The following is a 144,179-nucleotide window of genomic DNA, read 5'->3' on the forward strand; positions in this document are numbered from 1 at the left end:
CTTCCTAGACTTGGCAATCCAGCCAAACTGAGCAATCGTGGGAGAAGAGCCTTGTGAGAGAGGTAGAGTGGAACCCCAAGATTACTGTGGCTGAGCTCCAGAGATGCAGTAGGGAGATGGGAGAAAGTTCAGCAAAGTCAACTCTCACTGCAGCCTTCCATAGGTCGGGCCTTTATGGCAGAGTGGCCCTACGGAAGCCTTTCCTCAGTGCAAGACATATGAAAGCCCGCATAGGGTTTACAAAAAAACACATGAAAGACTCCAAGACTATGAGAAATAAGATTCTCTGGTCTGATGAGACGAGGATAGAACTTTTTGGTGATAATTCTAAGCGGTATGTGTGGAGAAAACCAGGCACTGCTCATCACCTGCCCAATAAAATCCCAATAGTGAAACATGGTGGTGGCAGCATCATGCTATAGGGGTGTTTTTTCAGCTGCGGGGACAGAACGACTGGTTGAATTGAAGGAAAGATGAATACAGCCAAGTACAGAGATATCCTTGAAGAAAACCTCTTCCAGAGTGCTCTGAACCTCAGACTTGGCTGAAGGTTCACCTTCCAACAAGACAATGACTCTAAGTACACAGCCAACAAAAACAAAGGAGTGGCTTCAGAACAATTCTGTGACCATTCTTGACTGGCCCAGCCAGAGCCCTGACCTAAACCCAATAGAGCATCTCTGGAGAGACCTGAAAATGGTTGTCTGCCAACGTTCTTGGAGAGGATCTGCAAGGAAGAATGGCAGAGGATCCCAAAATCCAGGTGTCAAAAACTTGTTGGATCATTCCCAAGAAGACTCATGGCTGTACTAGCTCAAAAGGGTACCTCTACTCAATACTGAGCTAAAGGGTCTGAATACTTATGACCATGTGATATTTCAGGTTTTTTTGCTTAATAAATTTGCAAAATGTCTACATTTCTGTTTTTTTTCTGTTAAGATGGGGTGCAGAGTGTACATTAATGAGAAAAAAATGAACTTTTTTTGCATTCACCAAATGGCTGCAGTGAAACAAAGAGTGAAATATTTAAAGGGGTCTGAATACTTTTTGTACCCACTGTATATCCTCCCACACACACTGCCCCTCTGTATATTTCCCCTACACACACACAAACACTGCCCCTCTGTATAATATCCTCCTGGAATATATATGTCCCTCCCCTGGGACCATCGGGGTATAAATGTCCCCATCCTAGTTTATTTATTTGTGCCTTTCCTAGCATATATGTCATCATCCTGGTATATATGTACCCATCCTGGGCCTCTGCTATATGTCCCCATCTGGATTTATTTGTCTCCATCCTGGTATATATATATATATATATATATATATATATCTATATAATTGCCTTATTCTGTCTGTCTGTCTGTCTGTCTGTCTATCTGTCTGTCTGTCTGTCTGTCTGTCTGTCATGCTCCGAAATTGTGTCCTTACGGTGACACAAAGCTGATTGGCCGCTGGGCTCGCCATGGCCCCGCCCCCCCACACGGATTGGCCTCTCGCCCCGGCTCTCTGCAGGCCCCGCCCCCTCACGCAATGCACGCTCGCTCTGGCCCAACTGACACGGAGCCGCGACTCCCAGGTGAGTACACACACACATCAGATCACACTCACTCTCACACTCACTCTCACACACACCTCACACATCACAACATGCTGGGATATCGCTTGCTTCTACACCGGCTGCGTCAGGATCCCAGCAGCGCCAGACATAACCTTGCGATGCTGGGATCTTGACGGAGGCCGTGAAAGCTGGTAACCATTATACACATCGGGTAACTAAGGTCCCTTAGTTACCCGATGTGTATCATAGTTACCAGTGTACACCGGCTCACACTCACTCTCACACACACCTCACACACACATCACATCGCATCCATACATCAAGGTCCTGCAGCGGCGGAAAATACAGACACATAACAGCACACACACATAACAGCACACACATACACACACACAAATCAGATCACACTCACTCTCACACACACATCACATCGCATCCACATACTCACAACATCCTGGGATATCGCTTGCTTCTCGGCGGCGGTACTGTGCTGTTAGCTTCCAGGACCTGCGGGAGGATCACATGGCCAGAAGCATGTGATACCTCCGGATGTTGTGAGTATAAGCGCGTATGTGCGATATCGTCAGTGTCTGTGTGTGTGAGTGGATGCGATCGGGTGTGTGTGAGTGGATGCGATCGGGTGTGTGTGAGTGGATGCGATCGGGTGTGTGTGAGTGGATGCGATCGGGTGTGTGTGAGTGGATGCGATCGGGTGTGTGTGAGTGGATGCGATCGGGTGTGTGAGTGTCGGCAGAGGAGCACGGCGTGCTGGAGGAGGCTGGGAGCAGAGAGGCTGATCATGGGGAAGGCTGGGAGGAGAGAGGCTGATGCTGGGGGAGGCTGGGAGGGGGAGGCTGGGACGAGGGAGGCTGATGCTGGTGGAGGCTGATGCTTGGGGAGGCTGATGCTGGGGGAGGCTGGAAGGAGAGAGGCTAATGCTGGTGGAGGCTAATGCTGGTGGAGGCTGATGCTTGGGGAGGCTGATGCTGGGGGAGACTGGGAGGGGAAGGCTAATGCTGAGGGAGGCTGGGAGGAAGGAGGCTGGGAGGAGAGAGGCTGATCCTGGGGAAGGCTGGGAACGGGAGGCTGATGCTGAGGGAGGCTGGAAGGAGAGAGGCTGATGCTGGGGGAGGCTGGAAGGAGAGAGGCTAATGCTGGTGGAGGCTGATGCTTGGGGAGGCTGATGCTGGGGGAGACTGGGAGCGGAAGGCTGATGCTGAGGGAGGCTGGGAGGGGGAGGCTGGGAGGAAGGAGGCTGGGAGGAGAGAGGCTGATCCTGGGGAAGGCTGGGAAGGGGAGGCTGATGCTGGGGGAGGCTGGAAGGAGAGAGGCTGATGCTGGTGGAGGCTGATGCATGGGGAGGCTGATGCTGGGGGAGACTGGGAGCGGAAGGCTGATGCTGAGGGAGGCTGGGAGGGGGAGGCTGGGAGGAAGGAGGCTGGGAGGAGAGAGGCTGATCCTGGGGAAGGCTGGGAAGGGGAGGCTGATGCTGAGGGAAGCTGGAAGGAGAGAGGCTGATGCTGGGGGAGGCTGGAAGGAGAGAGGCTGAGGCTGGGAGGAGAGAGGCTGATGCTGGGGAAGGCTGATGCTGAGGGAGGCTGGGAGGGGAAAGCTGATGCTGGGGAAGGCTGGGAGGACGGAGGCTGGGAGGAGAGAGGCTGATCCTGGGGAAGGCTGGGAGAGGGAGGCTGATGCTGGAGGAGGCTGGAAGGAGAGAGGCTGATGCTGGCGGAGGCTGATGCTGGGGGAGGCTGGAAGGAGAGAGGCTGATGCTGGTGGAGGCTGATGCTTGGGGAGGCTGGGAGAGGGAGGCTGATGCTGAGGGAGGCTGGGAGGAGGGAGGCTGGGAGAGGTAGGCTGAGAGAAGAGAGGCTGATGCACACACACACACACACACACACGCGCGCACTGCACAACACACCACACACACACACACACACTGGGAACCACAAACAACTGCCCTACACAGACACCCACACACACAGACAACGCTGCACACACACAACACCCAACACACAAACACCGCGGCACACACAAATATACGCACATACCGCACAACACACACATTGCACAAAACATACCTCCCCCCAAAACACACCACACACACACAAACCGCGCAACACACACACACAACTCTACAGACACACAGCGCTCCACAAACAACGCAACACACGCAACACACATACAACACCGCTCTCACCCCCCGCCACACCCAGACAACACCCAGAACATGTACAGCGCCTACACAAACACTTGGTAACTACACACAACAACATCTCTATATATATATATATATATATATAACAAAAATCATACATGAACTACACAATACGTAAATTCTAGAATACCCGATGCGTAGAATCGGGCCACCTTCTAGTATATATATATTTATTTAAATCCCCTCCTGGGCCCTGTCCCCTTCCTGGTATATATGTTGTTCTCCTGGTATTTGTGTACCAATCCTGGGCCTCTCCTGTATGGATGTCCCCATCCTGATTTATTTATCCCCATCCTGGTATATATATCCGCTCCTGGGTTATGTCCTCTTCCTGTTATATATGTTGTCCTCCTGGTATATATGGACGCTTTCTGGCATATTTTCAGCAAAAAAAAACAAAAGCAAAACATTTCCCTCACCTTCCTTGGCTACCATATTGCACGGCGTCCTCTCTGATTCGCGAAGCATTTCAGCTGGATTGTGCGCCCTCCACGCATCCAGCTGAAGCAAGGCAGGGGTTTGGTTTAGCTGGGGCCCCTCTGCTGTCGCTGTGACTGGGGCCCATTGAAAAGGGGGGCACCGGGATTGAACACAGCTAAAAAATTTCTCGAGGATCGCCGGGCCCCCCCTTTCACCGTGCCCAGTACACCAGTCATGGTTGTAATACCCTGATGGCGGCCCTGCCTGGGTCAAACTACTTAAAACAGCACGTAAGTTGTTAATTAGTGCTGATTGAAGTCAGGTTGTTAGAAGCAGGTGTCAGCTGTATAAAGCAGCTGGCACCTACTATATATGAATTGGGCAATGTTCCAGAACATTTACCATAGAACTGTATCAGACATGTGACATATACAGGGGGGTGAAATAAGTATCGAACATGTCACCAATTTTTTTAAGTAAATATATTTCCAAAGGTGCTATTGACAAGTATTTTAATCAGGTGTTGGTAACAACCCATCCAATCAACTCAGGCAAAGAAATCAAACCATAGATGTTCATATATTTAATGTGTAATAATGAGAAATTACACAGGGAAAGAGTATTGAACATGCTTACTGAAATGTATTTAATACTTCATGCAAAAGCTTTTGTTGGTGATGTCGGCTTCAAGATGCCTCCTGTATGGAGAAACTAGTTGCATGCATTGTTCAGGTATCATTTTGTCCCATTCCTCCACACAAACACTCTTCAAATCCTGTAGGTTGCGTGGGCTCCTATGAATTCTGAGCTTTAGTTCCTGCCATAAATTTTCTATTGGATTTAGCTCTGATGATTGGTTGGGTCATTCTAGCAGCTTTATATTATCTTTCTTTGAATTCAATTGAGATTTTCCTTGGCTGTGTGTTTGGGTTCACTGTCTTGCTGAAACGTCCACCCTTGTTTCATTTCATAATCCTGGTACATGGCAGCAGATTTTATGAAGAATGTCTCTGTACATTTGTACATTCATCTTTCCTCCTATTATATCAAGTTTTCCAGTATGGCATGCTGAAAAACAGCCCCACACCATGATGTCCCACCTCCAAACTTCCCAGTTGATATGGTGCTTTGAGGGTCATATGAAGTGCCTTCTAACCTCCAACCAGTGGGATACCATCAAGAGTGGCAGACCATGAGGCCGCTATGAATCCCGCGAGTCTGGGGAAGGGAGGGGCCAGGTGTCAGCGCTGGCATCGCACCCCCCCCCCCCCCCCCCGTCATCTCATGTTCAATTGTATCGGCAACCTTGATAAAGATACAGTTTAAAGTAGTGATGAAATAGGGAGTGGTCCTCTCATGCTCCGTCCTCCATCATTCTTCCACGGTGTCTGACTTCTCAAAGCAGCCAGACAATGATGTTACTACAGCGCTCCCACTGTGTCAGGTAGAGCAGAGCTGCAAGCCTCTCAGCAGCGGGGGCCAAGAAGAAGGTTTTTTGTTTCTTGTTTTTTTAATCAATGAGTACAGTGGTGGCCATAATACTATATGGAGGACTATAAAATGTGCATTATCCTATATGGAGGACTCTGGGGTGTGCATTATACTATTTGGAGAACTATGGGGTGTGCATTATTCTTTATGGAGGACTATAGGGTGTGCATTATACAATATGGAGGACTGTGGGGTGTCTAGAAAGAAGACTATGTGGTGTGCATTATTCTATATAGAGGACTATGGGAGTGCATTATCTATATGGAGGACTATGTAAGGCCCATTATACTATATGGAGGACTATGGGGGATGTATTTTATTTATATATATATATATATATATATATATATAAAGCTATGTGGGGGCCATAATAATATTTGGATTGCTATTAGGGAGCCTCTATACTTTATGGATAGCTATTTGAGGGCCTTTATACTGTATGCAAGCAACTATACAATGTGAAGGTTTCTGTGGGGTCCATCATACTGTGCCGAGTGCTGTGTGGCAGCCATTATACTGTTTGGAGGTCTAGTGGGGGCCAATCTACAGTTTGAAGGGGTGTGGGAGCCATTATACAGTATACCCAGTATACTGCCTAGAGGGCTGTGTGGGGGTCACCGTTGGGGATCATACTATGTTTGGGGTCACGGTACTTTGCTGGGTTAGTTGATGGGGGGTGCATTAGGGTTGTCGTGGGCGGAGGAGGGGACGCTGCTCTCTCCCACTGCTCGGGTCCGGCTGCTGCTGCTGCTGCTCGGTGGCTCGAGCGATGGGCTGGATCCCGGGGACTCGAGCGGCGCTCCTCGCCCGTGAGTGAAAGGGGGGTTGGTTTGGTTTTAGGGATATTGTCCGTGACGCCACCCACGGTTGTGCTGATTTTGTGGACACCACCACTGCTCTGGACGGGGATCCCGGGAGCGGTGACAGGGAGCAGCTTTGTTGTTAATTCTCCCCTCCGTGGGTAGGGGGTTGGTTGTCCCGGGGCCTGGTGATGGGGTAGGGATGGATGACAGGCGGGTTGCGGGGCCTGATGAGGTGCAGGGTCGTGGGGGCAGCGCTGTGCCGCACGGCACGGTGGTACTCACTCAGCCAAATGATGAGGACACAGTTCACGGTAAAACAAGCGGCTGGATGGACGGGTCCTTCGGACGGCTGCGGTGTTGTTGCTCCCGGCAGGTTCGCGGTGACTGTCTTTTCCCTGCACCTACGCTGTCTGTACGGTTCCAATGGGTTCCCACCGGTAACCCGCTCCCCGGCTTGGATATGGGCCGGAGGAGCCCCTTTTGCCCACAGGCGCTGGCCCTGAGAAACGGTTGCCTTGGCGGTGGCGGTGTCTCCCTCACTCGGTTGGACTGTTGCCTTCTGTCGGGACTTGACTGTTTGGAAACCCAGGAGGTCCCCTTCACTAACGGATTCGGCAAATTCACGGCGACTCCTAGCCTTGCCGGGGTCCGAAAAGCCCCTGCCACTGGTGCTGGCTTCTCTTTGCGTACCGGTCCGGTACCACCGGGCCACCACCCGTCCACGGTCTTTACGGTAGACTCCAATCGGCCACTCCTGCAGACGGTCACCACCGTCTGCCAACCTTGCTGTCTCGCCCGGGCCACACACCCGGACGCTGTCAGTCAGTTGCTCTGTTACTGCACTTTCCTCCTTCCACTGTCACTGTCAAAACTAGACTATCTGTTTTTCCCGCCTCCAGGACTGTGAACACCTCGGTGGGTGGGACCAACCGCCTGGCCCACCCCCTGGTGTGGACATCAGCCCCTGGAGGAAGGCAACAAGGGTTTTGTGTCTGACTTCGGTGTGCCTGCTGGGAGTGTGGGGTGTTGTGGCGTTGTTCTCTGTGGCCCCTGGCTTGTCCAGGGCGCCACAGGGTCATGATACTGTGCATGTGGAGGGTGCTATGGAGGAATTCACTATGGTGGTGTCATACAGTGTTTGAGGGGCACTTTTCTGGCATCATACTTTATGCGTGCAATGAGAAGGTAATCTAACGGCTTCAGTAGGAGGAAAATTACTTTGTAAGGTCTGCAAAGTTGTGAGATATGCTCTATGATCCATCCAAATATTAATTATTTTTTGGTGAAGGCGCCCAATTAGAACCCCATGATTTCCATGTACTCCCTCGCTTTCAAACATAGTGTGTATTATGGCATCCAAAGAGTGTTATGACTTTCCATGTTTTTTTGCACCTCTCTTTCTTCATGTTTTCAATTCTTTTTTCCTGTGTCATTTCTCATTATTACACATCACTCAATTTATGGACATCTATGGTTTGATTTATTTGCCTGTGTAGATTGGATGGGTTGTTTCCGACATCTGGTGAAAAATTCATATAAACAGCATCTTTAGAAATATATCTACTTAGAAATTAGTGATGTGTTCAATATTTACTTCACTTTAATTACAACACCACTTGTACTCTAGTTTACATTTGTGTGAGAAAACGGGATTATAAGCAGCCAAGTGTGATGGTAATGACTATACAAAACGTCTAGTGCTGTGTATATTGTGCTGTGTATATTGTGCTATACTGTAAAGATCCAAAAATGACTTAGATAAACATGATATATACTGACTTCATTATTAAATTTATTCAAGTTGGAATATGTGGAAGTTTCCAATGGAAGTCAGGGAAATGGTCTTAAATGTGGCCCAGATTACTTTGGGCCCTTGACTCATGAAGAGTCGTCCTTCAGCACTCAGGAGAGGAAAAACCCCCAATGGAGGAAACCTCTAGGGAACCATGGCTGAAGGATTGCCCTTCCCTTGGGCTGTGGATTTTTGAGAGCAGAGACCGAGTCTGGAATCTGCCTCGTTATGCAGCAGGTAAGTCACTTGTCTGTGAATACGTCTGACTGCGGAAAGTCTGATATTTGTCATATCCATAGGTAAGAGCAGAGACCGAGCCCGGAATTCTGCCTCGTTATGCAGCAGGTAAGTCACTTGTCTGTGAATACGTCTGACTGCGGAAAGTCTGATATTTGTCATATCCATCGGTGAGAGCAGAGACCGAGCCCGGAATTCTGCCTCGTTATGCAGCAGGTAAGTCACTTGTCTGTGAATACGTCTGACTGCAGAAGTCTGATATTTGTCATATCCAAAAGTGAGAGCAGAGACCGAGCCCGGAATTCTGCCTCGTTATGCAGCAGGTAAGTCACTTGTCTGTGAATACGTCTGACTGCAGAAAGTCTGATATTTGTCATATCCATAGGTATGAGCAGAGACCGAGCACGGAATTCTGCCTCGTTATGCAGCAGGAAAGTCACTTGTCTGTGAATACATCTGACTGCGGAAAGTCTGATATTTGTCATATCCATTGGTGAGAGCAGAGACCGAGTCTGGAATTCTGCCTCGTTATGCAGCAGGAAAGTCACTTGTCTGTGAATACATCTGACTGCAGAAAGTCTGATATTTGTCATATCCATCGGTGAGAGCAGAGACCGAGCCCGGAATTCTGCCTCGTTATGCAGCAGGAAAGTCACTTGTCTGTGAATACGTCTGACTGCGGAAAGTCCAGTATGTGTCATATCCAGTGGGTGAAAGCAGAGACTGAGCCCAGAATCTGCGTCTTTGTACAGCAGGTAAGTCATTAGTCTTTGAAGATGTCTTACTGAGGAATATCCAGTCCGGCAAGTGTGTTATCCATGGGTGAGAGCAGAGACCGAGCCCGGAAACTGCCTCTTGTTGTTTAATCCCAGGTTGCCTCATGCTTACATGGTAGCCACCATGTAATGTGGTTGGAGCGGTGTTGTTGCCCCCGCTGGATTCCTCATGCATCGTTGGAAGTCAGTGTGACTCCACTCTTGATTTTTCTGCAGAAACATTAATGAATTATGACCAAACATGAAGAAGCAGAATACTACATATAGGAAACACAATATGCACAGTTTTTTTTTACACAACATCCCATTAGGAGACTACAAATAATATTACAGCACTAATCTAAGGGCTTATTGCAGAATCTAATTTGATATAAATAACCATTTATATTCTACATATCAGATTTCCGGGCTACTCTGTAGAAAATAAAGACTTTTATACCAAACTAATTCTTAGCTATAAGAGGCTATTCCCCATCTCATCTATTTATGACATATATACTGAATAGTTTGTAATCATCACCATTAATAAAAAAAGGATTAAGTAGATAATTCACAGAAGGAATTAGGAACTCATTTTTTACTATATACACTATAACCATCAGAACTCATAATGGGACAGGGCAGTGCCAGCTAAATTCCATGGCGAAACATGGCCCATCAACCATTTAACATCTGACAATGTTTGGAGAACACATTTACTGCACCCTAAACACCCAGGAATCTCCCACACTTGTTAGTGGCTGTAATAATTTCTCAATTTCTCACCCAAGACCCCAGTCTACATGAACTTATTCTCACCACAACGAGACCCATGGGCGGTGGAGAAAAAGACTTGTGAATTTTGGAAAGTCATTGTTTCATCCACCAATAATTATTCCACAATTTTTCAAGACAATACTCCCAAAACAATTTCTTCACATTGGTCTTGATGAGAAGGCCTCCTCGTGAATCAGGAGCATCAGATGACTATTTGTGTCGCTGAGACCTTGCCTCAGGGACTGGAGTAAAGCGGGCTTTACACGCAAAGACATCGCTAACGAGATGTCGTTGGGGTCACAGAATTCGTGACGCACATCCGGCCTCGTTATCGATGTCGTTGCATGTGAAACGCAGGAACGACCGTTAACGATCAAAATTACTTACCTAATTGTTGATCGTTGACACGTCGTTCCTTTGGCGATTATCGTTGCTGTTGCAGGACGCAGGTTGTTCGTCGTTCCTGCGGCAGCACACATAGCGATGTGTGCTGCCGCAGGAATGAGGAACATCACCGTCCCTGCAGACGCCCTAAATGAGGGAGGAAGGAGGTGGGTGGGATGTTCGGCCTGATCATCTCCGCCCCTCCGCTTCTATTGGGCGGCCGCTTAGTGACGCCGCTGTGACACTGAACGAACTGCCCCCTTAGAAAGGACGCGGCTCCCCGGCCACAGCGACGTCGCTAGGCAGGTAAGTATGTGTGACGGGGACCAACGATGTTGTGCACCACGGGCAGCGATTTGCCCTGACGCACAACCGACGGGGGCAGGTGCTTTCACCAGCAACATCGCTAGCGATGTCACTGTGTGTAAAGCCCGCTTAACACTAGAAGTCCCAGGAATTTCGAGCTCCAGAGGGTTCAAATGCTAGAAATGTCAAATGACCTCTCCCTGGGACTTCTAGTTTTAAGAGTTGTGACTTAGCAAATGATGCTGTTCGTCATGAATTTGATGAGCGTCGGTTGCCCCATCTCCCATTTGCCCACTTTGTTGGAGTAAAGGCCACTTTACACACTGCGATATCGGTACCGATATCGCTAGCGTGCGTTCCCGCCCCCATCGGTTGTGCGACACGGGCAAATCGCAGCCCATGTCGCACAACATCGCCCGGACCCGTCACACGTACTTACCTGCCTAGCGACGTCGCTGTGACCGGCGAACCGCCTCCTTTCTAAGGGGGCGGTTCGTGCGGCTTCACAGCGACGTCACTAAGCGGCCGTCCACTAGAAGCGGAGGGGGACGGAGATGAACGGAACAAACATTCCGCCCACCTCCTTCCTTCCGCATTGGGGCCGGCGGCAGGTAAGGAGAGGTTCTTCGTTCCTGCGGCGTCACACATAGCGATGTGTGCTGCCGCAGGAGTGATGAACTACTTTGTACCTGCAGCGCCAACGATATTTGAGAATGGACCCCCATGTCGCTGATGAGCGATTTTGCACGTTTTTGCGACGATGCAAAATCGCTCATAGGTTTCACACGCAACGGCATCGCTAATGCGGCCGTATGTGCGTCACAAATTCCGTGACCCCCAACGACATCGCATTAGTGATGTCGCAGCGTGTAAAGCCTCCTTTAGGCAAATATAGTGTGAGAACACCAAGAATTGCTAAATTTTAGGGCAGCTTGGATTTGCAAAAAAATTTTTGCAGGTTTTCAAAAAAAAGTTTTTACCTCAGAATACTGGTGTAAAAGATTTCAGAAATCAGGCCCCTAAGTCATTTTGAAGAAAATTAAAGATGATCTGATAAAATTTGAGTTGAGATATTTAAAACACTTTTTTCTTTTCGGCAATGCAGTAGAGTTTTTCTCAGTGTTTCGGAAATATCTCATCAGACGTCCAGGTTGTGAGGACTCATAATCATATATATAAACATAGTGATAATCCGATTCTTGAAAAAAACCTCTTTTCCCTTTGTTTTGATTTTTAACTTGATTTCTTCCTTTTAGAATGGATGGAGGTGTCTGTTTGCAATTATTTAAGTCCGGCTTAGTCATGGACTTTTTCACCTCCACTCCACAAATATCAAGTTCTCCACAGAATATTGAAATTAGATTTAATAAAATGCAATACGATATTGAAGATTAATAAAATTTACAGGTTATTATAACTTCTAAATGGTACATTAAACTGAGAAAAGAGGGACCCAATCTCCGGAGAAATGCTCCTTGCTTCAGAAAAAGCATAGTTTGAAAAGGCACTCGGGGACTATAGTGAGATCTGACTGGTTCGGTACTGCCCCCAGCCAGCTTCTCCCTTCGCCGCTTCAGTTGATTGACAGGTCTGCCCAAATTCAAGATATGAGAAAGACCTGTCAGTTATATAGATCGGATACAAGGAGACGTCGCCTGGGGGCAGCACCACATTTGTCAAGACTCCCCAATGGTCGCTGGCCTGCTCTTCAACATATGTTTTCTACAATCTTGCAGACTTTCAGACATCATATTAGTGGATTTATTATCTTGGCATTTACAGTTTTTATTTATTTTTTATATATATAGTCTTTAAATTTATTTCTAATAATAGCTTTGAAACTTACCCTCAGAGGGGGTGACTACATCCCCATTAAGGCTGATGGTGAGCATTGCATCACTGGGTTCAGCCATGTTGATCTTGGTCTCCTGGAGGACGTCTCCCTCTTCAGCCACAGGTTCATGATGAATATTCTCATTTGGGAAAGTTATTACGACCTCATGATTTCCTGTAATGGAAATGATTGAAAGTAGAATTAATAAAATCTTCTAGATATTTATTGGTGATTAACATTATATATATATATATATATATATATATATATATATATATATGTTATTAGAACTTTCCAGAGGCGTCGCTAGCATCAAAGATCTGGGACTCCGGCACTGAACTTCTTGCCTGAAGCTTCAGATCTTCTGTGTCTGCTGAAACTATTCAGTCCCATGACAGAGAAAGGAGAAAAAGCTCTGTCCTCTATCACTGCCCATCTCCTAAGTCGCAGATCGCAATAGACCTAAAATTTAGGAGACGTTAGCATGCCCAAGCAGACAGCAAGACAACATCATTGCGTTGCGCCACCTCTAGATGAGGAGATGAAGGCTGCGGTATCGAAAATCAAGATTAGGAGAGTATAGTCTTTATGGCTTTATATAGAACAGAGAGAAAATAGAGACGGGCTTTTCATATCGCGCCAATGACCACTGATGAACGTTGTATTCCAGGTCTACGCGTTTCAGGAGTGTCTGCTTCCTTTCCTCAGGACAAAACAGGCATAAGGAACATCAAATCAGTGATTTTATGTTCCTTATGCCTGTTTTGTCTTGAGGAAGGGAGCAGAGACTCCTGAAACGCGTAGACCTGGAATAAAGTGACATTAATCTCACAACGTTCATCAGTGGTCATTGGCGCGGTATGAAAAGCCCGTCTCTATTTTCTCTCTGTTATCTGCCTGTGGGGTGCTGCTGCCGTTGACCTGGATTCCATGCACTTATAGGAGTTGTGACTTTCACAACTCCATTTGGTGAGTAGTTCTGCTCGCATTTGACCCTATATATATTGGGGGTAAGACCCTATTTTGCGCTTTTTTCCACAGTTCTCTTATTCTCTGGCTTTATATATAGGGAGCTGTGGGACCATCATAAAGTATATAGGGAGCCTGTCATTATTTGGTTTACATGGGTGCATTATAAGGTTTGATTGAAGCTTTCAGTGGGAATTATTAATTTTTTAGTAGTATTGATACTTAAAGGGGATACTGAAGGGGATTTATTACTTGAGGCAGGCCCTTGGGATATTATAACCTTCAAAGGAGCATATCAGGCATTATTACTTGCTCAGTACACATTGTCAGCTTTTCTACTTTCTATTATACACAATTATCTTTAGAGGACCCTTCTATCTGGCACACTGACTTTGAGGCATTAATTGGCGGTGGGGATAATGCTAAAAGAACAGGGAGGATGATTCTCTGGGGGAGTGTCTGCTTTTTTGGGGGGTAAATTTACTCCCATCCTGCCTTTCCCTATAAATAAGCCCTACCCCGAAAATAAGCCATAGTGCATTTTGGGGGGCAGACAATAATATAACAGATTCTTATTTCTGGGGATACACAGTATATATACATTTTCTTTTAAGTGGTGGCCAGGTTGTATAGGAAGATGTGTTTTGGTTCTCCGGCCCCTGATCTTTTAGAACCGTAGCAACATCCCTGTAACCTCCAGATGGTACATTAAACTATGACAATAGAAGGACCAAGTCTCTAACTACCAATATATTACCTATTCTTTCACTGACAAGTTCCTATAGGACCTATTTCATTTATATTAGGTTGTTTTTCTAAAATCCCTGAGAACTTACCGTGAGAGGAGGTGACCACTTCCTCACCGGGGCTGATATTATCAGGGGGGCCAGGCACAGAGATCTTGTTGCCTGCGAAGACGTCTCTCTGATCATCCATAATTCCTTGAGGAGAATCATCAATTGTAATTGATATGTCGTCCTCATGTTTTCCTATAACACAGAACAGTGAAATCAGCATTTGTAAAACAAAAGCTTCCATTGTGTTTCTACTCTATGTCTAAGGATCATTTCCTAACAAGATCCTTTAAGACTATTTTTTTAATATAATGTTGTTTTTCAATTAAATCCATTTTATATAATGATGAACACCAATCAATGTCCTCAGTTTGTGTGAACAAAGCTGGATAGCAGTCAGAAGGTGACCAGAATGGCGTGAAAACCAGAGAAGACAGCAGATGTATCCAGAAGGAATTGACGATATATATTTAGCTGGAGTGTTTTTTTATCAGTTTTGTCATCTATATTTACCGTTTGATTTGGGGTCGCTCTCGCTAATGTCGTCAGCATCCATTTCTGTATCCTTAATAGTCTTGTTTTTAAGTAGACATCTATAAAATTGTAAAATAAAAGTCAAATTGAAAGGAAGGAAAACGTCTCTATTCTGCAAAATGTAATCATGATACATTTTATCTCGTCCTATCTGTAGAACTATCACCAGTCAGTCATTTTGGTGTCCATGACATTCAGCAATATCTTTTAAAGGGGTTGTCCACTACTAGAACAACCCCTTCTGATTCCCCTTGTTTCCCCCCCAGTTAAAATAAAAGATCCTGCACTCACCTCCCGTTTTGGCACCGTTTCAGTGCTGACAGTAAGCGCGGTTTGGGGCTCACATGACATTATGACGTCATGGGCCACCGTGTCCAATCACCGCCGACTTCTCTCCACCCAACAAATTAATCAACAGGAAGTGACGCTGTGACTGCCACTCACTTCCTGCTGATTACTCATTTGGTCCAAACGCGGGGGATGGAGAAGCTGGAGGTGATTGGATGCGGGGCTCAATGTCACATGACCCCCGAACCGCTATTACCGATAGCGTTGGAACGGTGACAGAACGGGAGGTGAGTACAGGGTCTTTTATTTTAACTGGGGGAAACAAGTGGAATCAAAAGGGGTTGTCCTAGTAGTGGACAACCCTTTAACACTAGAACTACTGGACTCGTGACACCTATATAGAAATACATGGTGCAAAGTAGTCAAAATGACTACCTCAGTAGTTCTAGTGTTAATAATGTGTATGCAAATCTAATATATACAAATCAGTTAGTCTCAGGCGACGACTCCAAAGTGACCTGTGTGAGACAGAAGAAGTCATCACTAAAGTACTCCCATTACTGGAGTAACCTGAAGATGTGATATTTCCTCTACAGACTAATGTGTAGCCCATAAATCATTACTTACTATACTTACTTATAATGAAGGCTACAGATGACAACAATTGATATTGCAAAGACAAAAAGACAGCCAGCAGCTGTAACAATCCACATGACCTTATCATGAGACATATTTGGAGAGTTGATGTCATCCACTAAATGAGAAAAAGAAAGAACATAAGTGACCAGATAACCAGAGCTGGAATGTGTTCAGAACTGGAAAGTAAGTACATGGTACGGGTGGACGGAAGAACCAGATAAGACAATAAAAAAGAGGGGCATTTAATTTGTAAACATGATCGTTGATTTTTTTATACCATTTCATTATATAATGGAGAATACAGAAATCTGTTCTTTTATAAATATATAATAGGGGCTTCCTATATGTACAGAGAAAAAAAAAAGATTGATTGCTCTCAGTGAGAGAAACAAAATTATAATTTTGTAGTTGTGATACCTTTTAATGGCTAACTAAAATAAAATAGGATGTTACAAAGCAAGCTTACGAGACATCTCAGGTCTCTTCATCAGGCATGCTATGACAAAATATCTGAAGAAACACAAATATATACACAAATATATACACAAAACAGGGCAGAGGGATGGCATAATAAAAGGGCTTTTAAATAAACAAACACTAAGCTTAGAGAGGGAATCCTTAATTAGCTTAGATTAGTGGTGTGAAAGAGTTTTAGTGTCCCAATATCCATGTAGGATATTAGATATTATATAGGGGATATTATCCCCTATTAAATCGATGGCTGGACCATATATAAAAAGCTTATCCCCCCCCCATTCACCTTTTGTGCCTCCCCTATGTCCTCATAGACTGTAAGCTTACGAGCAGGGCCCTCACTCCTCCTAGTATCTTAATTTTGTTATTTTGTATTGTCTCATATTGTCTGTACATGTCCCCTCTGAATTGTAAAGCGCTGCGAAATATGTTGGCGCTATAGAAATAAAACTTATTATTATTATTAGGACCAGAGGTCTGGTGCCCTCACTGTCTCTGGAGCAGACTTCTCAGATTCTGTAGTGGGTCATAAATCCTCCTGACAGTTCGACTCCTGTGTTTACAGAGTCAAACATTGTAATGAATTTGTGTTCCTAGACCCTGCGATGGTTCTGTAATCTGAAGTTGCCTTTTAATATGACAACTTTCATATGGTTTATGTTGGGTCCTGAAGCACAGAAATGTTTGGCCACAGGTAAATGGGTTTTTTCGTCTGTAATTATCTGGCGGTAAGATGTCTTGAAAGCTTGATTTGTAACATTCCATTTTATTTTTTTAGTTAGCCATTAAAAATGTATCACAACTACAAAATTATAATTTTGTTTCTCTTACTGAGAGCAATCAATCATTTTTCAATTGGCTAACACGGTACCAAAACTTTTTTTTTTTTAAAAAGAGAAAAAAAGTTTTAGAAATACTAGATCTCTGTACTAGATTACTGGATATGAATCTTTCATCCAGAAATGTCTTCTGGGCACAATTTTACTCATTTTGAATCTGTGTTGCCTCCCTGCTCATAGGGATTGCCTGAGATAATAGGTTGCAGCAGGAGTGGACATTACATTGGGGCAACATCTATGGCTCAAGAGGTCAGGGGGCCCATTTCTACCACCAAACCAGGGGAAATTGTGCTTTTTGACGAGCTTTTTGGCTGCCTATATATTGCTGTTGCCAGGAGCGGACATATCATTGGTGCCACCTTTGTGGCCGCACAGGGGCTCTAGAGGTAAGGGGGCCGATTTCTACCTTCAAAGCAAAAATTGTAAATTTGGTAAAAAGGTAAATTGTGCATTTATTGAGATTTTTAGCTAAAAAGGGCCCATATATTGTTTGCGCCAGAGGTGGACATATCATTGGTGCAGCCTGTGCGGCTATACCGGGGCCCAAGAGTTACCAGGGCCCATTTCTAACCTATAAAGCATGACAAATTTTGCATTATGATGAGCTTTTGGGCTGCAAAGGGCCCATATATTGTTTTTCCACAGAGACCCACTTTTCTCTGTGTCCACCAATGGCTTGGACTAGATGTCTTTTGGTCATCCTCACTATATGGCTGCGCTCACACGAACGTATAACTCGGCTGATGTTTTATCGCATAGCCATGGACCAATGTTATACTATGGGACAGTTGTTTTTTTTCTCATACCGATTGAGCATGAAGAAAAAAAAAATATCGCAGCATGCTATGAGTGGCAGAATATATTTGACGGGGGCGCCCCTATAAAAGTCTACAGGTGTCTATAAAGCATCATACTGTACTTGGATGTCATCCAAGTGCAGTTCAAATTATGTGGACACAGACAAGGGAGAAAACCAAGGGAATCGGATAAAGCGAGAGAATCGGATCTCAGTAAACTGACACGGCTCACACTCTGATTAGAGTTTCAGCTGAATGTCGTTACCATATTCAATCCGATTATCGGTTGTGGGACCGCGGCCTAAAACTGTTACTTACATCCACATCTCACGGGTCCTATGCACTTTTCAAAGCGGAGAAAACAGTTCTTCATATTGTTTTCTTGGCATCCTCGGTTGAGATACACCTCCCTGGTGCCAACGCCTGGAAAATGAAAGATCAGTTAGTTGTGTGACAATACAGAGAGTGTTCACAATCTATCAGTGTAATTCTCTGTAGTCTGGAGGAGGATGTCAGATATTCAGAGCCACTAACATATACATTGTACTTGGTACATAACTTCCTAATCCAGACCTCGGACCATTTCCTATATATAATCCTAGGACTGCACAGATTTTATTCATAGAATCATAAAAAAATCAAAACTTGGAGAAATTCCCCAATAATCAAAAATCTACTATTATTTCCCCCAAATGTATAGATGAAAGCCCACGTGTGAGCATCCCAGCCACGTGTGACTATTATTCCCTACATCTGAATTATGAGCTACTTACCGCATGTTACTGAGCACGGACCATAGCGCAGGTGTTTTTTGATACCTAGAAAGTAAAAATAGACATTAAAAAAGAACAGTACAGACAAATAATAAGGCATAAGTATTCCTATCGCTTGTGGGCAGCCTTCTGCTACATGTAGTGCTTTGTGTATCCAGGATGGAGGCACCAGTAGTAATCCTCAATGTCTCATCTGTGTGTTATTACACTGAACACTGGGACTCGTCCTATCAGATTATTCATCTGTCCATACTACTCAGCATTAAAGAACTGTCAATTTAATTTTTCCCCCCATAAATTAATAATACTTATGAAAATAAGCAACTTTATAATATAACTTATCAGAGAAATCTGCTTCTTTCTCCTCTTGAACTGAAATGTCCTCATTACTGAGATAGATGACAGTTAGTGCTCATAAAGTTCTATGGAGATCTGTAATTGACATCTCTGGAGAACTTGCAGCAGAATGTCTGTCATCCTCTAGCTCCTCCCCTTTCCAAAGAATCTTAAAAGCACCAACTGTTATCTCCTATCTCAGTAACAGGAAAATCTGTCTTCACTAAAGACAGATTTTATACATTTTCACCATGAATTGAGAAAGAAAGATCAAATCAGGTGGAGGAAAAAAAAGCAGATTTTCTTGATAAGTTGTTTTTTTTCATGTGTCTTATTGATTCTGAAATTAAAACTAAAACAATGGATACACTTTGACCCCTAGATGCAATATTATATACATAAAGGTGATTGCAGGGGTGATCACATGTGGATAAGTTCTGGAGCTGAGCTCTCTCTACATGCAGCAGATACCGGCTATATTAAATTGCCGTCATCTGTCTCTAACAACCACGGCCTGAGATGGCTGTTAACCATTTAAATGTCATTCTCTGACAGCATAATTGAAATGGAAGGTGCACTGCTGCTCACGCTAACCGGCTCCTATAGGACACCAATGGGTTACTATGACAGCCAGAGGCCTTCTTTAGCAAGTCGGTCCTGTTTGAAGCTCATATATATGCTAAGCTTCAAAGGAGACAGAGATTTACACTATATACTACAATATTGTGTTACATATGATATATATTATATACAGTATATATTGTGTATATATATATATATATATATATATATAGTACTATATGTAAACTTACTTATCTGATGAATCATGATTCAGAGCAGCTTTTTATTACAGAATGTATGCCATAAAAAAGAGAAAATAAATGGCGGAATTGCATTTTTTGGCCCCAATTTCACATTGAATGGTAAAATAAATGGTGACATTCAAAACTTCAATTTGTCCCACAAAACTACAAGCCTCATACGGCTACGTGGATGGAAAAATAAAAAAAAATGTTTGGCTCTTGGAAGATGGGGAACAGAAAATAAAGGCTCAAAAATGAAAATTGGCTTTCGTAGGGATAGTTGGGGAATATCTGTCCTGTACTTACCAACATGGATCCTGTTCTGCGCTCCTGAATGGTTCCTGCGGTGACCGATGGGAGCAGGTTCCACGAGTGCTAATAGCACAATCAATAATAGAAATAGCCTAAACAGCATTTTAGCCTAGAGGAAAATCGCTTACAGTGTCGCACACAGTGAGCCTCTCCAGACAAAGAACCTCTCTGCAAGATTCCTCATTATATCCACAGATTCCGTGACATCACAATCGTGTACACGAGTGATGTAACAGTTGGGGCTCAACCACTAACAGAGCCCGCCTTACACTAAATGGCGCCCTGTGTAAAGTTTCTCCTCCCAAACTGAAATTTCCTCATTACTGAGATAGATGACAGTTGGAGCTCATAAAGTTCTATGGAGAACTGTAACTGGCATCTCAAGAGAATTTGCAGCAGAATGTCTGTCGTCTGACGCTGCTCCCCTTTCCACAGAATCTTAAAATCACCAACTGTTATCTCCTATCTCAGTAACAGGAAAATTTGTCTTCACTGAAGACAGATTTTATACGTTTTAACCATGAATTGAGAGTGAAAGATCAATTCAGGAAGAGAAAAAAAGCAGATTTTCCTGATAAGATTTATTACAAAGTTTCCTATTTTCATGTGTCATTGATTTCTGAAATTAAAATTAAAACAATGGATACCCTACAACCCCTTGGTGCAAGATCAAGTACATATAGGTGATTGCAGGGGTGATTACGTGTGGAGAGGGTTCTGGATCTGACCTCTCTCCACACGCGACAGATACGGGCTATATTAAATAGCCATCATCTGTCTCTAACAACCACGGCCTGAGATGGCTGGTAACCATTTACCGTAAATGTCAGTCTCTGATAGCCTAATTTAAATGGAAGGTGCACCGCTGCTCATGCTAACCGGCTCCCATAGGCCCTGTGACGCTATCGCAGGACACCGATGGGTTACTATGGCAGCCAGAGGCCTTTTTCAGCAAGTCGGTCCTGTTTGAAGCTCATATATTGTATATGCTAAGCTTCAAAGGAGACAGAGATTTACACTATATACAATATTGTGTTACATATGATATGTATTATATATACAGTATATATATATATATATATATGTAGTACTATACATAATCATACAGATCTGATGAATCATGAATCAGAGCAGCTTTTTATTACAGAATGTATGCCATAAAAAAAGAGAAAATAAATGGTGGAATTGCATTTTTTGGCCCCAATTTCACATTGAATGGTAAAATAAATGGTGTCATTCAAATATACAACTTGTCCCACAAAACTACAAGCCTCATACGGCTACATGGATGGAAAAATAAAAAAAAATGTTTGTCTCTTGGATGATGGGGAACAGAAAATAAAGGCTCAAAAATGCAAATTGGCTTTCATAGAGAAAGTTGGGGTATATCTGTCCTGTACTTACCGACATGGATCGTGTTCTGCGCTCCTGAATGGTTCCTGCGGTGACCGATGGGAGCAGGTTCCACGAGTGCTAATAGCACAATCAATAATAGAAATAGCTTAAACAGCATTTTAGCCTAGAGGAAAATCGCTTACAGTGTCGCACACAATGAGCCTCTCCAGACAAAGAACCTCTCTGCAACATTCCTCATTATATCCACAGATTCCGTGACATCACAATTGTCTACACGAGTGATGTCACAGTTGGGGCTCAACCAATAACAGAGCCGGCTTCAGACTCAATGGTGCCCTGTGGAAACTAGCAACTAGCTTTTACACCCTAAAAATATTGGTCTAGGCTTCCTTCCTTTTTATGAAGTTTTTTTCCCCCATAAAATAGCATTTCATGCTCATTGTGCGTCTACATTATTTTATTGTGCATTTTTTTCTCTATAGACTTCTATAAGGAGCATGAAAAAAAATACATGGTAAATTGGTAATTGCATTTCTTTTAAAATGAAGAATCAAAGCATTTCTGTACTTTAAAAAAGAAAAATAATAAAGAAGAAAAAAATGCGGCTATAAATATGTACCAAAAATGCATCAAGGGGGAAAATGCAGAAAAATGCAATAATCAGAAAAGGCTTTTATTGCATAGTTTGGTGCAGACACTTGCAGAAAATGTGCTAATAAAACGCAACAGGAAAGAAAGTAGAATTTACACTACACTAAAGCTGCCCATACAGTTTTGTCAGTCAACTGCTTAAAGGGAATCTGGCAGCAGATGTTTTTTGCTATGTAATCTGAAGACAGCATACTGCAAGGGTTACAACAAAGAACTCAGGAATGTCTGCGTTGTTGTTTTCCTGGAATGTTTTTTAAGCACTCAGGACTTATTGCTCAGTCTAAAAAGTTACACTGAAGGCAGTCAGGCACGCTCACTCCTGTGATTGAGCATTGACAGTGAGGTGCCAATCTTTATAGAGAGCCTGATGTGGGGGTGGCAGCTCTCAGCTCTGCTGCATTGCTAAATCTAAAAACTCAGATTGTGTCAGAACGGCTGCACCCAGTAATCTAAGTGATACACTGTTGGATTCAGGGTATCTTTGCCTACATCATGCTAATCTCACATGAGTTAGTACTACAATAGTCCCAAACACCATAAGTGCACGACACTTTATCAATTATTTGCTCAACAATACCATTATTACACCTCTTGGAAGAATCCTGGGAGCGAAACGATCATCGAGGTGGAGGGACAAGTATGCTGCAGCTCTTATTTACAACCATCATAATTAGTCGCTATTACTAAGGTATAAAACCCTGTACAATTAATTGTTCTACTGTGTCTTTGATCCACACATTTTGTGGGCATTTAATTCAATATTCCCCATATATGTGTAGAACAGTTTTGTTTTAATTATGCAGATTAGTATGAGTAAGGAAAATTGCATGACATATTGCTAGCTTTTTTACTGCACTAGTTGCTGTGAAACTATAGATGTCTGAGCCCCCGTTTTTACAACATATACTTTAATAACTATTTATCAGCAAATTTTCTGCTGTTAATATAACTGGGCTTTAGTATGTGGATTAACTGCATCATTTGTCAGTGCGATGTGCTTTTATAATCACTGTTATAATCACATGCGGTGTTATATGCACACTTGATATTTAAAATATGTAATAAATCTAATTTTTTTGCACATCGCTTTTTCAAATTATTTTGCTGTTTATCTCATACTAATACAGTATAACATTACTTATTGGTGTGTCATATTTTCCCCACGCAGAAACGGCACTATGTCTGCAAATAACTGGGGACTCAATGAATTTTGACTGGTATATTGCAGTTGTGTTTCACTAATTAATTGCTGCTTTTCTCTATAGTTAAACATCTACAAGTAATTTAAGAGCAACATTTACTGGTTTGATATACCTCTATACCTACAATTAAAATATAATGATTATGTTGGGTTCTTTATTGTATTAATATTCAGCATAATAATTTATTACGGTGAACTAACTTTATGTTCATTTGCATTTCATGTGTAAATTATGTGCTGTAAAAATCTGAACTCCATGCAAATGATGAATAACATGGACTAAATTATATTTATTATCTGCATGCATCCTTTTGTCCCTCATAGGAATGTCTCTGTTTGATGTACTTTTTGATTGTTTTTTGATTCTTATTTGAAATATTATAATTAAAATATTTATGCATGAATCTCTTGTATCCATTGTTTTATTATAATAATGGTATTGTTGAGCAAAAAAAATCTCAGATGAGGTAGGAAAAACATGTTAAGGTTTATTAAACACTTCAGATATTGGTGATTATAGAGAATCAATTAATTTCTCACAGGATGAGCAGATCAAACTTGAACAGTTAAGCCTGCTTTACACGTTGGAATTTCGCATATAATATCGTATGCGATTTGCAACGCCCCCATCGTATGTGTGTGGCACGTTCAATTCGTTGAACGTGCCACACAAACGATTCACCCCCGTCACACGTACTTACCTGTCCATACGACCTCGATGTGGGCGGCGAACGTCCACTTCCTGGAGTGGGAGGGACGTTCGGCGTCACATGGCAGCCGGCCAATAGAAGCGGAGGGGTGGAGATGAGCGGGACGTAAACATCCCGCCCACCTCCTTCCTTCCGCATTGTCGGCTGGAGCCGCGGGAGGCAGGTAAGATCTGTTCAATATTCCCGGGGTGTCACACACTGCGATGTGTGCTGCCTCGGGAACATTGAACATTGAACAACCCGACGTGCAATTCGTCAGGATTCAACGACGTATGCGATGAACGTTTTAACGTTCAATCGCACGCACCTGTCACACACTACAATGTACCTTACGATGCCGGATGTCCGTCACTTACGACGTGACCCCGCCGACACATCGTAAGATATATTGTAGCGTGTAAAGCGGGCTTTAATCACAAAATAAATGTGCTAAACTGTATCTATGTACCTTCTCACTCGACAACTGACTACCTTTGTCAGGTGTGTCTGCCTCATCATTCATCGCTATCTAATTGGGTAAATATCAGGCTCTAATGATAGTTGCTAAACTACTGTACAACTTCTACAGTATGCAAGAGCTTTACAATTACTTCAATCACTGGCAGACACAGACAGAAGACGACCCCTGTGCAAGAACAATAATTGGACCTTTTGCAGTCAAATAGCTCACCATAAGGCACAATTATACCTACTTTAGAGGAGGAAATGAGCAGCTGCACAGGTTGCACCAATGATATGTCCACCCCAACTTCAATGTCACTTAGTACAGTGTCATTGGCTATTCTACAACATTTGGTACCATACAATGGAGTCTCCCACAAGAGCTGGAGTTTCTGGTCTTGATTGGTGTAGTCTACGCCTTGAACACAAAGACGGACTTCTGGGTCTTGACAGGTGTTATTGGCTTGATCACAACTTTGGTGTTCTGGGTCTTGACAGGTGTAGTGCATGGCTTGACCAGAGAGACCGGGCTCCAGATCTTGATAGGCATAGCCTATAGCTTGACCTCGGAGATGGGGCTCTGGATCTGTGCTGGGGAAGGAACAGTCCTGGTTGCCTCCTCAGCAGGGTGATCAGCACTCCACACGCAGGACTCTGAGTCTGCTCTCTTCAATGGCTTGGAGCCAACTCCTGCCTCCGTTTGACATCTTGCCCTTTTATATTTTGCTGCTGCGTCACTGCAACCACCTGTTCTGGTGTCCTTCTTAAATTCTTCCCTCAAGGAAACAGCTACTTTCTTTAGAGGTTCCACATGGATACCAGAGGGCAGTGTCTTGTCACTAGCTCTTTTGAATTTCCTGGACTCAAAGACTGCCGTATTCACTTCCATACAAATGTATGTTTTTTCTAAACAGGTTTGGCATTTCAATTGTCGTTTTAGGTTGGACAACCCCTTTAAGAATATGTTGCAATGTAACTGGTCTGTTGCACAAAATTCATAGTAAAGTCGGCAGTAGTAAAATAGGCACTAGATGGGCGCTCTGACCCCAGAGAATCCTCACCGCTCACCGTGCATGCAAAGTGATGATTCACAAGTCTGCAGTCACTTCGAAAATGTGACGCCCCTGGACTATCGGGTTGTCACGGGGTATTGTGCAATCTGCCCTTCTGTGCAATATCCACCTCCTCCTTGGTTATGGGTCCCCAACTACATGGTGTTGCCTACATTATCCAATTAAAATCTTAGGTACACTCTGCACCACACCCACCAGACACACCAGTGGACGGCCTGAGTGGAATAGGGTCGCCTACCTGGTGGGTTGGTTAAGGGGAGGTCAGGAGTGTCAGGAGTCAGTCGGTTGGAGAGTGAAGTGTAGGAAGTGAAGGAGTGAGGAAGTCAGGAGCCGGGCTCCTTGGAAGGAACTAGGTAGCAGACGGTGGTCTGGGCCTAGTAGGAGCTGGATCCCCGGTCGCAGGGGATCGTGACAAGGGGCACGGAACTGTCGAGGAGGACAGCCGGCGGCCTTGTACTATCACTGGGCTGGGACCAGGGTACGACGGGGTGCGTGGACCCTAGGTCAGGGAGTAGCTTCAGACAACCTGACAATTTACCCGACAAGAACGGAGCCTTCAAGATCCGTTCTCCACCCGCTCCACAATTGGGGTACTAGCGCAACTAGGGGGATGACTTTACACAAAAACGGTCCAGAAAATCCCAAGCGTGAACCCCAAGCTCCCACAGTTAGTCACACTAGGTAGCGGGATCCGACTAGTTTTATGCTACTGGGACCAACAAAGAAGTGAACTATATGCCAGGAGGAAGGTCACAGATTACTAGGCAGCACCATCGGGGATGGGACCCAAACTAGCTCCCCTCAGTGGCAGTGGTGTCCAGAACTTTGGTTTATCCAGTTGTTGGTGTCAGCTTTATGGACTGAGTGAGTACAAAAGTGTCCCTCTTCGCTCCCCATGGCACCCCCCAGCTCCCATCACTGAGTCCCGGGGCATCCCCCCTACCCATGCAGGGTTCTAACATCCGGCTGCCCCACTCCATCGTCCCCGGGTACTCCCAATTGCAGAGGTGGCACTCCACATTACCACACACTACGGTTGGCATCACGAACTCTAAACATAACCCCCTGTAAATACCCCCTTCATGTGAGTGGCCACACGACCCCTGGGTCCGGACGCCCTTAGAGCCACCACGGATTCGGATCCGAGCAGCCCGGCTGCTGACACGGCGGCGGCACACAGGCACTGTGCACGTTGAGGATTCTCCGGGGTCAGAGCTAGGACCGATGATCACCTGGCCGCAAGTACATGATATGCAGACTCCTCCCCAGAATCCGACTAAATGAGAGCAGCCTTTCTCAAAACAAGGCTCCCATTGAGTTGTATTGAAAATTGACCTCTGACACGCTCCTTGAATAACTGGAGAGCTCTGGCTAGTCAGTTTTTGCCGTAGACCGACAGAGTGACGCCGAGAGTGGGTGAGGCTGCCGGAAAGTGAGTATATGACAGGGGGCAGGGGACTTGCATTTATTGCACCACTCCGGTGATGCAATTACAAAAAACACCAGAGTAGTGCATTAATGTTGGGGGCCCTGGGGACATCCTACTTTGGTTGAAAGAATACTGTTCAGGAATCATACTGTATGAAGGGGCAGTGGGAACATCATACTGTACTGTGTAAGGGGGCAGTGGGAACATCCTACTGTACTGTGTGAGGGGGCAGTGGGAACATCATACTGTGTGAGGGGGCAGTGGGAACATCATACTGTAAGAGGGGGCAGTGGGAACATCATACTGTGTGAGGGGGCAGTGGGAACATCATACTGTGTGAGGGGGCAGTGGGAACATCATACTGTATGAGGGGGCAGTGCAAACATCATACTGTATGAGGGGGTAGTAGAGATTCTTCCACACACCCTGGGCCAATCTGGATGTTGTGTAGTAGGCCGTGTGCAGGTAAATAGCTAGGCAAAGTTCTCATTCTGATTAAAATACTGTCTTGGGCGAAGATGCAGCTCACTCCCATTCCTCTGATCTTTCCCACTTTTCAATGAGGGGACCTCCACAAAATGTCCACTCCTTAGCCATACGCTCCTTGCTTTCAATAAGTGAGAAAAAATAAATTTTTCCATAATTTTCGCTTTCCAAGGGGTCAGGAAGGGTCCTAATGTTGATGCTGATCCAGAACTGGGAAACAGAGGCAGGATCATTAAAAAAAGTATTACAGATATGTTGACTAATGACTATACATCTGACATGTGTTTATATGATCACATCTTTTATTTAGGTTATTAAACATTGAACCACATGCGTGAGAAAAATACAATTGAAATTCCTGTGGTATCTGACCTATAAACACATGAACATCCGAAAACAGATGGGTATCTAGGATGTAGCTTACTGCTGATGCCAGTGATGACCACGTGACTAAAATTAGGCACTCTGACCACAATCACTTCTGCCTCACTGTATGAAATGATGAGCTCTGAACTGTTATTGCATGTGTTTGATCATGAAACTGATGTCCTCAGTCTTGAGAATTCAACTCATACCACTTTACTAAGTACAAATTTTTATTTATGACAATGGTCAGGTGTCAGAGTAGCCCGATTTATTCTACAAAGGGTCAACTCTTTGGATTGTGCACGACCAGACAGCACATTGACCACACACTTGAGGGTCAGGTCAATATGCCTCCGAGAAAAGTCACAGATTGTCCATTTATTCATTGTTAAATCAGGTAATTTTTATTAACCAAAGACATATTCCATAAACATAGAAGCAACATTTAAACTAGGCCTGTGGAGTTGGTAAGCCAAACCTTCGACTCCTCAATATCCTGACTCCGACTCCCTCAAATATGGCTCATGTTTAAGTCATACATTTACTGTAGTATTGGTAACATCAGGCTTTTCACCACCATTATAATAAAATAATCAAGCTATTTAGATGGAACATAATATGTATTTAGAACAGAAAAAACTTTAATAAAATGTAAATATGCAATGCACTATGCAGTGAATAGAAAAAAACTGTTTTTAACAAAAACATATTGAATAGCATTTGTACAGTCTATGAATTTGTTCAGATAAATAGTTATCGCCTCCATCAGATCCTCCTTCATAGATGACATCACATCTGACCTAATAATTTTAAGGCTAGAGAACAATCTCTCTACAGCAACTTGGGCTGGTGGTAAAGCAGTGACCACATGGGCAGCATCTCTAACAATCTCGAGATATAAAGGAATTGCCTCATGTTGTCAGTTTTCATGAAAGGTTGAACTCTTTTACTGTAAGAGCTAAGTTTGCTGAAATCTGGTCTGTTTGCTATGGGAGTGGAATCTTTTTCACTGTGGCAATGCTTTGCCTATTACATTTCATCCAAATACTTTTCAAAATTAAATTCCTCAACTGATGAGGCTGAAGATACGGCAGCAGTAGCACTGGCAGGACCTAAGTCCTCTTGCTCTTGGCCATCCTGTAGCCCACTCATTCTAACGGGTACCTCTGACAGAGCTTCTTTTCATTTAGTAAGCTGTTGATCATCCAGCAATATACGAAGACTTGAATCCACATACACAGCTGCCAGAAGAATTGTATTTTCTAATATCACTGTCTCTCTCTGTTTCATTGAAGCAGCAATGTCATCTGTGATTAAACCTCCTGTTTGGGACAGCAAAAACAGCAAGTTCTTCCACTTCTTTATAAAAATGCCAGGAGTTAAATCCTCAGCTCGTAATTTTTTAGTCATTGTTAACGGGTGATGAAGCAATTCCTTCAATTCAGCCACCTGTGTCCATTGACCTTCATTTAGTGTTACCTGAGGGATGGCCTTATCTACAAAAAAGGATTTCAGCTCAAGCAATCTCTCATTCATTAAAAGCCACGTCTCACTAAGCAACATCGCTAGCAACATCGCTGCTGAGGCACGACTTTTGTGACGTAGCAGCGATGTTGCTAGTGATGTCGCTGTGTGTGACATCCACCAACAACCTGGCCCCTGCTGTGAGGTCGCTGGTTGTTGCTGAATGTCCTGGACCATTTTTTAGTTGTTGCTCTCCCGCTGTGAAGCACACATCGCTGTGTGAGACAGCGACAGAGCAACAACTGAATGTGCAGTGAGCAGGGAGCCGGCTTCTGCGGACGCTGGTAACCACGGTAAACATCGGGTAACCGAGAAGCCCTTCCTTTGGTTACACGATATTTACCTTCGTTACCAGCGTCCGCCGCTCTCACGCTGCCAGTGGCGGCTCCCTGCTCCCTGCACACATAGCAGAGTACACATCGGGTAATTAACCCGATGTGTACTGTGGCTGGGAGTGCAGGGAACAGGGAGCCGGCACTGGCAGTGTGAGAGCGGCGGACGCTGGTAACGAAGGTAAATATCGGGTAACCAAGGGAAGGGCTTCTTGATTACCCGATGTTTACCGTGGTTACCAGCGTCCGCAGAAGCCGGCTCCCTGCTGCCTGCACACGTAGCAGAGTACACATCAGGTAATTAACCCAATGTGTACTGTGGCTAGGTGTGCAGGGAGCCAGCGCTAAGTGGTGTGCGCTGGTAACCAAGGTAAATATCGGGTTGGTTACCCGATATTTACCTTAGTTACCAAGCGCCGCATCGCTTCCACACGTCGATGCTGGCTGGGGGCTGGTCACTGGTTGCTGGTGAGATCTGCCTGTGTGACAGCTCACCAGCAACCCGTGTAGCGACGCTCCAGCGATCCCTGCCAGGTCAGGTTGCTGGTGGGAGCGCTGGATTGTCGCTTAGTGTGACGGTACCGTAAGTAGGTCTTCCCCAGAGAAGGGCTTGATCTACGATTGCCCCATTCTCAGCATGTCTCTTCAAAATGGAATCAATTTTAGGGGTTCTGGCAGCAATAACCAAATTCTTCTTGCAGACTATCTCTTATTCCTTCCCAGTTCCTTTTTACTCTCATCTGTAGAGGAGGACCTTCACTAATGAGCATGTACATGAAGTTCATCAGTACATATTCATCTCAACTAAAAGCCTAGATCCTTAGATCAGGAACAGAACAAACAATTTAGAGGACATTTCATAACTTTCTAAAATTCTTATGGAAAAAAAAATTAGCACATACTGTATAGAATTACTGTACCCAATTTATTATATAATTTACGAGTCGAAGTTGGTCCATTTTTTACAGACTCCACAGCGCTGATTTAAACAACTGGTATATGATTTTACAGAAGTTAAAAGAAAATGTAAAAACTAAGCTCCTGTCCCAGACTCTATACCATTTTTATAACATTCTTATGATGCAATATCTGGGACCCCAAGAGAGAACTATTCTCAAAATATTGGATCCATCATTCTATCCCTAAGCAGTTGCACAGAGAGTAGTGTACCGTTTATTTATACTGCGCAGCTCAATCCTTCAGTATGTTTACAAAGTGATACATGTGTAATACTAAATTCCAAAGCATTCTAGAAGCATTGTTTCTCAGAAGGTCAAAAAGTCATGGTGTTTTGGAGAACTGTCAACATATCTGCCAGCAGGTCTGCACACCAGTGGTGTGAATCTATACAAAACATATTTCATCAAACATTAGAGTTACTAGATTAATCTGCGAACCTGTAAAGGTTCATTACAGCGGCATTAAATGACCGGGCATTGATAATCATTTACTGATCGGGGGTCATTTAATAGCCTGTTTGTACAGGCAAGATCGCACTTACAGATCATTTAGTACAGATCGTTAATAGATTGTTTAGAGCTAATGGGTAGGCATTCGTTACCGGGCTCACATTCATTGGCCATTACATTAGCTAAGTGTCTCTTTTTTCAAATATTCCTATAGCAGTAATGCAATACCAGAGTTCCCTTATTCATTGTTAGCATTTTAGAGTGCAGCTGTATGTATGTTGTAGTTATATTGTATTTTCAGCTAGCACTTGTTCACACCTGTTTGATGTGCAGGTCAGTCTTTTTGATATACAGTACAGATCAAACGTTTGGTCACACCATCTCATTCAAAGAGTTTTCTTTATTTTCATGACTGAAAATTGTAGATTCACCTTGAAGGCATCAAAACTATGAATTAACACAAGTGGAATGAAATACTTAACAAAAAAGTGTGAAACAACTGAAAATATGTCTTATATTCTAGGTTCTTCAAAGTAGCCAACTTTTGCTTTGATTACTGCTTTGCACACTCTTGGTATTCTCTTGATGAGCTTCAAAAGGTAGTCACCGGAAATGGTCTTCCAACAGTCTTGAAGGGGTTCCCAGAGATGCTTAGCACTTGTTGGCCCTTTTGCCTTCACTCTGCGGTCCAGCTCACCCCAAACCATCTCGATTGGGTTCAGGTCTGGTGACTGTGAAGGCCAAGTCATCTGGCGTAGCACCCCATCACTCTCCTTCTTAGTCAAATAGCACTTACACAGCCTGGAGGTGTGTTTGGGGTCATTGACCTGTTGAAAAATAAATCATGATCCAACTAAATGCACAAAGACACGGTGGTTGAATCCAAACATCTCAAATTTAGACTCATCAGACCAAAGCACAAATTTCCACTGGTCTAATGTCCATCCCTTTGTGTTCTTTAGCCCAAACAAGTCTCTTCTGCTTGTTGCCTGTCCTTAGCAGTGGTTTCCTAGCAGCTATTTTACCATGAAGGCCTGCTGCACAAAGTCTCCTCTTAACAGTTCTTCTAGAGATGTGTCTGCTGCTAGAACTCTGTGTGGCATTGACCTGGTCTCTAATCTGAGCTGTTGTTAACCTGCGATTTCTGAGGCTGGTGACTCGAATAAACTAAGGGTGGCTTTACACGCTGTGACATCGCTAGCAGATGCTAGCGATGGCGAGCGTGATAGCACCTTCCCCCATCGTTATGGTGATATGTGAAGATTGCTGCCGTAGCGAACATTATCGCTATGGCAGCGTCACACGTACTTACCTGCTTGGCGACATCGCTGTGACTGGCGAACCGCCTCCTTTCTAAGGGGGCGGTTTGCTTGGCATCACAGCGACGTCACTAAGCGGCGCCCAATCAAAGCGGAGGGGCGGAGATGAGCGGGACGAACATCCTGCCCACCTTCTTCCTTCCTCATTGCTGGCGTGTGGCAGGTAAGGAGAGGTTCCTCGTTCCTGCGGCGTCACACGTAGCGATGTGTGCTGCCGCAAGGACGAGGATAAACTTCGCCCACGCGACAGCAGCGATAATTGAGAATGGCCCTCCATGTCAATGAGGAGCGATTTTGGACGTTTTTGCAATGATCCAAAATCGCTCCTAGGAGTCACACACAACAAGATCACTACAGCAGCCGAATGTGCGTCACAAAATCCGTGACCTCAACGAGATCGCTGTAGCAAAATCGTAGCGTGTAAAGCCCGCTTTATTCTCCACAGCAGAGGTGACTCTGTCTTCCTTTCCTGGGGCGGTCCTCATGTGAGCCAGTTTCTTTGTAGCGTTTGATGGTTTTTGCCACTGCACTTGGGGACACTTTCAAAGCTTTCCCAATCTTTCGGACTGACTAACCTTCATTTCTTAAAGTAATGATGGCCACTTGTTTTTCTTTACTTAGCTGCTTTTTTCTTGCCATAATACAAATTCTAACAGTCTATTCAGTAGGACTATCAGCTGTGTATCCACCAGACTTCTGCAAAACACAACTGAGGGTCCCAACCCCATTTATAAGGCAAGATATCCCACTTATTAAACCTGACAGGGCACACCTGTGAAGTGAAAACCATTTCCGGTGACTACTTTTTGAAGCTCATCAAGAGAATGCCAAGAGTGTGCAAAGCAGTAATCAAAGCAAAAGGTGGCCACTTTGAAGAGCCTAGAATATAAGACATATTTTCAGTTGTTTCACACTTTTTTGTTAAGTATTGCATTCCATATGTGTTAATTCATAGTTTTGATGCCTTCAATGTGAATCTACAATTTTCAGAGTCATGAAAATAAAGAAAACTCTTTGAATGAGAAGGTGTGTCCAAACTTTTGGTCAGTACTGTATTTGTAGAGTACTCCACCCTATAACCAGGCTGTGTCCATCCTCCTTTATAGCTAGATCCTTTCTGCTCAGACATGTAGGTTTGTAACCCAGATAGAGGCATTTAAGTTAAGGTCCCGATACATAGACATCACCTTGTTGTTGGTTACCGGGCTCACATACATTGGGCAATACATAACCTAAGTATCTCTTTTTTCAAATGTTCTTATAGCAATAATGCAATACCAGAGTTCCCTTATTTATTGTTAGAATTTTAGAGTGCAGATGTATGTGTTTTGTAGCAATCTTTTGACAGATCATAATTGGCACTGAAAATATGGTTGTCTGAACAAGTCCTTAGTCTGCAAATTTATCGTGAAAAGAATATTCCTATGAATGCTCATTCACAATAATTTTTCAGTGTATATGTACCTTAACATGGGGAAAATTAGAGTAAACTATTTTATTTAACAAAATTACTAGACATTTAATTTTGGTGGTTACTTCTATTGATACTGCCAATTGTTCTGTGTAGAAAGATCCCGCTTGCTGGGGTTACACATCTGTAAAGAGAGTTTTAAAGGTCAGCATTAGAAAGATGTGGAAAAAAAAGGTTAATTCCAAATATTCATTCCTATCCTATTTATCCACTTTCAGTATACTTCCTGTAGACTGAAATGGGACCGTGACACTATTTCATTTACAAGTTTCTTTATTTTCTATGTGCTTATGTTGATTGTCCTGTCTGTACAACTCCTTTTTTAAAATGAGATGCTGTGTAGTGATGAGCGAGCACTACCATGCTCGGGTGCTCAGTACTCGTAACTAGTAATGAGCGAACACTACCATGCTCTGGTGCTTGGCACTCATAACTAGTGATGAGCAAACACCTCCATGCTCGAGTGCTTGGTACTCGTAACAAGCAGTGGGATGCTCAGATGGGCGCAACTCAACAACCCGAATATAATGGAAGTTAGTGGGGAGGCTCAAGAATTTATCTGGGAAATCTTCCAGAAAAATGCTGGAGTCCCCCATTCACTTCCTTTATACCCGGGTACTCGAGTCGCGCCCATCCGAGCATCCAACTGCTCTTAATGAGTATCGAGCACCCGAGCATAGTAGCACTCGATCATAACTAAAGCCCGCTTTACACACTACAATATATCTTACGATGTGTCATCGGGGTCACGTCGTAAGTGACGCACATCCGGCATCGTAAGGTACATTGTATTGTGTAACAGCTACATGCGATTGCGAATGAACGGTAAAACGTTCATCGCACACACGTCGTTCATTCCTCATGAATTGAACGTCAGGTTGTTCATCGTACCCGGGGTAGCACACATCGCAGTATGTGACACCCCGGGAACGATGAACAGATCTTACCTGCGTCCTGCGGCTCCCGGCCAGCTATGTGGAAGGAAGGAGGTGGGCGGGATGTTTACGTCCAGCTCATCTCCGCCCCTCCGCTTCTATTGGCCGGCTGCCGCGTGACGTCGATGTGACGCCGAATGTCCCTCCCACTCCAGGAAGTGGACGTTCGCCGCCCACATCGAGGTCGTAAGGACAGGTAAGTACGTGTGACGGGGGTTAATCGTTTGTGCGGCACATTCAACAAAATTGAACGTGCCGCACATACGATGGGGGCGGTTACGATCGCATACGATATCGTATGCAGAATCGTAACATGTAAAGCAGGTTTAAGGCTGTGTGATCTCCTGATCATCTCAGCCATTGAATTGGGAATATTGTTTCCAAGAACAGGCCACAGAAGGTGTCGCAGGGTAAACAAATAAGTGTGGCTGTTATGCGGTTTCCACAACTCCCATAGAAGTGAACGTGAGTTACAAATCAAAGTAGCACAGCGAGCTACGCTTTTTCCATAATCCCAAAATACGGAAACAGCATAGCTCAATGTACTGCATTGTAATGTTTTCAAATTTTGCGACATTTATGACTTTTTGTACTAAAACTAAGCAAAACTGGTTAAAGTATAAAAATATAGAGCTTTTTTTTTATTTTGCTCAAAACTCAAGAACCACATATGCCTTTTTAATGAATTTGGAGTTCAAAACGTTTGCAAATACCACAAGATGAATAGCGAAAAGTGACTTCATATGGGAAAAAAACACTATTCAGAGCAGGAGTTGTTTTTTTGCAACTGCTCCTTGCTTTGGCTAAGGGGTACTTTGCACGTTGCGACATCGCTACTGCGATATCGTCTGGGTCAAATCAAAAGTGACGCACATCCGGCGCCAGTAACGATGTCGCAACGTGTAATGCCTAGATGCACCGATTTACGATCGCAAAAGCATCGTAAATCGGCGATCTGTGTAGCGTCGGTCATTTCCATAATTTTGGGACGACCGATGTTACAATGTTGTTCCTCGTTCCTGCGGCAGCACACATCGCTGTGTGTGAAGCCGCAGGAGCGAGGAACATCTCCTTACCTGCGTCCCACCGTCTATGTGGTAGGAAGGAGGTGGGCGGGATTTTTATGTCCCGCTCATCTCCGCCCCTCCGCTTCTATTGGCCGCCTGCCGTGTGACGTCACTATGATGCCGCACGACCTGTCCCCTTAGGAAGGAGGCGGGTCGCCGGCCAGAGCGACGTCGCAGGACAGGTAAGTGCATGTGAAGCTGCCGTAGCGATAATGTTCGCTACAGCAGCTATCACAAGATATCGCATGTGCGATGGGGGCGGGTGCTATCACGCTCGGCATCGCTAGCATCGGCTACGATGTTGCAGCTTGCAAAGTACCCCTAAAGGACAGAGGATATTCCTCTCCCCATCAGATTAATTTTACCGAACAAGGTATATGGTAGAGGTTGCAAAGAGGTCAACCCCTTCAACCCAATTTCCGTTTTGGCATTTTCATTTTTTCCTCCCGGTCTTCCCAGAGCTATAACTATTTATTTTTCTATCCACATAGATATACGAGAGCTTGTTTTTTGTGGGATTAGTTGTACTTTAAATGGCACTATTCATTTTACCACTTAGTGTACTATAAAACAGTAAAAAAAAATTCCAAATGCAGTGAAATTGTGCCCCCCAAAAAATTGTTGTGTTTCCATTTTCCGAGACCCATAACATTTTTGTTTTTCCTCCAATGGAGCTGTGTGAGGGCTTAATTTTTGTGAGATGAGACAAGGTCTTTATTCACACCATTTTGACAGTGGCTAACACTGACTGTGAAGGGACCTTGTACAGGACTTGTGTCTGCCCTCCATCAAGCTCCAGTGGATTAATGCTAACTGTTCGCCTACACCAGCCTAGCGTATGAGCTAGCGTATAACTTGGACTAGTGATAACCCATGTTTCCTAGGATAGCACTTATTCCAATGTTATACTTTGCCGACTAGCGTTTTTATTTCATGCCGAGTCAGCATGAGAAAAAAAAAAGATGAATGCTGCGATTGGCATACGCACCCATTCAAGTCAATGGATGCATGCTAAACATCAGACTGTACTGATGTCATCCGCATGCAGCCCGATATACTCCAACACAGACAGTGGAGAAGATGGAGAAATTAAACTCTCCACTTTCTCCGCACCTGTGATCTGATTCTCATCTGATTGCTTGTGCTATACCAAATAAAGCAATAGCATTTGCTGTGTATAGTAAAAATCATGGTCTCCTTTGAAGCCCGGCCTCAGGCTGTGCTTCAAGGGAGCTCCATAATGACAGCCACAGAGGTCTTCAGCAAGATCCCCTGCTGTCATAGCACTCCATCGGTGACCCACAATTCATGTCACGGGCCAGCCAATCGGTGCATAGAATGGCTCGTACCCATGCCGGGGCATGTTAAATGCCACTGTCAGAGTTTGACAGTGGCATTTAACAAGTTAACAATCATGGGCAATGCTTCGCGCCACCCACGATTGTTAGAAGCAGGTCCTGGCTGTAACACATAGCCATTACCTGTTGAGTATAGAGCGAGCTCACCCCATGAGCCCGCTCCATGCACCCGCTTCTGACTTGTGCCGTACATGTAAGGGGCATGTTGTGAATGGGTTAATTACAGTGATACAATGATGCATGTGTGTACACCATTCTCCTTTTATATGTATATATTTTCCATCTGACATGGGAACATACCTTATTTTTGGGCTATTGGTCCGCACTTTATAACTAAATGTTTTTCCACAGAGATACTGTCATGGGTTGTGACACCAGAACAAGACTAGAAAAAATGGTTATATAATATTGTATCATTTACCAATAGTATAAAGTGCAGTCAATGACAATAGCATTTACTATTCAATTATACAATTGTACTCAAATATTAATCTGTTCTTTATAATAGGCCTTATGTATGCAGTCATATTATAGATTTGTGTTGTATGGATCTGTTATATGGCCCCATATAAATAATAGAGCAATAGATTGAATATACTGTGTAGAAAAGAGTATACTCATGTTTTTAGATTGCATTAGTTAGATAGTGTTAAAATAAGCAAGTCTACAATTGACTTGCTTTATCTATTTGCTGTCATTCTCCTTTTGTGAGACCTTTTATCTTACATAATGTACAGCTTGTTTACAAATAGCTGGACCACCAGAGCCTGGACAAGAGTGCGCAGCAGTTAGATTGCTGGAGAGGAGTTAACGCCGAACATCATAATCAGCTCTCTCCAGCCCGCTGATTTCTACACCACAGTTACTCACCTCCCTCCCTATCCCTCTAAGATCCTGACAGGGCTATTATCATTCCTGTTGAATTACAGTTCTCTGGCCCCCAGCGTTTAAAAACAGCTCTCCCAATCATCGCTCTCATTTCCCTGAGCCTGTAGACTCAGCATAAACTCTGATAGCAGCTAATTAGAACTGTCACTCAGGAGAGAGCACTTGCCCTCCAATCAACCAGGGAGTAAAGAGACTGCAGAGGTACCAGCTGCTCAAGAGATAACTTCAGATTAACCCTTTAATTACTGACATCTAAAATTGTGCGGTAAAGTAACAGATATTTTTGTAGCTAGCATATACAAGATGCATTTATGACAATACTTACAGGTTTGCATGGTCCATTTCCTGGGTTACAAATGCCTACTTGACAGTGCAAATATATTTGATGTTCTTTTCCAATGAACTTGAACATACGAAGAGAAAACCGCCCTTCTCTGGAGACTCCATTTTGTATCACTCTGATACTTGGGTCTTTCTTGTTTGCACATCTAGAATAAAGCAGAGCAGACAAAAACTACACTGTTTAAAGAGGACAACCACCAGGATTTTCATCTATAAACTAAAGCCAGTGTTATACTGGCACTATCATGCTGATTCTATACATACCTTTAGTTATGAGATCGGATGTATAGTTTCTGAAATACAGGCAAGTAAAGTTTGTGAAATGCACTGTTGTTTGATGCTAGGTGCTGCAGAATATCTAATAGGTGGGTTGGGTTATGATAGTTATTCCCACCCCCGTCTGCCTGCCTGTCCTTCGGGCATGCGGTCTCCTTATATAATGGGTCTGCGGTCTCCTTATATATCGGGCCTGCGGTCTACTTATACATTGGGCCTGCGGTCTCCTTATACATTGGGACTGCGGTCTCCTTATACATTGGGACTGCGGTCTCCTTATACATTGGGACTGCGGTCTCTTTATACATTGGGACTGCGGTCTCTTTATACATTGGGACTGCGGTCTCCTTATACATTGGGACTGCGGTCTACTTATACATTGGGCCTGCGGTCTCCTTATACATTGGGTCTGCGGTCTCCTTAAACATTGGGCATGCGGCCTTCTTAAACATTGGGTCTCCGGTCTCCTTATACTGTACATAGGGTCTGTGGTCTCCTCATACATTGGGCGTGTGGTCTCCTTATACATTGGGTCTGCGGTCTCCTTATACATTGGGCGTGCAGTCTCCTTAAGCATTGGGCATGTGGACTCCTTAAACATTGGTTCTGCGGTCTCCTTATACTGTACATTGGGTCTTCGGTCTCCTCATACATTGGGCGTGTGGTCTCCTTATACATTGGGTCTGCGGTCTCCTTATACATTGGGCGTGCAGTCTCCTTAAGTATTGGGCATGTGGCCTCCTTAAACATTGGTTCTGCGGTCTCCTTATACTGTACATTGTGTCTGCGGTCTCCTTATACATTGGGCATGTGGTCTCCTTATACACTGGGCCTGCCGTCTCCTTATACATTGGGCCTGCCGTCTCCTTATACATTGGGCCTGCCGTCTCCTTATACATTGGGTCTGTGGTTTCCTTATACATTGGGTGAGCAGTCTCCTTATACATTGGGTGTGCGGTCTCCTTATACATTGGGTCTGTGGTTTCCTTATACATTGGGTCTGCGGTCTCCTTATACATTGGGTCTGCGGTCTCCTTATACATTGGGTGTGCAGTCTCCTTATACATTGGGTCTGCAGTCTCCTTATACATTGGGTGTGCAGTCTCCTTATAAATTGGGTCTGCGGTCTCCTTATACATTGGGTCTGCGGTCTCCTTATACAATGGGTCTGCGGTCTCCTTATACATTGGGTGTGCAGTCTCCTTTTACATTGGGTCTGCGGTCTCCTTATACATTGGGTCTGCGGTCTCCTTATACATTGGGTCTGCGGTCTCCTTATACATTGGGTCTGCGGTCTCTTTATACATTGGGTCAGCCAGGGAGCTTTCATCACCCTAATCAAAAAGCTTTTATTGCCCGATGTTCTTCTCTTCTCTCCTTCAATGGTGCACCTGGTCCAGCGCCCTCCGCAGGGAATTCCAAACACTGTACGCAGTTTTAAAGGGCCAGTGGCCAAATTTGCAGTTCAGAGATGTTGGCCCAGGGGGCTTTTGCCTGCTTTGCCAGATTACCAGTCCGGGCCAGTCTGTTGCCTTTTACCAGGATGGGAGAAATAACGGTTTTATATTATTAAATGCATCTAACTTACCTTTTCTTAATGATAGGATACTGTACGGAGTCATTGGCATGTCTGCTAGGCGTGGCATAACAGTTCTTCATCACTATGGCATAGTGGGAATTTGTCTGACCTTCCAGTATTACTCCCACATACAGTCTTCTGGCTGTAGATACTGTAAGAGTTGTCTTGTTGTATGGATTTAGGAAGGTGCCATCCTTATAGAGCAACATCTGGGCTTCAAATTCCCCAGAACCCTGAATTTCATAAGTCTGTGCACTGGAAATAAAGGAAAATCATCCGTATTTATTATTTATTGCAACATTACGTAATAATCATAGAATTCTGTTAAACCATTATCATGTGATCATACATTAGATCAGTAGTAATTCACTGATATTGTTTGTAGAAGAGAATTACCATCTTGAGGCTTATTGCCTGTGTGTATCGGTAGTGTGAATGGGAGCCTATTATTAAGCTACTGTAAAATCTCTAACTTTGACTAATTGCAAATTGTGGATGCGCTTCGGGTCAGGCTGATAAGTTTATAAGATATACGTCAGACAGTGACCATCATCTGGAAGCCATAAAATCCAGTCACCTTCTGTTCCTATACGACTAAGGGGTTGCTGCCAGTGTGCATGGATACTTGCCGTCACATGCCTACTAGACCTGCTCATCCTCTCTCAATAGAACCGAGAGAGGACGAGCACGTCTAGTTGGAATGTGAATGGTAGTATGCAAATTGCTTTCATGTGGTCACGTGGAGAATCCTGATGGCGTGCACCCTGCATGCTGTCAGGATTCCAGAAGCCGGCCATCATATAGAGTGACTGCAGACTTTCATCTGAAGCCTGGAGAACCTCTAATATTAATATTATACAAACACATTTCAGCCATACGGACATTATTTTGGCCTCAGTTTAATATACTGAACTAATAGTAAAATAAACTATACACAGGGAGATTTTTTGGCATATACATCAGCTAAGTGCTCAAGAGTCTTACGCAGATATGTTTCCCAAGACTTTATAGCATATACTTTTATCTTAGCACGATGGTGGCTGGATAATTACCCTTGGAGAGCAACAATCTGCATAATTCTGTATGCAAATGATACTCCAGCATCTACTACATAGCACAATGATAATATCAACAATTATTTGTCCATACCATCGTATTCATTGTGACTTGTGATGGGGTCAGGAATAAAGGGACTGTCTTAGTAAAGCCTGGAAACTTGTGATGGTTAGGTAGCTAGAAGCTGCTTGGAAGACATACATGTCAATTACATGGTTATTTCCATCATTAAAATTGGACAAAAGAATTTATTCAAAGTTCCCCATTGTCCTGATATTGTCTTCTAAACCACTAGATTGTTGTCAGAAGTCACAGCCACCGATGCGATTCAACAACAGTGGCCACGCATGTGCACCTAAGCTGGCTACTACTCCCACTATCCTGTCGTAGGACCACAAATGCCACATGCACAGTAACTCCTATCCTTGACCAGCTCTCACCTTGTCAATTCAGGTCTATAACAGAGGCCATAGGCATGTGCAGTAGCCCAGATCCTGCTCTGCAGACCTACTAACAATACATTGTGGCTTATCAGGTTTGTCACATTTGCGGCATTTGGAGTTTGCTGGTGGCATGGACTGCCATTCAAGAAGAAGCTTTACCCCACCCATGCACCAGCCTGAGAAGCCAACATTGTGTTCACTTTGGTGATAACATTACACAATAAATGTAAATCATCAAGCTATTGTGAAGCCCCACAGGTGTTGTGTCGGTGCTGGTGCATTACCTTTGTAATGGGATCAACAATTCAGACTGCATCATTAATGTAGAAATGGATTTGAATATTGCTTCAGCACTTGCCCACAAGGGGGCAGTGTCAGACAGTGCAACCACAAACACAGAGGTGGGAAATCCCCTACTGCAGCTTGTGTGTTTGAACCAGGAAGAAAAAGTGCGGGAAGATTATTCAGCTCCGGAGCTCAGCCAGAGGAGAGCTGCGTGTGGTCTTCCTGAACAGAGGGCTCTTTTGCCACTGGAGTCTTGGAGGAATCACCCTGTGGAAGTGGTTTCTGCCATTCCCGGTCTGCAGGACTTTGTTTGCACCAAGGATCTAACCGGACTGCAGAGCATCGCACCCTGAGTGCAAGTGCAGGGGCTGTGATCTCCCTTCTTCTGTTCGGTGTGCCCCGGGACTAAAAGACTGACTAGAATCCGTTACCAGCGGGATAAGATCAAAGGAAAAGACCGAGGAGCTGCATCCCTTCAGCGCTGCACCGGGACCCATCATCGTGAGACCCCAGGCCTGCGACGTGGGAGCGGCATCTTCTTCCGGGATAGACTGGTACGTGACTGTAGGGAAAGTTAGGGAAAGTTGCCGCCATTTCTTTGTTGTTTTTTTCCCTTTCCTCTTGCTGCGTACCCGGAAGGAGTGAAGATCCGGGGACTCCACCATACACATGTGCGCAGATAGTTCGGTTGACTGTGTTATAAATATGCTTCCTAGTAAAGAAATGTTACTACCGGTAAAATCTGAGTATGGGGATTTTGTTGGAATAGAGCATACGCACACACCCGCGGCCCTACCACCGGTCGCTTCATGTGGCGTAGTCGGCAGGATGTGTGACCAACAAAATCATCCCCCGGTAGTAACTTATAACCGGACAGCTCCCCCGCCGTCTATTGTCAATCAGGTGAGAAAGTTTGACGGACGGAACTATCCTGTAACTGAATGGACTGAACAACTTAAGATAGTGGGGGAAATGTATAACACTGATCCTAACACCTTAGCAGAAATGGCCATGCTAACATTAGAGGGGGAAGCGTGGACGACAGTCAGGCTGGAGACGGTTAGGGGCCAGCGTACGTTGGATGACTTGGTGCGGGTGCTGGAGAACACCTATGGGCCGACCACATATGCGGGAACGTTGCGCTATATGTTCTTCCGGCGTACTCAACTCGAGTCGGAGGACATTCCTCAATATGCCAATGCCCTTCAAGTGCTGCTAGAACAAGCCTGTAGAAAAGAAGAACAGATAGCTAGTACGGGTGCCCGTGACCTGGTGTTGAGAGATCAGTTCGTGACCGGATTGAGAGACCCGTACCTTAACCGCTCATTGCAAGATCTACTCCGGATAAATCCGGCCTTTACGTTCGCTGAGGTCAAACAAGAAGCTATAGAACGTTCAAGGGGACCTGTCGTGGAGACACAGACATATACCGCGGCTTGCAGGTCCATATCTGGTATCGGGACTCCGAACAGCGACACGGAAGAACTGAAGCAGATGGTGACAGAGTTGCAGAAACAGGTGTTACAGCTCACCCTAGACCAACAGGCGGGCCGGCAAGCGAGACAACAACCCAGCCGGCCGATGGGAAGATGCTGGACATGCGGCGATCCCCGCCATAGAGCCAACCGTTGCCCCCAGAACTTTCAAGTTCATCCACGGTCCGATCTACCAGAACCAGCAAGTCATGTCCCACAACAGCGGCCGCCTTTAAACTAGACGCCCCTGCCAAAGAGGCTCACTCAGCAGGGGACGCCAAAGAGAGGGGTTTAGGAAAACAGAGCCAGCCACGGAACAAACTTGCATCAAATAGCCCCTACCCCAACGGGCATGTATACCGAGCGCAGGGTGAAGACAGTCACAACATTCGCACTGTGCACCGAAATATGTTGCGTCCCTGCCGATCCCAGCCTGACTCCCCTACCACAGTACCCGGAGGGGGTGACGCTGCCAACACGACTGACGTCACGGACGTTTCCCAGCATAGTGATCACGTCGATTCTGAGACCGGTGACCCACCTACACAACCCAGTTCTTCCTCCGGAGTGCTGACTGAAGTGGGGCATAAAGACAGTGACAGGGAAGGGAACAACCGACCCTTGAGACGCACTGACCGCACCACTGCTGGGATCCCGCCCGGGCGGTCTTACAGGGACCAGTATGTATGGCCCACTTCTCAACCAACCCCTGTGACATCTGCAGTCATCGCTGCCTGGGAACCGACGGTAGTTGACAGGGACTGCCAACCTTTAAGTGGGGGGGTATGTAATGGGATCAACAATTCAGACTGCATCATTAATGTAGAAATGGATTTGAATATTGCTTCAGCACTTGCCCACAAGGGTCAGACTGTGCAACCACAAACACAGAGGTGGGAAATCCCCTACTGCAGCTTGTGTGTTTGAACCAGGAAGAAAAAGTGCGGGAAGATTATTCAGCTCCGGAGCTCAGCCAGAGGAGAGCTGCGTGTGGTCTTCCTGAACAGAGGGCTCTTTTGCCACCGGAGTCTTGGAGGAATCACCCTGTGGAAGTGGTTTCTGCCATTCCCGGTCTGCAGGACTTTGTTTGCACCAAGGATCTAACCGGACTGCAGAGCATCGCACCCTGAGTGCAAGTGCAGGGGCTGTGATCTCCCTTCTTCTGTTCGGTGTGCCCCGGGACTAAAAGACTGACTAGAATCCGTTACCAGCGGGATAAGATCAAAGGAAAAGACCGAGGAGCTGCATCCCTTCAGCGCTGCACCGGGACCCATCATCGTGAGACCCCAGGCCTGCGACGTGGGAGCGGCATCTTCTTCCGGGATAGACTGGTACGTGATTGTAGGGAAAGTTAGGGAAAGTTGCCGCCATTTCTTTGTTGTTTTTTTTCCCTTTCCTCTTGCTGCGTACCCGGAAGGAGTGAAGATCCGGGGACTCCACCATACACATGTGCGCAGATAGTTCGGTTGACTGTGTTATAAATATGCTTCCTAGTAAAGAAATGTTACTACCGGTAAAATCTGAGTATGGGGATTTTGTTGGAATACAGCATACACACACACCCGCGGCCCTACCACCGGTCGCTTCACCTTCACTGACTCCACGTGGATGAACAGTCTGGTCACAGGTAGGGAATCTTCTCTTAGGATTGTCGTGACACCACTCTCGGTATTGCGGTCAGGGTGACCGCCACTGCAGATTAAGGGGTGCCTGGGGCTGATGGTGGGTGCAGTCGGATGTAGTGGCCTCCCGAGAGTGAGGCAAGCCCCAGGGCCCTGTGTAAGTGTGTGGCACCACAAGTCGCAGAATGACTCACACACACAAGCAGAACGTCTTTCAGGGGTTTTACTCACATTAGGTGGCATGGTGAGTAACCCGGGAGTAGCTGGGATGAACCAGGCTGGAATCAGGTGTCCTTCCGGCTGACTGATGAGGGTGACTACCAACTCGCCTTCCTCAGCCCTTTGTGTTTTTGTGGTGACCCCGACTTGAAGTCCCTACGGGGGTCACCCAGGGAAATTGCTGCTGCCTGTTCTCCCCTCGTTTCGGCCCGTTTGCTTGTAGCCTGGACCACGTCACTCCAGATGCTTGCCTCCTGTGAACTATGGGCTCTCTCTTTGCTACGTGGCTGCGGACTCTGTTGTGTTGTCTTGGAGGTCTGAAGTGTCCCCTCAGGCAGGTTTGGCAGAAGAAAGCTGAATCTATCTCTGCACTGGGACCTGTTACCCTTGCGGGCCTGGTACCTCCCTGGCAGTCCCCTTACTCTGCCTCCCCTTTGCTCCCTTTAGCCTTGGGTGGATTTCGGGTGGCACTACCAGGTGACCGATCTCCCCCGTCGGTAGTCACTGCGCGTACGCTGTCAGCTTGTGACAGACTCCAGGGTCTGCTGCATGCGACTGCTCTCCCTGAGCTGCACTCACTAACTGGCTCACTACTTCCTCTCCCCACTGTGCCTGCTTACGCCACCTAGCAACCAGGCTCTCCACCACACTCCTTGAGTGGACATGGAGGCCACGCCCCCTCCTGGAATCTCTCAGGAGTCCTCCCAAAGGTAGATGTGTGAGACCTGATTACTACGCGCCTGTGTAGTCACACCTCGGTCAGCCTTCTGCATTACCTGTATTGCACTGCCCCCAGCATGGGTGCAGTACTCAGTGGTGCCTGACCAGGTCAGGGGCGCCACACTATTATGACTTTTTCTGTATTAAAGAGATTGTCTACTACTTTTACATTAATGGCCAATGTGCCGCCCCCGCGACAGCTGACGGGCTGCTCAGATCCGGATCCGCAGTGGCTCGAGGGGTCTCCGGACCCGAGGCGGGGTCACGCGGCTACTCAAATAAAAAGGGGGTATTTACAGGGGTAAAAAATAAAGTTTGTGATGCCACCCACTGGTCGTGGTAAGGTGGGATACCACCGCTGCTGTATTGGGGGAGCGCTCGGGAGTCATGGGATGGCAGCTTGTGATCTTAAACCCTCCGTGGGCAGGGGGATGGTACCCCGGGGCTCGGTGGCGACTGGATGGGGACCCGACAGGATAAAAGGGGCACAGCGTACTCACACAGTCCAAGAATTCTGACACCGACAGATGGTAAACCAAAGTTCTGAATGTCCTGCAGTTGTTGTTGGATCTCACTGGGGTCGTGCCCTTTTGGTGTTGCTGGTTGGTCTGAAGCCTTGTCCCTTGGCACTGTGTTTGCTCTTTGTGGATCCCTTTTGCCTGAAACTACTCGGGTCCCGCTCACCCGTGTGGCTAACGAAGTGAGCTTGCTCTCAGGGTTCGCACTTGGGATTTTCTGGATGGTTTTGGGAAGTCCTATCCCCCTTGTTGCGCTAGTACCCCGATTTTGGAGCGGGTGGCGAACGGCTCGTGAAGACTCCGTCCTCGTCGGGTAAATTACCGGGCTGCGTGAAGCTACTTCCCAGCCTAGGTTCCGCGTACCCCTTCGTGCCCTGGCCCATGCCCGGTTGTAGCACAAGGCCACCGAACTGCCTTGCGTGGCAGTACCGTGCCCCTTGCCACTACCCCCTGCGACCGGGGTTCCAGCTCCTTCCAGGCCAGGTAAACATCTGGCACCTGGGATGGGTACAGGAGCTTAACTCCGCAGTGTGACCTCTCACTGTCACTGCTGCACTTAAACTGACTACTGACTGACACTTCTGGCCCTCCTTCTACCATCCCTCCATCCGGGCGGCCCTATTCCCCTCAGGCTGCCCAATGGGTGTCTGATGGGTGTGGTGCAGAGTGTTCCTCAGGATTTGTGTATACCTGTTCTTAGCAACACCAAATGGACAGGACCCGTAACCAAGGAGGGGCAGGTACCATGCAGAAGGGCAGATTGCATAGCACCTTTGTGATGACCTGATTGGCTGTGACGCCCTGGCCTATCTTTAGGATAAGTCATCAATGTTTGATCAGCCAGGGTCTGACACCCAGCACCACCACTGATCAGCTGTTCTCAGTCCCGGCAGCAGGCAGTCGGAAATGCTCAATTTCTGAGCTACTCTGTCTTCTGATAGCGGCCGTGGGCGGGTACTGGACATCTGCCTCCCATTCAGATCAAAAGGGGACGGATGTGCAGTACCCGGCCACGGCCACTATCAGAAAACGTAGCAGCTCTGGAACTGAGCATTTCCACCTGCCTGCTGCCGCCGGGACCGGGAACAGCTGATAAGTGGGGGTGTGAAGTGTCGGACCCTGGCCGATCAGACATTGATGACCTATCCTAAGGATAAGCCATCAATGTAAAATTAGTGGACAATCTCTTTTAAGGTTTGTGACCAATTGGTATGTTAAAGCTTTATTTCCTGAGTTACATACCTTATCACTGGTGTCAATAATGAATCAAGATCAAGGTTCACATCCAAAGGATAGGAGCAGGCAAAACTTCGTTCTGTAGAATATTCTCTTATAATTAACTGTTCGGTTTCCATCTCCATTTGCACATAAAGAGTATTTTTGTATGTTGCATGTGTGTCATTGATCTAGGAAAAAATGTCAAAGAAATAATTAGTTACTAGTTAGCACCAATCTGGAACAGTTGGCATGGACATTTTCTTATGGGTATCTTGTGTTTTTTTTTTTTATTACCAGCACTTAAAGGGGTTGTCCGACATAACAAAAATGTTTGAGTTTAAGCTAATCTGTGCTGTATTGTCATATTAATCACCCCTACATTGTTATTTTTTGTTTTCTAACTTTTGTTCCTCTTGAATTATGTCTTTATTCTCTGCAGCTCCTTGTTTACATTCAGCACAAGCAAACTGACCACTTCCTGTGCTGAACCTCCCAGTCACAGCTGGCACCGCCCGGCCTCAGTGTCCAGCCCCTCCCCAGTATCCAGCCTCGCCCTCTGCCCGCCCCCTGCACACACATTCCCTGTCAGTATATTCTGCCCCAGCACCTGACCTATTATCACTACAGCATTGCAAATAACAGCCCCACATCGGGCTCTGCACCACGTACACACACACACACACACACGGCTGTGCACCGCATACACACACATCAGGCTGTGCACCGCATTCACACACATCAGGCTGTGCACCGCATACACACACACCAGGCTGTGCACCGCATTCACACACATCAGGCTGTGCACCGCATACACACACACCAGGCTGTGCACCGCATTCACACACATCAGGCTGTGCACCGCATACACACACACCAGGCTGTGCACCGCATACACACATCAGGCTGTGCACCGCATACACACACATCAGGCTGTGCACCGCCTACACACACATCAGGCTGTGCACCGCATACACACACACACACACCAGGCTGTACACCGCATACACACACATCAGGCTGTGCACCGCATACACACACATCAGGCTGTGCACCGCATACACACATCAGGCTGTGCACCGCATACACACACATCAGGCTGTGCACCGCATACACACATCAGGCTGTGCAGCGCATACACACACATCAGGCTGTTCACCGCATACACACACATCAGGCTGTGCACCGCATACACACACATCAGGCTGTGCACCGCATACACACACACCAGGCTGTGCACCGCATATACACACACCAGGCTGTGCACCGCATACACACACATCAGGCTGTGCACCGCATACACACACACCAGGCTGTGCACCGCATATACACACACCAGGCTGTGCACCGCATACACACACATCAGGCTGTGCATCGCATACACACACATCAGGCTGTGCACCGCATACACACATCAGGCTGTGCACCGCATACACACACATCGGGCTCTGCAGCGCATACACACACATCAGGCTGTGCACCGCATACACACACATCAGGCTGTGCACCGCATACACACACATCAGGCTGTGCACCGCATACACACACACCAGGCTGTGCACCGCATACACACACATCAGGCTGTGCACCGCATACACACACATCAGGCTCTGCAGCGCATACACACACACCAGGCTGTGCACCGCATACACACACACCAGGCTGTGCACCGCATACACACACATCAGGCTGTTCACCGCATACACACACATCAGGCTGTGCACCGCATACACACACATCAGGCTGTGCACCGCATACACACACACCAGGCTGTGCACCGCATACACACACACCAGGCTGTGCACCGCATATACACACACCAGGCTGTGCACCGCATACACACACATCAGGCTGTGCACCGCATACACACACATCAGGCTGTGCACCGCATACACACACATCAGGCTGTGCACCGCATACACACACATCAGGCTGTGCACCGCATACACACACACCAGGCTGTGCACCGCATACACACACACCAGGCTGTGCACCGCATACACACACATCAGGCTGTGCACCGCATACACACACACCAGGCTGTGCACCGCATACACACACACCAGGCTGTGCACCGCATACACACACACCGGGCTGTGCACCGCATACACACACACCAGGCTGTGCACCGCATATACACACACACACACCGGGCTGTGCACCGCATACACACACACACACATCAGGTTGTGCACCGCATATACACACACACACACACACACCGGGCTGTGCACCGCATACACACACACACACATCAGGCTGTGCACCGCATACACACACACACACACACCGGGCTGTGCACCGCATACACACACACATCGGGCTGTGCACCGACCCCCCCCATAGGGAGTACATATTCACCCGTCCTCGGTCCCCGCCGCTCCTGCACGTTCGCGCGCTGTCTGTGCTCTGGCCATATCAGCACAGTAGTCATGTCACCGCTGTGCTGAAGAGAGCACAGACAGCCGGGCAGTGATGAGAAGCAGCGCTCCTTCTCATCAGCGCTTTCAAATATATCGGCATCTGTGATGCCGGTATAATTGAATGTGCGATCCTGAGCAGGGGGTCTGGTGCTGGCGGTGACACCACGGCAGCTGCCGCCAGGCCCCTCCCCCAGGTGACGGACCCCACAGCAGTGCAGGGGGAGGTTGTGGGCAGAGTACGGGGTGCGAGGGAATGTGTGGGAGGGTGCAGGGAAGGGGGGCAGGGAGTCCACGCACTGTACCCGCCCAGCAGGGAGGCGACATGCTGTTTCCAGATTTGCATGTCAACATGGCCCTGCCCATGTTGACATGTAATGACCGGAAGCAGCAAAATCACGGCAGGAGCGGTCACATGACCACTCTGAGCCGGGGGGAGAGGGGCCGACAGCAGGGCAGGTAAGTGCTCACTATCTACTTACCTGCCCCAATGTAGCCCAATAGGGTAATAATGAAAAAAACTCAAAATAAGCCGGATAACCCCTTTAAGTATATTTTTACAAGTTTTGCTTCAAATTGAGTTACAGGCAATATGTTAGTTGGCAACTAATGAAACCTTTATTTTATTGAGGAAATTAAGAATAACAATTGTCTCTCAAACATCTCTAAAGGGTGCTTTACACACAGAGATAAATCTTTGGCAGATCTGTGGTTGCAGTGAAATCATGGACATATTGTTCCATTTGTACACAGCCACAAACCTGGCACTGATTGTCCACAATTTTACTGCAACCACAGATCTGCCAAAGATTTATCTTTGTGTGTAAAGTGGCCTTAAGGTTTGATTCACACAACCATATAACAAAAATACAATATATCCAGCTCACCAGTCTCTGTGTCTGGATTCCACCTGGGTTGGTGCACAGTATCCGTGGTTGATGTCCACAGCTGTTACAATCATTGGTAAGGAGGAGGGGAGGAAAACATATCCAGCACCATGTCTTTAAAAATAACTACAAATTTATTAATTCCAAGTAAAAAAAATGTTCTTATATGGACTAAAACAATCTCTCCATATGCCTTATAGCACCTTACATGTTTCAGAGAAGAACTCCTTAATCATAGGCAAATCTCTGAAACATGTAATCTCTGAAACTTGCCCATATCAGAATTTTTTTTTTTACTTGGAATTAATAAATTTGAAGGGTTTTTTTTTAAAGACATGGTGCTGGATATGTTTCCCTCCCCTCCTCCTTCCCAATGATTGACACAACCATATAGGGGCCATATTTTTTTGTCCAAATTAGGGCCATAATTTCCAAACTTAAGGTGGATCTCACATCAAGGGGTGGAATGATAGCGGTCTTAGGGGTCGCAACCGGGTCCGGGGGTGGACAGCCCACCAAACTCAAGCGCCTACATTAACTGGATGTGCATCCAAGGGTGCACATCCAGCTGATGCATTGCAGGACAGAGACCCGTTGGGTCCCAGTACAGCAAATTGAGGCAGTGTAGGGTTACGGGAGGCAGCAGCCAGCACGGGGACTAACACGTGTGCCCACTGCTTAAGAGAATGCATATTCATTGCTCCCTCCGTCCATATTCACATCTACTTCTTTGCACTGAAGCTTTTGGGCGTGAGGATCAGTGAATAATCGTCTATTTAACAGTGGCACATGTGATCACCCAGCTGCCGGTTTCCTGCAACGGCTGAGTAATCATGCGTGCTGCAATTGAAGAAAATTAATATTCACTGCTCACCATGCCCATAATCCCAAGCATGGGGAGCAATGAATATGCTTGTAGCTGATGCAAGTGTAAGTGGACCCGCATTGCAGTTACATCATACGCTGCGCTGCTTACATGCTGTGGTCAGTTGTCAGCATTAAAAGACATTGGGGGAGTGGAGGGAAGGTGAATATAATCTTTAATTTCTTTACTGTGTGTGGCAGCATGGGGCCACATAATACCAGGATGGGGCCACTTAACCACTTAATACCAGGATGGGGCCACTTAATACCAGGATGGGGCCACTTAATACCAGGAAGGGGGCACATAAGACCAGGATTGGGCCTCTTAATACCAGGATGGAGCCATATATACTCGAATGGTGGACAAAAATACAAGCATGGCTCTTTCCCTCATCACCCAGCTTTCATATGCTCTGCTATACATCTTTCCCTCAGCATCCAGCTTTCCCATACTTTGGTATCATGAATAAGCTGGTTGCTGAGGCGAAGTTGTATAGCAAAACATGGGAAAACTGGGTGCTGAGGGAAATATGTATAGCAGAGCATGGGAAAGCTGGGTGATGAGGGAAAGATGTATAGCAGAGGATGGGAAAGTTGGCTGCTGAGGGAAAGATGTATAGCAGAATATGAGAAAGCCGGGTGGTGAGAGAAAGATTTATATAGCACGGCATGGCAAAGCCGGTTGCTGAGGAAAAGATATATAGAACAGGATGCAAAGCTGGGTGCTGAGGGAAAGATGTATAGTACAGCAATGCAAACCTGGGTGTTGAGGGACAGATTGATATCAAGACATAGGAAAGCTGTGGGGAGGCCCAAGTCCACATTTTGCACCATGGACCATCGAACTCTAGTTATGCCACTGCTCACAACCCAAATTAACAGCATTATAGGCATATATGATCCTTTTAGTTCTGGTCACCAGACCAATGGGCACCATAAATCAGACAGGAAAATACAGCTGCTGTATGGTTGTGCCAAGAAAAAAAAGTTGCAATGATGTGTCCAAATGTCAAGCAATTTCCTTTATCTAAAAGGGCTTTGGAAATTGAAAAGGGATTACCCGATTATACAACTATTTTGTTTCAAATAGCTCAGCTTGCATCAAAAAAAGTCAAAAGAAAGAATACCCCCTGCAATGCCCATTGTGACCCTTTCTCGGTCACACTGGTCTGTGATTCCTAGGCCCATCTCGACACACTAGAAATAGCGGCTTTCCTGATTAGTTACAGCCAGTGATTGGCTGAGCGGGAATGATCAGCGAATCTGAGGCCAGAAAAAGAAGCGCTGACCAGCGTGGACTGTGTAAACGTCACAGTGGGAATTGCAGAGGATAACCGAGGATGAGCATATATTTCTTTTCTCTTTTTTTCTCAAATACAAGGATTTAATATTGCTTGCACACAAAACTGCAACAAGATTCATGGTCTTGATCTGGTACCTCTTACAGATCTACCATCGGTCGCATCTCAATGAATATACTGCACTTACATATAACTTATTCCCACATAGGCCACCTTGGAGGGGAGTTGTAGCGCTAAAGAGTCCATTGTTACCAGCTTCCTTTACAGCAATGCAGCTACTATTGGAGAGATGAACGCTTTTAATGTTAAAATGTTTCAGTTGACACGTCCGGAAGGAAGCTTTCATTTCGTTTCTGTTGCATTTTAGTGTAAGCTCCAAATCTTCTACATGTATATCTGAAATAGGATGTGGAGATTTTATCACACCAGGCTTTTAATATGATAAATTATAACAATCATTTTATAAAAATTTGTATACATTTCAGGCACTGTATAGGGTCCTGACTAGAGATGAGCGAACCGGTCGCGGTTCGGCTCGAGGTCGGTTCGCCGAACGGAGGTCCCGTTCGAGTTTGGTTTGTCGAACGTTCGACGAACCGAACTCGAACCGCATAGGAAACAATGGCAGGCAATCACAAACACATAAAAACACCTAGAAAACACCCTCAAAGGTGTCCAAAAGGTGATAAACAACTCACAACACAACACAAACACATGGGAAAGTGACAACGACATATACTCATGCGAAAACAAAAGAGCGTAACGAGGAAAAAGAGGACGAGACACAGATATAGGCATGGCACGCCTTCTAAAATCATGTAAAACACCGCAAGGTAACTCCAAGTGGAGTCTCCCTTTTTTCCAAAAATTGGGCCACACAGACACCCACCCCTTCAGTGGCAGCACTTGTGCCCCAGTTGTACACTTCACAGCTAGATTTGCATCAAGCACATTCAAAAATACGCCATTCTTAACCGTCCCCAGGATGACACCGGGGTAGGAAGCAAAGTCTTTGCTAAACCATGACTTGTTCATCTTGGCTCCTTTTAAAAAACACAGCAATCAAGGGTTACTCCAAGCGGAGTCTCCCTTTTTTTTCCAAAAATTGTGCCCCACACACACCCACCCATTCAGTGGCAGCACTTGTGCCCTAGTTGTACACTTCACAGCTAGATTTGCATCAAGCACATTCAAAAATACGCCATTCTTAACCGTCCCCAGGATGACACCGGGGTAGGTAGCAAAGTCTTTCCTGATCCCAGCTCTGTTCATCTTGGATCATTTTTAAAAAACACAGCAAGCAAGGGTTACTCCAAGCGGAGTCTCCCTTTTTTCAAAAAAATTGGGCCACACAGACACCCCATCAGTGGCAGCACTTGTGCCCTAGTTGCAAACAGGATGTTTTGATTTGCATCAAGCACATTCAAAAATATGCCATAATTAACTGTCCCCAGGATGACACCGGGGTAGGTAGCAAAGTCTTTCCTGATCCCAGCTCTGTTCATCTTGGATCATTTTTAAAAAACACAGCAAGCAAGGGTTACTCCAAGCGGAGTCTCCCTTTTTTCCAAAAATTGTGCCCCACACACACCCACCCATTCAATGGCAGCACTTGTGCCCTAGTTGTACACTTCACAGCTAGATTTTCATCAAGCACATTCAAAAATACGCCATAATTAACCGTCCCCAGGATGACCCCGGGGTAGGTAGCAAAGTCTTTCCTGATCCCAGCTCTGTTCATCTTGGATCATTTTTAAAAAACACAGCAAGCAAGGGTTACTCCAAGCGGAGTCTCCCTTTTTTCAAAAAATTGGGCCACACAGACACCCCATCAGTGGCAGCACTTGTGCCCTAGTTGCAAACAGGATGTTTTGATTTGCATCAAGCACATTCCAAATCCACAAGCATTTACTCTCCCCAGGATGACACAGGGGTAGTAAATTCCTTGTGGATCCATGACTTGTTCATTTTAATGAACGTTAGTCTGTCCACATTGTCACTGGACAGACGCGTGCGCTTACCTGTCAGCACTAGAGTTGAGCGCGGTTCGTGGTTCGTGGTTCTCCAGTTCGCGGCTCGAGTGATTTTTGGGCTGTTCGAGATCGAACTAGAACTCGAGCTTTTTGCTAAAAGCTCGATAGTTCTAGATACGTTCGAGAACGGTTCTAGCAGCAAAAAGCAGGGCTTTTTACAGCTACAGTGAGCAGGAGCCATCGCTGGCAGCCTGCCACAAGCTGGTAACCAAGATAAACATCGGGTATCCAAGCAAAGCGCTTTGGTTAGTAACCCGATGTTTATCTTAGTTACGTGCAGGAAGCCCACACTTTCCCGCTCAGCTCGCTCCACCCCCTCCTGCCCGCGGCATGTACACATACATACACATACACAAACACACACACACACACACACACACACACATCCACCCCCCCCCCCCGCCCGCCCGCCCGCCCGCTCGCTCGCTCGCTCGCTCGGCTTACCTGCGGTGATGAAGTCCCGCCATCCCGACCTCAGCGCTGTCACTGTCCTCCATGGCCGCCGCTTGTCACATCACCTCTCGCTTCCGACCCGAGACTGACACTGGCGGTGACGTCACGGACCTCTCGCGATACTTGATGTGAAGGCGCCGGTCATTGACCTCAGTGACAGGGGCTGTCAGTGTGCTGGAGATCAGCGCAGGTAATGTACCTCACTGACAGCAGCACTTGTCATGCCCTGCAGTGACCTGGGCTGACCCATTGATGTTAGCTCAGGTCACTGCACTGCTCTCCCAGCCAATGGGGAACATCCTGCTCTTCATTGACTGGGACAGTGTGGATCGTCATGGCAACCCCTTGGATTACACCAGACCTGGATTTGTTTTTCAATCTAATAAATTGGTTAAAGAGGGAATGTTTTGGGGAGTGTTTTTTCAAATAAAAATGTGTTTGTCGTGTATTTTTTTTTATTACTGACTGGGTTGGTGATGTCGGGTATCTGATAGACGCCTGACCTCACCAACCCCAGGGCTTGATGCCAGGTGACATTACACATCTGGTATTAACCCCAAATATTACCCCGTTTGCCACCGCACCAGGGCGCGGGATGAGCTGGGGCGAAGCACCAGGATTGGCGCATCTAATGGATGCGCCACTTCTGGGGCGGCTGCGGCCTGCTATTTTTAGGCTGGGGAGATTCCAATAACCATGGACCTCCCTAGTCTGAGAATATCAGGCCCCAGCTGTCTGCTTTACCTTGGCTGGTGATCCAATTTTGGGGGACCCCTACGTGGTTTTTTTTTTTAATTATTTATTTAATTTAAAATAACAGCGTGGGGTGCCCTCAGTTTTGGATTACCAGCCAAGGTGAGGTTGCCAGCTGTGGTCTGCAGGCTGCAGCCGTCTGCTTTACCCTAGCTGGCTACAAAACTAGGGGGAACCCTATGTCATTTTTTTTTTCATTTTTTTGGCTAAATACAAAGCTAAGCACCCCTTAGTGCCACATGAAAGGTACCAAAGGGTGTTCCACTTTTTCTCCATTTTTTTCTCCACTTTCTCTCCACTTTTTCTCCACTTTTTCTCCATTTTTTTCTCCACTTATTCTCCACTTTTTCTCCTCTTATTCTCCACTTTTTCTCCACTTTTTCTCCACTTTTTCTCCTCTTATTCTCCACTTTTTCTCCACTTTTTCTCCACTTTTTCTCCATTTTTTTCTCCACTTTCTCCACTTTTTCTCCACTTTTTCTCCACGTTTTCTCCACGTTTTCTCCACTTTTTTCTCCACTTTTTCTCCTCTTATGCTCCACTTTTTCTCCACTTTTTCTCCACTTTTTCTCCTCTTAATCTCCACTTTTTCTCCACTTTTTCTCCATTTTTTCTCCACTTTTACTCCACTTTTTCTCCACTTTTTTCTCCACTTTTTCTCCACTTTTTCTCCTCTTATGCTCCACTTTTTCTCCACTTTTTCTCCACTTTTTCTCCACGTTTTCTCCACTTTTTTCTCCACTTTTTCTCCTCTTATGCTCCACTTTTTCTCCACTTTTTCTCCACTTTTTCTCCTCTTAATCTCCACTTTTTCTCCACTTTTTCTCCACTTTTTCTCCACTTTTTCTCCACTTTTTTCTCCACTTTTTCTCCACTTTTTCTCCTCTTATGCTCCACTTTTTCTCCACTTTTTCTCCACTTTTTCTCCACTTTTTCTCCTCTTATGCTCCACTTTTTCTCCACTTTTTCTCCACTTTTTCTCCTCTTATGCTCCACTTTTTCTCCACTTTTTCTCCACTTTTTTCTCCACTTTTTCTCCTCTTATGCTCCACTTTTTCTCCACTTTTTCTCCACTTTTTCTCCTCTTATGCTCCACTTTTTCTCCACTTTTTCTCCACTTTTTCTCCATTTTTTTCTCCACTTATTCTCCACTTTTTCTCCTCTTATTCTCCACTTTTTCTCCACTTTTTCTCCACTTTTTCTCCTCTTATTCTCCACTTTTTCTCCACTTTTTCTCCACTTTATCTCCATTTTTTTCTCCACTTTCTCCACTTTTTCTCCACTTTTTTCTCCACTTTTTCTCCTCTTATGCTCCACTTTTTCTCCTCTTAATCTCCACTTTTTCTCCACTTTTTCTCCACTTTTTCTCCACTTTTTTCTCCACTTTTTCTCCTCTTATGCTCCACTTTTTCTCCACTTTTTCTCCACTTTTTCTCCACTTTTTCTCCTCTTAATCTCCACTTTTTCTCCTCTTATGCTCCACTTTTTCTCCACTTTTTCTCCACTTTTTCTCCTCTTATGCTCCACTTTTTCTCCACTTTTTCTCCTCTTAATCTCCACTTTTTCTCCTCTTATGCTCCACTTTTTCTCCACTTTTTCTCCACTTTTTCTCCTCTTATGCTCCACTTTTTCTCCACTTTTTCTCCACTTTTTCTCCTCTTATGCTCCACTTTTTCTCCACTTTTTCTCCACTTTTTTCTCCACTTTTTCTCCTCTTATGCTCCACTTTTTCTCCACTTTTTCTCCACTTATGCTCCACTTTTTCTCCACTTTTTCTCCACTTTTTTCTCCACTTTTTCTCCTCTTAATCTCCACTTTTTCTCCACTTTTTCTCCTCTTATGCTCCACTTTTTCTCCACTTTTTCTCCACTTTTTCTCCACTTTTTCTCCTCTTAATCTCCACTTTTTCTCCTCTTATGCTCCACTTTTTCTCCACTTTTTCTCCACTTTTTCTCCTCTTATGCTCCACTTTTTCTCCACTTTTTCTCCTCTTAATCTCCACTTTTTCTCCTCTTATGCTCCACTTTTTCTCCACTTTTTCTCCACTTTTTCTCCTCTTATGCTCCACTTTTTCTCCACTTTTTCTCCACTTTTTCTCCTCTTATGCTCCACTTTTTCTCCACTTTTTCTCCACTTTTTTCTCCACTTTTTCTCCTCTTATGCTCCACTTTTTCTCCACTTATGCTCCACTTTTTCTCCACTTTTTCTCCACTTTTTTCTCCACTTTTTCTCCTCTTAATCTCCACTTTTTCTCCACTTTTTCTCCACTTTTTCTCCACTTTTTCTCCACTTTTTCTCCACTTTTTTCTCCACTTTTTCTCCACTTTTTCTCCTCTTATGTTCCACTTATTCTCCACTTTTTCTCCACTTTTTCTCTACTTTTTCTATGGTCGGTCTACCCATTAGCTCTGCCATGCATAGTGTAGCTCTACACCTACTGCACATGTTACTTTATGATTGACATCTCTTTCGTACCAGAGCTGTCTAAGTCTACTCTGACCCCATATTTGTCATTACTATATTGTCCTTGTACTGTATTATGACATTTGTATCATGTGTTTCATTTCTTGCTGTGTTGCAATTTTTTTGCTGCATCCCAATTGTACCTCTACATTGTTCGAGTTTATGTTATTGTTCTCTCACTCTTATGTGATACTGATTATTGTCATTTTTCATGATTACATGCAGATAAGTCCAATCTGACGAAGGCTCAGGCCGAAACGTCATTTGTAACTTGTTTTGGACAAAAACATATATGCTTATGAAAAAAAAATTTTCTTAATACGGACCAATAAAGAGTGATTTTGCATTACTATCCGTTGTGACTTACTGACTTAGTCTGGGAGATATAGAGTGCCGAGGTTACTCACTAATTTTATCTATTATTACCTCTGAGCACCTATATACCAGTGAGCAGAGCTTCCTCTACAGTAGTTCTCCTGATTAGGCATGCCCTTACCTCATGAGCAGGGCATTGCAGCTTTGGTAGCAACCATTACGACATGGACTCTGCTGCTGTGGACCCGGGGAGAGTGAGTGCAGATTCATTGCACCCACACTCCTCACATGAAGGGTCCGCACTCCTAGAAAATGGGGGATACGTTCCCTGAGTGTCTCCCCCCCCATATTCTAGACGGTCCAGAGTCGTCGTGGGACCCCTTTATTTTTTTTCTTACAATAAATTGGTGAAAGAGGAAATGTTTTGGGGACTGTTTTTTCAAATAAATTTCTTTTGTCGATTTTTTGTTTTTGTTAGTACTGACAGTTTATGATGTTGGGTATCTAATAGACGCCATGACATCACAAACTGCTGGGCTTGATCTCAGGTGACTTTACAGCTAGTATCAACCCGATTTATTACCCCGTTTGCCACTGCACCAGGGCACGGGATGAGCTGGGGTGAAGCGCCAGGATTGGCGCATCTAGTGGATGCGCCACGTCTGGGGTGCCTGCGGCCTGCTATTTTTAGGCTGTGAAGGCCCAATAACTATGGACCTTCCCACCCTGAGAATACCAGACCACAGCTGTCCGCTTTACCTTGGCTGGTGATCCAATTTGGGGGGTCCCCTACTTTTATTGTGTAATTATTAATATTTATAAAATAATTATAAAAAAGAGCCTGAGGGGACCTCCACATTGGATCCCCAACCACGGTAAAGCTGCCAGCTGTGGTTTTCAGGCTACAGCCGTCTGCTTTACCCTAGCTGGCTATCAAAAATGGGGGGACCCAACGTAATTTTTTTTTTTTAACTATTTTTTAAATAGAAAAAATTAATGGGCTTCCCTGTATTTTGATTGCCAACCAAGGTAACGGCAGGCAGATGGGGGTGGCAACCCATAGCTGTCTGCTTTATCTGCGCTGAGAATCAAAAATACCGCGGAGCGCTACGTCATTTTTTTAAAGATTTATTTTTACAGCACTGTGATGTCCAGCAATCAAAATACAGGGAAGCCCATTTTATTTTTAGTTATTTAAATAAATAATTAAACAAAATATATGTTAGCTCCCACTGCATTTTTTTGTATTGCTAGCTAAGGGTAATCCAAGCAGCTACTGGCTGCTAACCCCCACTGCTTGGTGTTACCTTCACTGGCAATGGAAAATCCAGGGAAGCATTTTTTTTTTTTTTTGCCAAAAAGCTACAAAAAAAGGACGTGAGCTTCGCCATATTTTTGTATGCTAGCCAGGTATAGCAGGCAGGTGCTGGAAGAGTTGGATACAGCGCCAGAAGATGGCGCTTCTATGAAAATGCCATTTTCTGAGGCGGCTGCAGACTGCAAATCGCAGCAGTGGGGCCCAGAAAGCTCAGGCCAACCTGTGCTGCGGATTCCAATCCCCAGCTGCCTAGTTGTACCTGGCTGGACACAAAAATGGGGCAAAGCCTACGTCATTTGTTTTCTAATTATTTCATGAAATTCATGAAATAATAAAAAAAGGGCTTCCCTTTATTTTTGGTTCCCAGCCGGGTACAAATAGGCAACTGGGGGTTGGGGGCAGCCGTACCTGCCTGCTGTACCTGGCTAGCATACAAAAATATGGCGAAGCCACATAATTTTTTCAGGGGGCAAAAAACTTCTGCATACAGTCCTGGATGGAGTATGCTGAGCCTTGTAGTTCTGCAGCTGCTGTCTGTCTGTATGGAGAAGAGCAGACAGCAGCTGCAGAACTACAAGGCTCAGCATACTCCATCCAGGACTGCATGCAGAAGTTTTTTGCCCACCAAAAAAATGACGTGGGCTTCGCCATATTTTTGTATGCTAGCCAGGTACAGCTGGCAGCCACGGGCTGCCTCCAACCCCCAGTTGCCTATTTGTACCCGGCTGGGAACCAAAAATATAGGGAAGCCCGTTTTTTTTTAATTATTTCACTTATTTCATGAAATAATTAAAAAACAAATGACGTGGGCTTCGCCCTATTTTTGTGTCCAGCCGGGTACAACTAGGCAGCTGGGGATTGGAATCCGCAGCACAGGTTAGCCCGAGGTTTGTGGGCGCCTCTGCTGCGGATTTCAGTCCGCAGCCGTCCCAGAAAATGGCGCTCTCATAGAAGCGCCATCATCTGGCGCTGTATCCAACTCTTCCAACAGCCCTGGAGCCGGGTGGCTTGTTGGGTAATCATGAGTTAATACTGGCTTTGTTTTACCAGCCAGTATTAAGCCAGAGATTCTTAATGTCAGGCACGTTTGACCCGGCCATTAAGAATCTCCAATAAAGGGTTAAAAAAAGACACCACACAGAGAAAAAATACTTTAATAGAAATAAATACACAGACACATTAGAGACTCCATCTTTATTACCCCTGTCAGCCCTCCACGATCCTGCTCTTCTGTCTTCTTTCTTTCTAGTGTAGTAGTAGTGACGATTGTAGTGAGGGGCATCACTTGGGGCTGGGGAACCTCCATCCTCACTACAATGCTCACTACAATCGGGAAGCAGCGTGCAGCCTTCACTCCGTGAGTGATCAGTGCTGGCTGTCAGCGGTAACAGCGGTAACGCTGACAGACGCGTTACCATAGCAACGGTGCTCCCGGAGCCGCGGTTAGCGGTGACGTCACCGCTAACTGCGTTGCTATGGCAACGGTGATCTCCGTTAATGACCGGCTGTGTCAGCCGGTCCCTAACGGAACGGGGAGTCGACCGTGTGCTAGAGCATGTCGCCGGTACACGGCGATACACATATGTGCACCGTGTACCGGAGAGATGCACTCGCAGGTCCTACATGACGTGTCATAGTCATGTGACCAGTCTGTAGCCAATGAGATAATAGCCACGTGACTGGTCACATGGCTATTTTGACGTCACGATAGGTCCTGCTTCTCTGCTGGCAGTGCAGGTCACCGGGAGGATTCAGCGATCATCGGATGGAATAGCGGCAGGAGACAGAGTGCAGAAGGGATCGCGAGGACCGGTAAGTGTTATGGCAATGTTTATTAACTGTTTGTGTACATTTATAATGCATTTTTATGTGTTTGTGATTGCCTCCCATTATAGCCTATTGGTTCTAGTTCGGTTCGTCGAACGTTCGACGAGCCGAACTCGAGCCAGACCCCCCGTTCGGCGAACCGCCTCGAGCCGAACCGGGACCGGTTCGCTCATCTCTAGTCAGCACACCCCCATCAGCACTGAAGACATGTTCAGAGACAACGCTGGCAGCTGGACACGACAAAATCTCCAAGGCGTAAGTGGAGAGCTCTGGCCATTTTTCAAGATTTGAAGCCCAAAATGAGCAAGGCTCCATTTGCAAAGTCATGGCATCGATGTTCATTTGGAGATACTCCTGTATCATCCTCTCCAGCCGTTGACTATGTGTCAGACTTGTTGTCTCTGGTGGCCTTGCAAAGGACGGTCTAAAAAAATTATGAAAAGATTCCATAAAATTGCTGTTATCAGCACCAGATACGGTGCTACTGGTATGGGTAGACTGTTGAAGATGACGAGACCGTCCCATGTTTGTCAAGTTACAACTGGGAGATTCACTCCCTGCACCTGCACGGTTGTTTGGTGGAAAAGCCGAGCAAAGATCGAGTAACAGCTTCTGCTGATACTCCTGCATACGTGCATCCCTTTCTATGGCTGGAATTATGTCACAAAATTTGGACTTGTACCGGGGATCTAATAGTGTGGCAAGCCAGTAGTCATCATCACTTCTAATTTTGACAATACGAGGGTCATGTTGGAGGTAGTGCAGCAAGAAGGCGCTCATGTGTCTTGCGCAGCCATGCGGACCAAGTCCACGCTGTGTTTATGGCATAGAGGTGCTAACCGTTCTTTCTTCCTCTGACATCTCCCCCCAACCTCTTTTAACTGAAATTTGACCAAGGTCTCCCTCATCCGCTGAGTCTTCCATGTCCATGGACAGTTCGTCCTCCATTTCTTCATGTTCTCCTGCACCTTCCTCAATATTTGGCCTGCTACCATGTGCCCTTGTTGATCCCTGTCCCCCATGGTCCCATGCCTGCCGCGTTGGTGATGATGAACGTCTGGACCTTGGAGATGTTGTTATGTCTTGCGCATATGAATCCTCCTGTAGTTCCTCCCCTTCCTGTTGTCCCACCCCCTGACTCCGAATAGTGTTTAGCGTGTGCTCCAGCATGTAAATGACTGGAATTGTCATGCTGATAATGGCATTGTCAGCGCTAAACATATTCGTCGCCATGTCGAAACTGTGCAGAAGGGTGCATAGGTCCTTGATCTGAGACCACTCCATCAGGGTGATCTGCCCCACCTCTGCATCTCGTTGGCCCAGGCTATACGTCATGACGTATTGCACCAGGGCTCGACGGTGCTGTCACAGTCGCTGTAACATGTGAAGAGTCGAATTCCAGCGTGTCGGCACATCGCATTTCAGGCGATGAACCGGCAGGCCGAAAGACTTCTGGAGCGATGCAAGTCGCTCAGCTGCGCTGCTTGAACGGCGGAAGTGAGCAGACAGTTTTCGTGCCCTGGTCAGAAGGCCATGTAGGCCGGGATAGTGAGTTAAAAATTGCTGGACAACAAGGTTCAACACGTGAGCCATCCAAGGTATGTACCTTGCCCAGGCGAAGGGCCGCACCCAGGTTTGCAGCATTTGCGCACACGGCCTTACCAGGCTGCAGGTTGAGTGGAGACAACCATTTATTAAACTCGGACCGCAGAGCTGACCACAACTCCTCAGCTGTGTGACTCTTATTCCCAAGACATGTCAAGCTAAAGACCGCCTGATGACGTTGCGCTCTGCTGCCAGCATAGTAATGAGGGGTGCGTGATTCCTTCTGCGCAGTGAGAGCGCTGGTGGCCTGACCAGGCAGGCTTGGGGCGGAGGTGGAGGACACAGATGAGGTGGAGGAGGCAGAAGCAGTGGCGGAACTTGGACAGACAGAGGATTGACACACAAGTCGTGGGGACGGCAAGACTTGTGCAGCAGACCCTTCACCATCTATCACCATAGTTACCCAGTGCCCAGTCAGCGACATGTAACGTCCCTGTCCATGCTTACTGGTCCAAGTATCGGTGGTAAAATGCACCCGTTCACACACAGAGTTTCTTAAGGAAGCGGTGATGTTGTGTGCGACATGCTGGTGTAGCGCGGGCACAGCTTTCTTAGAGAAGTAGTGGCGACTGGGCATCTGGTACTGGGGCACAGCGACAGACATAAGGTCTCTAAAATCCTGTGTGTCCACCAGGCGGAAAGGCAGCATTTCGGTAGCCAAGAGCTTACAGAGGGATAAAGTCAACCTCTTAGCTTTGTCATGGGTCGCAGGAAATGGCCTTTTATTTGTCCACATCTGAGGGACAGAGATCTGGCTGCTGTGTGTAGACGGTGTTGAGTAGGGTGTCCCTGGAAAAATGCAGGTTTGTGAGGAAAGTGCAGTCGGAGACATGATGTTGCCTTCATCCAACGTTGGTGCTATCGATGTCTGAGAGAGCTGTACACACGCACTTGTTTCCCCTTCCAAACCAACTGACGACCTACCAAGCAAACTGCCTGTTGCGGTTACAGTGGTGGAAGTTGTGCGTGGAAAGCCAGATGTGACAGCTGTCCCCACAGTCCTAGAAGATGAAGAGCGCGCGGATGCACTGGAAGAGGCAGGCCCTGGATGGTTCGCTCCGCTAGGCCGCATTGCAGCACTGTGAGCTTCCCACTGGGACCTATGATATTTATTCATGTGACGATTCATGGAAGAAGTTGTCAAACTGCTGAGGTTTTGACCTCTACTAACAGAATCACGACAAATTTTACACATCACATAATTTGGGCGATCTTTTTCTATGTCAGAAAAGGACCAGGCTAGGCAAGGCTTAGAGGGCATGCGACCTGCTGAGCCCCCCCGACTAGTGCTCAGAGGCAGAGTAGTGGCTGATGATGCAGTTGTAGACGTGCTACCAGTGCTCCGACTCTGTCCAGGAAGGCGCAAGGTAACTTCGTCGTCGGTTGCATCCTCCTCCACCGCCTCTGTTGACCTCCTCGAGTGCCTGACTGTGGGTTGACAGTAGGTGGGATCTAGAACTTCCTCACCAATTGTTGTGTTTGCACTCCCCTCACCCTCAGACCGAGCCTCTTCTTGCCCTGACCGAATATTTAAGTTGTCATCCCAATCTGGTATCTGCGTCTCATCGTCATCAGTATGTTCCTCATGGTCTATAACCACAGGTGTTACAGTTTGTGACAAAGGGTCAACATTATGCTCAGAAACTTGGTCCTCACGGCCTGAATCAGAGTCACAAAGGTTCTGGGCATCACTGCAGACCATTTCCTGGTTTGTACTCACTGTAGCTTGGGAGCAGACCTCTGATTCCCAGGCTATAGTGTGACTGAACAGCTCTGCAGACTCAGCCATCTCACTTCCACCATACTGTGCAGGGCTGATGGAGACTTCAGAGCTGGGAGAAAGCAAGTTTGATTGGGATGACAACTCAGAGGGCTGGTGTTTTTTGGATGCGGTAGTTGAGGTGGCTGAGAGGGCACTTGTTGGACCACTTGAGATCCATTCAAGCATTTTCCTTTTTTGGCCATCATCTACCTTTGTTCCTGTTGTTCGTGTCCGTAAAAAAGGGAGCACATCGTATTGTCCACGGTAAGTAGTAGACATCTTACTTTTGCTGGTAGATGGTCTATCTTCAGCAGATGTTAATGGAGCTTTGCCACCTTCCCCACGGACAAACCCTTTTTTTCCTTTTCCAACATGCCTCTTCCCCTTTCCACCAGCATCTGTCATTTTGCCACTCATGTTGATTGCGACAAGATTGTGCACTTAAAATGTGGTAGTAAAAATTGAGAGGTGGTGTAGATTGCAGCGGTGGTCTAGCTTTATTAACAGCAGAATAATAAAGAATAATTATCCCTGACAATGCAACTACGGCCCTTAAACTGGCAGCATAAATTGCTAGTATAATGGCTTAGTAACAATGAGTTTGAGTGTGCAATGCAGGCAGACGTGCTGCAAATATCTTTGCACTAGTAGGACTATACAGAAGTCCAATAGCCACGTTTAGGATGCCACTAAGTTCACTCAGTGTTTGCTAGTATAATGGCTTAGTAACAATGAGTTTGAGTGTGCAATGCAGGCAGACGTGCTGCAAATATCTTTGCACTAGTGGGACTATACAGAAGTCCAATAGCCACGTTTAGGATGCCACTAAGTTCACTCAGTGTTTGCTAGTATAATGGCTTAGTAACAATGAGTTTGAGTGTGCAATGCGGGCAGACGTGCTGCAAATATCTTTGCACTAGTGGGACTATACAGAAGTCCAACAGCCACGTTTAGGATGCCACTAAGTTCACTCAGTGTTTGCTAGTATAATGGCTTAGTAACAATGAGTTGGAGTGTGCAATGCAGGCAGACGTGCTGCAAATATCTTTGCACTAGTGGGACTATACAGAAGTCCAATAGCCACGTTTAGGATGCCACTAAGTTCACTCAGTGTTTGCTAGTATAATGGCTTAGTAACAATGAGTTTGAGTGTGCAATGCAGGCAGACGTGCTGCAAATATCTTTGCACTAGTGGGACTATACAGAAGTCCAATAGCCACGTTTAGGATGCCACTAAGTTCACTCAGTCTTTGCTAGTATAATGGCTTAGTAACAATGAGTTTGAGTGTGCAATGCGGGCAGACGTGCTGCAAATATCTTTGCACTAGTGGGACTATACAGAAGTCCAATAGCCACGTTTAGGATGCCACTAAGTTCACTCAGTGTTTGCTAGTATAATGGCTTAGTAACAATGAGTTTGAGTGTGCAATGCGGGCAGACGTGCTGCAAATATCTTTGCACTAGTGGGACTATACAGAAGTCCAACAGCCACGTTTAGGATGCCACTAAGTTCACTCAGTGTTTGCTAGTATAATGGCTTAGTAACAATGAGTTGGAGTGTGCAATGCAGGCAGACGTGCTGCAAATATCTTTGCACTAGTGGGACTATACAGAAGTCCAATAGCCACGTTTAGGATGCCACTAAGTTCACTCAGTCTTTGCTAGTATAATGGCTTAGTAACAATGAGTTTGAGTGTGCAATGCGGGCAGACGTGCTGCAAATATCTTTGCACTAGTGGGACTATACAGAAGTCCAATAGCCACGTTTAGGATGCCACTAAGTTCACTCAGTGTTTGCTAGTATAATGGCTTAGTAACAATGAGTTTGAGTGTGCAATGGAGGCAGACGTGTTGCAAATATCTTTGCACTAGTGGGACTATACAGAAGTCCAACAGCCACGTTTAGGATGCCACTAGGTTCACTCAGTGTTTGCTAGTATAATGTCTTAGTAACAATGAGTTTGAGTGTGCAAAGGGCAGGAGGGTACAGTGGCAGGGTTGTGGGTCTCTGGGTAGAGGAAAGGAAGCCTGCCTTTCTATCCCTCCTAATGGGGAAATGCAGCGAGGAAATCCCTGACCTTAGCTACACAGACGCTGTCATCTTGTGTAGCTGTTAAACTCTATTTTAAACTCTGTCACCTATGGCTCTGACCCTGCCGGTATGAGCCCTTAAAAGGACTGATAGAAAGTGCTATCCCTATGCTGTCCAGCGCTGTGTATGGAGCGTATACAGCAGTATCGGCGATAGGAGCTGCGCCAGTGATGTCTGACACCAAGGATGCAGAAGGCAGATAATGGCGTGCTGGAGGAAAATGTCCGGTTTTATAATGCAGGGACATGTGACATGTACATCCTATCACACATGCCATTGCTTCTCTGGCTAAAAGTCCACTTAGCTGTGTGTGTGTCTGGGATTGGCTGACATGCTGGCCCGCCCCACTACACGCGCGCGCTTAGGGAAGGAAGACAAGGAAAAAAAAAAAAATGGCGATCGCCATTATACATACAGCAGTGATCTGAATGCGCTGTTCCCGCACACTATACACTGAAATGTCATAATAGTGTGAGTCACAGAGTGACTTACACTATTACAGCGGAAAGCCAGCTAGGAATTAGCTGTTTTTGTTGCTGCTAGAACCGTTCTCGAACGTATCTAGAACTATCGGGCTTTAGCAAAAAAGCTCGAGTTCTAGTTCGATCTAGAACAGCCCCAAAATCACTCGAGCCGCGAACTGGAGAACCTCGAACAATGAACCGCGCTCAACTCTAGTCCTGACTGAGACCCCCACCAGTCGGTCAAAACACAGCTCTGAAGTCATAGTTCCTTTACGAGCCGCATGCACAGATCTGCATACAGCCTCAATAGTAAATTTATTGGTCCATACATTGCTCTGTGACCACGAATTTACAGACCATAGATTTACTATTGAGCCACTAAACTGCTGTGTGAACGCAGCTTGTGTGAGAGCTATGCACTTCAGAGGGTTCTCAGGAAAGGGACAACTATCAATCAACAACACTGTGAAGCACGTATGACAACTGAAAACTTTTACAAAATAAGAGATGCACATTAAGGTAGGTATAGCGCAGAGGTCTCAAACACGCGGGCTGTGGGCCGCATGCGGCCCCTCAGGCTGCTTCGTGCGCCCCCCAGGCCGGTGTCCCTGTTAACTATCGTGGCCGGTGCAGGGGCTGCAGCCACTTTCTGCACTTTTAGATGAATGTTTTGCCGGCGCTGCGCTCTCAGAGTCAAGAGCTCTGCGGAAAAACAATCATCACATAAATCACAGACAGTGGCTGCGGCCCCTGCACCGGCCGCGATAGTCACCAGGGGCACGGGCCTGCAGACAGCAAGAAGCAGAGATGAGGCAGCCAAGGGAACGCAGGACTGGTGAGAAGAATGGAGTTTGTATGTGCGTGTGTGTGTGTGTGAGAGAGAAGGACGGCACATTAACCCCTTAGTGACCCATGACGTACTCAGTATGTCATGGCGAAATCGCGGCCCCGGAGCCCCGGTGGCTGCGATCGCTGAAGATACCTTAGATTCTGGGAGGAGGGGACCTCTGCCTGACCTCAGGAGGGGTGGTGTCTCCTCCCCGGACCTACAGAGGCTGTGATTGGCTCATGAACGCCGCTCAGCCAATCACAGCCACTGTAATGTTTCAACCATTGAAAATGGCTGAAACATTGAAATCCTGCCATGATCAGTGCAGCTGTAGCCCTGATCATTGGCTGGAGCTGGGTGAACTATGTTTCACCCGCCCCCAGCTCTGATTGGAGAGACCAGCCTTGTGACCAATCTCTCCAATCACTGTGGAACTGGGGCCGGAGACCACTCCCCTCAGCTTCACTCCGGAGTCTGTGGAAGCTGAGGGGAGTGATCGGTAAGTTATAGTCACTGCCCCCTTTCAGCCGCCGCCACTGCCCCCCCACCCATTACTATAGGATGGGGACATTACTATAGAATAGGGACAAGGTGGGCACATGTCTGTAGACTAGGGACAAGGTGGGCACATGACTATAGATTAGGGACAAGGTGGGCACATTACTAAAGGATGGAGACATTACTATAGGATGGGGACAAGGTGGGCACATTACTGTAAAACAGGGACAAGGTGGGCACATTACTAAAGGATGGGGATACTATTATAGGATGGGGACAAGGTGGGCACATTATTATAGGATGGGGACAAGGTGGGCACATGACTATAGGATGGGGACAGTACTATAGAATAGGGACAAGGTGGGCACATGACTATAGAATAGGGACAAGGTGGTCACATTAATAAAGGATGGGGACATTACTATAGGATGGGGACAAAGTGGGCACATTACTGTAGAATAGGGACAAGGTGGGCACATTACTAAAGTATGGGGATATTACTATAGGATGGGGAGAAGGTGGGCACATTACTATAGAATGGGGACAAGGTGGGCACATTACTGTAGAATAGGGACAAGGTGGGCACATTACTATAGGATAGGGACAAGGTGGGCACATGACTATAGGATGGTGACAAGGCTGGGGACATTGCTGAAGGATGGGAACATTACAAGGATGGGCACAATACTATTGGATGGGGACATTACTATAGAATGGGGACAAGGTGGGCACATTACTGTAGAATAGGGACATGGTGGGCACATTACTATAGGATAGGGACAAGGTGGGCACATTACTATAGGATAGGGACAAGGTGGGCATATGACTATAGGATGGGGACAAGGTGGGCACATTACTAAAGGATGGGGACATTACAAGGACTGTCACAATGCTATTGGATGGGGACATTACTATAGAATGGGGACAAGGCTGGGGTCATTACTATAGGATGGGGACAAGGTGAGCACATTACTATAGGATGGGGACTAGGATGGGCACAGTACTACAGGATAGGGACATTACTACATGGGGACAAGGATGGGAAACATTACTATAGAATAGGGATGATGCTGGGGACATTACTATAGAATGAGGACAAGGATGTGCACATAAGTACAGGATGGGGACATTACGAAAAGATAGGGACAAAGATGGGGAACATTACTATAGGATGGGGACAAGGATGAGCACATTACTGTAGGATTGGGAGTAGGATGGGGCACAATACTACAAGGAGACAAGGATGGGCACATTACAACAAGATGGGGAGCATAACTAAAAGATGTTGGCCAAAATTTCTATATAGTGCTAATTGTAACACTATTAGTTATAAGAAAGGGATAAAATGTAAAAAAACCCTTTTTCTTCTTTTTTTTTTTTTATATTTAAACAAAGAATTTGCACATTTGTTATAATAAACAAGTGAAAAATGTTCAAAATCAATGATCCAAAGGTGTGTAAAAAAGAAAAAAGAAAATATATGGTACCAATAAAAATGTCACTTTGTCCTGCAAAGAATGCGGCCCCCCAAATTATTTTTTTCCTCTGTGCAGCCCATACACCCAGCCGAGTTTGAGACCCCTGGTATAGAGGATATGTATACCAGTATCTGGAGAAGTCCTCAAATATATTGTAGTGCCACGAATATGTATTTGCATTTTTGCATATTTTCATTCCAATAATGGAAGCTTTGCATTGCCTACAAGTCCCCCTACGCCAACTTGGGACTATCCGCAAGGAGAAATTTTACTCCTCAGACATGCTACCAAAATGCAATTCATAAAATGATGTATTAAGTCTCATGATTTTCCATATTAAAGATATATCTACTATATAAAGCTGAGTGTATGTATGTGTGTATGTATATCCAGTAAAGGAATCAACACCGTCGCATTTACAATAAGGAAATTTTGCACAAATGCCTCATTTGACTCAGGGAACGTCATAGACAATGTTTTGAGGGAAAATTTTAACCCCGCACTTTACAATTATTCATCAAAAAACCTGCCTCCATTAAAGTCAAAGGAGCTGGGAGCCATAATGCAGCCAGAACTTCAGAAGAATGTTAGGGTGTCCCAATGCAGCCAGGGAAAAAGACAGACAAACAGAGACAAAGACAGGGACAGATTCGGACAGACAAAGAGACAGAGAGGGAAAGAGGCAGAGAGGAAAAGAGACAGAGAGGGAAAGAGACAGAGAGGGCAAGAGACAGACAGAAAGACAAACAGGGAAAGAGACAGACAACCAGGCAGATAGGAAAAGAGACAGACAGGGAAAGAGACAAAGAGACAGATGGACAGGGAAAGAGACAGATAGACAGGCAGATAGGAAAAGAGACAGACATGGAAAGAGGCAGACAGGGAAAGAGACCGACAGGGAAAGAGACCGACAGGGAAAGAGACCGACAGGGAAAGAGACCGACAGGGAAAGAGACCGACAGGGAAAGAGACATAATGACAGGGAAAGAGACAGGGAAAGATACAGACAGACAAAGATAGAGACAGACAGGGAAAGAGACAGACAGAGAGAGATAGAGAGACAGACAGACTGACACAGAGAGAGATACAGAGAGGGAGACAGACAGAGGCACGGAGACAGACAGAGAAACAGTTACTATCCCAGGCAACGCCGGGTACTACAGCTAGTTTTCTATATAGGAAAGTTTCCACCCCAACATAGCCCTGTTCACACTTCTGTATGTTTTTACTTCATATAGTTTTTGTTACTCATAAGCACACAAATCGAAGCCATTATGCCAATGTGATTATAAGTTGAACATGCCCATACAGCATACATAGATGTTGGCCAACTGACATCTCTCTCAACACCTCCATACCCATGTTATGATCGGCAATAGGAATAGGGGAGTAAGAAGCTGACAAACACCTCTGGCATCAGCTTATCTCCTGGGAGTATAGAAGGACCAGGCAAAGTTCAACAATCCAATTGCTTATTTCCTATGACAAAATCTGTCATCGGACAGTCAGGAGGACCCTATTACATGGGTGGCCAGTACCTCTTATATAACTGTGTTAGACCAACCTTAATTTATTGTGAATTGGTACCTTAAAAGGAGTTAAAGGGATATTCTCCTCTCCAAGATCCTATCCCAATATGTAGTAGGTGGAATATTAATAATATTAGTAAATACCTCCAGTTAGAAATGTAGTATAGTTCTCCTGATTAGCTATGTCACATATCTCATATGAAGGGCATTACAGTTGCTTGGGTATCCATGGTTACAACCACAAGCAACTAGTTAACTGTAACTATATGCGTGGTCGTAACCATGGATACCTAAGTTTCAATGCCCTGCACATGAGGTAAGTGACATAGCTAATCAGAAGAACTATACTACATTTGTAATTGGAGACATTTGCTAATAATAATAATAATAATAATAATAATAATAATACTACACATACTACACATACTACACATTGAAATAGGATTTTGGAGATGGGAACACCCCTTTAAGTGTGACATGAATATTACCTATTCTCTGCTGTCAACCTAGTGTAGTTGTGAGAGATGTAACGCCTGATAAACAAGTATGTACATGGCTCCTAGGCCGCATGTCCATAGCAACCAGTCTGTCTAGGTTAATTCAACTGTTTATCTCAGAACTGGAATAACATTAAGATAACAAAACAAATAACCTGACCGAAACCAATAACTTAAAGCAATGCCATTTCTCTTCATCTATATAGCAAAACTTAATTTGTGAGGTGAAACACTTTCGGAAGGACACAACAAATTAATTTGTTCTCCTGGAATATCTAGACCTTTTCAAAATACCCAACGTAAAGCGCACCAATCACCAGGATTTTCCTATATAACATAAATCCAGTGTTATACTAGCACTATCAGGCTGATTCTATGCATACCTTCAGTTATCAGCTCGGATGTATAGCTTTTGAACCACAAGCAAGTAAATTTTGTAAAATAAGCAGCTTTTTGAGTGGCAGCAGCTTCCAATCAGCTGATAGCTGGGGTGGGTATTCATAGTGATTCACACCCCCTGCTGTCCATCCTCCCCCTGTTATTTATGCTAATTCTATTCTAGAATTGTTTTACTAAGTGACTAGAAGGACCTGTGCTGATGTCATATACATGTGAGCCAGAAGGGGCAGGACCTCAGCCCACATAAAAATAATGTTGCTTCCTGGTATCAAGCCATGTTGGCTAAGGCCCCGCCCCTTCTGGTCACATGGGTATAACATCAGCACAAGTCCTTCTAGTCCCTTAGTAAAACAATTCTAGAATAGAATTAGCATAAATAACAGGGGAAGGCAGGGGGGCAGGAATCACTATGAATACCCACCCCAGCTATCAGCTGATCGGCAGCTGCTGCCACTCAAAAAGCTGCTCATTTTACAAATTTTACTTGCTTGTCTTTCAAAACCTATACATCCGATCTGATAACGAAAGGTATGTATAGAATTAGCATGATAGTGCCAGTATAGCACTGGCTTTAGTTTATATAGGAAAATCTTGGGGATTGGTGCGCTTTAAGAATATTTGAGGAGGATACTATATCTGCAAAAGGCTGCTTAATTAGGAGACTAATTTATTCTTTTATGGAGATCTATAGTTAGGCTGCATATAATTGAACTTCTTTACTTTCACATACCAAAATCTTCTTCTTCATCTTTGCAGTAACAGCCATAGGCTCCATTTACCAGTCGGAGTTCTTCATCCTTGGCACATGGGCATGACTCATTCAGTGACTTTGGATCTAAGTAAGTTATAAAGAAGTATAGAAATCAAATATTATATTTGCAATGATACCAATTTCGAATCGGTATACAGTACCTGTGCAGTAGGCAAATGGACACTTGCGTGTCTCACTTAATTTGTACACATGGTATCCAATTGGGCAAGTCTTGACCTGGACGACAGTTGACCAGTGACAGCAATCGTCATTGTATTCAGCGCAGGCTGTCAGTCTTATGATGCCGTCTCCTGGTGAGGGGTGTGATCCATTCATCCATATCGGGGCCTCGGTGCTGCAGCTTTGCCCTTTTACACACTTTTCTGCCATACGAATTCCACCAACACCTATAAATCTGTACCACCCTCTTTTATCCTTGTCACAATGCTTGTCTCCTGGACTGTCGGTGCTTCTCCAAGGCTCATTCAGTGTACTATGATCCATGCATGGATCAAAGCATTTGAATGATTCTCCATGATTCATGCAATCCATATCTTGACCGCACACATCAGAACATTTATAGCAATGTCTGCCATCACCGTAATGACTGCCTGGACATGAACAGGAGTAGTTGCCTTGAGTATTAGTGCAGGTGGCAAGAGAGTGGCAATCATTTAATTTTGGGTCTAAACATTCATTAATATCAACACAATTTTTTTCTGATGTTTCTTTGTAACCAAGTGGACATCCACAAAAGTAGGATCCCAGCGCGTTCCTACATCTCTCAGGGCAAAGATTAGTCCAGGAAGTTTCACATTCATCAACGTCGGAACAATGAAATCCATCCCCGAGAAAACCATCTTTACATGAGCATCGCTTCCGGCCTGAGAACTCTTCACATATAGCGTCAGGGTGACATTTAGAGCAATCAGAGGTACCTGCAACATAAATATCACTTATTACTACAGTTACTAAAATGTTCAATGTTTCCAAAATCATGGAACCTCAAAGTGACTATTAAAAATAAGTATTTTTTTTTTACTTTGTGTAAATGCCGCTCTTCTCCCGAATCTTCATTGTTTTTCTTCTGCTTCCGTGTCTTTCCATTGTTAACATACATCCCCATCTTCTTGTATATAAATGTAGTATTTTTTGCCAAGCGGCCATGGCCCTCAAGATCATTCCAACAGATAAAAGTTGAGGATAACGCCCATTTGGCTAAAAACACTAGATTTATATGCAGGTAAGAGGGAGCCATAGCTCAGCAATAGAAAAAACTGGAACAAAAGAAAAACAAGTCCGAATTCAGATTAATGGCATGTACACCAAGTAAAAATATTACAAATAGATGACATGTAACATATCCTCTTTAATTAAAGAGGACCAACCACAGGATTTTCATATATAAACTAAAGCCAGTGCTATACTGGCGCTATCATGCTGATTCTATACATACCTTTAGTTGTGAGATCGGATGTATACTTTCTGAAATACAGGCAAGTAAAGTTTGTGAAATGCACTGTTATTTGATTGATAGGTGCTACAGAATATCTAATAGGTAATCGGGTTTGCTAGTTATTTCCGCCCCTGTCTGCTGCCTGTCTTTCCTCCCGCTGTCTTTGTTATTACATGGGAAAGAAGGAGGGAGGAAGGACAGGCAGCAGACAGGGGAGGGAATAGCTAGTAAAACCTGACCCACTTATTAGATATTCCATTGCACCTCTCATCAAATAACAGTACATTTCACAAACTTTACTTGCCTGTATTTCAGAAAGTATACATCCAATCTCACAACTAAAGGTATGTATAGAATCAGCATGATAGCGCCAGTATAGCACTGGCTTTAGTTTATATAGGAAAATCCTAGTGTTGGTCCTCTTTAATGGGAATCTATCCCCACATTCGACCTATCTAAACTATTACTATGGGCATACAGGTTATAGACTGCTGAAAAAAAGTCAGATAAGCCAACAGGGGCAGGGAAAGATGTGGACACAACGCGCGAACCTGCATCAAAAGCAGGGACATGATGTTGGAGGTACCAAAAACTTCAAGGTCGTAAAGGGGTTAAAATAATCTCTGGAGGCAGAGTTATTTTCCATGTAGCATCCAGCCCATAGCCTGGAAGACCTCATTTACATAAAGTGATAAAAGATGATATTTCAACAACAAGGCATTTGATAAGAGGCAGACAGATATGACATTTTTCAGCATTATATAACTTAATGCCCATATTAATAGCTTAGATAAGTCAAATGTGGTGACAGATTCCCTTAAAAAAAACGCTCAGAGATTTGTTAAGACTGGAGCACTAAATGAATACCACTAGAGAGAGAATCTACATCATATACTATGGGACCACTTTCGGCCCTATTGGATAGCTTTCAACAATGATTATTTAAATATTGAAGCTTATGGTGAATAGAGATGAGCAAATATCAATTAAAAATCATGTGTTCACACATATATTTTTTGCCCGTATTTATAAACTATATTCCTGGATGGATTTTTTTTTTTGCCAAGCCAAGGACAATATTGGATCCCAAAATGTTGAAGAAGGAAAATCTTTTCCAAATGGAAATCTGTCAATCAAAAATTCAATCTCTACTTTTCATTTTCTTTACATGTGTAGCCCTCAATAGTTTTGAAAACATTCAGTATATTAAATGATGTAAAGAGGAACTGAACTTTGAGGCTAAACAAGACATTTTTATTTGTTGGAGTCTAAGTGCTTAGATTCCTACAGATCACTAAAACACAGATAAAGGCAAAAGAGCACAACCAAATGATGCTCTCCTCAGAGACAAAGGCCTCATTAAAAGGAATCTGTCATTAAGATTTTGCAATTGTGGGTGGTGACAGGTACCAGCTCTGCTACACTCAATTCTGAGATAAAGTCAGAATGAATGCACACAGTGATCTAAGATAAACATGGTTAGTTTCAGAATCTCTTTACCTACAATATGCTGCTCTCAGATAAAATAGCAAAAACCTGATGACAGATTCCCTTTAAACAGAAAAGCTTTGAGCCTGTTTTCAGTCTCTGTGAAAATCAGTGCTCTGTTTAAAGAAACAGGATGGGTTAAGCACCCAGAACCCCACCTATCAAAACAGACAAAAGTTTTCTGTCTATAAACTTATTCCTTAAATCTGCCATGAATAACCATTTTCTCTATACATACCACCTCACATTGAATATGCAATATAGACTCATTCCTGAAGAGTGAATATGCTTTTCAATCTATAACTTGCCAGTGACATTATTTTTGTTCATTAAAAGTAAAGGTAATCTGTCAACTGTTTTTTGATATGTAATCATGAGCAACACTATATAGAGACAGAGACCCTGATTACAGCAATGTGTCACTTACTGGACTAAGTTTTGCCATTTCAATACAATCGATTTTTTATCAACATGAGATTATCATTAAAGGACTAGGTGCCTACTGCTTCCTAGTCCAGCTATGTAACCAGCACTGATTAGCAGCTCACTGTCACTATACAATGTACACAGAAAGCTGTGGTATGGGTGGGTTATACACAGCTCAACAACTGAGCACTGCTAGATCTGCAGCAGAGAAAATTGTGTTTCTACCTTAACGCTGCACTCAGTAAACTAAATGATACATTGCTGAAATCAGGAAAAAAAACGAAACATTGGAATCCCTAATTAATAGGCTACATGTAATATAGACTAACGGGATCAAGCAAAAGGGAGGAACAATTTTCTATGTTTATATCACTGGAATCAGGGTCTCTGCCCCAATCTACATGCTGTTCTCAGATTACATATCAAAATCCTACTGACCGATTCCCTTTAAATTGCGACTCTGACCACCTCCTTCTGCCCCATGACATACTGTTTTGAATACTAATAGAGAAACAAATTAAAAGTATCACGCTTAACGATGTTATAGAAACAATCAAATAATATCAGATAATTTTATAGATAGATTAAATATGAAAGCTCAACTTCCATTTTTTGTCGATTGTATAGCAGATCACAGGCAAACATACAACTTCTAATCAAAATCTTTTGTTGGCCGCCCATATTACAGAGTTTTTTCCATTTTCATTCTTGCGTATAAACAAACACATACATCACCCTCCGCATTCCTGAAAATCCAGAGACTGGTAACTTACTTGAAACATTTGTTTCTAAAAGATAAAAAAAAATATAAAAATTAATTAGGGTACAATACATAGATTACATAGAAAAGGAATTTTTGGCATTGAAGAAGAAACATGACCAGAAATGTTTGTGAATCAGAAATGAATGTGCCGGATCTCAATTAACTTTATTGTTTCTATGTTTTTTCTTCTTTACTGCCTCAATGATTAAGCATGTAGACAAATAAATATAAATGCATAGATTGCAAATTTGTAAAGAAAAACAAAAAAAACAAACAAACATGTTTCCTTACCCTTCATTCCTTGGATGCGTATGGAATGCTCATCTGAACCGGTTACATTTAAACGCCATGTTCCTTCTTCCGGTTTAGTTCCTATATGGACGGTTCCCCCTATTGTACTTGTACTCACAGAAGGTTTGATTATGGTACCTTGTAAAAAATAAAAAAAAAGTAATTGGTGTTTGGACCTACAGTTATCCCGGGGCCACACGGGGACTACTGCGATCCTCGCATGACACTCGGCTCTTGCTGGCAGCAGGAGCCGAGTGTCATGCGAGTGTCATTGTGACTGAGGTCCAATCGTGCGATCGGACCACAGCTGCGGGGGGCGGGCCGGCGCTACGGAGGGGAGGGCCAGTGCTGTGGAGGAGAAGGAGGAATTTATCTCCCTCTCTCCTCCGTAGCCGGCTATTGCCATTCTCGCCCTGCACTCGCTGTACACCAGTGTAGTGCGAGTGCAGTGCGATTTTTCTCTCACCCCATAGACTTGAATGGGTGCGAGAGAAGCAAGGATCGCATTGCACCCGCAGCATGCTGCGACTATTTTCTCGGTCCGTTTAGGGCTGAGAAAATAATCGCTCATGGGTGCCGACACATAGGCTAATATTGGTCCGAGTGGAATGCGATGTTTTATCGCATTCCCCTCGTTCCGATTTTCATGCTGTGTGTCTTAGGCTAGTTTCACACTTGCGTTGAACGGCATCCGTTGCATTGTGTTGTGTGACGGATGCAACGGATGTGTTGCATATAGTGGCACAACGTATGCAACGGATCGTACAAAACAACGGAATCAGCTTTTTTTTTTCTTTTTTTTTTCACATTTTCACCGGCGGCAGACTATTATGAACGATCAGCTGATCACCCGGCTGCCGGGCACTCAGCTGATCGTTCACAGCAGCCGGCCACCGGGTGAGATCAGCTGATTGCTCACAGCAGCCGGTCGCCGGGGGATCAGCTGATCGCTCACAGCAGCCAGTCGCCGGGTGATCAGCTGATCGTTCGGCTGCCGAGAATGTGTGCGAGGGGGCGGAGTGTGGGGTGGGTGGAGCCGAGCGGGGCCATGGCGCTGAGGACAGGTGAGTGTGTGTGCACGTGTGTGCGCATGTGTGAGCATGCGTGCGTGTGTGTGTGCCTGCGTATGTACATGTGGAGTGGAGTGCGGGAGGGGGCGGAGCCAAGCGGGGAAGTGTTGGGCTCCCTGCACACGTAGCCAGGGTAAATATCGGATAACTAAGCAAAGCACTTTGCTTGGTTACCCGATATTTACCTTGGTTACTAGCGTACACCGCTTAGCACTGGCTCCTTGCAAACGTAGCCAGGGTAAATATCGGGTAACTAGGCAAAACACTTTGTGTACCCTGGTTACGGGTGCAGGGAGCCAGAGAGAGCATGCGCAGTAAAATCCTAAGGATTCCGCTGCTCAAAAAAGTTACATGCTGCGTACCTTCCGCCCGGGGGAAGCAACGCAGCGTCGGCCAGTGGAAGCAACGCAGGTACTTTTGGCACAATCTGTCATCCATACAAGTCTATGGGAAACAGCGGAATCCGTTAACGGATTCCGCTGTTTTCCAAAAGGGCGGATTGTGACGGAAGGAAAAAAACACAAGTGTGAAAGTACCCTTAGGCCTAAATGTACTTAATCAACCCAGTTGGCTGAACATGTTGGAACTGGCTGACCATCTGATATTTATAGGGAGCTTCTGACTATAGGTGGTGGATAGAAATGTGGAGATTTTTAGAAATTCAATAGACAATCCTTTCATTTTGAAGGGAAATAGGCTGATGCCAAAGCAGTCTTTCTCTTCTCTCCTCATTGAAAACACATGGGCGCTCAGTTAAGCCCCAAGTGTTTGTGGTTTTTGGTGGGGTGGTCAAAAGAGATAGCTTTCTGTTTCCTATTTGACAGACAGCTATCTTATCTGGATGGCCAGCTATCGGTATTAGTTGGTAAATCACCAACAGATGAATCGGCATCAAATGACCCCCAGTTATAATACTCACCATTTGGCTTAACAAGTGAAATTGATGTAATTGGTCCGTCAAAGCTCAGAACTAAATCGGCATCGTTTCCTTTCACGTCAAAAACGTCAGAATGAGATCCAGAAGGATAATCTTTAGAATAAATAGGTGTTGAGCTATTCACAGGTCTGGAAAGCATGAGGTCCAGGTAGCCAAATGCCTTGGAATTAATAAAAAGAAAATACTAGGGTTACTCAAATCAAGTATTCGAATCACAGCCATCAGACATCAATCAGTAGGGACTGGATCAAGAGTAGCCTGTCATGCTTGCCAGGTGTAGCATGGGTGGCGAGGTCCATTCAGACTTACGTGCGTCTGAAGCAGAACAAAAAAAACACAAGAAAAAGGGGGTCACCGGGGATACAAAAACAACGTGAGGCCCTGGAACTAGTGAGAGGGGTAGGTGGGCACCTCCTAACCTCACCTGCAACTGTCCCTTCTCTCCTCACCAGTCCCTATATAGTCTCCACAACTGTCGTCAAACAGGAACCTGGGACTCTTGGAAGACCCTATAGTAATCTTGACTAGTGAGGGACAGGTGGGGTTCACTAGACCTCACCACTGCACTAAAAACACACAAGGGAAGTAAAGACAAATAGGGAGAAAATTTACAAACAAAAGGATATAACCTGAGTACAGGAACTAGACTTGCGGAACCTTTCTCGCAGGTGGCCAAGACACAAATGACTTTGTATCTTCAGCAGGGAATGCTGGGATACACCACTATTTAAAGCTGAAGGGCATGACTACTGAGTGAGTGTAGCTGATCACTCAGCAAGGAACTGCTTTGGAAAAGCTGCAATAGCAAAACTGGAACTTAACCACTTCAGTGCCAAGAGAAATGAAACCCAACCAAATGAGAGGCTCCAGACCAAAGGCTGTCACTGGTCACAACATGCAAGAAGACAACTATGACATAGCCAAGGAAGCCAGAACAGTATAGAGGTACTTGAATAGTATTTATTAACCCATTGGTAGGCCATGTTCAGATTTATCTAGAAGAACCAATTGAGACAGACAAGAAAATCCACTAAGGATATCTGTATTTTTGTTTTTTATTTCCATCAAAAATCTCAGAAATTAGAAGTTTATAGCTCCACTAGAAGGTGGCCCAATTCTAACATATCGGGTAGTTTAGAATGTGTATGTAGGTTAGCAGATTGAATAATAATATAATCAGCAAGTCTTGAATAATGATGGTTCATTTTTTGCTCGCTGGTCTCCCGATGTGCAGCACGCATTAGCATATTTGACAGCGGGAGACCATCGATCTGAATGGGCAGGGAGCTGGCGTACACTGGTAACCATGTTACACAATCGGGTAACTATGCAAAGCGCTTTGCTTAGTTACCCGATGTGTACCATGGTTACCAGCGTACGCCGGCTCAAGCACACGTGTGCCGGGAGCCAGGGGTAAGGTGGTAACCATGGTACACATTGGGTAACTAACAAAAGCGCTTTCCATAGTTACAGGATTGTGTACCATTTGTTACCAGCGTACGTTGGTAAGCTGATAACCATGGTACACATTGGGTAACTATGCAAAGCGACAGTGCTGGTTTATTTTTTGCTTGTTGGTCTCCTGCTGTGCAGCACGCTTAGGCGTGTTTGACAGTGGGAGACCAATGATCTGAATGGGCAGGGAGTCGGGGTAAGCTAGTAACCATGGTACACATCGGGTAGCTATGCAAAGCGGTTTCCATAGTTACCCAATGTGTACACTGGTTAACAGCGTACGCCGGCTCCAGCACACGTGTGCCGAGAGCCGGGGTAAGCTAGTAACCATGTTACACATTGGGTAACTATGGAAACCGCTTTGCATAGCTACCCGATGTGTACCATGGTTACTAGCTTACCCCGACTCCCTGCCCATTCAGATCATTGGTCTCCCATTGTCAAACACGCCTAAGCGTGCTGCACAGCAGTTTTTATACTTACCCGATGTGTACCATGGTTACCAGCCTACGCCGGCTCCAGCACACGTGTGCCAGGAGCCTGGGTAAGCTAGTGGTTTCACACATCCGGCTTTTCTCCACTTTGTCGTATCCGGCGCGCTGCCGTAGGCTGGTTTCAGACGTTCGTGTTTTAGGTACGTGTGACATGCGTTTTGTAACACGGATGTCACACGTACCCATGTTATTCTATGATGTGCCTCACACGTCCATGTTTGCACACGGACCTTGTGACTTTTCATGACCCCGCACGCACACACGCAGGCATCTTCGGCAGCACGGATGTCACACGGATCGTACACTGATGTGATCCGTGCGACATCAGTGTAAAACATACCAGAGAAAATATGGGTCTTTTTAATAAAAATATTTTCTATATTTACTTCTCTCCAGAGAAGCTGTCTCCGGCTCTGCTGCCTCCCGCTCCTTATCTCCACTCATTATAGTCACTGAATATTCAGTGCTCTGAGGAGCTGGAAGCGGGAACAGCGCTGGGGACTTCAGTGCCGGGACCGCATCGCTGGGTGAGTATACAGCAGAGTGTGTGTGTGTGTATACATGCATGTGCACTATGTGTGTATGCTGTGTGTGTATATACATGCATGTGCGCTATGTGTGTATGTGCACGGTGTATCCATGTGTGTCTGCTATGTGTGTATATATGCTCAGTGTGTGTGTATACATGCATGTGCCCTATGTGTGTATGCACTTGGTGTATCCATGTGTGTCTGCTATGTGTGTATATGTGCTCAGTGTGTGTGTATACATACATATGCGCTATGTGTGTATGCGCTCAGTGTATCCATGTGTGTCTGCTATGTGTGTATATGTGCTCAGTGTGTGTGTATACATGCATGTGTGCTATGTGTGTATGCGCCCGGTGTATCCATGTGTGTCTGCTATGTGTGTGTGTGTATATACAGTTAGGTCCAGAAATATTTGGACAGTGACACAATTTTCGCAAGTTGGGCTCTGCATGCCACCACATTGGATTTGAAATGAAACCTCTACAACAGAATTCAAGTGCAGATTGTAATGTTTAATTTGAAGGTTTGAACAAAAATATCTGATAGAAATTGTAGGAATTGTACACATTTCTTTACAAACACTCCACATTTTAGGAGCTCAAAAGTAATTGGACAAATAAACCAAACCCAAAAAAAAAAATTTATTTTCAATATTTTGTTGCGAATCCTTTGGAGGCAATCACTGCCTTAAGTCTGGAACCCATGGACATCACCAAACGCTGGGTTTCCTCCTTCTTAATGCTTTGCCAGGCCTTTACAGCCGCAGCCTTCAGGTCTTGCTTGTTTGTGGGTCTTTCCGTCTTAAGTCTGGATTTGAGCAAGTGAAATGCATGCTCAATTGGGTTAAGATCTGGTGATTGACTTGGCCATTGCAGAATGTTCCACTTTTTTGCACTCATGAACTCCTGGGTAGCTTTGGCTGTATGCTTGGGGTCATTGTTCATCTGTACTATGAAGCGCCGTCCGATCAACTTTGCGGCATTTGGCTGAATCTGGGCTGAAAGTATATCCCGGTACACTTCAGAATTCATCCGGCTACTCTTGTCTGCTGTTATGTCATCAATAAACACAAGTGACCCAGTGCCATTGAAAGCCATGCATGCCCATGCCATTACGTTGCCTCCACCATGTTTTACAGAGGATGTGGTGTGCCTTGGATCATGTGCCGTTCCCTTTCTTCTCCAAACTTTTTTCTTCCCATCATTCTGGTACAGGTTGATCTTTGTCTTATCTGTCCATAGAATACTTTTCCAGAACTGAGCTGGCTTCATGAGGTGTTTTTCAGCAAATTTAACTCTGGCCTGTCTATTTTTGGAATTGATGAATGGTTTGCATCTAGATTTGAACCCTTTGTATTTACTTTCATGGAGTCTTCTCTTTACTGTTGACTTAGAGACAGATACACCTACTTCACTGAGAGTGTTCTGGACTTCAGTTGATGTTGTGAACGGAATCTTCTTCACCAAAGAAAGTATGCGGCGATCATCCACCACTGTTGTCATCCGTGGACGCCCAGGCCTTTTTGAGTTTCCAAGCTCACCAGTCAATTCCTTTTTTCTCAGAATGTACCCGACTGTTGATTTTGCTACTCCAAGCATGTCTGCTATCTCTCTGATGGATTTTTTCTTTTTCTTCAGCCTCAGGATGTTCTGCTTCACCTCAATTGAGAGTTCCTTAGACCGCATGTTGTCTGGTCACAGCAACAGCTTCCAAATGCAAAACCACACACCTGTAATCAACCCCAGACCTTTTAACTACTTCATTGATTACAGGTTAACGAGGGAGACGCCTTCAGAGTTAATTGCAGCCCTTAGAGTCCCTTGTCCAATTACTTTTGGTCCCTTGAAAAAGAGGAGGCTATGCATTACAGAGCTATGATTCCTAAACCCTTTCTCTGATTTGGATGTGAAAACTCTCATATTGCAGCTGGGAGTGTGCACTTTCAGCCCATATTATATATATAATTGTATTTCTGAACATGTTTTTGTAAACAGCTAAAATAACAAAACTTGTGTCACTGTCCAAATATTTCTGGACCTAACTGTACATGCATGTGTGGTATGTGTGACACGGACGTCTGAAGGCAGCCGTACACTATGTACAGGACAGTGGCTGCGCCGCAACTTCCTGGTCACATGACAACACGTGATCGGAGCTTGTCGCGCGGCAACTGTAGTGTACACAGTGCACGGGAGCGCGCCGGATCCGACAAAGTGGAGAAAAGGTAAGCGACAGTGCTGACGTGTGCCGGGAGCCGGGGTAAGCTAGTAACTATGTTACACATCGGGTAACTAAGGAAAACGGTTTCTATAGTTACCCAATGTGTACCATAGATACCAGCCTACGTCGGCTCCGGCACACGTGTGCCAGGAGGCGGGGTAAGCTGGTGGCTTTTCTCCACTTTGTCTTTCCGGTGTAGGCTTCCGGGGCTGCAGCAGTCACCTGGGAGTCGGGCGTCTCCGTGTGGGTTCGGGGGAATGCGTGCGGGGGGCGGGGCCAGGGCGAGCATCCAATGCGTGAGGGGGCGGGGCCTGGCCGAGCGGCCAATGCGTGCAGGGGGCCGGGGCAACCGGCCAATCCGTGCGGGGGACGGTGCCAGGCAGAGCCGAGCGGCCAATCCGTGCGGGGGGGGGCGGGGCCATGCCGAGCCCAGCGGCCAATCCGCTGGTTGTCACTGTAACGACACAATTGTCACTGTAACGAGACAATTTTGGAGCAAGACAGACAGACAGACAGACAGAGACAGACAGAATAAGACAATTATATATATAGATTATGGGGAATTGATGAAGTCCTCTCATTTTCTTTGGGGACATGTGATCAAAATAAACAATTTTCATCATACAGGCTGGGCTCATCCTATGGGGAACAGCAGGATCACACAAGTTAAAATCCAACCTATTCTATATCTGTAGTCCAGACTGACATTGTGTATGTGTGTGTTGTATGACACATGATTGGCTGCAGCGGTCGCATGAATGATGGACATGATGGCACTGCTCCCTCAGCTGTACAGAGGGTACTGAATAGGTGGATAATTATATATATAAAATAAGTATCATATACAGTGCCTTGCAAAAGTATTCACCCTCTTTGACTTTTTCCCAATTTTTATACATAACAACTTGTGTTTAAATATTTTTGTAATCCGATTTGTGTGTGAGAAATCAGCACTACATAGTCTAAGTTGGGGAAGTGCAGTGAGAAAAATATAGGCAAAAATTAAATTTATGGAATAAAATAAATAAAATTGCGATGTGCATATGTATTCACCCCTTTTGCTATGAAGCCCCTAAAAAATTCTGGTGCAAGCAATTACCTTCATAAGTCCCATGCTTAGTGACAGGAAGTCCACCTGTGTGCAATCTAAATGTCCCGGGGTCTGTCAGTATATACACACTTAGGGGTACTTTGCACACTACGACATCGCAGCTGCGATGTCGGTGGGGTCAAATTGAAAGTGACACACATCCGGCATCGCAGGCGACATCTTAGTGTGTAAAGCCTAAATGATACGATTAACGAGCGCAAAAGCGTCGTAATCGTATCATCGGTGGAGCGTCGGCGTAATCCATAATTACGCTGACGCGACGGTCCGATGTTGTTCCTCGCTCCTGCGGCAGCACACATCGCTGTGTGTGAAGTCGCAGGAGCGAGGAACATCTCCTACCGGCGTCACCGCGGCTTCCGTAGAATATGCGGAAGGAAGGAGGTGGGCGGGATGTTTACATCCCACTCATCTCCGCCCCTCCGCTCCGATTGGCCGCCTGCCGTGTGACGTCGCAGTGACGCCGCACGACCCGCCCCCTTAACAAGGAGGCGGGTCGCCGGCCAGAGTGACGGTCGCATGGCAGGTGAGTGCATGTGAAGCTGGCGTAGCGATAATTTTCGCTACGCCAGCTATCACAAGATATCGTACCTGCGACGGGGGCGAGGACTATCGTGTGCGTCATCGCAGCATCGGCTTGCGATGTCGCAACGTGCAACGCCCGCCTTATTCTGAAAGGCAACAGAGGCTGCAACACTATTAAGCAAGAGGCACCACTAACCAAACAACACCATCAAGACCAAGGAGATCTCCAAACAAGTCAGAGACAAAGTTGTTGAGATGTACAAGTCAGGGTTGGGTTCTAAAAATATATCCCAATTTCTGATTATCCCCAGAGATCCATCAAATCTATTATCATCAAATGGAAAGAATATGGTACCACAACGTACCTGCCAAGAGAGGGCCACCCACCAAAACTCTTAACACGGGCAAGTAGGGCACTAATCAAAGAGGCAACACAGAGACCAAAGTTAACCCTGGAGGAGCTGCAGAGTTCCCAAGCAGACATTGGACCATCTGTCCATACCACCACAATATGCCATAAACTCCATAGAGCTGGCCTTTATGGATGAGTGGCCAGAAAAAAGCCTAAAATTGGAAGGCTTGTTTTCATTTTCCCAAAAGACATGTGGAAGACTCCCCAAATGTATGGAGGAAGGTGCGGTGGTCACAAGAGACTTTTTGGCCTTGAAAGTAAATGCTATGTCTGGTGCCAAACCAACACAGCTCATCACTAGACATGAGCAAACCTGAGGTTCGGTTTTCGAACAAAACACCAACTTAAAAATTAGGGCTTGGGATCGGAGTTCGGATGCTTTACATGGGAACTTAATTCACGCAAGCAATGCTGTGCTTAGGTACGCTCGGTGTTCAGCCCAGTGTGAGCCGCTTGCAGTGCTTGAACGGCTCGCTCTGGGGGTAACAACAGCATGATCGGATGTAACAAAAAAAGTTTGAAAAATCCTGCCCACGCTCCTCTGGACGTGATCTGCTTATGGCTGGCTGTATGTGAGAGGAGACTCAGACAGACAATCAGTGATTCTGAACCTCCTTGTGCCAAGTTCGGACCAGTGGAGGTTCGGTATGTTTGCTTCCAGCAAACCGAACTTCCAAAGGTTCACTCATCTCTACTCATTACCCTAAGAACACCATCCCCACAGTGAAACATGGTGGTGGCAGCATCATGCTGTGGGGATGTTTTTTCAGCAGCAGGGACAGGGAAAATGGTCCGAGTTGAGGGGAAGATGGATGGTGCAAAATACAGTGACATTATTGAGCAAAACCTATTTCAGTCAATGTTTTAGACAATGAACCAAAGCTTACTGCTAATGCAACACTCTAGTGGTTTAAGGGGAAATGTATTGGAGTGACCTAGTCAAAGCATAGACCTTAATCCAATTGAGAGTCTGTGGTCAGATTCGATGATTGCTGCTCACCAGAGGAAACCATCTAACTTGAAAGAGTTGGAGAAGTTTTGCCTTCAGGAATGGGCATACATATCATTGGTGCAACCTGTTGGGCAGCACAGGGGCCCAAGAGGTAAGGGGGCTCACATTTACCTACAAACTAGGCAAAATTGTGCATTATGATGAGGATTTGGATTGCAGAGGGCCTATTTATTGTTCTTGCACGGGGTCCTTTTCTGTCTGTGTCCGCTAGTGCTTTGTTTCTTATCCAGCTCCGTGTTTCTTAGTGCCTTGAGGAATGGGCAAAAATCCCAGTGGCAAGATAGGGAAAGCTCATAGAGACTTATCCAAAACGACTAGCAGCTGTAATTGCAGAAAAAGGAGGCTCTACAAAGTACTCACTTTAGGGGGGTGAATAGTTATGCACACTGAAGTGCAGATATTTTGTCCTATTTGTTGTTTGCTTCACAATAAAAGGAATACAAAATATTCACAGCCGTAGGCATGTTCTTTACATAAAGTTATACAAACCATCCAAAAAAACGTTTGTTGTAAGGTAAACCCAGGTTGTAAGGTAGCAAAACACGAAAAATGCCAAGGGGGTGAATATTTTCGCAAGGCTCTGTGCTTTATCTACCCTATTTACGAAAAATCCTGGAAACCTCTTGAAATATATGTGAAATTACATAGGAACTAGAATCATCTCTGTACTTACCCTACCAAGATCTGAGACAGAGACTTGAAACACATGTCCAAAGCTTTTTGATGCGATCTTTCTGTAAATCTGGAATTGGGGATCATTTACTGAATTACATAGACCAGTGATCAGAAAAAATACCTGTGGGGACGAAGGTGAAAATGTGCAGTCAAGTAATGTGTAGGATTTGATGTATTTTGTTATTTCATTGGAAACAGCTCTTCTATAATTGAAACACCTGACAAGTGTATTCTTTAAACTGAAATATTTTATATAATAAAGTGCAAAAATACAGTCCAGCAAGGATAGATACAAAAAAAGTAGTTCTTTCGATGAATATTGATACCTAAATGGACATTGCTGAATCAGGCATATCAAATCCAAATACACATAGCGGCAAAATTAAAAACTAAAACTTGGACTCCTCCGTACAGAATAATGGGCCCCACAAAATCCTCCATACAGATCAATGGATCCCAAATAGTCATCCATAGAGAATAATGTGCCCCACATAGTTCTTTATACAGAATAATGGGCCCTACATAGTCCTCCATACAGAATAATGGGCCTCACAAAGTCCTCCGTATAGAATAATGGGCCCCACATAGCCTTCCATACAAAATAATGGGCCCACATAGCCCTCCATACAGAATAATAGGTCCCACATAACCCCCCATACAGAATAATTGACCCCTCATAGTCTTCCACACAGAATAATTGGTCCCACATAGTCCTCCATACAGAATAATGGTCTCTACATAGTCCTCCATACAGAATGATGAGGCACATATAGTCCTCCATGCAGAATAATGGCTGCCACATTACTGCTATATGAAAAATGGATGTTTTTAACCTAGATAGTGGCATTTAAGTTAGGTACCCGGATTATTGAGATTACCTTGCCGTTGGTGTCTGGGCTTACATGCATTGGCCAATACATAAACTAAAAATCTGATTTTTACATATAGCAGTAATGCAGTACCAGAGTTCCCTTATACATTGTTGTACTTTTAGTGTGCAGCTGTATGTGTGATGCCCCTGGACTATTCAGGTCATCACAGGGTACTGCACGCTCTTTCTCCTTAGTGCAGTATTCAAATCCCTCATGGTTCTGGGTCCCCATCTTACAGTGCTGCCTCCAACAGCAAATAAAATCCTAGATACACCCTGCACCACACCCACCAGACACACCAGTGGGCGGCTTAAGTGGAATAGGGGCGCCCACTTAGGGGTCAGGAAAGGGGAGGTGAGGGGTGACGAGAAGAGTGGAGTAGTTGAGTGGCGTAGTACGGTGGAGGAGGTTGGGAGTAGTGGCTCCGAGGAGAAGCTGTCTAGGTTGCAGACGGTGGTCTGGACTTAGAGGAGTCGGACCCCCAGTCACACGGGATTGAGGCTAGGTGCCTGGACCTTTCAAAAACGACGGTAAGCAGCCTGGTCCTATCACCGGTCCGGGACCAAATCCACGGCGGGGTACACGGACCCTAGATCGGGGAGAAGCTTCAGGCAACCCGGCAATTAACCTGCGGAGAGCGGAGCCTTTATGGACTGTTCCCACTAGCTCCAGAATCGGGGCACTAGCACAGCGAGGGGGATAAGGATTTCCAAACAAGTAGCTCACTGAAATCCCAAGCGTGAGCCCTGAGAGCAGGCTCCCACACTTAGCCACAGTGGGGAGCGGGGCCCGGCAAGTTTCAGACTACTGGGCCACTACGGTGAATTTAAACTTTGTGCCAGGAGGCAGGTCACGGATCACCAGGCAGCACTGCAGGGGACGGGACCTGGGCAAGCTCCCCTTTGAGAGGCAGCGGCACCCAGAGACTTGGCTTACCTGGTTGTCAGTGTCTGCTTATTGGCTGAGTGAGAACCTGAGTGATTTCCCTTCACGGCACCCCAGAGCATCATCCAGAGTCCCGGGGCTTACCGCTACCCATGGAAGGCAACGACACCTTGCTGCCCCACTCCATCACCCCGGGTACTCCCAACGGCAGCGGCGGTACTCCCAATTACCGCACACCACGGGTGGCGTCACGAACTACAACTCCCCTGTAAATATCCCCCTTTTACTTTAGAGTGTTGCCCCTAATCCCCCGGGACCGGAGACCCTAGAGCCACGAACTGACACCATCCCGGATCCGAGCGGTTCGATCCGCTGCTGGGGCGGCACATATGCATCTTATTTTGTCAGTGTGCAAACTTACAAAATCAGTAGGAATTCAAATAATTATTTCCTTCAGTGTATAAGCTAGCAGATACTACATAATATGCAATTATTTTAGATTTATATTTCTGTTAAACATATACTTTAGATATTTTGACCTTGCGCAGCTCACCTGGATTTGCTTTTTTTCTATCAGAGAGTATATTTTGGTCAACAATGCTTTATCAGAATAATCTTTTGCAGAAGCATCAGTCAAAACTAAAATAAATGCATTTGGTGGTGAAGACTCCAAGGCCAAACTCAGCCCCCCCATGGCCAGTTCAGGGCAGTCAGTTAACCCTCCATATGCAGTGATCCCATCAAAGAATTCCGCAAACTCCGTCTTTGAATTGGTGTCTCGAACAGGTCCAATATCTGAAAACAAAAAAATAAGAAAAATATTAAGAAAAATGTTTGTTTGACAATCATTCACCTATTACTGTTTAATACCACTTATTAACCCCTTCACCACCCGGCGTTTTCCGTTTTCTCCTCCCTTACTTCCAAGTGCCATAACGTTTTTCCTTCAATATAGCCACGTGACGGCTTGTTTTTTTCAGGACATATTGTACTTTTGAACGACACCATTCATTCTGCCATGTATTGTACTGGAAAATGGGAAAAAAAATTCCAAGTGTTGTGAAAAATGTTTTTTTTTTAATTTACCATGTTAACTACAGTGGGGGAGAAAGTATTTAGTCAGCCACCAATTGTGCAAGTTCTCCCACTTAAAAAGATGAGAGGCCTGTAATTGACATCATAGGTAGACCATAACTATGAGAGACAAAATGAAAAAAAACAAATCCAGAAAATCACCTTGTCTGATTTTGCAAGATTTTATTACTTGTATCTTCTCCTTTAAGAGGCTCCTCTGTCCTCCACTCATTACCTGTAGGTTTGGTACCTGTTTGAACTTGTTATCAGTATAAAAGGAACCTGCCCACAACCTCAAACACACTCCAAACTCCACTATGGTGAAGACCAAAGACCTGGCAAAGGACACCAGATACAAAATTGTAGCTCTGCACCTGGCTGCGAACACTGAATCTGCAATAGGCAAGCAGCTTGGTGTGAGGACATCAACCTTGGGAGCAGTAATAAGAAGATGGAACACATACAAGACCACTTTAATCTCCCTCTCGATCTGGGGCTCTACGAAAGATCTCATCCCGTGGGGTCAAAATGATCACAAGAACGGTGAGCAAAAATCACAAAACCACACGCGGGGGACCTAGTGAATGACCTGCATAGAGCTGGGACCACTGTAACAAAGGCTACCATTATTAACACACTACGTCGCCAGGGACTCAGATCCTGCAGTGCCAGACGTGTTCCCCTGCTTAAGCCAGTACATGTCTGGGCCCATCTGAAGTTTGCTAAAGAGCATTTGGATTATCCAGAAGAGTATTGAGAGAATGTCATATGGTTTGATGAAACCAAAGTAGAACTGTTTGGTAGAAACACAACTCATCGTGTCTGGAGGAGACAGAATGCTGAGTTGCATGCAAAAAACACCATACCTACTGTGAAGCATGGGGGTGGCAACATCATGCTTTGGGGCTGTTTCTCTGCAAAGACACCAGGACGACTGATCCATGTCCATTAAAGAATGAATGGGGCCATGCATCGTGAGATTTTGAGTGCAAACCTCCTTCCATCAGCAAGGACATTGAAAATAAAACGTGGCTGTGTCTTTCAGCGTGATAATGATTCCAAGCACACCGCCAGAGCAATGAAGGAGTGGGTTTGTAAGAAGCATATGAAGGTCCTGAAGTGGCCTAGCCAGTCTCCAGATCTCAACCCCATAGAAAACCTTTGGAGGGAGTTGAAAGTCCATGTTGCCCAGTGACAGGCCAAAAACATCACTGCTCTAGAGGACATCTGCATGAAGGAATGGGCTAACTGTGTGAAGACTTACAGAAAACGTTTGACCTCTGTCATTGCCAACAAAGGATATGTAACAAAATATTGAGATGAACTTTTGTTATTGACCAAATACTTATTTTCCACCATAATTTGCAAAAAATCTTGCCAAATCAGACAAGGTGATTTTCTGGATTTGTTTTCTCATTTTATCTCTCATAGTTCTGGTCTACCTATGATGTCAACTACAGGCAAATCTCATCTTTATAAGTGGGAGAACTTGCACAATTGGTGGCTGACTAAATACTTTCCCCCCCACTGTGTATGGTAAAATTGACCTGGCAGTATCATTCTCCAGGTCAGTACGAATTTGTAGATACCCAACATATACAGTATAAGTTTTTTTAACTGCTACAAAAAAAATGTAGAAATTGTGAAAAATAAAAGAATTGCGCCTTTGACGCCATTTTCCAAGACCCGTAGCGTTCTCATTTTTCGTGATCTGGGGTTAAATGATGGCTTAATTTTTGTGTCTTGAACTGATGTTTTCAATTATACAATTTTGGGGTAGGTGTGATGTTTTGATTGCTTATTATTGCATTTTATTGTGATGTTGCAGCAACCAAAAAAACTAATTCTGGTGTTTTGATTTTTTCTCGTTATGCTCTTCCTCGATTAATTTATTTTATACTTTGATAAATCGGGCATTTCAAAAAGCAGCAATACCAAATATTTGTGTTTTTATATATTTTTTAATTGCTTTATTTTCAATGTGGCAAAAAGGGGGAGGAGGTTGTAACCCCCATGCCGGCGACCTAGCATTCTCCTGCTCCTCTTCCCCAAAGTGGTCGTCGGTTCCCTCACCTGTCCAGGCGTCCTGCTGCTCTGGTTCATTCTCTGTCCCATGCTGCAGTTCTACCCAGCATCTGTACTCCTGACAGGCTCCTGGCCCCTGCCCTTAGGGTAGGGCAGGCCTGCGGCCACGCCCCTTTCTTAAAGGGCAAGTGTCTTCTTAACCCGGAAGTACCTCCCAGGTCAGCTGGGAGGCCGTAGGTATTTAAGGCAACTCTGGCATTTGAGAAGTTGCCTGGGCAATGAGTTACACCTAGACTCATTGCTGTAGTCAGGTTCACTAGCAATGTGCTGCTGCTGTTTAAGTTGTGCTAGTTCTGTTGCTTATACCTGTCTGTATTACAGAGTGCTGCTGTCATTAGATCTACCTGCTGATGCTGTGAGCCGCCACCTTGGCAATCTTCCACAATACCTGCTGCCACTAGTATCGTCACCAGCTGCTGCCGTCCATCCATCCGTCCATCCATCCATCCCGGACGGAGCCTCTATACCTGCTGCCATTGTCATCTACCACCAGTGACTGTTGCTCTCTTACCCCTGGGGCAAACCAATGCAACACCAGTCTCCCAAGTAACACCCGGACCGATCCCTGCAGCGCAACACCTCCACCATTAGGGGCTCTGGAGAAAACCAGGCTAAAGTCCGTAGTCAAGCCCCTTTGGGTTTCTGTGTGTGGCATTTCAGTGGGTTACTAAAATCCCTGCTCGTCCAGTGAGCATAACAGTGGTAATTTGAACTTTTGTGGGATTTGTTTTTTCATAGTTTTGTTTGGTTTTTTTTTTTAGTTTTTATTGTTTGTACTAGTCCTCTTAGGGGACTTGAAGCTGCGATTGTGTAACCGCTTCTGCTCTAGGACATCAGCATCAGCACTTCTCTATATAGCACTTGATGACTTCCTATTAATGTCGCTCACAGCCAGTATTCACAGATAGTTCATCATGACAGACACAGTGGTCATCTGTTGACCCCTGACTGTCCTGACAACCCATCAGTGCCTAGTGATCACTTCACGAGGCCACCAATGGGGCAGGAAATTATGCACTCCCCAGTGTCGGGGCGATAAATCCTACTGTCAGAGATTGACAGTGAGATTTAAAACAGGCATGACTGGATCCACCCGCAGCTGTTATAGGCACATGTTGGTTGACCAGATCAGGCAACGTGCAGGGGAAGTTGTGGGCTCGCCCTCTGAGCCCACATCAAAGGGAGGGTCTCAACCTTAAACATAACAGTGCACCCAAAGTCGTGAAGGGGTTAAAAGACAGTATAACGTGGCACTAAGGCATATATAATAATATTTGAGGCCTCATCTAGGGTTTAAAAAAGGAAACTCAAAGACTAAGATGCCCAGAAGAAGCATTTGCATATCTTGGACTACTTCTGAAGATTAGTCATATCAAGTATCTGACTCAATCTTTGTGTATGATCAGAATAAAAGATAAAAGAAATGAGTATAGTATATGTAATACTTTTACATACCGGGATCATTGAACTCCACCATCGTATATTTCCGCACACCACAAGGGAATCGGGAAGAAGCTCGCTCGAGAAGCCAATTATTCACTTTCTTTAATTGCGCCAGATCATCTTCCATGGAGCCAGTTGTGTCCACCAGATATGTAAGAGATGAAGATTCTACAGAATAGGGAAAAACACAAACAAAGGTATAATAGTAAAAAAGTATAGTGTTATATAAACATCTTGCAGGGGGTTATTTTATAATTAAGATTTAGGGTCAAAACATGACATGTTAATATTAAAGGAAACTCCAAGATGTCCACTAGAGATGAGCCACCACCCTAGTGTTCAAGTTCGGTTCGTCGAACTTTGGGTGTGTTCGTCGAACATTAATCGACCGCCTTCGAACACCATTGAAAACAATAGCAGGCAAACACAAACACATACAAACATGCACAAACAAGAACGCACACACACATATTATGCTCACCTTACCTTCCGTTCCATCGCCGGTCGCCTGGGACTTGCAGTTCGCCGGTACAAGATGTGTATCGGGTAACCATCGCGACCAATGCTGGAACTTCCGCTGACAGAACGCTGACGTCAAAGGCAGGAGCCACTTGCCTCTGATTGGCCAGCGCGCTGCCTTTGAGTAGCATCTGACAGAGGAAGTTCCTCCCTCGTAGTGATGGTTACCCGATACACATAGTTCGCCTTTACAGGATGTGTATCGGTAACCATCGCGACAAGGGAGGAACTTCCTCTGTCAGACGCTACTCAAAGGCAGCGCGCTGGCCAATCAGAGGCAAGCGGCTCTTGCCTTTGACGTCAGCGCTCTGTCAGCGGAAGTTCCGGCATTGGTCGCGATGGTTACCCGATACACATCTTGTACCAGCGAACTGCAAGTCCCAGGAGTCCGGCGATGGAACGGTAGGTAAGGTGAGCATAATATGTGTGTGTGCGTGTATGTTTTTGTGTGTTTGTACGTGTTTGTACGTGTGTGGAATGGCACAATAGGGGACCAGGATGGGACATTTAACAAATTGTGGAAGTAATTCTCTGCATTGCAATGATTTCCTATGGGAAATCTTGCTTTGCTGAACGAGTAACTTGGTTAACAAGCACAGTCCCAGAAAGGATTGTTCTCGTTAACCAAGGTTCCACTGTATTAACATTGAATGACAGTATTACTGTGAAAAGCCAGTTACGCTTTTGGTGATCGAACATAATCTCGAACTGTCGAATTTGAAGCTAATTGTTCGCGTTCGTCGAATGACTCGAACATCACCTAAAACAGGTCGAATTTGTGATTGGCGAACAGTTCGATTCGAACACCGCTCATCTCTAATGTCCAGACATGGCTTGCTCAGAAGATATGTGATAATTACCCAGATCAGGAGGCATACAATGGGGACTAGAGAGGGTGACAACCATTGGAGTAGACAACCAATGCCAACTGGTCAATGCATGGGACAGGGTTTACCAATCAGACCTAGATGCTCACTAGACATATGACCTCATTAGCATATGGGATAAAAGTACAATGTTAGGCTAAATGACCTCACTCATAGTCTTACCCCACACTACTGTTGGTATTATGAGGAGGAAGGAGCTGACGGACTCCTTTTAAGCTAAGGTGCTATTAAAATATAAACAATACATTCACGATACCTGTTTTTTCAGTGCATTTCTTTGCTGTAGAGGGTAGGGAGGTAGATATTGCTGTAAATAAAAAAATCACATTGGTCACATTTATTGTATTGTATTTTAATTTTTGAAATACATTTCCATTTTAAGGGTTCTGCTCACACTAGCATCATAGCCCTAATTCATTCCAGCTATGTTGAACCTGTTTTAAAGGGAATCTGTCAGGAGGTTTTTGCTACCTCAACTGAGAGCAGCATGATTTAATCAAAGAGATTCTGAATCCAATGCTGTATCACTTAGATTACTGTCCGGAGCCGTTCGAATACAATCAGAATTTTCAGATTTAGCCATGTAGAAGAGCTGAGAGGGCTGTCCTTGCCCATACCAGACTCTCTATAGAGATTGTACATTGACAATGAGGAGTCAATCAGAGCAGGTGGAGTGCCGGTCTCCTGTGCACATGACTTTATAGTACGAGCAATGATAAGGGTCCTGCTGCTTAAACAAACATAGCAAATAAACAACAGATTGGACCTTGACAAGACAGGCAACCCTGAATTTTCTGTTTTAACCATTGCAGCATGCTGTATTCAGCTTACATAGCAAAAACCTGCTGACATATTCCATTTAAGTGTATGGCAGTGAATCCTGCAAGGATCCAATGACTTTTTATGGGTCCATCAGGTTTCTCTTGGTTGAATATTACTTTACACTGCTTGGTGCAAAAACTCTATGTCACAGAATGCAAATCACCAAAGCATATTTTGTAGAGATGTTTCAGTTGTGTGAAGTGAAGGTATTGTACATAATGTATAGGATTTTTTGGCAAAGCTTGATATAACTTAAAGGGGTTGTATGCATTCACTAACTGATAATCTCCCATGTAGAAGGAATGCCTCACGGCTGAGCTCACTGATTGGCTGCTGCGCCAGCGTAACGCCAGCGCCGCAGCCAAAGTCAGACATACCGGTGGACCTGGGGAAGGAGAGTGCACCAAGGTTTGCTGCTTTTGAATAACCCACAGCCGGGCTTTTTGTTTTGACATATACTTTACCTAGGGATTTTCTAGAATTCCAATTATCATAGAATGCCGAGCAGTTTTTATCAAACTATGAAAGCATAGACAACAAGTAAAGACTTCACTTAAAAAATGAAACCTGTAACATCAAAGCTAATGAAAAATAGAATAGACAATAAAGATGGGAAACTCTTAGCTGAAAGCTACTTGCATCATTTCAGTCCATTATAAATAGGGTTAGTCAATGTGCACAGATAAATGTAGGAAATGTGTACAGATTAGAGTAAGGAAATGTGTACAGATTAGAGTAAGGAAATGTGTACAGATTAGAGTAAGGAAATGTGTACAGATTAGAGTAAGGAAATGTGTACAGATTAGAGTAAGGAAATGTGTACAGATTAGAGTAAGGAAATGTATACAGATTAGAGTAAGGAAATGTATACAGATTAGAGTAAGGAAATGTGTACAGATTAGAGTAAGGAAATGTATACAGATTAGAGTAAGGAAATGTGTACAGATTAGAGCAAGGAAATGTGTACAGATTAGAGTAAGGAAATGTATACAGATTAGAGTAAGGAAATGTATACAGATTAGGGTAAGGAAATGTGTACAGGTTAGGGTAAGGAAATGTGTACAGGTTAGGGTAAGGAAATGTATACAGGTTAGGTTAAAGGAATGTGTACAGATTAGGGTAAGGAAATGTATACAGGTTAGGTTAAGGGAATGTGTACAGATTAAGATAAGGAAACATTAACAGATTAAAGTAAGGAAATGTATTCAGATTAAGGTAATATAATATGTACAGATTAGAGTAAGGAAATGTGTACAGATTAAAGTAAGGAAATGTGTACAGATTAGAGTAAGGAAATCTGTACAGATTAAAGTAAGGAAATGTGTACAGTTTAAAGTAAAGAAATGTGTACAGCTTAAAGTAAAGAAATGTGTACAGATTGAAGTAATGTGTACAGATTAGAGCAAGGAAATGTGCACAGTTTAAAGTAAAGAAATGTGTACAGATTACAGCATGGACATGTGTATAGATTAGAGCAAGGAAATGTGTACAGATTAAAGTAAGGAAATGTGTACAGATTAAAGGGAAGGTGTCGTCCAAAAAAAAAAAATATTCAATAACTGAAAAATGTAAAGTATTAATGTTTTAATGTTTTGTTTAAATATTATTATTTGTTTTGAATTGAGCAAAATATAAAAAAATTTAAGGGAGCAGCTGCTGAAATCCTACAGAAATTCCACTGTAGAAATAGCCTGGATTACAGCTGCAGTAAAGTGGGTGTTTCCAAAGGATAGAAGAGAATGAAATGTAGGGACACAGTGCTGAGCCATTTTGTTGGTGACCACAAATGTCTAAAGTGTCACCAAGGACAGCATTAGATACACAGCTCAACAGAGGGTATCACACAGAAGAGGATTAGATACATGGCTCAGCAGACAGTATCACACAGGATAGGATTAGATACACAGCTCTGCAGACAGTATCACACAGGATAGGATTAGATACACGGCTCAGCAGACAGTATCACACAGGATAGGATTAGATACACGGCTCAGCAGACAGTATCACACAGGATAGGATTAGATACACGGCTCAGCAGACAGTATCACAGGATAGGATTATATACACAGCTCTACAGACAGTATCACACAGGATAGGATTAGATACATGGCTCAGCAGATAGTATCACACAGGATAGGATTAGATACACAGCTCTGCAGACAGTATCACACAGGATAGGATTAGATACACGGCTCAGCAGACAGTATCACACAGGATAGGATTAGATACACGGCTCAGCAGACAGTATCACACATCATAGGATTAGATACACGGCTCAGCAGACAGTATCACACAGGATTGGATTAGATACACAGCTCAGCAGACAGTATCACAGGATAGGATTAGATGCAGAGCTCATCAGACAGTATCACAGGATAGGATTATATACACAGCTCTACAGACAGTATCACACAGGATAGGATTAGATACACTTCTCAGCAGACAGTATCACACAGGATAGGATTAGATACACAGGTCAGCAGACAGTATCACACAGGATAGGATTAGATACACAGCTCAGCAGCCAGTATCACAGGATAGGATTAGATACACAGCTCTGCAGACAGTATCACACAGGATAGGGTTAGATACACAGCTCAGCAGACAGTATCACACAGGATAGGATTAGGTTTGTGTACAGATTAGAGCAAGGAAATGTGTACAGATTAGAGCAAGGAAATGTATACAGATGAAAGTAAGGTAATGTGTATAGATTACAGCATGGAAATGTGTACAGATTAGGACAAGGAAATGTGTACAGATTAGAGCAAAGAAATGTGTACAGATTAAAGTTAGGAAATGTGTACAGATTAGTGTAAGGACATGTGTACAGATTAGAGCAAGGACATGTGTACAGATTAGAGCAAGGACATGTGTAGAGATTGAATGTAAGATTGAGATTGAAGGAAATGTATATAGTTTAGGCTGAGTATATGGGTAAATATTAGGGATGAGGAATGTGTACAGATTAGGGTAAGGAAATATATACAGGTTAGGGTAAGGGAATGTATACAGATTAGGGTAAGGAAATGTATACAGGTTAGAGAAAGGGAATATGTATAGATTAGAGTAAGGAAATATATGCAGATTAAGTAAGGGAATGTGTACAGATTAGAGTAAGGGAATGTGTACAGATTAGAGTATGGGGTGCTTCACACACAGCGAGCTCGCTGCCGAGATCGCTGCTGAGTCACGCTTTTTGTGACGCAGCAGTGACCTCATTAGCGATCTCGCTGTGTGTGACACTGAGCAGCGATCTGGCCCCTGCTGCGAGATCGCTGCTCGTTACACACAGCCCTGGTTCGTTTTCTTCAAAGCCGCTCTCCTGCTGTGACACACAGATCGCTGTGTGTGACAGCAAGAGAGCGACAAATGAAGCGAGCAGGGAGCAGGAGCCGGCGTCTGACAGCTGAGGTAAGCTGTATCCAAGATAAACATCGGGTAACCAAGGTGGTTACCCGATATTTACCTTAGTTACCAGCATCTGCAGCTCTCACGCTGCCTGTGCTGCCGGCTCCGGCTCTCTGCACATGTAGCTGCTGTACACATCGGGTTAATTAACCCGATGTGTACAGCAGCTAGGAGAGCAAGGAGCCAGCGCTAAGCAGTGTGCGCGGCTCCCTGCTCTCTGCACATGTAGCTGCATTACACATCGGGTTAATTAACCCGATGTGTACTGTAGCTATGGTAGGAGAGCAAGGAGCCAGCGCTCAGTGTGCGCGGCTCCCTGCTCCCTGCACACACAGCTGTGCGCTGGTAACTAATGTAAACATCGGGTAACCATACCCGATGTTTACCTTAGTTACCAGTCTCCGCAGCTTCCAGACGGCAGCTCCGTGCAAGCGCAGCGTCGCTTGCACGTCGCTGCTGGCTGGGGGCTGTTCACTGGTCGCTGGTGAGATCTGCCTGTTTGACAGCTCACCAGCGACCATGTAGCGATGCAGCAGCGATCCTGACCAGGTCAGATCGCTGGTCGGATCGCTGCTGCATCGCTAAGTGTGAAGGTACCCTAAGGAAATGTGTACAGATTAGCGCAAGGAAATGTGTACAGATTAGCGCAAGGAAATGTGTATAGTTTAGGACGAGAAAATGTATAGAGATTAGAACAAGGAAATGTGTACAGATTAGAGCAAGGAAATGTGTACAGATTGAAGTAAAGAAATGTGTACAGATTAAACTAAGGAAATGTGTATAGATTACAGCAAGGGAATGTGTATAGATTAGGACAAGGAAATTTGTACAGATTAGAGCAAGGAAATGTGTGCATATTAGAGTAAGGGAATGTGTACAGATTAAAGTAAAGAAATGTATACAGATTAGAGCAAGAAAATGTATACAATTTAGGCTGCGTATATGTGTAAATATTAGGGATGGGGAATGTGTACAGAATAGGGTTAAGATATATACAGATTAGATATATGAAATACACAAACTAAGGCTATGAAAAATATACATATTAGTGCACAGTTTTTATTTTATAAATTACATTTATATCTTAGGCTGCAGTTTGGTTGTTTAACACATTTCCTTAAACAAAGTCTACGATCTATATATCAGTAATATCTGGAAAATATATACAGAATTATTTTTTACAGGTTATCAGAAATCATATATTCTATACAATACCTACATTTCGCACAATACCTGTAATGAAGATGTAAAACTAAAATAGAATTTAATAACTGTGCATAGATGTGAGTGCAGATGTACAATATCACACCTCATATATATCAGAATAGGACATGAAAAGTAATGACCTGAAACCCATTTTCACAGCCAGAATGTCTATCCTTGCTGTACTTCTCTGCTTTTGGAAATCTAAACATTGACTCCGGTTGTGACCAGAAGTATATAGTTTAGGGGACAATTGCAGACAAATACAAAAATCCTTTCACACTGTTTTTTAAAAAATAATTGACAAATACGAAATGGAAACTATATGTTGTAGCACTATAGTGGCAAAGTGGCAGAGTAGAATATAACAATAAGTTTGAGAAAACTTCAAGAAAATTGCTAATGTTTTTTTTTTCCCCACAGCAACTTAATGATCAATGCCTTAGCAAGAAGGGGGCCAATTCACTGATGTCTCTTATATATTGATTCTTCTAGTCAATCATTGTCCAAGAACCTGCAACAGAGCCCTTATGGCATAACCTAACCATCATTTTTTTTTTCTTCCATAAATCATTAGTAAATGGGAAAATGAGAAACGTTCTAATAAATGTTATTAGAGAAATCTGCTTCTTTCTCCTCCTGGACTGATTTATTCATTCTCAAAATGCTAAATTCACAGGTTTCTGTCTTCAATGAATACAGAATTTCATATTACTGACATAGGAGATGACGGTTGGTGCTTATAAGTTCTATGGAGCACTGTAAGGCTGAGTGCACACAGTGCGTTTTTTTTATGCAGATTTGGTGCAGATTGTAGCCAAAATCTCCATGTCTACATTCATGCCAGCAAAATCTATGAGATTTCTGAAGTGATGTGCGCACGTTGCTTATTTTTTCCTTGCAGAATTGGTACAGAAAATAAACTGCAGCATGTCCATTGTTGGTGCATTTTTTCCTGTGTTTTTTTTTAAGTCCTTCCACCCATTGATTTCATTAAGAAAAACGCATGTGCCTTTCTGCCAGAAGGTGCAGATATGATGCAGAAAATTGCTGCACCAAATCTGCAGCGAGCGCACAAAGCCGAATGCCCTGTGCACACACTGCGGGTTTTTTTCTGTGTTTTTTTTTTTAAATGTGCATCAAAATCCGCATGCTTTCCTGATGCCAGAAAAGTTTATGAAATTTGCTGTGCACACACACGTTTCTTTTCCATGCTTTTTTTGGTGCAGATTTTGATGTAGAAAAAAATCTGCAGCATGTCAATTATTGGTCAGATTTAGCAGCGTTTTTTCACCCATTGACATCAATTCATTGACTTTCTTGGCGGCAAAAAAAAAAACGCATCAAAAACTGCATCAAAACAACATTGGGTTTTGACGCTTTTTTTGCCACAGCATACAGAAAATTTCTGCACCAAATCTGCAGCGTGCACACACAGCCTAACTGTTGTTTCATTAAACCTTGCAGTAGAATGTTTCTGTCTCTCTCTAGCTCCTCCCTCTCCATAGAATTTTAAAAGCACCAACTGCCATGTCCTATCGCATATATTATAGATATTATAGCATATATATATATATATATCTATATATATATCTATATATATATCTGATAAGAATATTACAACGTTCCTTATTTTCATGTGTACTATTGATTTATGAAATAAAAATTTAAATGACAGAGACTTTAAAAGTTGGGAAAGGCTGTTAGTACATATCCTAGAGATATGCAACACTAAGATATTGGAATACCCCATTCAAGAAAAATAACCCTAACCCTATTGTTTACAAAAATAGGAAAAAAGAAGAAATGAATAACCAAAAACAGAAATAAGAACCGTAATACTCACGGCTGCTTCCCAATGAGACAGAATATGTCTGGAGACTGTAGGTGAACAGCAAAAGCACAAAGAAGAGGTTGATCATCTTTTATCTTCAAATCTGGGAAATGTGCTAAGTTCTTGGATTGGAAGTGTCTATGATACTATGTGCAATTTCCACACAGAGAGATATATACTGTATATATTGTCACGAGGATAAGGAACTTCCTTGGAAAAGCCCCCCACAAATAAACATTTCTGGAGAAAGGACAACCAATTCTCACAAGGGATTAGGCAAACACAGAAAACTATTTTGTGTGGTATCACAGTGATGCAATGTGTATTACATAATGAGGCTTCAATCATAAATCATGTCAGCTCATTAGAGATTAGTACAATCATCTTGCATTTTAGAGCTTTGACACTAACATAAAATATAACTTAGGCTGCTTTCACACTACGTTTTTTTAATATCCGCCATGAACGTTTTTTTAACGCAAAAACGGATCCAGTGCAAATGCGTTTTCATTTCAATGCATTTGCAATGGACTCGCGTCAACATGCGTTCACCTGCGTTTGCGTGCGTTATAGTGAGGATCCGGCGAGTTGTAGTTTAACATTTTTCAAAAACACAACTTGTAGCATTTTTGAGCTGCGTCCAAATACTGCAAATTGCTGGATCCTGACTATACTGCATGTGAACGCTGGCATGCTGATAGACAGGATCCTGCTTGCTCTACTGAGCATGCCCAGAAACCAGCCTCGGGTGATCAGTCCCTCTCTGTCTGTCTGTCTCTCTCTCTCTCCCTCCCTCTCTCTCTCTTTCTCTCTCCCTCCCTCTCTCTCTCTCTCTCTCCCTCCCTCTCTTTCTCTCTCTCTTTCTCTCTCCCTCCCTCTCTTTCTCTCTTTCTCTCTCCCTCCCTCTCTTTCTCTCTCTCTTTCTCTCTCCCTCCCTCTCTTTCTCTCTCTCCCTCCCTCTCTCTCTCTCTCCCTCCCTCTCTCTCTCTCTCCCTCCCTCCCTCTCTCTCCCTCCCTCTCTCTCCCTCCCTCCCTCTCTCTCCCTCCCTCCCTCTCTCTCTCTCCCTCCCTCTCTTTCTCTCTCTCTCTCCCTCCCTCTCTCTCTCTCCCTCTCTTTCTCTCTCTCTCTTGCTTTCTCTCCCTCCCTCTCTCTTTCTCTCTCCCTCCCTCTCTCTTTCTCTCTCCCTCTCTCTCCCTCCCTCTCTCTTTCTCTCTCCCTCTCTCTCTCTGTCTCTTTCTCTCTCCCTACCTCTCCTCTCTCTCCCCGGCATGAGAGCTGTGGACACTCATAACCAAGATAAATATCGGGTAACCAAGCAAAGCGCTTCTCTTAGTTACCCGATGTTTACGTTGGTTACGTGTGCTGGGAGCCCGGCTCCTAGCAGCTGCAGACGCTCGTAACCAATGTAAATATCGGGTATCCAAGCAAGTTACCCGATGTTTACCTTGGTTACGAGCCTCTGCAGCTGTCAGAAGCCGGCTCCCAGTCTTTCACGTTCAGTTCCACTGACTCCCGATCACATGACTCCAATGCCCGCCCATAAACTTAAAGTGACAGGATCCTGCAAAATAACACTTGCGTTTTCATGCGTTTTTTTGCTGTAAAAGCAGGATCCGCTATTACAGCAAAAAAACGTTCATGACGCATGTTAAAAAAACGTAGTGTGAAAGCAGCCTTAAACCAAAACTGAATCACAAACAAGAGTAGTTGCAAAAATAAATAAAAATACAGTAGTGCTTGAAACCCTGTGAACCCTTCACAATTTCCCATAATTCTACATAAATTTGACCTGAAACTACATCAGGTTTACAAGCAAAGACAACCAAATGAGCCAAAATATTGGACTTTGAATTTTTTTTAAATGAGGAAAATGTTGCAATATCCAAGTACATGAGTGGCAAAAGTATATGAAACTTTAGGATTAGTATATGTAATTGTTTATTAAGAAATTACAAAATTACAGGATGAAAATTACAGTATGCGACAAAAAGAGGAGGGTGTTCCGCACTCGGTCCAGTTGCATGAATGTATTGGTACGAAATTACCAGATCCACTAGTAGTGATCTTGTCTTCATTAAAAACTAGCTGTAGTACCCGGGATAGAAACTAAGTCTCCCTCTCCCCATCTGTCTCTTTCCCACTCTCCCTCTCACACCAAAATCATATTACCTCACACATAAGCTGTCCTATACTAACAATGTCCTTCGTTGCCTATAGCAATCAGTTAGAGCTTCTTGACCTCTAACAAAATAGTAGCAGAGCAGTGATTGGTTGCTGTAAACCACCTGATAAATATCCACGGTAACTTTCAAAACAGCCAATATTTTACCTCAAACATCCAGTTTCTGTGTGTGTGTCTCTTTCTGTGTGTTTGTCTTTCAGTATGTGTCTCTTTCTGTGTATGAGTCTTTTTCTCTGTATGTGTCCCTTTCTGTCTGTGTCTCTGTGCGTGTCTCTATGTGTGTCTTTGTGTCTCTGTGTGTCTCTCTCTTTTTGTCTCTTTTTGTGTGTCTCTTTCTGTGTGTGTCTTTCTGCGTATCTGTCTTTTACTGTGTGTGTCTCCTTGTGTGTGTCTCTTTATCTATGTGTGTTTCTATGTTTGTATCTCTATGTGAGTCTCTTTCTGTGTGTGAATCTTTTTCTCTGTATATGTCCCTTTCTGTCTGTGTTTCACTTTCTGTGTGTGCCTCTGTGTGTGTCTGTTTATGTGTGTGTCTTTGTGTCTCTGTGTGTGTCTCTTTTTGTCTCTTTCTGGGTGTGTCTTTCTGTGTATGTGTCTTTCTGTGTGTGTCTTTCTGTGTGTGTCTTTCTGTGTGTGTCTTTCTGTGTATCTGTGTATTTTTCTGTGTCTCTGTCCCTTTATCTGTGTGTTTCTATGTGTGTATCTCTATGTGTGTCTCTTTCTGTGTGTCTTTTTCTGTGTGTGTGTGTGTGTGTGTGTGTGTCTCTTTCTGTGGGTGTGGGTCTCTCTGTCCATAATAGGAGTCTATAAACACAGATCCATCCCCAGCTCCATTGACTTTAATGTAAGCAGATTTTTCGGCGAATAACTAAAGCGCAGGGTTAAATTTTCCGCTCAAAACATAGTCTGTGATGTTGCCTGAGTCAACTGAAGTGGCTGTGCAAAAGTTTGTGATTGTACAGACATACAGTGGGGTAAAATGTATTCAGTCAGCCACCAATTGTGCAAGTTCTCCCACTTAAAACGATGAGAGCGGCCTGTAATTGACATCATAGGTAGACCACAACTTTGAGAGACAAAATGAGAAAACAAATCCAGAAAATCACCTTGTCTGATTTGGAAAGATTTTTTTGCAAATTATGGTGGAAAATAATTATTTGATCAATAAGAAAAGTTCATCCCAATATTTTGTTATATATCCTTTGTTGGCAATGATAGAGGTCAAGCGTTTTCTGTAAGTCTTCATAGGGTTGGCACACACTGTTCGTGGTATGTTGGCCCATTCCTCCATGCAGATCTCCTCTAGAGCAGTGATGTTTTGGGCCTGTAGCTGGGCAACATGGACTTTCAACTCCCTCCAAAGATTTTCAATGGTGTTGTGATTTGGAGACTGGCTAGGCCACTCCAGGACCTTCATATGCTTCTTACGAACCCACTCCTTAGTTGCCCTGGTGGTGTGCTTGGGATTATTATCATGCTGAAAGACCCAGCCACGTTTCATTTTTAATGCCCTTGCTGATGGAAGGAGGGTTGCACTCAAAATCTCATGATACATGGCCCCATTCATTCTTTCATGTACATAGATCAGTCGTCCTGGTCCCTTTGCAGAGAAACAGCCCTGAAGCATGATATTGCTACCCCCATGCTTCACAGTAGGTATGGTGTTCTTTGAATACAACTCACCATTCTGTCTCCTCCAAACACGATGAATTGTGTTTCTACCAAACAGTTCTACATTTATTTCATTAGACCATATGACATTCTCCAAATACTCTTCTGGATAATCCAAATGCTCTCTAGAAAACTTCCGACGGGCCTAGACATGTACTGGCTTAAGAAGGGGAACACGTCTGGCACTGCAGGATCTGAGTCCCTAGAGGCATAGTGTGTTACTGATGGTAGCCTTTGTTACGGTAGTCCCAGCTCTATGCAGGTCATTCACTAGGTCCCCCTTGTGATTCTGAGATTTTTGCTCATCATTCTTGTGATCATTTTGACCCCACGGGGTGAGATCTTGCGTGGAGCCCCAGATCTAGGGAGATTATCAGTGGTCTTTTCGGTCTTCCGTTTTCTTATTATTGCTCCCAAGGTTGATTTCATCACACCAAGAGCTTGCCTATTGCAGATTCAGTTTTCCCAGCCTGGTGCAGGGCTACAAGTTTGTTTCTGGTGTCCTTCAACAGCTCTTTGGTCTTCACCATAGTGGAGTTTGGAGTGTGACTGTGTGAGGTTGTGGACAGTTTCCTTTTATACTGATAAATTCAAACATGTGCCATTACTACAGGTAATGAGTGGAGGACAGAGAAACCTCTTAAAGAAGAAGTTACAGGTCTGTGAGAGCCAGAAATCCTGCATGTTTTTAGGAAACTAAATACTTATTTTCCACCATAATTTGCAGAAAAATAAATCTTGCTAAATCAAACATGGTGATTTTCTGGATTTGTTTTCTCATTTTGCCTCTCATAGTTGTGGTCTACCTATGATGTCAATTACAGGCCTCTCTCATCTTTTTATGTGGGAGAACTTGCACAATTGTTGGCTGACTAAATACTATTTTTCCCCAATATATATATGTTTTATTCTCAATGGGGGCAAGAGAAGGGTGACTTCATTTTTTTTATTTTTTTCATATTTTTCTCAAAAAAAAAAATCTAAACTTTTTACTGTTTTTATTAGTCACATTAGGAGACTTAAAACCGCGATCATCCTATTGCTTGTACTATACATCAGCACTGCTCTGTAAAGCAGGAATTACAATCTCCCATGAATGCTGGCTCAGGAGGATTGTCATGACAGACACAGGGGTCACGAATGGGCCAATGGGAGCAAAGACTGACTACCTGTCATCACTTGTTAAATCCCACTGTCAAAGCTTGACAGTGGGATTTAACTGATTAGCCAATGGCAGATCTGATTACATCATGTCATGTGCAAGAAATGATGTGGGCATAGCGTGTGAGCCCGCATCAAAGGCAGGAAAACCGCATGACATAAATGTCATATGTCATCTAGGGTTTAAAGTCTGGTATTTTTAATCAATGGGAAGGCAAGTGAGTTAGCAACCTTTTTTCTTTAAAAATTAAGGAACTCTCAATGTCTGATCTTCAAGAAACCTGTTTGCGAACCTGTGCAATAATCATGGCTGTCTAGTCACCATATTGATATACCACACATGTGAGGTGGATGGATTATTTCAGCAAAGGAGAAGGGCTTACTAACACACATTTAGACAAATTATTATTATTATTTATTATTATAGCGCCATTTATTTCATGGCGCTTTACATGTGAAAAGTGTATACATAATAGGGACAAGTACAATAATCATAAACAATAAAAGGCACAGACTGGTACAGGAGGAGAGGGCCCTGCCCGCGAGGGCTCACAGTCTACAAGGGATGGGTGAGGGTACAGTAAGTGAGGGTAGAGCTGGTCGTGTGGCGCTATATCAGGCTGGTCGGAAGAGGTTGGTCTTCTGGTTCCTTTTGAAGTTTGTCAAGGTAGGCGAGAGTCTGACATGTTGCGGCAGAGCGTTCCAGAGTATGGGGGAGGCACGTGAGAAATCTTGGATGCGATGGTGGGAAGAAGAGATGAGAGGGGAGTAGAGAAGGAGATCTTATGAGAATCTAATGTTACGTGCAGGTAAGTACCGGGAGACTAGGTCACAGATGTATGGAGCAGATAGGTTGTGGATGGCTTTGTAGGTCATGGTTAGGGTTTTGAATTGGAGTTGTTGGGCAATGGGAAGCCAGTGAAGGGATTGGCAGAGAGGAGAGGTCGGGGAGTAGCGGGGGGACAGGTGGATTAGTCGGGCAGCATAGTTTATAATAGATTGTAGGGGTGCGAGACTGTTAGAAGGGAGAAAGGCCTTTTGTGTACATAGAAAAAGTCTTAGATCTTAAAGGGAACCTGTCATCAGAAATTTAGCTTGAAACCTAAAAGTTTCCCCCTCTGCAGCTCCTGGGCTGCATTCTAGCAAGGTTCCTGTACTTTTTGTGGCCCCTTTTAAACCAAATTAAATACTTTATAAACTTGTACCATTTGCTATGGAAATTTTGTAAATCGTCCATGGGGGCGGGCTCTCTGCTGACTGTTGCTGTTCCTCCAGCAGATTTACGCCGCCCCCCACACTCTATTTCATCCATCAGGACGCCGCCCACTGCGCCCGAGGTGCCGCCCACGCCAGGATCGCTGGTGACGTGTGTCACAAGCACGAGATTATGGGCAGCGCTGTGATTGCATCGCAAGTGCACGCCCATAATCTCGTGGACGCGCTTTCCCCCACTGCCTCCAGCGTTCTGCGCAAGCGCTCGCCGGCCAAATGACCTGCTGTCACCTCCTTCCCATCTTACCCTGCAGCAGGGCAAGATGGGAAAGAGGTGACGTCGGGTCATCTGGCCAGCAATCGCTTGCACAGAACGCTGGAGGCAGAGGGGAAAGTGCGGTCACGAGGTTACGGGCGGCACTTGCTGATGACACTCACAGCGCTGCCCATAACCTCGTGCCTGCGCAAAACGTCACCAGCGGTCACACGTGCACACATTGCACAGTCCCGCTACAGTCGCACAGCGCATGCGCGGGACCACGGGCGCCCAGGGGCGGCGTCCTGGCGTTTTTTCATGCGTTTCCACAGCATTTTCAACTGCAGCTTTTTAATGCCAAAATGCATGCGTTTTGATTTTCAAGCAAAGTCTATGGGAAATAGGGATTTCTTGTGCGAACTTTGCAGTTCAAAACGCAACATTTTAGATGCAGAACATTTGGCAAAAACTCAGCGTTTAAAGAAGCAGCATGTCAATTGTTTTTGCCATTTTGGCAGCATTTTGCTAACATTGAAGTCAATGAGAAGTTGCAAAACGCAATCTACTTAAAAAATCTAGCGTTTAACATTCTTACTTGATGCAGAAAACATGCTTTTTGGACCAATTAAATGCATGTGTGATGCCCTGGCAAAACCAGGTAGTCACAGATGACTGTACCCCCCACCAAGGGTACATGAATCGCTTCCTCCTTGGGATTACACACACACACACCCCCACATGGTGCATATGAGCAGCCGCCCCTCCCCCCAGTTAGGAGCTGAAAAGAGCAGTAGGGGAGGAGTTCAGTCAGTCGGAGGAGAGCAGCAGAGCAGTCAGGAGTGTGTCTCCTGGGCTGCAAAGAAAGTGGCAGAGCTGTCAGGGGTTGGAGCCCCTGGCCTGCGGGAACAAGTCAGGCACTAGGAGGGGACCCAAAGTGGACCGGGGCAGGGTAGTGGCCCGCCGGCGGCATCGTGAACGGGAACCCGGAATAGTGCAGGGAAGTGAACTTCTCCCGTTCCAACCAGAGGAGCTAAGCAGACTACAAGGTGCAGTGCAACAAAAGAGGGCTCCTGCTCATTGCACCGTGTGTGGGACCAGCACACCCCTCCAAAAGGCTCCCGGCCACCGGCAAGTTGGTTTACAGAGGACTCTGTGTTTTATGACCACACACATCAGCCTAGCTTCATCCAAGACCACCGAACTGTGAGTTTCTTGCTCCCTGCAATCCCTGCCACCACCACAACTCCCACTGGGCCTCGGGACTATACCTCCCCTACCCGTGGAGGGGATCCCACCTTGCTGCCCCACACCATCTGTCCCGGGTATGGTCCCCAGAGGCAGCAGTGGTGCCACCATCTCATCACCACAACCCACGGGTGGCGTCATGGACAATCTCCCTTACCTAATCCCCTTTTTGCTGTGGAGCCTGGGATCACAGACCGGGTCACGCCACCGTGATACTTACAGAAGTTACCCCTTGGCCACTTTTCTTGGGCGACACACATGCGTTTTTGACAAAATATTAATGGCATGATATGTCCCTTTACACACACACACACACACATAGTCCGACAAATAAATTTATGAAAATCAATAAATAAATGTAATTTTATGCATAAATATTAGCACACAGTTATCATTTTAATAAAATAAGCCATTTTATATATGATTTTAAGCTTGATATTTGTTATCATTTTTTTTCCTTTTTTTATAGTGTTTGTATGTTTAAACTTTATTTAGCATCGTATTTATAGTCAAAACGCATCTTATTTTAAGCAGTGAAAAAGCATGCAAAACGCTCTAAAAACGCAAGCGTATTTATAGCGTTTTTATGGTCAAAACAAAACTTGCCAAAGACAATTTCTGCTAGAGGATGCAGTTAGAACTGCAACTTCCTCGACGCAAAGTGCGCACATTACCTAAAACTCCTGTCCACAGACTCAGTCAGACTCTAAAGGGCACTTTACACGCAGCGATATCGCTATCGATAGCTAGCGAGCGTACCCACCCCTGTCAGTTGTGCGTCATGGGCAAATCGCTGCCCGTGGCGCACAACATCGCTTACACCCGTCACACATACTTACCTCCTAGTGACGTCGCTGTTGCCGGCGAACCGCCTGCTTTCTAAGGGGGCAGTTAGTGCGGCGTCATAGTGTCGTCACTAAGTGGCCGCCCAATAGAACCGGAGGTGCGGAGATGAGCAGGACGAATATCCCGCCTACCTCTTTCCTTCCTTATTTCCGGCGTCCGCGGTGTCACACGTAGCGATGTGTGCTGCCTCAGGAACGAAGAACAACCTGCGTCCTGCAACGGTAATCGGGAAAGGAATGACGTGTCAACGATCAACGATTAGGTAAGTAATTTTGATAGTTAACGGTCGTTCGTGCGTTCACACGCAACGACGTCGCTAACGAGGCCAGATGTGCGTCACGAATTCCATGACCCCAACGACATCTCATTAGCGATGTCGTTGCGTGTAAAGCGGCCTTTAGGCTAGTTTCACACTTGCGTTGTGCGGCATCCATTGCAATCTGCCGCCTTGAGGAATTACGGTAACCGTTGCACAAATCCGTTTATTCCTCATAGACTTCTATTAAGGGTGGATTGCAACGAATGGTCTTGCGTTGTATCCGCCCGGCGGCACATCAGTTGTTTTGTCAGTGACCGTCGGGCAGAGGGAACGCAGCATGTAGCGTTTTCTGAGCGGCGGAATCCTTTTATTTTTTCACTGCGCATGCTCATCTTTTTTTTTTTTTTTTTAATCACAGAAACTTTGATTTGTCTCTCGGTGGCCGAACAATCAGCTGATCACCCGGCGGCCGGCATTTGAGAGCGCTCAGCTGATTGCCCGGCAGCCGGCTTTTGAGAGCGATCAGCTGATCGCCCAGCAGCCGAATGATCAGCTGATCGTTCACAATAGTCTGCCACCAGTAAAACTGAAAAAAAAAAAAAAGAAGCAGATTCTGTTGTTTTGTACAATCCGTTGCATCCGTTGTGCCACTATATGTAACGCATCTGTTGCATCAGTCACACAACGCAATGCAACAGATGCCGCACAACGCAAGTGTGAAACTAGCCTTAGTTCTACAACATGGGCAAGACCAAAGAGCTTTCTAAGGATGTTGGGGACAGGATCATAGACCTGAACAAGGCTGGAATGGGCTACAAAACCATAAGTAAGACGCTAGGCAAGAAGGAGACAAATGTTGATGCAATAGTAAGAAAATGGAAGAAATACAAAATGAGTGTCAATCGACATCAATCTGGGGCTCCAGGCAAAATCTCACCTCGTGGGGTATCTGGGATCATGAGGAAAGTGAGAGATCAGCCTAAAACTACATGGGGGGAACTTGTTAATGATCTCAAGGCAGCTGGGACCACTGTCACCAAGAAAACCATTGGTAACACATTATGCCGTAAAATGGCTTAAAATCCTGCAGTGCCCGTGTGGAGCCCTTCAGGTGCGGTGCAGCAGGGTACTACCCTTAGGGACTCCACGGGATGGGACGGTCTGGTCACAGGTAGGGAACCTTCTTTTAGGATTGTCGTGACGCCACTCTCAGTATTGCGGTCAGCGGGGACCGCCACTGCAGATTAAGGGATGCCTGGGGCTGATGGTGGGTGCAGTCAGTATATTAGCCCCCTGAGAGTGAGGCAAGCCCCAGGCCCCGGTGTATGTGTGTGGGACCACAGGTCGCAGAATGACTCAAACACAGTCCAAGAAGTCTTTTAACGTGTTTACTCACTGTTTGGAGGTCACGGTGAGATGCCCGGGCGACACTGTGATAACCAGGTGGAACCAGGAATTCCAGGAGGCCGTTCTGAGGGTAGCTGTCCGCTCGCCCTCCTTGCACTCTTTTTGTTTGGGAGGATCCCTTGCTTGAAGCGTGGTAGGATTCCTCCAGGGAAGCTGTTACTAGCCTGCTCCCCTCTCTCTGGCCCGTCTGCCGGCAGCGTGGCCTTGGTGGGATGGCTTCTGGCCCTGTCCCCTTATGGGCCTGGTGATTGCTGCTTGGCTCGAGCTCTGTGTAGTAGTGGTGAGGGCATAAAGTACCCCCCACCTGTAGGTTAAGCAGCTCTGGATGATTTGCTGCCTGTACTGGGGATCTGTTTCCCCTTGCGTGCTCGGATACCAGGATCTCCGTACTCAGCCACCCCTCTCTCTCTGGGTGTCTTTCAGGCCGACCCACGGTACCCTTTCTCCCCCGCTTTCAGCTACTGCACTCCTCAGGACCTGTCTGACACCAGAGCCCCTCTGCTCCCTTCCACCTCCAGCTCCAGACTCCTTCTCACTTCCTCTCTGCCCTGCTTCCTAGCAACCAGCCCCTGAACACACCCCCAGCTGGGAATTGAAAGTTAACCCCTTCTGGCTACCCAAGGGTCCCCTCTGGTAATGTGGGAGGCCTGGTCACTATATGTTTGTGTGTGCGCGCCTCATCCTGGCCTTTGGAAATTACCTGGAAGCATTGTCCCCGCATGGGTGCAATACTCTGTGGTGCCTGACCAGGTCAGGGGCGCCACATTCCCCCTTAGTTATCATCAGCACGTCCTCGGGCTGCAAAGACAAGAGAAAAAGGTAAATACAAACTTTTCCCACACAGGGGCAATTATTTACATTTAAACATACCAGGTACCATTTCACCACCAACCACCCACATGTCCGAAACCCACCCAAAAACCTCCAGGAGGTAGGTCGCCGGTCCTTTTGGTGACCAGGTCTGGGCCATCACATTCCCCAGACCTTTCCTCCAATCTTCCTCTCCTGAGGAGAGTGGTGTAAGGTAGGCCCCATAAACAGGCGTACCCGCTTCCGAGTGTTGGAGGGCAGGCCCCATAAACAGGCGTGCCCCCTTGTTGGTGCAGAGCCATGCCCCTCAACAGGCAGACTCTGTGGCTGATACCAAGGGGGCAACTTTTTACAATGCAAAAGTTTGTGGTTAAAGCCAGTTCATAACCAGTGGTCTAACATTTTAAGGAGGTCTCACAATAGTCCTTGTGGGCACATTTCGCTTAAACGTTACTTAACTATAAACAGATTAAACATTACATTTCATACCGTCACTTTGAACTAAACTGTACTTTCTCTATAGCGTAATGGGAGCTGACCAAAGTTGCTGCGGGTTGATCTACGCAGTACTATACTCTCATCTGTCTGAGGTTGTGTCCTCCCACCCGATGTATGTGTCTCAATGTGAATAATAGGTGTACTAGGTATTGATACCAGTGCATGGTCTTCTGCTTCAGCTACATTTGGCTCTTCCAGGTTTTGAACAGGTTCTTCTGGGTCTCTTACTTCTCCAGATTGAGGGAATGTAATAACCGGAATAACTACTGCTCCATTGTATTGAGGCCAACTTGCTGGAAAATCTCCAAGTACAGTATGGATCATCTTTTCTTTTGGTTCTTGAACTGGCAAAGGGTTGGGAATTTCTTCAGGGATTCTTAGTTGTTTAGGACATTTCTTTAGGCGATCTCTAGAAACGACAGCTGTTGTTTTTCCTCCATCTTTGCTGATAAGGCATGTCTTTTCATTGCTAAGCGTCGATGGTAACACAGTATAGGGTTCTTCTTCCCAGTGATTGTCAAGTTTATGACGTCTTCTCTTCCTTTTGAGAACTATATCTCCTGGCATCAAGGGAACAGCAGGTGCTTTTCGATTGTAGGCCTTTTCTTGTTTCTCACGCTGCTGAGTCAGGCTTCGCTCCACACACTCTTGTACTTTCTTGTATTGGGCTTGGCGGTTGGAATCCCAATCAGCACCTTGTAGATGGTCTTCAGGGGTCTCAACTCCCATTTCCAGATCTACTGGCAATCTCCCTGGTCTGGCCCTCATCAGGTATGCCGGTGTGCAGTTCGTGGAACTCACAGGGATGTTGTTATACATGTCCACTAGATCGGGCAGCTTTTCCGGCCACTGACTTCGTTCTTCTAGTGGGAGCGTCTTCAGAAGGTCGAGAATGATGTGGTTCATCTTCTCACACATGCCATTGGTCTGGGGATGGTAAGGCGTAGTACGGATCTTCTGGCAGCCGTATAGGTTACAAAACTCCTTAAACACTTCAGCTTCAAAGGCTGGTCCTTGGTCAGTGAGCACTTGATCTGGATAGCCATGTGGTCGACAGAAGTGCGTTTGGAACGCTTTGGCTGCAGTCTGACCGGTCAAGTCCTTGACTGGTACTACCACCAGGAATCTGGAGTAGTGGTCAACCATAGTGAGAGCGTAGTTGTAGCCTTGTCTGCTGGGTGCCAACTTTACATGATCCAGGGCCACGATCTCCAGAGGCCGTTTAGTTTGGATTGGCTGGAGTGGTGCTCTCTGGCTGTGCTGGTCTTTTCTTCTAAGATTGCAGGGCCCGCAGTTTCGACACCACTTCTCTAGGGCAGATCTCATACCCACCCAGTAGAATCTTACTTTAAGTAGGGCCTCCAGTTTCTTCCAACCAAAGTGGCCTGCACCATTGTGATAGGCTTCTAGCACCATCCTCATATCCTTCTGTGGTACAATCACTTGCCACACCTTCTCATGCGTCCTCGGGTCAATGATGCTCCTGTAAAGTTTGTCTTGATAGATGAATAATCGACCCCTCGCCTTCCATAGGTACTGTGCCTCAGGTGGGGCTCCTTTGTCAAGGCTGGCGCCAGGCTGGCTGATCAGTTTCTTTACCAAGCCTACCGCTGGATCATTTTCCTGGGTCTCCTTCCAGTTGTAGTGAGGTAGTGGGTTCAGGGTCACCTCTTGGCGGTTGGCACGCAACGGCCGGCACTGTTTTGCTCCATGGCGATGGAACGCTGGCAGCTCAATCTCTTCAAGATCATCTTCATCTTCACCCTCGTCTGCTAGGTGAGGCATCCTGGACAGAGCATCTGCGTTGCCGTTCTTGCGGCCAGCTCGATACTTGACGGTAAAGTCATAATTCGCCAGTCGGGCTACCCAACGCTGCTCCATGGCACCCAATTTAGCAGTATCCAAGTGGGTCAGGGGGTTGTTGTCCGTGAAGACAGTGAATTTGGTGGCTGCCAGGTAGTGCTTGAACCGCTCTGTGATAGCCCATACCATGGCCAGGAACTCTAGCTTAAATGAACTATAATTCTCTGGGTTTCTTTCAGTAGGCCTGAGCTTCCTGCTGGCGTAAGCAATCACACGCTCTTTGCCTCCCTGCACCTGTGAAAGCACTGCTCCCAGTCCCACATTACTGGCATCTGTGTACAGTACGAATGGCAGACCGTAGTCAGGGTAGGCTAGGATCTCTTCACCCATCAAGGCCCCTTTCATTTGTCTGAACGAGTGTTCTTCTGCTTCTCCCCAGTGAAATGGCGGGCCGGAGATCTTTCCTTTCTTCTTTGGGTGGCCTACCAGGAGCTCTTGCAAAGGCGCTGCCATTTTCGTGTAGCCCTTGATGAACCTCCTGTAGTAGCCTACCAAGCCAAGGAACTGACGTACCTCCCGGACGGTAGTAGGTGTGGGCCATTCCTGGATGACTGTGACCTTCTCTGGGTCCGGTGCTACTCCTTCTGCACTGACCACGTGACCTAGGTACTGGACCTTTGGCTTCAGTAAATGGCACTTGGATGGTTTCAGCTTCATTCCATATCGGGATAGTGCTTCAAAGACTTCAGCCAGGTGTTTCAGGTGGTCCTCGTAGGTCTTGGAGTACACGATGACATCATCCAGGTAGAGCAGGATGGTTTCAAAGTTGAGGTGCCCTAGGCAGCATTCCATAAGCCTCTGGAAGGTCCCGGGGGCATTGCAGAGTCCAAATGGCATGCTGTTGAACTCACAGAGGCCCATTGGGGTGGTGAAGGCCGTCTTCTCCCGATCTTCTTCTGCTACAGATACTTGCCAGTAGCCACTAGTAAGATCTAGGGTAGAAAAGTAGTTAGAGGTTTTTAAGGCAGCGAGGGATTCCTCTATCCTTGGCAAAGGGTAGGCATCCTTGTGTGTTATCTGATTTATCCGTCTGTAATCCACACACATCCTCATCGTGCCATCCTTCTTCCTCACCAGGACCAGGGGAGCTGCCCAGGGGCTGCAACTGTCCCTTATGACTCCTGCCTCCTTCATGTCCTTCAGCATGTCCTTTGTGCGCTGGTAATGGGCTGGTGGAATAGGCCTATGTCTTTCCTTAATGGGAGGATGACTGCCTGTGGGTATGTGATGTTGCACCCCTTTGATCCTACCAAAGTCTAGTGGGTTCTTACTAAAGACCTGCTCGTATTCCTGCACGACCCTGTAAACCCCATGTTTCTGGTAGACGGGTGTAGAGTCAGTCCCCACGTGTAGTTTCTGGCACCAGTCCTCTAACTGCTTTTGGGAGGTCTCGTCCTCTGTTGAGTCAGCTTGTGTCAGGGGACCTACAGGTGTTATGGCGTCATCTGAGCATGTAAACAGTTTGGCTATGGTAGCGTACCTTGGTAGTCTGGCTTCCTCCTCCCCACAGTTCAACACTCGTACAGGCACTCGTCCCTTGTGTACATCAACTACCCCCCTGGCTGTCAGAATCGTGGGCCAGTGGTCTGAATGAGTGGGCTCTAGTACAGCCTGGTAATCTTGTCCTCTGAGACCTACCGCTGCTCTACACCACATCATCATTTCACTCCGTGGGGGTATCACAATGGGGTTAGCATCCATCACCCGTACACTACCAATCTCACCGCCAGTCTGTTTTACCTGTTGCTTCCTCAGAATGATTCGGATCTCTTTTTGCAAGGCTCTTTGCGACCTGCCCTCAGCACCTTCAACAATCTGGTGAAGCAACAACAACACTTCCCCTAGGCAATTTTCTATGACATTAGTGCCTAAAATCATTTGCGGGTTCCTTTCTCTAATATCAGTGTCCACAACAATCAGTCCTTGTCCCTTCATTTCCTGCCTTCCCACCTTTATGGTTACCTCTTTGACCCCGATCTGGTCTATAGGTTGTCCGTTGGCAGCATAGATGGTGAGGGAGGGGTCCGGTGGTCGGAGATCGTCGTCCGACCAAAACCTACGATAAAGGACATACGGGATCGTGGTGACCTGAGAGCCGGTGTCCAATAATGCCGGGGTAGGGATCCCGTCCAGGACGATGGACAGGACAGGACGTCCACCCACGTACTGGTCACAGCAGCGACCTGGGCCTGATCTTCTTAATCCTGAGGACTGGCCCCCGGCCCCAGGTTTGGCTCGTTTAAAGGACAGGCCCTTGCATAGTGACCTGCCTCTTGGCAACGACGACAGATGGGTTGTCCAGATGAGTCATAGCGATCACTGCTCCTGCCTCGGGTTGTAGGACCTCTTCTCCTCCGCATCCAAGGGCTGTCAGCTAGCAGGATCCGATGAGGGACTTTGGTGTCTGAGGGCAACTGCATTGCTTTCAGGATTTGTGCGACATCCTTAGTGAGCTGTTGCACCTGGGAGGATAGTGTATTTATGGTCTCTGCTGGCGCGTTGAGTCCTTTTGCAGTTATCAGGGCCTGCGAGGAGGATTCCGCACCTGCAGCCGTGGAACTGGCAGGCCATGCGGGTGCGACGGGGTCTGTGTCCACAGGAGGTTGGAGTGCTTTCACTGCCCTGTCTTTCAAAATGGCAAAGTCCACGTCAGGGTGTTCCAGGGACCACAGCTTCATCTGCTTCCCATCCTCAGGAGAGCGCAGGCCCCGCAAGAATTGTTCCTTCATCATCCGGTTTCCTTCCTGATCACTGACAGGGTCCACCAGCTTGAGAGCCCGTAGTGCAGCCTGCAGCCTGAGGGCATAGTCTCTTATGCTATCTTGGGGCTTCTGACGGCAGTTATAGAAGTCCGTCCTCAGCTCTCCCTCTGTGCGGTGTTCAAAAGCAGCTGCTAGTTTGGCAAAGATGGTCTCAACAGAGCCCCGGTCATCATTGGTCCAGGACTCAGCTTCCAATTCTGCTGCTCCAGTCAATTGTCCCAGCACCACAGCGGCCCTCTGCTTACCAGTCATCGCGTGCATGTCTAGCAGGGTGTTGATCTTCTTCTTAAACCCGGTCAGCGTGTCTATTTTACCGGCGTATTGGGGCAGCCATTGCGCTCCTGGGACATACAGTAAGGAAACTGGCATTATGGGGGAGACTTCGGCCGGCGCGGCTGCGACCGCGGCACCGGCACCGGGCGCTGCTGCGTCCAGCGCGACGGGGGCTGGCATCGCTTGGGCTGCGTCGCCCTGACCAGGGGCATTACCTCCTGCAGCGTCCATTTTTCTTCAAAAATCTGCGCGCTCCCTTTCCACTTCCTGGGTCAGAACGCTCTCTGAATTGTGGGGATTCTGGGGCGGCCACACCTCTTCGTGGGCGGTGCTCTTTTCCCTCGCGCGGGCTGCAGCGCGCGCTTTTGAAGATGACAATATGGCGGCGGTTCAATTTTTGCGGTCGGACCTCTGAGGCACACGGTCACCTGTCTGAACAGGTCTAGTCCTTATCCTGTTCGTGACGCCAGATCTGTGGAGCCCTTCAGGTGCGGTGCAGCAGGGTACTACCCTTAGGGACTCCACGGGATGGGACGGTCTGGTCACAGGTAGGGAACCTTCTTTTAGGATTGTCGTGACGCCACTCTCAGTATTGCGGTCAGCGGGGACCGCCACTGCAGATTAAGGGATGCCTGGGGCTGATGGTGGGTGCAGTCAGTATATTAGCCCCCTGAGAGTGAGGCAAGCCCCAGGCCCCGGTGTATGTGTGTGGGACCACAGGTCGCAGAATGACTCAAACACAGTCCAAGAAGTCTTTTAACGTGTTTACTCACTGTTTGGAGGTCACGGTGAGATGCCCGGGCGACACTGTGATAACCAGGTGGAACCAGGAATTCCAGGAGGCCGTTCTGAGGGTAGCTGTCCGCTCGCCCTCCTTGCACTCTTTTTGTTTGGGAGGATCCCTTGCTTGAAGCGTGGTAGGATTCCTCCAGGGAAGCTGTTACTAGCCTGCTCCCCTCTCTCTGGCCCGTCTGCCGGCAGCGTGGCCTTGGTGGGATGGCTTCTGGCCCTGTCCCCTTATGGGCCTGGTGATTGCTGCTTGGCTCGAGCTCTGTGTAGTAGTGGTGAGGGCATAAAGTACCCCCCACCTGTAGGTTAAGCAGCTCTGGATGATTTGCTGCCTGTACTGGGGATCTGTTTCCCCTTGCGTGCTCGGATACCAGGATCTCCGTACTCAGCCACCCCTCTCTCTCTGGGTGTCTTTCAGGCCGACCCACGGTACCCTTTCTCCCCCGCTTTCAGCTACTGCACTCCTCAGGACCTGTCTGACACCAGAGCCCCTCTGCTCCCTTCCACCTCCAGCTCCAGACTCCTTCTCACTTCCTCTCTGCCCTGCTACCTAGCAACCAGCCCCTGAACACACCCCCAGCTGGGAATTGAAAGTTAACCCCTTCTGGCTACCCAAGGGTCCCCTCTGGTAATGTGGGAGGCCTGGTCACTATATGTTTGTGTGTGCGCCTCATCCTGGCCTTTGGAAATTACCTGGAAGCATTGTCCCCGCATGGGTGCAATACTCTGTGGTGCCTGACCAGGTCAGGGGCGCCACACCCGCAAAGTCCCACTGCTCAAGAAGACCCATGTGCAGGCCCGTCTGAAGTTTGCCAAGGAACACTTGGATGATTCTGAGAGTGATTTGGAGAAGGTGCTGTGGTCAGATGAGACAAAAATTGAGCTCTTTAGCATTAACTAAACTTGCTGTGTTTGGAGGAAGAGAAATGCTGCCTATGAACCAAACAACACCATGCCCACTGTCAAGCATGGAGGTGGAAACATTATGTTTTGGGGTTTTTTCTTTGCTAAGGGCAAAGGATTATTTCACCGCATCAATGGGACAATGGATAGAGCCATGTACCATAATATACTGAGTAACAACCGTCTTCCTCTGCCAGGACATTAAAAATGGGTCGTGGCTGGGTCATCCAGTATGACTATGACCAAAACATATAGCCAAGGCAACAAAGAAGTGGCTCAAAAGAAAGCACATTAAGGTCATGGAATGTCCTAGCTAGTCTCCAGACCTTAATATCATAAAAAAAAACTTATGGAGGGAGCTGAAGCTCCGTGTTGCCAAGTGACAGCCTCAAAATCTTAATGCTTTAGAGATGATCTCTGTTACGCCATTAAGGCATGGAACTGTACTGTGGACTCGCTGGACCACCGGCGGTCTGGTCGTAGCAGATTACCCGACAGAGCAAGAGACCAGAGAGAAGTTGGAGAAAATAGAAGATGGTTTAATGAGGAATTGGTTAACAGAGTAGATGGTGAGAGGGCCTGAAGGGTCACAATGCAGAGTACTGCCGAAGGAGCAACCGGCAAGGGAACCCCTATACAGGGATTATCTCAGCACAGCCCCAGAAGGTCCGATAGTCGCTTGCCATAGGGACGACTTACTCTGAGCAACCCCGGAGGGGTTACTGGTGGAACCCCTATCTACTGGTGAGAGACCCTATCGCGGTCACGGCTCCGGAGGGTCAGACAGTCTATTAGAGTCCTGGCTTAGTCAGTAGATTGACGGCTCAATAGCATACTAGAATCCAGAATATTCTGTACCATCGAAGAGAAGCAAAACCTGTAGTAGCAGGAATCTAGAATGTTCTGCGTTTTTCCTGGAGAAGCGAATCTGGCCATTGTAGGGATCAGGAGAGTTCCAGGAGGACCTGAAGGTTCAGACAACAGTGTAGGGACCTGGACTATAAGGTCAGACCAGGAATAATGAACCAGTTGCTGAAGGTTCTATGAAGAAAAAAAAGTATCTTTGCAGAGCAGAACGCAGCACAGTTAGTGAGCGCAGAGCACAGCAGAAAAGGCCTGTACCCTTCCAACAAAGTATAGGAATGAGCACATTGCCCTGGCTCCACTCATAGGGTACAGGTGCCTTATAAGCAGGAAGCAATCAGAATCAGCACAACAAGGAACAGGTGTATTGTTCCTTTAAATTACAGCAGAGTGCGGCGCGCGCCAGCTAAGTGTGCTCCCCGAGGGCCTGCTGAGGGAAGGATGGTTCCGGGGGGAGAAGGAGGCAGGGGAACGCCAACAGCAGACAGGGTGAGTGACACGCTGCGCTGCAGTGGCGGAGCCAGCGGCAGAGGCAGGAATGGAGGTGTGGGGTGAACATCAATCTCCCTGCCCAGGTAATGATAATCTACTGCTGATTAAACAGTGATTTTACCAAAACTACACTAAGTGACACATCGCTGGAATCAGGATCTCTGCCCCTACATTATGCTGCTCTCAGATAGGCGGCAAAAACCTGGTGACAGATTCCCTTTAAACAAATTTTATAATGTAACAAAATAGGAAAAAAGCTAAGGGGTGAATACTTTCGCAAGGCGCTGTTTAACTTATTTGTCATATATATCATTACATATTTTTCAAGTGTTTTCGAAATTGCATTTTTACCAAATTACTCATATTAAACTGCCAGATGATAATTTTATAACCACTTTGTCAAGGACAACGAATCTTGGATTTCATTTAAGAGCCTTGTGTTCTGTTACTACAGAATTTCTGTGGAAAGCAATGAGGTAACAGATAAAGCAATGAAAGATTGGAGGGGAATCAAGTCTTCTTGGGTGGTTAAAAGGTTTGTGAACTTCACATCTCATAATTCTAGAGAAGTTACCAGACTGAATATAGTTGCACAAACTTTTATAGAATATACAGCAGTTATTTACAATTGAACACTTACTAAATAGAGGCAAAAGTTTCAGCGCCCCTTGCAAAATGACAAGTTCTGTTGATTTAGCAAAATACCGTAGTTTAAAATTGAACTATCACCACCTTTACAGAAAACTAGTTGACGTACAATTCTGCACCACAACTCTGCACTAATTGGTTATGTGCGCTATTTCTTGTGCTGAAATCTTATGAAATATCATAGTAAATGACACCCTCGTGAATGCATATGGTGAAGTTGCCGTCATAGCAGCAGCAAAATCTGTATTTGTTGTAGAATCGTTATGTGACGCCCCTGGACTAGTCAGGTCGTCACAGGGTACTGCACCCTCTTTATCCTTAGTGAAGGACTCAACCCCCCATGAGTGTGGGTTCCTAACCTATAGTACTGCCTCCATCAGCATCCAAAATCCCAACCACACCTCACACCACACCCTGCTAGACACACCAGTGGGCTGCGGAGCTGGAATAGGGCCGTCCACCTAGGGGTCAGGCAGATTGGTGGGAGGGTGGGGAAGTCAGTGAGGGAGGAAGTGGAGAGCAGAGCAGTTCTGTAGTAGCCCTCAATGAGTGAGGACCTGGGAGTTGGAGCTCCCTGGAAGTTACAGGTTGGGTCGCAGACGGTGGTCTGGGCCGGAGGAGTCTGAGACCCGGTCGCAGGGTATTGAGGCTGGGTGCCTGGATCCGGTCTTGGAGGACGAGAGGCATCTGAGTCTAATAACCGGTCTGGGACCGAAAGCACGGCGGGGTACTGGACTCTAGGTCGGGGAGTAGCTTCAAGCAACCCGGCAATTAATCTGCGGAGGATAGTGACTTTATGGACTGTCCTTAAGAAGCTCAGAGATCATTGGTACTAGCACAACGAAGGGGATAGGGCTTTCCAACTCAAGCAGCCCACTAAAATCCCAAGAGTGAGCCCTTGAGAGCACAGCTCCACTACAAACAGTAGGGAGCGGGTCCCGGATAGCTTTATGCCAACGGGCCACAAGAACACTTCAAATTTGTGCACGGAGGCAGGCTCCGGACCATCGGGCAGTACTGTAGAGGACGGATACCCAGACGGGCTCCGCCAAGAGGGCAGCGACACCCAGAGCCTTGGTTTACCTTGTTGTCAGAGTCTGCTTTTCATCACCAACGCTGTCTGAGTGAGTACATGGTCATCCCCTGCTACCACCTAGCCCTGCACTCCCCTGCACACCATCATCCAGAGTCCCGGGTCTCCCCTACCCGTGGAGGGAAACGTCATCTGGCTGCCCCACTCCATCTCCCCCGTGTACTCCCAACACCGGCAGCGGCGGTACTCCCCTTATTACACACCACGGGTGGTGTTACGAACTATTATCTCCTGTAAATAACCCCTTTACATTTGAGTTACTGCAAGCCCCCGGGTCTGGAGACCCTCGAGCCACAGCAATCCCGGATCCGAGCGGTTCACCACTGCAGGGGCGGCACAGTTACAAGATTTGCTGCGGACAGTCAGCCATTAGGCGACTTAGTCATCTAATTTAGAAAAATATATATACATTGGGTAAAATAAGTATTGAACACATCAAGTTTCTTTATAAATATATTTCTAAAGGCGCTATTGACATGAATTTCTCACCAGATGTCAGTAACAATGCATCCAATCTACAGGAAAACAAATCAAATCATAAATGTGTATAAATTTAGTGATGTGTAATGACACAGAGAAAAAGTATTGAACACACTTACTGAAATTTTTTTTAATACTTAGTACAAAAGCCTTCATTGGTGATGACAGCTTAAAGATGCCTCCTGTATGGAGAAACTAGTCGCATACATTGCTGAGGAGGGATTTTGACCCATTCTTCCACACAAACACTCTTCAAATCTTGAAGTTTTAGTTCCCTTAAATAAGTTTTCGATTGGGTTCAGGTCAATTTCGCCTGGGAAATTCTAGCAGCTTTATTTTTTTTCTCTGAAACCAGTTGAGAGTTTCCTTGGCTGTGTGTTTGGGATCATTGTTTTGCCGAAATGTTCACCCTTCGTTCATCGTCATCATCCTGGTAGATTACAGCAGGCTTGTATCAAGAATGTCTCCGTACATTTGTCCATTCTTCCTTCTATTATAGGAAGTTTGCCTGTGCCATATGCTGAAAAACAGCCCCACACCATCATGTTCCCACCTCCAACAACTCTTCTGATAATTCTTTTCATTCCTCTTTGAAATCTTGTGTAGTGCACCTGGTCATGGCCAGTTTATGGTGAAATGATGTTTTTCCACTTCCAAATTATGGCCCCAACAATGCTGCTCACTGTAACCTTCAGCAGTTTAGAAATTCTTCTGTAATCTAGGCCATCAGTATTCTTTGCAACAATAAGGTTCCAGAGACAGCCCACTGGTTTTACTCATCATGTGATTTTTTTGTGTGGTACTTTGGTAATGAAACTGCTTTTTATTGGCCATCAGTTGATCCAGCTGACATTATTTTTCAATAAGTGGCAGGATTACTTTCTAATTACTGATACATTTCAGCTGTTGTCAGGACTTTCCATGGCTTTTTGTACTTCTCTCTCCATGTGTTCAATATTTCAATATTTTTTCCCTGTGACTCCGATATTTTGCCTGGACGTCCACCTTTTGGCTTTTGAATGGATAAACAAACTTCATTTTGTATTCTTTCAACTATGATGGCACTCACATGATGCAGTTTGGCTATTTTTTTTTGCCAGAGAGATCGCTATCAATGAGCTGAATTAGGCTGGATTCACATCTGCGGTATTTTGCCGCACTGCCGGATCCGGCACAAATGCAGTACAGTTCTATACAGTTCACAGTTCATTCAGTCCTGTGACCGGAGCTTACTGCGATGCCTGTGAACTGTATAGAACTGTACCGCATTTGTGCCGGATCCGGCAGTGCGGCAAAATACCGCAGATGTGAATCCAGCCTAATACAATTTCTCTTTTTTGGTAAATATTCCTCATGACTGTGCCTCAATTCAAACAAGTGACTTTCGCTTCAGAATTAACCTAATAACATATTGAGCTATTAGGCAATCTGAGAACAGGTTGTAGTTTGTAGTATACAGAAATAAAAAGATTTTTCAAACACCAGGAGCAAAACGGTAGCAATGCAGTAACATGACAAGAATCTGCATAACTAATCATATGCAGATAGGCATTCAAAGGGCCAGGTTTACAGATAGCTGGAGATATGGGTGGGTCTGGCTATCTACATATCCATGGGAGGGGGTGTGTCTCATATGTGTCTTAGGCCGGTTTCACACATCCGGCTTTTTGCCGTTTTGCCGGATGCGGCGCTCTCCCGTACAGTTAATACAGTACAATGACAGCTCTGTAACTTCCGGGTCACATGCGCCGGTCACATGAGAGCATGTGACCGGCGCTTGTTGCGCTGTCATTGTACTGTATTAACTGTACGGGAGAGCGCCGCATCCGGCAAAACGGCAAAAAGCCGGATGTGTGAAACCGGACTTAATGAGGCTGTTTGGCACATAGCAGTGTGTGAGACGCAGCCTGTGTGAGAGGTGCTCTACACTCAGAGGAGTCAGTGTGAAGAGGCTGTTATAAAGCTTAAAGAGGTATTGAAGCCTCTCTGGAGGGACCCCTTGAGAGAAGAGAGGGTCCGCTTCAACTAGTCGGGGTCAGTGATTGGAGCCAGGCATGGCTCCACTTGGATACTGAAGGACTGTATCTGAACGCATGTTGGCATATCGGAAAGTAACAAAAGGGAAATCTGTGTGTGAATACTGGCCTGGGTCAGTTGAATCCTAATGGAAAAAGACTATATCCCTAACCTGTGCAGGCGTACTGATAGGTAACAGATGTGAAATTCGTGTGTGTGTGTGTGTGTGTGTGTGTGTGAATACTGGCCTCTGTGGAATACTAATGAGAAGTGTATCTGAACCTGAGCGGGCGATCAGCAAATATTACGGATTTGAAATCAGGGTTTATGTTATGTTCCATAAGAGTGATTTATGTCTGTTTTAATAAACAGCTTGAACTTTTAAATGGTTTTTGTTCCTGTGCTACCTCTAAGACGGACCCAAGAGAGTAAACCCCATAACTGAGTGCAATATCACTAATATATATAGTGACAAGCAAAAGGGTAACAATGTTTTGAACTTTTGACTTTCAGGCGCCATATCTCATCATCCACTACATCTTTGAGCGTGAGACTACCTTCATTTTATAGACAATCATCTGGGCAATCTCATACATAACTTTGAATTGCAACTCTTTAATATATGATTAGTATATGCAGCTTCTTGTCAACTTACTGTATTGTTACTCTTTTGCTCCTGGTGTTTGAATTTTTCTTTCTTCCTGTATACTACAAATTACAACTTGTTCTCACACTCCCTAATAGCTCAGTGTTGATTCCCAAGCAAAAGGTCAGTGGTTCAAAACAAGAAACAGCCATAAAGAATATTTCCCAAGAAAAGAAAAACAGCATCATCCAGCTCATCTGTAGAAGTCTCTAAGCCAAGAAAATTGGCAAACTGCATCATGTGAGTGCCAGGACAGTTGAAAAAATACGAAATTAGGTCCCTGCATTTATCCATTCAAAAGCCAAGAGGTGGACGTCCAGGCAAAATATCGGAGTCAACAAGTCGGTTCATCATAAGGTCTATCAGTTCTGGTGCGACAAACCCATCAGTGGAGGTGGCTCATATGCTTCTTAATAGTAACATCATAGATGTCCATGCAAGCATCTTGTGACACACAATACACAAGTCTGGAATGGTCACCAGAAAAAAGAAAAAAGGTGTAGAATCTTTGACATGAAGGTCCCATGAAGTTCCACAAAAGCGACCCGGAAAGACATAAAAAGAGAGAATTTGTAAAGAAATAAAGACACCCCGATTCACCAATTTATTTCACATCAAAATTCCAAGCAGGTCTGCTGTAAATGATATTGAGATCCTACGATCTTCCCAGACTCACTGTTCCAATGAAGAATGTTCAGAGAACAAACCCCATAGGCTGCAACAGCAGCCACTGCAGGCTTTCATACTGTGCTGTGTGAGACCAGCGCTGGCAGTTGTCTGCATTTACCTCATGAGGTCACTCACTACAATTCACAGCAGCTGTGATGAGCGGTGATGTCATGAGATCACCACAGTTCACTGTCGTGGTTCGAGAGTCAGCGGCACTGAGCTGCGATGACCTCATGATGTCAACGCAAGTCACACCAAGTGTATCACACCATAGCGTGAGAACCGCTGGTGGCGGTAATGAGTGGTGACCTCATGAGGTCACCGCAGTTCACTATCCATGTCGATTCTCATAGAAAGTAGCGCAAGACCATGGCAGTAGCCTCATGATACCAGCGGACGTCACTGCTGCCAGTCCTCATGCTACTTTCTGTGAGAACTTCCATGGGCAGTGAACTGTGGGGACCTCATGATGTCACCACTCATCATAGCCTGCTGTGGTTGTCACAATACTGTGTGCCCCCGCTACTGTTAACTGCGTCAACCTCATGAAGTCAATGCAGGTCACTGCCAGTCGCAGTCCTCACACTTCACAGTGCGACAGTCAGCATTCTATGAATGTTCTTCTTAGACTGGGACACTGAGTGACTGAGTGAGGGAACATCATGGGATCTCCACATGGATTACGTCGGATCTGCTGGGGATTTTGATGCGGAATAATGTGGTAAATGAGGGTGTCTCTTGTCTTTACTTCTTTACTAATTTCCTCTTTTTAGGTCTTTCAGATTCACTTTTGAGAAATGTCATGGCACCTCCTTGTCAATTACAGCAGAACTTAAATGCTTTTTTTTTTATAACAAATTGATAACTGAAGACTGGTTTGGGGGGATGTTTGTATAAATAAAAAAAATTTTGTGTATTTTTTCCATTTACATCTACTGGATTAGCAATGGGGATGTCTGATAGATGCACACCCATTACTAATACCGGGGCTTGATGCCAGCTGTCAATTCACAGCTGGCATGAACCAAATATATTACTTCATTTGCCACCAGGGCAGCAGGAAAAACTGGGTACAGTGCCAGAATTGACAAAAAAACATCAAGATCTCTGGAGATAGACATGCAATCTATACGTTGTTGATATTTTTCATCAACTTTTCTCAAATCCTCTGACAGTTCTTTTCTTCTCTCTCTGTACTCCATTTTTAGAATGGAAGACACAGACACACAATGCCAAGATTTAACTTTTTCCTTATTTATCTAGTTTCAGGTGTGATTTTCATATTGCCCACACCTGGTACTTACCACTTGTGAGTTAAAATAACCATCACATGCGTAAAACAAAGTTGTGCACCCACAATTTTGGAAAGGTATCAACAGTTTTGTCCGGCCCATTTTAGGGGTTTTGTGTGAAATTTCATCCTATTTGCCTTATTTGAATTATAATACATTGAGGACTATGTGAGTGCATTATAATATATGAATGGTTATGTGGGACCAATTATACTATATGGAAGGCTATGTGGGGCTATGGAAGGCTCTTTACAATACACACACACTGCCCCTCTTCATAATATCCCCCCCACACTGCCATTCTCCATAATTTCTCACACATTGCCCCTGTCCAAAATATCCTGCCACACGCACTGCCCCTTTCCATAATATCCCCCCACACAGACACTGGCCCTTGCTATTCTGTGGATCCCTTTCTCAATTTTGCCCCAGTTGTCCCATAATATACTCTCACAGTAACACCATGACTGTCCAGATTTACACTGCGTGTCTTGTGACTAGGGATAGGCTTATGGACAGCTTTTCTTTACCATCTGAAACCATGCACATGTTTTTTTCCTTTGGGCACACTAGGGGTTAACTATTTCTTCTGGTGTAGCAGCAGACCTACTCACCTGTCAGCAGTTGACCACTTCCAGTCTGGCTATAAGCCCTCTGCTTCCTACAGAGGGTGCTGGTTATTTAATTCAGTTTGGAGCTAGCCTGGAGTGTGAGGTGTTGCTTTCTGCTTGCTGCTGCTATTGTTTGTTGTTTAGTTGTGAGAGTCCCTGTGTGTTAATTTTCCCTGTTACTTTCTTACCCCTCCCGACACACCTTTTTTAGTTCCCTTGTGTGGGTCTTAGGTGTACGTGTGTTTCAGTTTATACCCCATGTGTTATTTGTTGGTGGGTTATTTGGAGATTTCCGTCACTATCAGGGGAAGGACAGGATATAGGGAGAGGTTGAGGGCTCAGACGTTATTACCTTCAAGCGTAATTCTTGGTTGAGGGTTAGCCTAGGGTACCTCATAGTTTGAGGGTAAGCACAGGTCCCCCCTATCCACTCTTTCACTCAAGCTCTCACATCCCCCCTCGTGACACTGACCCATACCCCCTTCCCTCCCTTCTAACAGAATAGTCAGGACATTTTATTCTTCAGCTTCTCCATGGAGTGCTTACTGTTCTTCACCACGTCCTTGCCACCTCTATGCATCACTGTGATGCCAACAGCAGTGATGAGGTCAGCAGCATGATGACTTCATCACGCTGCTGTACGTAGGGTTTGGGGCTGATGAGCACTCCATTGCCCCATCATAGCGAGTAAGTGTTCAAATGTATTCAAGTCTCAAAGACACAAACACATTTCAATTTAGGAAGGTGAGGACCAAAGTCTCTCTGTTCTCAGCAGGAAATCCTTTGTGCAGGGCTTGCCTGATGGTCAGTGGATCAGCAAGGACTGGGATAGCAGGATATGCCGAACGGCAGGCAGATAAGTTGTGCAGTAAACAACAAAAAACACAGACAGGAGTTGTGAGGTAGCAGCGTTGCTTGGGCAAAAACGTGAGGCAGCAGCATGTTCACACCAACAGTCTATTTATTGTTGCAGCATAAATAGATCCAATTTCCCACAGTCAAAGTCTCTTCCGGATCACAGCCGGTGCATATAGACAAATCCTTTGTATCAAAAAAAGTCTTGTTACCTTAGGACCCCGTTAACCGCAGGGATCTGTTTAAGTTTCTCCTAGGCTCACACTCTTAGCCTGTGTTCACTCCACACAGAGCCAGCTCAGCTCACACAGCATGTGTTAGCTTCATCAAGCCTGGCTCTCAACTAGTGATGTGTCGGTCGCGAACGATCCGACACAAAGATCCGGATCCCTGCTGTGAACGACAGGAGCCGGATCACTAGTGTGAGCCACTAAAAATATCTAAACGGCTCTTTTCGCCATCAAACCCCGCCCACCCGTGACTAAACTCCGCCCACTCAGCAGTCTAATTGGCCGTTTGTATGTGGGCGGGGCTTAGCCGCGGGTGGGCGGGGCTTTGGCGGCGGTTCTATAATCTTAAATATGTGTTCAACTGGGGTGAACACATATTTAATAAGGAGCCAAGAACGAGCTGAAAGATCCGGCTCTTTTTGGTGAACGGAGCCATAGGAACCGGATCACCAAAAAGAGCCGGACTGCCCATTACTACTCTCAACTGAGACACACCCTGATGTGCTCTGCAAGATTTAAACTAAAATCATGGACATGAGGATTGCTACAAAACCTGGACTGAGAGGAAGGATCTGTCTCCCTGTTACCCTTTGTGCTATACTCCCCCCGTAATAGCTATAGAAAACTCAGAGGGTTTCCAGACACATTCTGGGGGACACATAGCGGTCTTCAAATATTACCCCTGTCACTGCCTCACATATCCCCCCCCTGAGTTCAAACGGGCGGGGTTGAACATACGCCAACATACAGGGGGCCCTGGAGAGGGCATCCGCATTGCACTGCAACCTACCAGCCCGATGTTCCACAGAAAAGTGAAAGTTCTGCAAGGAGAGAAACCACCTGGTGACTCTAGCATTTCTCTCCTTAGCATTCCTCATCCAGACCAAAGGGGAGTGGTCTGTCACCAGGCGAAAGTGTCGCCCCAGCATGTAGTAGCGTAGGGTTTCCAGAGCCCAGTTTATGGCCAGGCACTCCTTCTCCACTATGCTATAGTTCTTCTCTGCCGGGGTGAGTTTTCTACTCAAATAGGTGATTGGGTGCTCTTCCCCATCTACCTCCTGGGACAGAACTGCACCCAGACCCACCTCAGAGGCATCTGCCTGTACTATAAACTCATTTTGAAAGTCAGGGTTGGCAAGGACAGGCTGACCACATAGGATTACATTTAGTGCCTGAAAGGCTTCCTCTGCTTGTGTATTCCAGTGGACCATGACCGACTTCTTCCCTTTTAAGAGATCGGTCAAAGGCGCCGACCTTCCAGCAAAATTGGGTATGAATCGTTGGTAATACCCCATTATACCCAGGAAGGCTCTTACCTGTTTTGTGGTAAGGGGACGAGGCCACTTTTGAATGGCTTCGATTTTATTTACTTGTGGCTTGATAGGTCCCTTGGCCTATCACATACCTCAAGTAACGGGCTTCTTTGAGACCCATAGCACATTTGTGTGGATTCGCCGTCAGACCAGCAGCTCTGAGCGAATCCACTACCGCTTGTACCTGAGATAGGTGGGTGCTCCAGTCACTGCTATAGATGATGATGTCATCCAAATATGAGGAGGCATATGGTTGATGGGGTTCTAACACTATGTCCATTAATCTCTGAAACGTGGCCGGAGCCCCATGTAAACCAAATGGCAAGACGACATAATGATAGAGCCCCCCTGGTGTGACAATAGCGGTCTTTTCTTTTGCCGCCTCTGTCAGCGGCACCTGCCAGTAACCTTTCGTGAGATCAAGAGTCGTGAAGTACTGGGCCCGTCCCAGTCTCTCTATCAGCTCGTCGACCCTGGGCATGGGATACATATCAAATTTCGAAACCTCATTTAACTTTCGGAAGTCATTACAGAATCTTAAAGAACCATCTGGTTTTGGGATCAGCACAATGGGACTGGCCCATTCGCTCGTGGATTTTTCAATAACCCCTAGTTGGAGCATCTTTTTTACCTCCTCCACAATGGCTTGCCTACGAGCCTCTGGTACCCGGTATGGCCTCAGGCGTACCCTTACTTGAGGCTCGGTGACAATATCATGGTGGATTACGGTTGTTCGGCCGGGTAGGCTTGAAAACACATCCGTATTCCGCTGTACTAACCTCCGAGACTCCCGTCTCTATTTTGAGAGAGAATCCCCTATCCTTACTCCCAATTCATCATCAGGGGACTCCTCCTTTGCTGTTGTCAAGGCCCCTGAAAAGGTTAGGTCCAACGTTACGTCAGCCACCATACATTCTCTTTCTTTCCACGCCTTTAGCAGGTTTACATGGTATATTTGCTCTGGTTTTCTTCTACCTGGCTGATACACCTTATAGTTTACTTCCCCTACTTTCTCCCGGATCTCATAGGGACCTTGCCATTTAGCTAAGAACTTACTTTCTGCGGTAGGTATTAGGACTAAGACACAATCCCCCGGTTTAAAAGACCTGACGGAGGCCTTTCTATTATACTGAGTACTTTGGGCCGCCTGAGCATCCAGCAAATGCTCCTTAACAATGGGCATTACTTCCGTGATACGATCCTGCATACTCATAACGTATTCCACCGTGCTTTTGTGAGGGGTGGGCTCCTGTTCCCAAGTTTCCTTAACAATAGCCATCCGTCCCCGCGGATGTCTGCCATACAGTAACTCAAATGGCGAGAACCCGGTGGAAGATTCTGGGACCTCGCGGATAGCGAACATTAAATAGGGCAATAACATGTCCCAATCTTTCCCTTCTTTGGAGACCACCTTTTTCAACATAGCCTTCAGAGTTTTATTAAAACGTTCCACTAGACCATCGGTCTGGGGATGGAACACTGACGTGCGTAGCTGCTTGGTCTGGAGGAGTTTGCACAGTTCCTTCGTAATTTTAGACATAAAGGGAGTGCCCTGATTGGTCAGGATTTCTTTGGGTAACCCCACGCGACAGAACATAGCAAACAACTCCCAAGCAATAAGCTTCGCCGAGGTGTGACGCAGTGGAACGTCCTCCGGATAATGCGTCGCGTAATCCATCACTACCAGGATGTGCTGGTGACCACGGGCTGATTTTACAATGGGTCCGATCAGATCCATAGCAATCCGCTCAAAAGGCACCTCTATAATGGGTAAAGGTATCAGAGGACTACGGAAACGGTGCGTGGGTGCGGTCAACTGACAAACGGGGCAGGACTCACAGAACCTCTTAATTTCTGCGCCGACCCCTAGCCAGTAAAACCGCTGAAACATGCGTTCCCGCGTTTTCTCTTCACCTAGGTGCCCACTCATTAGGTGGTTATGAGCCAATTCCAAGGCCTGACGGCGGTATGGCTGAGAGACCATCAACTGTTCCACTATTTCCCCCCGGATTTTATCAACCCGATAGAGCAACTCTCGCTTGAGAGCCATGTAGGGAGTTTCCAGCTTGGCACCAGGCCGCTGGGGTACCCCATCAATTACCTGTACATTTCCACTTCCAGGAGCCAATGTGGGGTCCCGGAGCTGTGCTGTTCCAAAATTATCTGGAGACACGTTCAACTCCGGGATTGCCTCGGGTGGCTCAACCTCTCCTGCCATTACCACTAGGGGGAACCTGGCAGGGTTACACACTGTCCCTATACTGTTGACCCCTACGGCAGGTATCCCTGAGTCGGGATCGTCCGGCTCAGGGCCTGGTTCAATCATACACCTCGGAGGGCTAGGTCGCCTCCCACATAATGTCCAGAACAGGGGCAAGTCTCTTCCCAAAATAACATCATATGGAAGTCTTTTCATCACCCCCACGTCATGTTGAACCTCTCCACATGAGGTAGCAATGGTGACCCTTTCCATAGGGTATTCACATAGGTCTCCATGAATACAAAGTACCCCTACTTTATGTCCCGTGGGGTTTTCCCCGGAGACCAAGGAGGCATGTACAAGAGTCACTACACTTCCTGAGTCCAACAAAGCCTCTGCTGTATATCCATTAACACGTACTTTGCAGAGATGGGGCTCCTCCCCCATAGTAACAGTGCTTACGGCACAAACAGTATGGTCATACATTGATTCCCGGCGAGCGTACCGGCAGTCCATGGGTTCTGATGTGAGTGGGCACTGTGCTATCACATGCCCGAGCTGATGGCACCGCCAGCACATAACAGCAGAGGTGTCCCTGTTTCGGGTGTCAGACTTTGGGGAACCAGGACTCCGGCTGACCTTAGTCTGGGGTTTACTCTCTGCCAGGGCTGAAGACGGGGCAGCACCTGAGGAGGGACGGGAGTCTTTTATCAACTGTGAAGGGGGCGTATCCCTACGGAGTGCCTGCCATGAAGCAGAGTCCCGGACCAACTCCTGGGTAGCTGTGTAGCGTTCCACCAAATTCACTAGTTGGTCTAGGGTACCGGGATCCCCTGTCCCACCCACCGTTGAATGGGGGCTGGCAAAGTCCGCACAAACCGTTCAATCACCACCCGCTCGATCATCTGTCCGGGGTTCAAGGTCTCCGGCTGGAGCCATTTTTTCACAAGGTCCAGTAAGACATGGGCCTGTGAACGTGCAGGTTTTCCCTCCACAAAGGACCACTGATTCACTCGCTGGGCCTGGAGATAAGTGTTAACCCCCATTCGTGCAAGGATCTCACCTTTCAGTGTGCCATAGTCCTTGGCATCCTCCGTGCTGAGATCCAGGTAGGCTTTTTGGGGTTCACCTACCAAGAACGGGGACACGACATCAGTCCAACGGTCGATAGACAATTTCTCTCGCTCAGCGATCCTCTCAAACACGGAGAGAAAGGCTTCTGGGTCGTCCTCTGCACTCATCTTCATATAGTCGCTCTTACTCTGTCCTGGGCAGCAAGAGGGACTGGATGACCTGGAGTTACCGCTGGGAGCGCTTCTCGCAGAGCCGCAAGCTGCTGAGTCAACAAGCTGTTTGTCTCCTGTTGCTGAACGCCCGCTGGAGCTGGACATTGGTTTGTTGCTGCTGAGCATTAGCCTGTTGTTGTTGTGCACTGGTTTGTGCAAAAGCCTGCTGTTGTTGAGCACTAGACTGGGCCAGCTGCTTTACAAGATCCTCCATGGTGGCTGCTGAGTTAAACTGTAACTTTGCAGGCTTGATCATAAACATGTGGAAACTGGGTTGTTGCCCCTGGAAACCTGGCTGCAACGCCTGTAAGCTCCGTGGACCCGCCGATCCACCGCAGTCAGTAAAAAAAACTTTTTTTTTTTTTTTTCCGGGGAAGTAACTCTTAGGCCATTGCCCTTAGCAACCAGGCTGCAATGCCCGCATTCTCCACCATAATGTGAGGTAGCAGCGTTGCTTGGGCAAAAACGTGAGGCAGTGAGGCAGCAGTGTGTTCACACCAACAGTCTATTTATTGTTGCAGCATAAATAGATCCAATTTCCCACAGTCAAAGTCTCTTCCGGATCACAGGCGGTGCATACAGACAAATCCTTTGTATCAAAAAAGTCTTGTTACCTTAGGACCCCGTTAACCGCAGGGATCTGTTTAAGGTTCTCCTAGGCTCACACTCTTGGCCTGTGTTCACTCCATACAGAGCCAGCTCAGCTCACACAGCATGTGGTAGCTTCTTCAAGCCTGGCTCTCAACTGAGACACACCCTGATGTGCTCTGCAAGATTTAAGTTAAAATCATGGACATGAGGATTGCTACAAAACCTGGACTGAGGGGAAGGATCTGTCTCCCTGTTACCCTTTGTGCTATACTCCCAGTAATAGCTATAGCAAACTCAGAGGGTTTCCAGACACATTCTGGGGGACACATAGAGGTCTTCAAATATTACCCCTGTCACTGCCTCACAGAGTGTAGGCAAAAACTGTAGATGTACTAACAGTCAACAATCTGCTGGAAAAAAAGGGTTTTCTGGCATAGTTGTAAAATATCAATAAATAAATGGTCGACTACAAGTAGCAATGCTAAACAGGCAAACTGAATACAGACATGCAGAGAAGATACACACTGTTGCAGCAGTATTGTAGTGTGAACAGCACCCATATTCGCAAAGATGGGAAGAATTGTTAGAGCCAGATGTCTGAGCCAGGAAGCAATTGAAGCTAGATGATAGACAGGAGTGTGCTGAACAGATGAATAGCACGCTGGGAAAAGTGGATGGTGAGGCTAACTCCCGGAAGACATATGGAACTGAATGCAAAGCTACTGAATACTCACACGGCACAAAGCTCTTAGCCGGCCTTAAAGGGAATCTGTCACCATGAAAAAGCAGTCCAATCATCAGGCATATGTCCCGGGTGTGTCACGGGTGAAAGACTGTCATGTGGTTTCTGGCCATAGAAGATCACAGTATTTGACTGCGCAGAATGCTCCCTGACTTTCTATTGTTCCTGTTGTCAGTATTCATTGGTATAGGTAGCTTTCCTGCTGGATTCATCTCTTCCCTTTTGGACCCAACAGAAGCTCGCCTTCCAGCCAGCTGCTGTTCATCAGCATTCTTTTGGTACTTAAATACTCTTTTCTTCCTTGGACTGATGCTGGTGATATTTTTCAGTTCATTCAAGCCTTGGTTGCAAGCAGGTGGTTTGTACTCCTCATTTGTGTCATTGCTGATAACTGTGCTGAACTTCTACCTGTGTCATCTGTGGATAAGAAGTTCATGCATTTTCCCCCTGTCTGTCCTCCTTGGGTCATCTATAGTTGTTTTGTGAGGTTGACGAAGAGCTCATCTCACCCATTCTCTATTTAGGGCCCTCCACTAGAGATACCTAGGATCAGGTTCTGGCTCATCGCACAGGTGCGGAACCTATCTGGGGTGGTCAGGGACCAGCGGTAGGTTTGGTCAGGGGTCATCATCTTCCCTTTCTCTAGACACAGGGTTTCCCTTCCCTTTCACTGTTCGCTTGGTATTTCCCCGTACCTAGCGTGACAGCGTCATTTTGTAGCATAGTGGGAACTGCATAGATTAGTATATAGTTTTGTGACAAAATATTCAATATATCCCATGTTTTAAATCATTTAATCCTCTGCTCTTTCTGGGATTTTCAGTCCAATGGGTGGTCCTATTATTGACTGACAGCTATTTCTGTATGAAGTCATGAAAAGAAAGGTGTCAGTCACTGGTAGGACAACCCACTGGACCGAAAATCTCAGAAAGAGTAGAGGATTAAATAATGAAAACACAGATTATACTGAATCTTTTCTCACCAAACTATATATTAATCTGCTAATCTCACCCTGTTTTACAACTTTGTGTCTGTAGATTGGATTGAATTTTCATGGTCACTGGTTCCCATTAAGGGCCCATAGGTGGTGATGTCAAAGCAGTTTGCTGGGTTACTTGAAAAAGTTGACATGCACTACAGCAAAAGGAGGCAATCATAGACTAAAGTAACAGCATGGCGCAACAATTGAGTAATAGTGAATTGCAAACAGCTCAATCGCCTAGTTTATTATAAGGAAGAAACACAGGGCAGGTAATTCATGCTGCATAAATGACCTGACAAGTTCCTTTTAACATAATAAAAACTTGAAAAATGACAATAGGATCTTTTAGAACTACATAAAACCCAGTGGCCTAAAAAAAAAAAAAAAAAAAAAAAAAAAAAGAATATGCAAATCATTTGGCAAAATGAAGGTTGACATTTTCTATGGGGCTGGTCTTGCTGCCATTTACCATTTACAGACTAATGCGGGCGTCACACGAGACGATCTATCGTGCGATCGCACGAGTGATCGCACCCGCCCCCGTCGTTTTTGCGTCACGGGCAATTAGTTGCCCGTGGCGCACAAAGTCGTTAAACCCCCGTCACACGCACTTACCTGCTGAGCGAAGTCGCTGTGGGCGGCGAACATCCACTTCCTGAAGGGGGTGGGATGTTCGGCGTCACAGCGACGTCACACAGCGGCCGGCCAATAGAAGCGGAGGGGCGGAGATGAGCGGGACATAACATCCCGCCCACCTCCTTCCTTCCGCATAGTCGGCGGGACGCAGGTAAGCTGTGTTCATCGTTCCCTAGGTGTCACACGGAGCGATGTGTGCTACCCCGGGTACAATGAACAACCGGCGCAGAGAAGAAGAAATGACTTTTTGAAAATGAGAGACGTGTCAACAAGCAACGATAAGGTGAGTATTTTTGCGCGTCCACTGTCGCTCATAGCTGTCACACGCTACGTTATATCAAACGATGCCGGATGTGTGTCACTTACAACGTGACCCCGCCGACATATCGCATGATATATCGTCTCGTGTGACGCCTGCATTAGAATCTATTCTTTGCCTGGCTTAACATTCTGCCCCTTTAAGATGTCCTATCCTATTAACAATATCCTGCACTGGAAAAACACATTTTGAAAAGTATTTAGAGCCAAAATGAGCCAGGATTCAATGTAAAAAAAAAAAAAAAAAAAAAAAAAAAGGATTTATATTTGCAAAAGTTAATGCACATTAATGCTTCAACCTTGGGGTTTACCATATTACACAGAATTTTGGTAAAGCTGAAGATTTGGCTTTTTCTGTCTTACTTATGAAATCAATAAATTACCCAATTTCAGAGGAAAAACTTTATTGGCAGAAGTTATAAATGATGATAAAATGTATAAAGAATCAGAAAATTTATTTCCAGGAGTTATATTATTGCCAGGACATGATTTCAGTTATTATTGCTATTTGACAGAAAGAAACTTTTCTCTAGTATTCGTCCACTGTCTCATGATGAGCTGTATGAGAAACACCTGCCTATTAATGTGATATTTCATTTTAATTCCATTTTATTAACGTGATATATTTTCTTTATTCATTGTCACCAATTATGCTCTTTACACAGCTTTATTTTACAGAAAAGACCAGAAAATAACTAAAATAGCCATTTTTGCACTACCACTTTTCACAAGGCCAAAATGACCATAATGAAAACATGATTATCTTTTATATATTGGTTTTAGGATTTTGGATTGAACAAAAAAAAAATTGATCCTGATGTTGTATCAAATATATTACAGATGTAACTTTCTGTAAAACTCATTCAACTCTTATGTCGCAACTCCCGAGCCCAGCTATGCTGGACAACTCAGAGGCGGCTACCCCACGGTTTCGGATCACACCCGTCTGGACTGGGGCCTCCCGTTTTCAGACCTTTGCTTCAGGTCCGACATCTAGAAAGTTCATGTTGAGGTTATGCCATAAGCATTCTTTTAGGGTTTGCCTTAGATAGGGATCCTTCAGTCAATCAACTGGAACTGCAGTACTTCAGCAAATGATCCCAGTCCCTGATATTCTTCCTCAGTCTTCTTAGTCCAGGGGTCAGGAATCTTTTTTCTGCCAAGGGCTATTTGGAAATTCCTACAAAACCTTTGGGGCCTCACAAAATTATTAACTTAAGAATTACCTGCTATATTTGGTCAAAAAAAATAATTAATTCACCCCTACTGTGGTGGCTGTACCTACTTCTCTTTGCTGTGGCTGTGATTTTAGCTGATATTGATCATGTTGCTTCTCACAACTGCTTTCCAGGTTTCTCTTCATCTGGATCTCAATCAACTTTTTGTGATAAGATTGGTAACTCATATACATCACATAGGAGACACTGGGGGTACATACATCACAAGAGAGTCTGGGGCATATACACATCACAGGAGTGGCTGGGGGCATATACACATCACAGGAGTGGCTGGGGGCATATATAAATTCAGAAGGGGCTGGGGGCATCTACATCACAGGAGATGCTGAGGTACAGGTGTCGCGGGTGGAGGAGGGGACGCTGCGCTCACCCACTGCTCGGGTCCGGCTGCTGCTGCTCAGTGGCTCGAGCGATGGGCCGGATCCCGGGGACTCGAGCGGCGTTCCTCACCCGTGAGTGAAAAGGGGAATGGTTTTGGGGATTGATTGTCCGTGACGCCACCCACGGTTGTGGTGATATTGGTGACACCACCGCTGCTCTGGACGGGGATCCCGGGAGCGATGACAGGGAGCAGCTTGGATGTTGGTTCTTCCCTCCGTGGGTAGGGGGATAGGTTTTCCTGGGGCCCGGTGACGAATAGGGATGTTTGGCAGGCGGGCTACGGGGCCTGGTGAGGTGCAGGGTCGCGGGGTCAGCGCTGTGCCGCACGGCACGGTGGTACTTACTTAGCCAGTAACGAATACACAGTCTCCGGTAAAACAAACGGCTGGATGGACGGGTCCCACAGACGGCTGCGGTGTTTCTCCTCCCGGCAGGTTGATGGTGACTGCCTTTCCCTGCACTTGTGTAGTGTGTACGGTTCCAATGGGTTCCCACCGGTAACCCGCTCCCCAGCTTGGTTGGGTGCTGAAGGAGCCCCTTTTGCCCGCAGGCTCTGGCCCTGGGAACTTTAGCCTTGGCGGTGACTGTGTTTCCCTTTTCGGTTTGAGCTGTCGCCTTCTATCGGGACTTGGTGTTACATCACCGCCGGAGTCTGCTCCAGCGACTTCTGCTCCGATCGGCAGGCTACGCAGTGTTCCTGCCGTGGATGGTGCTGGTGATGGGAGAGAAGTCGATGCCAGCGGCACCAGTGGGCGCAGGCTCCGATCATCCACTGGGTTGGGTTAGCTTGGGATCTGCAGTACCGTTGGCTGACTGTGGGTGGCATGTGTCTTCCAGCTGAAGTTGCCAGCATTCAGCTACAGCCAATAGGAAGACACCACATCCTTCTTATTTCCCCTCCTGTCACATGATTACTGCCAGATATAGTTCTGATTTTCCTGGCTCCTGTTACGTCCTATTCTGTTTGGTGATTCCTGTGTGTTGACTTCTGCGTGTTTTGACTACCCTTCTGCCTACTGTTTTTGTACCTTGCTGCCCGACCCGGATCTGACCTCTGCTACGTTTGCTGACTACGTCACTGCCTGCCGATTCTGTCCCTGTTCCGCAATTCCTGGTTTGACCCTGCCTGACTACTACTCTCATCGGACTGCAGCCTTCCACAGGTAGTGATCTCCAGTTCCCGGTGTAATTCCAAATCCCTGTATAGGGGTTAAAGGGTTTCAGGGTTCTGGGGGTCCTACTTGGTTAGTGGCTTCCCTCTAGCCTCCCCTTTACAGCCCATCTGAGTCTGTGGATCCAGGCAGGCGTTACATTTGGCTGCTGGGAAACCCAGGAGGTTCCCTACGCTAACGGATTTGACAAATTCAACGGCGACTCCTAGCCTTGTCGGGGTCCGTAAGCCCTGCCGGATGGTGCTGGCTTCTCTTTGTTCACCGGTCCGGTACCGCCGGGCCACCGCCCGTCCACGGTCCTTACGGTTCAGTCCAATCGGCCTCTCCTGCAGACGGTCACCACCGTCTGCCAACCTTGCTGTACCGTCCGGGCCACACACCCGGACCGCTTTCTGTTTGCTCTCTTGCCACTTCACTCCTCTCACTTCCACTTCAAACTCTATCTGTTCTCTTTTCTTTTCCCACCTCCAGGACTGTGAACTCCTCGGTGGGCGGGACCAACCGCCTGGCCCACCCCCTGGTGTGGACATCAGCCCCTGGAGGAAGGCAACAAGGGTTTTGTGTTTGGCTTTGGTGTGCCTAACCGGGGTGTGGGGTGTGTTGGTGTTGTTCTGTGATGACCTGGCTTGTCCAGGGCGCCACACAGGCATCATTGGGAGGTATAGACATTACCAAGGGGCATAGACATCACTGGAGGGTATATACATCCCTGGTAGGCATAGAAATGGCTGTGGACAGTATATATCACAGGTGGTCTGAGGAAAATATACATCATAGGACGGTCTGGGGGCATATACATCACAGGAGGGACTGGGGCATAAACATCACAGGAGATGCTGATGCACAGGCATCATTGGGAGGCATAGACATTACCGAGGGTCATAGACATCACTGGAGGGTATATACATCCCTGGTAGGCGTAGACATGGCTGTGGGGCACAGACAG

At 45.6% G+C, this 144,179-nt stretch overlaps 2 protein-coding genes across 3 annotated transcripts; both read right to left on the reverse strand.

Moving 5' to 3' along the window:
• Positions 1–8,907: 8,907 nt before the first annotated feature.
• Positions 8,908–20,280, reverse strand: LOC142246105 (uncharacterized). 2 transcript variants are annotated; one of them, XM_075319117.1, is made up of 8 exons: positions 20,134–20,280; positions 18,689–18,733; positions 18,234–18,338; positions 15,803–15,920; positions 14,858–14,937; positions 14,387–14,539; positions 12,594–12,755; positions 8,908–9,511 (listed from the first exon to the last, which is right to left on the reverse strand). In XM_075319117.1, exons 1-8 carry the CDS (start codon positions 20,240–20,242, stop codon positions 9,486–9,488), a joined length of 798 nt encoding a protein of 265 aa, XP_075175232.1. In that variant the 5' UTR covers positions 20,243–20,280; the 3' UTR covers positions 8,908–9,485. The 2 variants fall into 2 exon arrangements, with proteins under 2 accessions (XP_075175232.1, XP_075175233.1); XM_075319118.1 differs by lacking the exon at positions 14,387–14,539.
• Positions 20,281–33,441: 13,161 nt separating this feature from the next.
• On the reverse strand, positions 33,442–104,468 carry LOC142246106 (uromodulin-like). Its single transcript, XM_075319119.1, has 16 exons — positions 104,353–104,468; positions 97,327–97,377; positions 95,677–95,832; positions 91,616–91,857; positions 89,304–89,426; positions 80,857–81,034; positions 78,868–79,005; positions 78,587–78,601; positions 74,605–75,381; positions 74,423–74,527; positions 53,565–53,773; positions 47,933–48,096; positions 40,362–40,607; positions 38,481–38,643; positions 37,568–37,652; positions 33,442–34,031 (listed from the first exon to the last, which is right to left on the reverse strand). Exons 1-15 carry the CDS (start codon positions 104,426–104,428, stop codon positions 37,569–37,571), a joined length of 2,727 nt encoding a protein of 908 aa, XP_075175234.1. The 5' UTR covers positions 104,429–104,468; the 3' UTR covers positions 33,442–34,031; position 37,568.
• Between the last annotated feature and the right edge of the window lie 39,711 nt (positions 104,469–144,179).

This window comes from Anomaloglossus baeobatrachus, chromosome 7 (genome assembly GCF_048569485.1).
Source record: "Anomaloglossus baeobatrachus isolate aAnoBae1 chromosome 7, aAnoBae1.hap1, whole genome shotgun sequence".
Lineage (NCBI taxonomy): Eukaryota > Metazoa > Chordata > Amphibia > Anura > Aromobatidae > Anomaloglossus > Anomaloglossus baeobatrachus.

Coding starts and splice junctions, on each gene's coding strand:
- LOC142246105 (XM_075319117.1), bottom strand. CDS start 20,242: ATGCTGTTTAGGCTATTTCTATTATTGATTGTGCTATTAGCACTCGTG. Junction 18,339..18,688: donor TCCGTGCTCAGTAACATGCG/GTAAGTAGCTCA, acceptor TTCATTTTCCAG/GCGTTGGCACCAGGGAGGTG. Junction 12,756..14,386: donor AGTGGTCACCTCCTCTCACG/GTAAGTTCTCAG, acceptor TTTCCATTACAG/GAAATCATGAGGTCGTAATA.
- LOC142246106 (XM_075319119.1), bottom strand. CDS start 104,428: ATGATCAACCTCTTCTTTGTGCTTTTGCTGTTCACCTACAGTCTCCAG. Junction 95,833..97,326: donor GAAATGCACTGAAAAAACAG/GTATCGTGAATG, acceptor CCTATTCTGTAG/AATCTTCATCTCTTACATAT. Junction 89,427..91,615: donor TAGAAAAAAAGCAAATCCAG/GTGAGCTGCGCA, acceptor TCGTCCCCACAG/GTATTTTTTCTGATCACTGG.